The sequence below is a fragment of the Strix uralensis genome, chromosome 20, assembly GCF_047716275.1.
Source record: "Strix uralensis isolate ZFMK-TIS-50842 chromosome 20, bStrUra1, whole genome shotgun sequence".
NCBI lineage: Eukaryota > Metazoa > Chordata > Aves > Strigiformes > Strigidae > Strix > Strix uralensis.
The window spans coordinates 11,362,817-11,485,243 of record NC_133991.1 but is presented as its reverse complement, the minus strand read 5'-3'; the positions used below and the strand labels follow the sequence as shown (position 1 = coordinate 11,485,243).

The following is a 122,427-nucleotide window of genomic DNA, read 5'->3' as shown; positions in this document are numbered from 1 at the left end:
CCAGTCACTAATCATGAAATTAATTTGTGTTTTAAGTCTCTCGGAAGTGCTCCCCTCTCCCACTGCAGGAACAATTCCTCCCAGGTCAGCTCATCTGTGAACAGGATTTGGACTCAAGTCAGTCTCACCCCCACAAGCCTTAGAATTTCCTTCTAAGAGCAACAACTCGGCCTCCCAGCACAAGAAGCTGTGCCACCGCCTTGACTTTGACTGGGGCTCTCATGCATTTGTGCCACAGCATCAGACCCAGCCTGCTCTCATCCCCTCCTTCCCACACTGCTGGGGCACAGGGGACTGCAGGCGCTCAGCTGGAAGGTTTAGGAACAACTCTGGACTTCCTCCGTCAGCACATGGTAGGATCATTTGGCTCAGACACATGCAAGCTTCATTAGCTGTCACGTCAGTCCCTCCGAGCTGCCCGTGAAGCCCTTTGGGTAGCAGCAGGCTAATGTCACATCTCATGCATTTCAGAAACCAGGCTGGGGGGAACAGCTCCAAAATCTTTGCTGCTGTGGCTCTCAAGGCCGTGGAATAAGTGCAGTTTTCACTGGTTTTGATATTCCTTCCTGTTCTTAACTATCCTGTAGCTACGGGTACAACTGCAATCATTACACCAGAAATAGCTATCCTTGAGTTCAGTGATCTACAATAGACTCCCTGCACAACTTCGTCTCTTATCTCCTCTGACCAAGATCCTCATATGTATTTAGGTTCAATGTCCAAAGGCCTTTATATAAAACCCACCCACAGTACAGTTCCTTCCAAAAATATCCCTAGGTGCAAAGATGCCATTGAGAACTGATAACCAAGCACCTGTCAGGTAAGTTTCTTTAGAAAAAAAAACCAAGATCACATGATGTCTGCCGTGCTTAGTTAGATTACAAACTGTATAAGGACAGGGAATGTCTTTCCCTGAGTATGCATTCACTTTCTAGCACAAATAAAGACTTAGTTTACATGATTGCAGTGCAGTTTATTACCATTTTAATAATGGCAGACTGGAGGTTTACAAAAGGTAAAAAAAAAAAGATAAAAAGAAAACCCAAAAGCAAGAATCCTGAATTTCAAGATCAAAATTTCTAACCCTCAGATTTTTCAGTTCTAAACAGAGGGTTTCTAGCAGGCTCTTCGCTTTCAGAGAACTAAACACAAATAGAGTGAAAAAAATTAATCAAAGAGCTTTGGTTTGGGTTCCCCACTGAAGATCATCCCCCAAAAAGGAAGAGAGAAAAGCCTAAGAGTAAAATGTCTTGTCAGTGCCCTTGAAGGCTGACAGCACCTGACACTGCCACGTTCACGCCCCCATTTCTCTCTACGTGCTCAGCATGCACCTTGCTTAGATAGCTCCACCGAGACTGCCAAACTAGGAAGTTAAAAAATGCATCAAATTCCCTTATTGTTCTTGTCACTGCAGTAACTATTTATCTTAGCACCATGTGCTAGGCAAATCATCGTCTGTTCATGCTTTAATCTACCTAATCCAGGATGGAAAAACACTACCCAGCAAATCTTCATTGTTGGAATGTTATTTATAGGCATCCTTTTTATGAATAAAAGACCTGCTCATAAGTCAGCTGTCAGATTTCCCGTCGTTATTACAGGTCCTGATCCTGCAAAACCCTACTACTGACAGCAGAACGGCCGTACTCTTCACCTGGGAGCCCGCAGCTTTTGGGAAAGGCAAGAAGCACTTTTTTGGTTCCTTTTTTTTAATTCAGACCATGCTGGATGCCTGGGCTTGCTCGATGCAGCCAGCATAACATCACTTCACTCTGCCCACCCCTTCATGGAGGAGCACTGGGTCAAGCACCCTGCTCCTCTTCTTGCACCCAACCCAGCACATGGGCTGCATCCCCATGGACAGAGGCACATTTGGGGAGGGGGAGAAGAAGTTGCACTCCCTGTTTTCCTCAGTTATATCAAAATCCAACCCCAAATGAAAAGATGAAAATGTGTCTGTAATAGAGACTATAGAGCAAAGAGTAGTAGTGCCATTTCTTGTAGACAGCTTTGTTTCTTGGACATAAAGCCTGAATTGCTGCTGAATCAGACACATGGAATTAAAGCATTCAGATAGGAAAGTAACGGGGACAGAAAACAAAAAAATCTGTATATATTATACTATAGTTCCAGAAGCAGGAAAGTTAAGTTTGTTTGTTTGTTTTTTTTAAAAAAAGGACACCACATCCCCACCCCCACCCCCCCAACAAACAAATAAACAAAAGGTGTGCTCTCAGTTAAGTGCAAAAACATATATAAGTAAGGTGTTGGTATGTCACCTAATAAACATTTCCTGCTGCTGCACACAGAAGTCCCATTTTCCAGCCTCACAAATCTGCTCCAATCCTGAGTAGCTGTTTGGAGGGTTGTGGGGTACAGATGGGGGGGGGGGGGGGGGGGAGGAAAAAAAAAGCTACCAGTAAATAAAAATGTAGCAGTTAGTAATAGGTTACTAAACCTGCATAGGTTGCAAAGTATCAGTTATTCACTACAGGCTACCTGCTTAGTGCTGGAAAGCCTTATTCCTTTTGCCATTCATTTGGGAGAAATGAATAAATTTAGGCAAATCAGGAGTAGGGTAAATCTGGAGAAACTACAAAGGGGAGGAGTTCACCTTCCTGGCTATGGCTTTCAGGTCTGTCCAGGACTACTTACTCCAGTATAAAACTGAGAGCAGAAATATGATCACATACTAAGAAGTCTAATCAATTCTGGTTTCAACACTGAGCCTATTTAAAATAGATAATGGAATTGCTGTTCCTTGTTCTGTTCTCTCTGCACATTCTCAAGACAGAGGCAGTAGGTAAGTCCTTGCCTGCTCTTTCTAACCCCATGTACCAAGGTTACTCTTGTTTATGATTTGTTTCTGAGTATCAGTACATACAGTACAGAGTCTCTAATTCTTCTATATGACAAATGAAGAATGTTTTATTTATTTCTCTGCTTTTACTGTTTGTGGTAAAATATCAAGTATAGAGTTTTCTCATGAATGGATGAGTGGTTTTGGTTTTTTTCACCTTTAGAGATACTAGTTGCCTTCCTCCTCCAAGAAAAATCAATGAGATTTGACTTGATCTCTATAGTTATATATGTCCATTTAAAAAATCAAAGTATAATTTCTTTATCTGTAAACTTCTTAAAACTTCGAATAGCTTGTTTTAGTTTTCTACTCATATTGCTTTGTTGTTTATAAGATGAAATTCTTATGGTTGCCTACTGCGAGAAAAAGAACAATATGTCTTTACTGCATTAGCCCAGCAGATCCATCTATTTTTGCACTCTGTGCACTATGTACATAAGTACAGTATGCACTTACGATGACTAGATTAAAGAGCGATCTATAATTAGTATTGAAAAATGCAGAAGGTATTTTTATGTTTCTATTAGATCAGCTGTAACATTGAATAAATCAACTTCCCTATGTAAATATCAGCACACAGCCTCAAAATTAAAGATAAACACTGCAGTTCTTAAAAGTAATGAAGGGTCTATTGTTTGCACTAAAATAGACTAGACTGCATTAAGGAAAAAAAAAAAGAGATACAATATTATCAGAGGTATCAGAGGGAAGCACTGCACCAAGAGCCTATTAAAGGGACACGATTTTAAAGCAGATCAAGATTCAGTTGCCAGACTTAAAGTAACAGAGGTCTGAGATGCTCAGAAGGTGCCTTAAGGAGCACAGCCTGAGCACTCGGGAAATGGGGATGTTCCCCACATTTTATTTCTCTGTTCTTAATTAATTCTCCATATCCATGACTTAGCAGCTTGCCTCTTCCAGATTCTTACCCGGCAGTTGAAATACCTTCCCTCTTCTTTAGTTTGTATTTTGTAGGTACTCTCTCTCCGGAGTCTTCCCACATGTGGTGCAGGCAAACAGAAACACAACGAACCTTTGCTCTTCCAAAGTCTACAACTAGTGTTTGCTTGATATTGATTACTAGCTGATTAACACTTTGCTAAATTTACTGCTCTATTAAGGGATTTATTACAGGATCTTGCAAGACTATTTAGAAAACCCTTACAGGCTTTATTAGATTAGTGTTAATAATCAGAGCTTTAGCAGATGGAAGTAAGATAGGGAACTCATACAATATTTTTGTTGCTTTTTTTCTCCAACCAAGATTATATCCACTTTCTTCCCAGAGTGTAGAGGCAAACTACACAGTCATTAACATACAAGAAACCTGCTCTCACCCCCACCTTCTTTTCCAAACCTTTTCCTGAGGTGGAAGCTTCACAGGGTACATTATGCTAAGTCAAAGGTTAAACATTTCAAGAAACCTCAACTTTTGAGAATCAGTCTAAACTATTTTTTGTTATATTTGGAAGGTATCTTTTTTAAAAAAATAAGCATTTCATTTCTATCTTACCACTTTTCAGAACTAGCCTGAGTGACATCCACTTATCAGCTCATTTAATGTACCTCCACCAGGGCTCTTTTTCTGATCTGGGCAGCCTCATAATTCACCAGACTTACACAGTCCATATGACTGATTGCTAACCTTTCAAACTGCTTTCAGCCTTGACCTGTCTTAATACTATAGCACTTATGTTTTAAAATTATTACCAATAGTCCTTGCAAGGCTTTCTAAAGAAGCAAGCTTCATTATCCCATTCTACAAAAAGGAAACTGAGGCACATTGGTGCAGCCACCTGCCCAGACCTCAGCCAGCCCCAGGAAGAGAAACCATCTAGCTTGAATCTCTGTCCAGCACCTCATCCCCTGCCTTAGATGGATCTCAGTTAGCATATTCCATTAATAGCTGCACTGATGCACCTCAAATGGCTTTCTTGGTTCCTCTGAGAGATCAATGACGCTCTGGTACTGCCATTAGACAGGCAGGAGAGAGGCAAAATGTCTGCAGTGTTCCAACAGGAATATTCCAAAGCTTTTGAGAGAAAGGTTTTATTAATGGTGAATTCAGTCTCATGCCATTCAGAGAGTAACAGTTGCAGAGGACAGTAATATATGTCCATCCAGAAGCTTTGTGGTGGGGTTACAGCAAGCTCCAAGTGTTACTGAAAAGTAATTTTCTTAAGGAGGAAGGGAATGAACCCCAGAACGTTTTAACCTTTTTCTTTATCACAGACTAGGACTCAGCCATGAAAAGACACTCTCCCACAGTCCATGCTCTAGTGCTCCAAAAGATTGATGCATGATAGAACATGATTCCTCTAATTTTCTATATTTGTACTTACATACTTTTGACTTTCCCAAACATAAAATTTACATAACCGTGCTGCCATTGACGCTCTTAGCATTAGTTCTCAGTCTGATGTTTCCTCAGAGCCATTCAAATACAAATTATACCTGATATCTCTATAAGCAACATAAAAAAAGATGCTGTAACTTCTTCCATTTCCAGTTCTAATGGTATAGACTGCACATATATTTGTAGTTGAATTTCAAATCCATTTCAGGGTTGGCAAAATTGGGATACTGGTGCACCTAGATACACTCTGGGATTGAAAGTTGCATTTTCAGTTATTTACAAAAGAAGAATAACTGCGATATAAGACCCAGACCACACAAGAAAGGCAGTAAGCCATAGCTGCTTTAGGCAGTAATCCATAGGTGCTTTAGGAGATATGAATTCCCTGAATTTCCCCTCTCTCCACCCACCTAATCCAACACATGATTAAATATAACTGACAAGCTATCACTGACATCTCAAAGTAGTTACCTCGACTATCTGAGTGCAGACAGACTTTTGTTCTCAAGTTATGATCTTTATGCAGGATACGTCGCTTAGGCCTTCCTTCTCTTTCTTCCTTGCAATCAGTCAAGCTGCCAAAATAGATTTAAAGGCTTATCTGAGTCTGCCTACCATCATCCATACCCATCAGTGTATGCCATCGCTGTCAGATCCACTGTATGCAGGAAGAAACAAGAGCTGACATTTGTCAGGTTGCTGAGTATGCACTGAGAGCAAGAGATAGCCACTGACACTGCTCTGTCCTCTCCCCTCTCCGTGCAGCTTCAGCCAGCAGAGAATTTGCTAACTTTGTCATCTGTGCTGAACCAGTAGCAGCACTTTGTACTTAATATCTTTGAGACACTGAAATTTTTTTACTCATAAACTTTCCCATGAAGTGTGGATCCTGCAATTAAATTTTAGCAGATGAACTCTGTAAGAGGGGCTGTTATGGTGAACAGAGGTTTAGCCACTATCACAGTCATATTTGGGTTACAATTGGAGGGGGTTTATGACTGAGAGAAGAATGGATACAGCCTGCTTGACCAGGATGCATAAGGGTGCAAATCCTGTTATCTCAGATTACACGTATTTCCTTCTGCAGTTTTTGATAAAGGCACAAAGTGATAAGGCAGTGTTACAATTTCATTCTAACTCTCTCTTTGACACTAAAATTCAGCAAAAGAAAGAAAAGTGCTTGTGGCAGAGCAGCAGGTGAGACAGTGGAGGCAGAGAGCAGCTCTTCAGTTAGATCTAACAGCCTGTTTCATTTTGTGGGGCAGAGGACTGAGCCCAGCAGGCAAAGAAACAACATTGTGTATCACTGGAAGATTCCCAAAAGGCAACTACAAGACAGTATTAGACTCATATATGGAATAAACTTTGAAACGTTTTTAACTTCTTACATTTCTGTAGCCTGCCAGGGTGGCATTCAGATATATCTGCGTTGCACGAATGGATACATTTGTGTCAGACCAGGAATGCCTTGATTCTCTTCACACGTGTGACGTTATTCAAGAATATGTACTGTGCAGATGCAGCTTGCTGTAATGTCCCTTCATCTGCAGATCCTGACTTCCCCTTAAAGAATTACACATGTAAGCATTGTAAGATCACCTCTGCTGTCTCCATCCCATACGAGCCCAACAACTGCCCCTCATCCGCATGCATGACCTCTGACCTGCTCAAGAGTGATTGCCTATCGTGTGTAGTGATGAACGGCTGATACCACAGATGAGATTAATCCTGCTTTGTTTTATCTATGCTGGCCTAAGGCAGTGTACATCTATGCGAGGCATTGAGGTTCTTGAGCAGACAGGTTTTTTACTATGCTGATGCATCCAAGACATCACAGCTCCAAGTTCAAAAATCACCGTTCACTGGTTTGCAGCCTGTTTCTGGTGACATGTAACGAGCGGGCAATTTTCCATGTACACAGTGGACCCAATCACATTATTAATGCTCCATTTAAGGATCAGCCTGACTAGCATGAGTACACGACATTGTCATCAATTTGTATTAACTCACTGTTTAGCTGACCTCATGCAGAACTGCAATGTGCTGCATCACCTCCTCCTTCTCCAGCATCCAAGCCAGGGCGCATTCCTGCTGCTCTTCTCTTCAGCTCTGGGGGATGGAAAGGAGCAGGATAGAGACTGTACATAGGAGCCATATGCTGGTGACAACTGACATTACTTCAGCTTAAGAATTACTCTCCTTTCTCCTATAGCAAAAAGTTACCAGCATAAGAATTGGAATATCCTTTATACGCTGCAAAAGCTGTGCACTGTGATACTTAAGAAAACTGGAGTCGCAGTTTCTCTACATTTAGATTTTGAAGACTGGAAGCAAAAAAGCATTTTCAGAGGCAGGTGCTGCTGTGAAACACCTTTCTCTGCTGTACAGGTAACCAGCACAAACCTTCAGGTCTTCAAGACATGCTGCAAGGTCCAGTTCTTCAGCTAGGTGTCTGTCTCCATGCAAACAGGCTTTCTTCCCTTCTTGTGGCACTGCAGGAGATGCTTTGTTATGTTGCAGAATATATCCGATAGCCTGTTATTAAATTTTTGGTCACATATCCAGCCATATGATCAGTCATCATAGAGCCAGCACAAAAGATTACAAAAGGACAGTAAAGCCACATAGTAATTTGTTTGAATTAATTTTTTAAAATACTAAAAAAAAGGATTTATGAATTTTATTTGACACTTCCTGTGCTCTAAACAAAGCAAAGCAAAATACCACACAGAAGCAAATCACCTTAGCCCTGGATACTCATTTTTTGTTAAAGGCCAACTTCCTTCTTTGATACAGGAGATTTATGAGGACACATATATGTGACAGAGGCTACAACAGTATCACAGGTCACAGCTAAAAACATTTTCCCCACTCTGACACAGAGGAAGTAGTTTGCAAGTGTTTATAGGGCATATCTAGAACCCTCCAATCTCTTTGGATTTTTCCTTTAGTTTGTATGTGTTACAAAGACTTCATTGAGCATGTGATTTATGTACACATGTGCAAATTATAAACACTGTGATCAAGTCAGATGTGGTTACGTGTAATGATTCACTACTACAATAAAGCTTATTTTCAAGGCTAACCCCATAATATCTTAGAATGTACCTACATAGAGATGTATATTATTATGAAAAATAAAATTTCCAGGTAAAAGTGAATAGAAGAGAGATGAATGATCACAAACATTTGGTTTTACATGGTCAGAGGTACACAAATCTAAAGTAAACATTTGGAATTCATTTTGCTTGTTAAAGTAGTTGATCAGGACTTCCTGAGGATATGTAATACTTAAGGATGTATAAACAGACTTATGTATATATGCGGTTTGTCTTCAGCCATCTCATTAATTAGAAAGACAGATTCCATTTGCTTTTAAGTTGCTTTGCCTTTTGTACTAAAGATAATAAGTTTCACAAAGCAAGCTAAAAATAGAACAAGTCCAACACAAACCAAAGCTAAAAATATACTGCATGCAAAACTAGCTTTTGCCATTTTCATGGCAAAGGCCAACCTTCACTCCGCTGCAAAGCCAGCAGTTACAACAGATTTTAGGGATGGATTTGAACCTGGTGGACAATAGAGCAGTAATGAGCACTGTGGCATTCAGGGCAGCCTGGGCTTTCTGGAAAGCAGCAGTGCAGTGGGAGCACTATCGGCTGTGTGTCTCAGAAAACAAGGAATTGTCAGCGAGGACATGGCTGAAAGAGGGTGACAAGAGATCTAAAGGGACAAACAAAGGAGTCAGTCAGTGAGAGAGAGAGAAGGGATTTTAACCACAAAGCAACAGAGGATATTCTTACTGTCTCAGTACTTCAGGCGGTTAGTGGCAAAAAGGTCATTCACACGTCAAGAGTTTAAATATAGTTAACAAAAATAGCTAACCGTCAACATATAAAATTATTAGATTTCCAACCACTTTATGCAGAAGGACAAAACCTGTTTTAGTATCACTTTTGTGTGGATGGACAGATTAAAAGGGCAATTTTCAGGTAGCCTGAATGCCACCTGTCTCACAGCACTGAGTCAGAGGAGACGTGGGCTTCCAAGCAGCAGCTCAGCAGGTCCAAGTAGGACAGTGAGCAGGGAACAAGTAGGACAAAGTAGATTTAGGAACATATGGAATTCAGGCAATCTGACCATGGTCCAGAGAGCTTAAGGGTCTTTTCCCTGATCACACAATAGCACACTGGCGAACTGCTGACACCCTGGCTTCCAGCCCGAAGCACTGTCCTCCATCCAGCTGCGTAAGTGAACAGAAGAGGGAGTTCTCAACTGAAGGAATTTTTTACCTCAAGTTTCCAAGCTAGGCTTGATAGCTAAAACAATTGAAAACATTTACAATAAAACAAAAACAATACGCAATTGTATTGTTTTCCAGCTATTCTGGTGCCAAGAAACAGCTTTGGTCAGGAAACCAGTTGTAAATTTGACAAGGAAGAAACAGAGATAAGTAGGACTGCTTACTTGCCAAGAGAGACTCCCTAAATTTAACTGTCTTGAACTTTGTGAAGGAAGAGGAGGCCTTCAGCCCAGTTCAGCCCTACTCTAAATTAAAACCCAGTAAACTCAAGGTGACACCTATGATATGGTGCATCACCACTTAAATCAAGAATCCATAACACAGTGTAAGAGCCAGATATAGTTGGTAGCACAGCAGTTGTAAGTCCAGGTGTGTATGTATACTGAATGTGTATGCATACTGAATTATATTACTTCCAATGGTGACAAGAATGCAAATGTGTCTATTTAATGTCAGTTAGGCAAGGAGCATTTAGAAATCCTGGCTAGTACCTAAGAATAATCTGAGAAAAGTGTGGATGCTCATGGCTTAACTCACGTGTACCAGCAAGGTATGGGAGTAAGTGATGAAACCCTCCAGGGCAGCTCATATCACAACAGTGGTTTCAGCACCTCAACTGCAAAAAACCCCAAATACCAAAAAAACCCACTTTCTGCAGCATTTTTCTGGGAAATAAAATAAACACTGGGAAAGAGAATGGGGCAGATGAGGTTTGACTGAAAGAGCAGTCAGGTGAAAGGACTGCAGGATGAGATCTGCTCTGTACTGAGCCCCTGTAAGAAAAGGGCTTCAGAGAAAGAAAAACGAAGACTTTGGAGTGTAAATGGTGCAAAGGTGAAGGGCACATTGTCAAGAGATGGGACAAAGGATGGATGAAGCAAGAACAGGAATTACAGATTATGAAGGAACTATTTGAATGCTGTAAACACCAGGGAGGGAAAAGAATTGTTTAGGGTGGTTCAGTGATATTTCTAGGAGTGATGGGATGCAGATAAGCAAGTGGAAAATGTAAGCTATTAAACAGGAAACATTTCCTGACAGTGAAGGCTAATAGACTGTGGAAAAGTCTCCTAAGGGAAGTGGCAGGAGCCGCTCAGACAATTAAAACTAGACTAGACAACATACCTTAGGGCATAATCATGCCTAAGACCACAGACAACTGACTGGATGTGACAAGTATCTTTCCTTCTTGCTTCAGAAATAAAGCCATAAAGCCCAGGGGAAAAAAAGGACCATTGTAAATGCAAGGTCTCTATATGTAGGGAGGAATCACACCTGACTCAAAGTCCAAATGCAAGTTTTCCTTGTAAGTGACACAGGGTATGGCAGTTTGGTTCCTCCTGAGCTGTATCTACACAAAAGATCCTGTTCCCTAATGTTACATTACCACCAACCAAAAAAAAAAAATATCTAATTCACAATAAACATTAATTCATTGTTTGCTCAGCCATTCTGCAATGTTTAATTAGCTGATTGTTTAAGGTTTAACAGCTTTAAGGACCTTTTTCTTATGAACTGCTGAATTTATATCCTGTTCTACTTCACTGATACCATCCAACTTTCTAAACCACAACTGATAAGTACTTGATAGCAAAACACTAATTCTTTGTTAGTTCATAGGCATTAGGAATTTTGCAGAAAGCTTGCAAAATTTAGACGCTAATTATTTGGAGTATGTTGCATTCAGCAGAATAAGGGAAGAATACTCATGAGGCAGCGGTATTCACCCGAGGGCTGTATTTTTTTTATTTTAATCTTTTTAACTTTTTCTCCCCATCATCTTGATGTGCAGGCTGGAAGATTTTTAGTGTGCTCATGTGTCGATCTACTAAGATGTGATTGGAACCCCCAAGCTTATTTGAGAGAACTTGCCAAACACATATCAGCTGGTAAAAAGTCAGCGGTTGCTTTTTTTGAGAAGGGTTGGACTCAGACTCAGCAATGAAAGGCTCCATAACCAATTTCCTTTCATTCCTCTGGTACAGAGACACTGTATCAAGACCACTGACAATATGATTTGGTGATATTTACCTTCCCTCAGTGTTTCCTGTGGTTGTCCTTGATTTTCATGGTTCTGTGGTCATGGTCTAAAAGCTCCACAACCTTGCACCCAATGAACAATGAACTTGCTGCACTTACTCCTAATTGTGAATCATATTGACCGTAAAATTTGATTTGCATTACAGTAATGCTTTGATGTCTAAGTCATGATCACACTCCCATTGTGCGAGGCAGTATGCAAACCCAGAGCAGTAGACCTTGTTCCAAGAATTTACAGTAAACAGACCAGAATACCTCAACCGACCTTGATTTCTCACCTGACAACTTTCCTTTCTGCTTTAACTCACATCCCAAAGAGTTTGAGACCAAACCTTTGCAGGAAACTATCCTCTCATGCTGCTAGATGCTACCACCTTTCAGCATTGTGTCCAGGTTATTCCTGCAAGTTCGTGCACGTATAACTTGCAAAGATCACGGGGTGCTGGTGCAGCAATTGTTAAAGCTTATACTGACCGCCGAGCTAGAGCAGCTGCCAAAAATATGTCTGCAATCATTCATCCATGCAAACACTAACACATATGAAACATAACCAAGCATTGTGAAGATTGGCTTACCTGGTATTTGCGAGGTGTTTATTGATTAAAATATTGATTAAGGCACTTCGTGACATTCTGTGCTTGGAACTTCTCGTTCTGCTCTTTCCCAGTGGAGATGAGAAATTGCTCAGTGCTGCCGCTGTCTTGTGTACAAGGGCCTGAAAAAAATGCAATAATCAATTTTAGAAATGGCAGGTCCTAAAGCTAAGTTTTGTGTATGTTTAGAAGTGCGTCAAAAAATAAAATGCTGTCGAAACCAATTCTTTGATAATTATAAAATATTAATGGAACAACAATGTAGAAATCACTACAGTTCTTACAATACAAATGTAGCAATGTTGTTTACTTTTCTTCTCAATATTACTAAACATTTGTTAAACTAGGAAGTGAGACAGCATTATTTATAGTTTTCAGCATAAATTTAAATTTTGTGAGAGATGACCTAAAATAGTATCAGTTTTTCAAGATTATATTAATTACCACAAGCTCATCCAAGGCTTCCTCTGTTGTTATAGCTAGCAACATTTTATATCAAGATTCTATTTCTAATTTCTTCTAAATACTTAATAAATGGATGGTATTGTTGTGCTACTGATATGAAGATAAATGTGTTAAAAGCAGTTATGAGCCTTCCAGCAGATGTGTTATAAAAGATCACAAATTAAGGAAATTCCCAATCTAATGACAGGACTCCTCCATAATAATCCCTAAAAATTGATCAGTCATTTATTAAAATGTCTATAATTTACTAATCATAGGCAAACAGAAACTATAGTATTAATCATGATTATAAGAGGTTTTGAATTGTTATTGATTAAAGTTAAATAGCCAAAGAGAACTATTCCTGCTAAAGCCCATTTAAACTTTATAACTGTCATAAACAGCCATTGAAGCATGCTGCGATAAACAGAACAGTCCTTACTTTGCTGACTAGACCAACACATATTTAAGTTAAATCAGCTCTCTTCCTCTGAATTTCATATTTCTTCTGACAATGAAAAAGTAAGATTAAGACTTTCTATTAAAAAATTTTGCAACCATCTGCATGGGATCACAGCTGAGTTAGAATAAAGATTCTTCATGTCTTTCGGGAAATGAGATCCTTCATTTCTTAAAATTCTTTATTGCACCAAGTAATCTTTAAAATAGTTCCTGGAATGGAGTGAGATAAGACATCTTGTATAAGCAAATTTACAAGTGTATGAAAGGATGGCAAGTACAGAACTGATAAAAGAAAATTTATTTTAACACTACATATATTCAGATGTGGAACTTTTGCCTCAAGAAATTGCTGAAGCCAAGGATTTAATACCAAATTCTTTAGAACTGCAACCCATCCAGATTTCTAGTATTTCCTGCTTTTGGAGGGAATATTAACAGGGTTAAAGTGATTCATTAAAGACCAGAAGGAGATCTAGAGAGAGAAAAGAGCTGTCTACTGCAGGGTTTTTATGCTCTCTTCTGAATTATTTGATATTAGAGCCCAGCCAGACTTGCTGCACGGTGTGCTCCATACTGATAAGAAATCTTTAGAACCTAAAGATCTCTTTACAGCTGAAGCACTCACCTCTTACCAGCCATTGTTGTTTATATATTTTAGAAATGAAACATCTTACTCTAATAAAACTGGGCAGACAAAACCAAGAAGCTGACAAAACTGTCATTCTCTGAGGATCACAAGCTGCAAATCCGTTTCACATCTGCTTTTTGGGGGGACAATTTGTACAGCTTTTCATTCATCTAATTTTGAATATCTGATTTTTAACTTTTTTTTAGTTGGAAGCCACTGGTGTTATCAGTCACAGAAGTACGAACAGCCACACTGTCAAGGTACTGCTAAACAATTTATTTTTCCAATCACATTAGTGTTTGGACTCTTCTGTTTTGCAAAGGGTCTCTTGATAGAAATAATGCAAAAATTCATACAACTCAACATTTAATGGTGCATAATCATGTTATACATAAACGTAAGTGCTAAACAGGATACCTGAAGAAGGGTATTTTGAAGGTACCAGTGTTTGTGTTAACTATTCATTTTGTTTCAACCAAGGGTAATGCTACAAATACAAAATAACTCTAAATGTGCTCCAGAGGCAATCACCCCAGCAAGGTGGGTATAGACGGCTATTTAAATTCTTGAGGATAGTTATGAAAAATCCTAATGTTCTACCTACAGCTGCACCTTTTGTTTTACCAGCAGCATCCACCTAGGCTGCCTGCTCCCTCGCTCATCCCTGTGTCCTACCCAGCTCTCCCTGGAACTGACTGTGCTGGGAACAGCATTTCACTCCCAGCAACACCACTGCTTTTTTATTTTTTTAGTTAGAGTTTCCAAGTTTCTATAGCTTCTATTGTTCAGCCAGCCTCAGTGGCAGTTCACATGTGCATATTTTCCTATTAAGTGTATCAGAACATTCTGGGCACATATTAATGTTTTTAAAATTACAAAAAATGATATGCTAAGAAAGCTCCTGTATTAAATTGCAACATCCAAAGACCTTTTCTTCAAAGATGTCTCCAATTTCCCAAGCAAGAATATATTGACTGTTGGGTGGTTTGACTTTATCAAGGATTTGCAGTCTACAGAAAAAACCTATTTTCTTCATCCTTAAATAGATCCTCGACAATGGTATCTAACACATGACACCTGCAATGGAAACAAACAGTCACCTATCAATATTGTCACCAAAAATGTAATTTATGACAGAAGCCTTAAGCCACTGAATTTTGAGGGATATGATGTGAAGGGGACTTCAAAATGGAACATAGAAAATAATGGACATACAGGCAAGTACTGTCATATTATTACTGTTATTATGTGATTTACTTGTGCCTTCACTTGGAACCATTCATTTGCTTCTTCCATGTCCTGGGAAAGGTGTTAGATATCACTCCTGCTACTTAAAAGTAAGGAAGCAAAAATAAGATAGCACCCCTGTATTTCAGAAATGAAACTTTCAGAACACCTTCTGAACCAAGGCTTTCGGGGAACTTTGTGGGAATTGTCTAGTTTTTTGGATTCTGGACACGGTCCTTGAGTGTCTCTGCAGAAATTGGTTCTGTGCATGTGCAGAAGCAGAGCTTGAGATGTCTAGGGAACCTCTGAGTCAAACAACAACCTCTAGGACTAGGAGGTAGGTGAGTATACAGGTTTAGGACAGCAGTTTTGGCAGAGGTATATAATTTCTGCTGAATGCTCCTATACCCTTTATTTCTGGGCTTGCCCTTTCTGACCCTTGCTTCTGCACAAAGAAGAATTCTGCTAAAGAAGAACATAATCTGGGAAAGTCATTCAACCAGTGGCTCACAGTGTGTGTGTCTTACTAGTTCTTCAGAGAATGAGCTGAAATCTCAGATTTCAACTTGTTTTCTCTACACGTGGAAGTAATCTAATGTGAGCTTGTTGATTAGCTACTTACTGATTCAGTAAACAGTGACTCAGTGAACAACAAATCAGTAAACAGTGAGTGAATCAGTGCATAGTAATTTATCACTGTTTCACTTCCTCCACTTTTCTTCACTAAAAGCAATACTAATGATGATGCTTCAACAATATTATGCTAAATTACCTTAATTTTTAAAATAAATCTGTTGTCCTTTTTTTTTTTTAAATTATCTATAGGTGTTCTTAAAATCTTAGATGGACTGTTTTACCTGCCAAGTCCCTAAAATGGAAAGTTGTAAGTGGCAAATATTTTCCTAACTTAGAATGGAAAGTTAGGAAGGTAAACAGCTGGGTAGATTTTCACAGCCAGAGATCCTAGTTTAGAACATCAGTATATTGACAGACCATAAGAAAAAAGCATGTTTTGACTTTTCATTAGTATATGGGTTCATGACTTTCCCATTACAGAATGATATTTGACCTACATATTACAGTGATTGTGCATAGAAATATCTACAAAAATTAATGTTCATAAGGATTGGTCAAAACTCTCATCTTTCCCAGCCATGCAAAGGATTAGGTTTGTAATCTGGGCTTTTTAAAACATCTTCTTTCCGAAGGCAACCAATTCCTGTGCTACAATTAGTAGAATACTGGAACTGTTATCGCTTAAATTACAGCTGCAATTAGAAGCTCTGCATAAGATTAGACTATCATTAAGTTCGATGATGTGCAGATAGCAAAGGTCAGCATCTCAAAGGTCCTACAATCTAAATAAACAAAGCCAACAAAGATATGTTACTCATCCATTTACAGATAAAAAAGCAAAGTAACCAAATGACTCACGCAAGCTTCCAGTTCATTTGGAATCAGAACAGAAATGAAATATCGGGGGCTTCAATCCAGGTCAAAACAATCTTTCCTATGGAAGAAAACTACTGTCTTTAATGTAGAGGTCTTAATAAATAGATTTTTAAAATACATCCCAAATGTCTCAAGCACAAGAAGTGATGGTGACTTATAGCTAGAAAAATATCTCCTAAGAAAATTTTGGTTCGCTGTTAACAACAGATCAAGAATCACATTAAATATATATATAGTGACTTAGATGCCTAGGCTTAAGTTGCAACGCTACTCTAAATTAAAATGGAATATCTTTAAACCCTGCCTAAAACAAATGTTACAATGCAGACAACAGGAGATAAAAATGATGCTTAAAAAAAAAAAAAATCAAATAAACTGTGATCAAGTTTACTATTAAGAATACTGTGATAGTGGGTGTTCTCCTAGACAAAAAATGAAGGAATATAGGGTCTTTTGAAAGGTATAAGTAGCTCTGACTCCTGGGGTTATAGTGGCAGTGAACAAACCCCTACAAATCCCCTCAGTACAATCAAGGAAAGACAGTCTATTACCCTGTTCTCTTCAAAACGCAATTACCCAATGATACTCTGAAGGATGTATCAATGGATGCCATAAAAGTCTATAAAACCCTTACCCCAGAACAACCCGAAGCAGTGCTCTGTCCTTTTCCTCCATTTTACAAATGGAAACAATATCACCAAATTTATTTTATTTATTATTATTTATTCAACTGCAATAATGGGTAGCTCAGCTCTCCAGCAAGTGAGGCTCTACACAAGTCGTTCAAGAGCAAATCCAAGGTAGAAATGGGAACAGAAGCTCCAAGTGCTGTGCCATAGAGGGATGTCCAAATGCTGTTGCATATTACTAGGAAGTGGGCTATGATATTTCTCCCTTTCCCCTCAAATTAATCTCAGCTAGCATTTTGTAAGAGTTCAGCTTCTGCAGAGTTGAACTTCTGGAACACTCGGTAAGAAAAAACAAGCCAGAACTTAAGGATAAATTTGAATCTCAAGAACATGCATCTCTCTACTCTCACATACTATTAATGTACAATCTGATTTTTTTTTTTTAAACAACTTATTTGTTTTCCCCAGTTAAAGTAACATTAAGCACATCCCCTAAAATTGAAGGCGGAGGTCTGAGAAGAAAATACAAGGCGATAGAATTTCATTTGCACTGGGGAGTCAAAGATGTGCAGCAATACTTTCCCGGCTCAGAGCACAGCATAGATGGAGAAAAACAAGCCATGGAGGTAGGTGAGAATGTTTGTGGATTATGACTTTTACTCAAGAACTCTGGCTTTTTAAAACACTGTTGCACAAAAACTATTGGCTAGTTCTCCTGTGAAACCCCAACAGCGGAAATAAAGAACCGAGGACACGTTGCTCGCTAAGCAGAACATGCAGGAACACACACTAGTTTTGCATAGCAAAGGCACAAGACAGACAACAAATCTGGAGTTATATAACCTCTTGGGAGGAGAAACGTTTCAAAGTCTGTACAGTCTGATTACACTCGCACACTGCTTACTCAGATTATATATTCGTTTCTGGGACTGCAACCATGAATCGACCTATGCAGCCAAAAAAAAAAAATATTCTCTTCAAGGCAAGACAAGTCGCCAGTGCTAACAGACATGGATTGGTGGAAGGAAACTACCCCTCTTTCAAGTCATGACGTAAAAACCTGCCTGTTCCACTGCACAGGCTGAAAACTGAGGGCTGCAGCAGTCCACAGAGTGCTTCACCTTCTGGGGAGCTGTATGAAATGATACCATTGTTGATGAATGAAGTTCCAATTTATAGTCCACTTACTACATAGTTCCTGCCTCAGGTCAAGGGCCTTGAGTCGTCTGTCTGTCTGTCCCCAGCCTGCAACCCATGAGGCAGCTCTGGCCCCGCTGCAGCGTAGGCGCAGAGAAGCAGCCAGGCTGCACTTAGAGCAGCGAACCGCAGAGGAAACAGAACAAATTATTGACTTTTTGTTACAGCTTCATGTTGTCCACATCAGAGAAGATGTTCCGGATATAACAGAAGCAAAGAAAAAGGCAGATGGTGTGGCTGTGTTAGCATTCTTTATAAAGGTAGGTAGCCAAATTTTGAATTGCCCATCTCAAATTTAACAGCAATTTGGCTGAGTGATTGTGTTAATGTTACAGTAGTCCAAGACCTAAGGCTCCGTATCTTCTGCAGGCATTCAGTGCCAGCACTTAGTTCCTTTAGTCTTTTCTATATTCTGCCTGTTATTATCTTTTAGCACTGTGGTTGTTTTCTGTTTAATTCACAATTGATTTAAAGCAAGCAGTTGTTGAGAAATGCATGATTTGAAATCAAAATATTTCCATTTCAGGTTGAAGAAGAAAATAAAAACTATACAACTCTAATAAATGAATTAGAGAATATTAAATACAAAGGTAAGACACTTGCGTCAGTCAAAATGTAACATATATTTATTTTGAGCATGTATACTACCAGGGGATTCATGGTCCAATCCTGTTCAAATTGTAGTAGAGATTGTTGTTTGAAAGTCAAAGCCAAAAGATAGAGGTTAGTTTGTCAAGCACTCAGAGCATCGGAGATGGGAGAAAATCCAGTTCTCCATATTAGCAGTGAAGAAACCCCCCAGCACCAGTGTGAGTATTTCTGCTTCGGCAGGAGGAAGCACGATGAGAAGAAAAACGTGCAGAGAGTTGACACAAGAGTGTGTGTAACTTGTGCTCTGCGGGACCCTGCAGCTGGCAGTCAGGGATTTCACAAGCAGTGCGGGGCACAAGCGCGGGGATGAGGTTTTACGTAGCCCTGAGCAGCAGCTGCGTTCGGAGACAGACGTGACCGATACCTGCAGCTGCACTCGTTACAAGTGATATTTCCACACGGTTTGTCTAGGGCCACCGATACAGATGGAGCCTTTGCCTCTGAGCTCTCTTCTCCCACCCAAGGAAGACCTTGGAAGGTACTATCGGTATGAGGGCTCCCTCACCACTCCCGACTGCCATGAGGGTGTCATCTGGACAGTATTTGAGAAGCCAATTGAACTCAGTATTTCCCAGGTAAGTCGCAGAGGGGCAGCCTGGAAGGTCTGCTTACAGTTATTTGCCCCTTTGGCCTCCTGCTCACTCACACCATTTAACACAGGCTTGTTAGCCGCTCCACTGCCTTATTCCTATGACACACACACACATTTGCTTGGCATTAGCCTAAACACAGTCACTAGTGCCAGTTTTTTGACCCTATTAAATCATCTCTCAAAAAATGGCAGGAAAGGGGAAGGAAGGGGAAATGACGAGGTGACAAGAAAGCCAAAAAACCCCACAGGTAAACACCTAGCTCAGCGCTTCGTCAGCAGCACTTCCACTGCTGTCATCTGCTCACCCCCAGATTCCACTGCTTTTCTCCTATTGTATCAGGACAGGATACTTCAAAATCCAAACTTTGAGTCTATCAGCATCACCTTTAATCAACCCATTTTTGTTCTTTAGGGAGGAACAGGAGACTGAATCATGACTGTCTCAAAAATACAGATTGTTCAGCTGACAGAGTACATGATTAAAAAATTCAGATGTCCTGGAGTGGACTCTCAGCAATGCTACTAGCCAGCACAACCTGGCCAAGAGCCAGCATCTGTATTTTAGTTCCTTACCTGCAGTGTACTCATCACTTCAGCCAAGGGCAATGCTCAGCCACACACAGGTCAGCATAGCACATCACACAAGAGTGAGCATCTGCTTGCTCTGGGTCAGCATCACATCGCAAGCAGTTAGACATTTGAAGGAAAGAAAGAAATCTTAGTGCTCTTACTCTGTTTCACTGTGACGTGATGGACAAGGACAGGACTGTGCGTGCCAAGAGGACTGGTGTAACCAGGTCCTTGAGCTGGACAAAGCATTTGGCTTACACAGAAAGGAAGTCCCCGTGATTTCCAAGGGTAAAAGAAGTCATCTGTCAGTGACCTCTGGAAATAGCCTCCATCACATTGTTTCCTGCAAGGTTTAATGCATCCATACAGCTCAAAACAAAGCCACAGAGTAAGGCACTGCAGATATACAATATCAGAATGTCCAGTGTTCCATGGAAAAAGGATTTAATGATCTATTTTTTTGATGTCTGCAGATTTCTCAATTTTCGACAGTCCACTTTGATGCGAAGAACTCAACTAACATGGTTGAAAATTTCCGGCCTGTTCAGTTTCTGAACGAACGCAAGGTGTACTGGTCCAGTGCCAGCATCCTCCTGCCTCCTGCTAAGGTTTTAGTGTTGGTCCTGATGCTTACGTACATCCTGAGTTCTCTTTTCCAATGAATACTTAGCACCTCATTCAAGGTTCTGGGATTTTTGGAGGGTTTTTTTATTGCTGTTGATGGTTCTTTGTATTAAGTAGTCTCTCTAACTGCCAACTCATGAATCTTATCTCAATACAGAATTTAACCTTGTCCCCCCCAGACACTAACCAAGGACTTCTGTTGCCGCTCTTATATAAAATGAAACCCATTGCACTAAATCACAAGAACTCGAAGGAACTGTAAGATAAAGATATGAAGATTCAAATTTTTTTAAAAAAGCAACCAAACTCTAAAGAAAACATTAGGATGGATTATCTACAAGTCTGTAGCTTTAACACAACACTGGAAGGACACTTCACAAGCTATACAGAGGACCTTCAACAGGAATCTGTTCTTAAGTGCCTATGAAGGGTTTTGTGTGGAGTATGTTTACATTCAACACTGCAAATCAGGAAGACAGTAACGTGGAGTAATTCTTACCATCCCTACATTGTCCTACATGAAGGTACAATACAAAGCAAAGAAAAAATGCTCACACACAATTGAGCAACACCTGGGTCATCCTATCTAGTGAAAGATATGTGAGAAATTTCATCTGTACTAACACAAATTTTCCCCCTTCTTCCTTCAGAATATCTAAAGTTAAATTTTAGAAGAGGATACTGGATTCCTTTTATCTAATCTACTGATTCTGGATTTCAGGTTTCTCTGTCAAGCCTATTTATTCAGCCTAGTACAGCATCCTTCTCTGGGATGCCCATGCCCAGTATGATGTGCTGAAAAGAAAAAGGGAAGCTAAACCACCTATACCAATTGCACACCTGTGGAAATTCCCTCTCTTTGGAGGGCTGCATTTGAAACACGACACTTAGATAAGCCTTTACAGTTTTCATTTGCCTAATAAAATGGGACAGCTCAAGAAATGGCTCTTTTTAGGACCAGATTTTAGAAGTTTTAAATTTCAGTTTTTAACATTTCAGTGTGAACATTTCCTTATGAATTTTTTTCTTTTTTTTTTTTTTATAATAGCATTCCTGTAAAATATTCACATATGGTTAAGATTCACAGTTTTTCTAAGACGACTGTGTTTTGAACTGATTTCTTCAGATCTTACCCAATTACTTACAGAAAAGCTCAATATATTGAGAAACGGGATTTCCTTATATTATTCCAGTTCTCTCTCTGAAGACAGACATAACTGTTTTCTTTGGCTACTGTCATATAACATGTTATAGCTTCTTTTAGAATTTTAGATTTTGGCCACAGTAAAATAGAATTTCATATTAGCAGACTTGTATTTTTTTTCTTTAGGGCAATGTTGGCAGAGATTACTTTATGTTACAGCTATATGGCCATTTTTGGGAAAATCATGACAGAGGGACTAACCACAGCTCACCAAAGGAGAAAAAGCAGGGGGAATAATTATTTTCATATTTAAAAATCAATAATGTAAGTTTAAAAAAAAAAACATGGGAAAGGAAATTCACCTTTTTATGTTTAGAGGAATGATTAAGACTTTAACTGTATTTTTGGCTAACTAACTGAAAAACAACAAACATAAATGAAAGATTAAAGTTGAACAGAGACCTATATTTTCATTGCCTTGAGTTTTTATTTCTTTCATCCTTGCTGAAGGGGAATCCACACAGCATTCATTTAGAAAAGGAATGTGACTTTTTTTCCCCGCTATTATCTTCACAACATTTAGGGTTGGATGTGCATTTGGGGTGGGGGTGGGGATTTGCAGTACGTTGGGATGTTTCTCATGTCAGCAGGCTTCTGGAGGTTTTATTTCACATGGGTCATCTTGGGTATTATCTGCACATAGCAAAATTGCTTTGAGTACGGCACCTTGCTCAGCAGAGCTGGGGCACACACCCAGCCCATCAGGTAGAGAATGGGCAGATTTCTTACAGTGAAGGAAAACGTACCACAGCTTTACCCAGTGTAACTTCATCTCTACAAACACTTGGCTAGTTAACCAGGATAAACACTTGCCTACTTACCCATCTGTTGAACATCTCTGTGTTAGCTATGTCCATTACATCCCTAAGCATCCCACAAGTAGACAATGCATCAAGAAATTAAGAAGAAAGATGCTTTGTTTTCAGGCTGTTTTACAAGATATAATAAATGGAAGTATTCTAAAAGGCTCACGTTTTAGTGCTCTTTCAAGGTTTACAAACAACATGGTAAACAGCACAATCCCATATGAAAGTCCCGTAGGACTGGGAGCTCCTGTTTTAAAGACTAGCGATGCAAATACTCCTCACGATGCCTCCACTGAGAACAATGTCTTTTGCATTAAACAAGCCCCCCGTATCTGCTGGGAGTATGTGTAAAGCCCACCATCCCTCCCCATTCAGAGTATTTATGAAATTCATGAGGTGATTCTCATTTCATAGGCAGCTCTCTTCAGGATGATTGGAAGAAACCATGGAGGATCTGGGTCTACTGTCATTTATTGCTAGGATTCACGGGGGCAGCTTTTAACTAGGTTGTGCCTCAATTTACCGTGTGGATAGAGAGGAGCATTTACAGCAATTAGTTATGGTGTGGGAGGATCTTATTTACTATGAAATATATTAAAACATAATTAAGAGGAAGAAACAAAAAATGTACTGAAAAGATGGTTATTCTTCTGTAAGTACTATTCTGCACAAACCTCAGCATGAATAAAATCTGAATAGCCAAGTAGGACCATTTTCACTGCCAATTTTATGCCAATGAGAAAAAAGGAAATGCTACAATCTGCATGTGTGTCAGTGCTCTAGTTCAATTTGTTCTTTGTCAGAGGCACCTCTTTGCAACCAGGCAGACACAGTCTGTTCTGGTGCAGGATGTGGCAATTACAGGACTAGTATTAATGCAGTGAATAAATACAAATCTACAGCAAAAGCTATTCAATTAAAAAACCAGTAAAAGACAGGAAGGCTTGAAGTGGGACATTTGGTTTTCTTTTGTGAAGATAGTTATGGAAAAGTAATTTGCTGTTCCACAGGTAGTTTCAGGCACAGATTTTCAAGAATTGTGTCTACACTGCATTTGGCATGAAACCTCTTATATTGCAAAGACACTGGGAAATGACAGTAACTCCTGAAGAACTACTAAGCCAAGCCGTGATAATACAGGAAAGGGCGGGGGAAGGAACAGAGGTATTTAGAAAGACCCAGAAAGAACAGTATTTTCCCACGTACAGAAAAGTTAATACAAACTTTGCTAATACCTTTCACATATGTTGGAGCCAGAGTTGAAGACTGCTTAGCTTCTGTGTCTGAAAACTGGATTACAATAGAAAATGAAACAGCACTAGAAACTAAAATTCACTACAGATGTATGTTTCAGGTTTAAAACAAAAAAGACAAGCAGGGGCTTTGTCAGTCTGAATCAAGTCAGAGGTAGACTAGCGTTTGGGTTGCAGAAAACCAGACATATAAACTGATAGCATTCAAGAGTGCAAAGTCCAAAGCATTTTAGGGGATTATCACAGTTTGAGAGCAGCTTTGCTTATGAGAACTCTGTCCTTTGGAAGCAGCTTGTGTTTTGGTTTAGGGTTTTCCTGTAACGGCTGTTGTGGTAGAGTCCATTCACTGTAAGACTGAACAGCAGCTGGGGACTCACCAGACTTCAGTAGGCCCTCCCCATTCCTACAGTATACCAAGCTGAGATTACATGGTGTTGTATAGTGCATCCAAAAAGCAGTCCTTTTCCAGTTTTGGATCAGACCCTGGTTTGAGTGCAAGCCTTCAGAGGTCTGAGAGGTGAAGGAGCAGATCTGCCATACGAACACAGGCCCAGCTTCACTCCTTCACAATCACCTGGCAATCAGCAGGGGAATGGGGAGGGGCCAACAGGAGGGGCAGGCACAAAAATAATTCCTAATACAATATGTTTTCAGCAAAACATTTTCTCAGGAAGCAGAAAGAGACAAGGAAACCTAGTCATTACTCACAAGATATATATTTACATTATCCAGAAAGAATTTAACAAACTTGCCAGCTTCTTTGTATGGTCAGCTCCTCCTGCTGACAAACACAAGCTCAAAATGCACTTTTCTTCTGCACAGAATTAATTTTCCATGACTGCCTGGATAAAAGGATAAAGCTTTTTGCCTTTTCCTTTCCTCCCTTGCCCATCCAGAAGTGGATTTCACAGGGAAGACGGCATTTGCTGGCAGATGTCATATAGCAAGTCCATGTAAAATATCTTCCATCCACCTGTAGTCCAAAAAGGATACAGAGAGGTCTAAATGTGTTAGTACCAGGTGTAATGTCAACCACCTTTGATCCAGAGATGGGAGGCCCATTGCCTATTTCTGTACCTTGCACAGAAGGTAACACTCCACCACAAAAATTACGGTTGGGCTCAATGATCTTAAAAGTCTTTTCCAACCTAAATGATTCTATGAAAAATGATTACACTTGGAGAATTGAGGGTCTTTTCAATAGAGGTAAAAGTGCACTTGGTGATTTGCTTCCATTAAGCACTACAAATGACATGGGATTTGGAGACATTTTAATGACAGAGAAACAACTGTCATGGTAGCTCTGTGCAGCCAGAGGTGGCTGTGGGAAATGTTTCATATAGGAGAAAATAATATATAAATTATTAAAAAAAAGAAGAAATGAAGGATTTAACAGTAAATTAACGTGTATCAGTGGAAAAGACAATAAAACTCTAGCTGAGATTGCACTGAAGAGGCAATCGAGACTGGTTGCCTCACTGCCCAGGCCGGCAGGGCAGCTGCCCACAGACACAGGGGACAATCTGGCTGACCCCAACCCTGTGGGATTCTTCCACAAGAATCATCTAAACCCCACCTCACTCATACAATGTGTCTCACTTGCTGCTCACAGAGCCTTACAAAAGCGCCTGTTTCCACACAAGGTGATGCACCGTAAGGAAGCATCTGAGGCACCCGCCATGCCCATCTGAGGCATCCCGTACCCCGGGGCAGTGCTCAGCCTGGCAAGCCTTTGTACACCCTGTTTTTCTCAGAAAACCCCCGTCTGTAGTCTCTTTTGCAGACAGGACTGACTCACCGCTTCGCCGTTCACAGGCTGTGGGAAGCGGCAGCGTGGCCAGGCTGGGGCGCTCTGAGGCGAACATGGCGGGCACTGTCACCAAAGCTGGGTTCAAATGCCAGGCAGGGCAGCCCTGCCACTTCAGAAGTGAACTAAAAGGAAAAAAGAGGGGGGGAAATAAGAAGAAGAAGGAAAAAAAAAAAAAAAGAAAGAAAAAGGGGAAAAAAAAGAAAAAGACCCTCCCAGCACAGCAGGGGTGACAGGCAAGGGCTTGGACACCCACAAACTTCACCTACCGCTGGCCGCCATCTTGAGCGTCCCTTCCAGTCAGGCTGAGGGGAGGAGCCCAACAAGGCCGGCAACCCCCTCGCTGCAGGCGGCTGCCGGGGACTGCTCTCAGGGAACAAAACAGCCCCATCCTGCCTTCCCCACCGTCTCAGGTATTGTAGCCCCAGGGCTTTGGGTGGCCGAGGCACGGCAGCAAACACTGCACCTCAAGAAAAACGCCTAAAAGCAGCGCTGCTCCGGGCTGGCTGAGGAGCCCAGTGCGAAGTGCCGCACCAGCAGCCCCAGTGACTAGAGGTGACATTTCCAGCACATCTCCTGGCCGCTGGAGGAGCTGGCCAACACCTCAGGGCCATTGATGCAGTCTCTGGTGCCCATCACAGGATAAAAAACAAAGAAGTTGGGACCATGAGCAATGGAGCAGTATCAGCAGGGCCACGGTGACCTTCTCAGCCAGGCTCGATAAAGCCGGGGCAGTTTGTCTTCTTGATGCTCTCCAAACTCTTTCTGAACACAGACACAACTCATTCAAGCCAACTGCTGAGAATGGGAACATGCAGTTTTCATTATGAAGTTTAAATATATTTCCTAAAAATAACCTGCTGTTTGGGGCTTTTAGTATCAGAAATAAATCCATATACACCCATAAAACCTGATTATAATTAGTCACACAAGTAAAATTATGAGTGTAATTAACTACAGCAATTAATTGAAATGCCTTTGGGACATTATTTCCCTTCTTGCAGTTGAATGCAATTTGCATTTAAAGTTATAAGAGGTATAAGATTGTAATCAATTTGGGTTATTATCTTTTACCTATTAATGCCTTCTGAAATGATTCAGACATCTAGTACTCAAACATGGTTCTGATTAAAGAAACCCAAACAGCTGACACTATTTTAGTAACTATGTTTTTTTGTTTTCTTATAATCTATCTCCTCCTAGCTAAACTTTTCCATGCCCTTTCTTTTTATCATATGAAGAGAACCTTGTAAAAATATATTAGTTTCCATCGACTGAAATTACCTTCATAATGTCAACACCCATTCACTTCCCACATTACTAAGACTACTCGTTGTTCCCAGCACGTAGGAGAAAGATCTTGATTGATTAGTTTCCAGATACGTGTGGTTATGAAGAATTTATGAGAGAGAAAGGAAGGCAGAAGTTTCACATTTTCCTGATTTTGCTGATGTTGCGATTAAGCCCTAAATAAATCATAGTCATTTTTTATCAAGAATGCTATACCTTTGGAAACCTAGAATCATTCGAGTTTGTTAGACATGAAACTCTCAGCATTACACAAAATGCTTTCTTACATGCAGTAAAACATAATGTTTTATGTCCTGGAACCCAACAGTCACTGTTGATCCTATGAATAATCCTGGGAGAAAAAACAGTAAACTACCTAAGGTAAAGGAAAGCTGCTGCTTAAAAGAGCAAGATAAAGACACAAAGTCAAGCACCGAGGTGCTGAAGTCTTCCTCCAGCCCCTCCAGCTGATGACTTTCTGTGCAGCGCTTCAGTCCAAACACATAAGTAAAAGGGAGGATTAACTATTAATTTCCATGCCCTCATAGAATTTCAGTGCATTATCATTATCAGTGCACTATGCAACTGCTTTATATCATTCAGTGTCTTATCATTGATACAACTCAAACTTTTTGGGGAACAGGGTGTTAGGACTGTCCCAGTCCAGGGAGTGTCCCTGTGTATAGAGAGCTCAGATGAAGTCTATGAAGCAGGTTGTAAGCAGAAAAATTGCCAAAGCTCCATTTACTTCAATGGTTTTACAACCATTTATGATTGGCAGAGAACACGGTGTCTTATCAAGTACTGCAAAAAGGACTCCAGTGTCACTCATATAAAAAAAACCTGAAATGGATTTCTATTGTCCTGATTGTGAATATTGTGGTGCCAGAGCATAAACAGGAAACTCAGGTTTATGATCCCACAGATATGAATGCACATGTTATGGAACAAGATTGATTTGTTTTAAAAAAACACTATTAAAGCTCGTAAATCACAAACATTCAGATTACATGGAAACACATTTAAAAAGTCAGTGCAATTTCTGCCGCAACCATAGTGATGTTGTGAGATTGTGACAGAGAAGAGTTGGTAGGACAACAGGCAATCCACAGTTCATGATTTAAAAATGCCTCATATAAAGCTTATTAAAAAAGAAAAATCCCATCTGACCATTTCTCAGCAAGTACCGAATGACCTCAGTAGCAGATTCAGCCTCAAGAAAGAGACGTCAGCTGGGTGAAACGTAGCGGCTGGTTTTGCTAACACAAGGCAACACACATAGGAAATCTGTAAAAGGGCTGTGCAACAGAAGCACACACAGAAGCACCTCTGACTGTTAAAATTCATCTACAAAAGAAAAAGAGCATGCACAGTAAGCTATATAAGATGGAGTTAACTCTTCCAACAGCTCATTTCCCCCTCTTTGACTAAGGCACATATGGCTGAGTAAGTCTTAACTTCTCCAGAAGACAGAGTTGCCTAGAGTTTTCGACTTTCTGGCTAAACAGACTAAACAGAAGCTTAAAAAAAACCAACAATAAAGACAGAAATAAGCCTAAAAAAACTCCAACACATGAGAAAGTAAAAGCTCACTTTACAAAAGTTATTTTGCAATAGTTGCCCCCAGCAGAGCCTAGGGAAGCGATAGCGTAACTTGCTTCTCCGTTTAGAAAATCAGGAGGAACAGCACAATAATAAAACCTGCCGGTCGCATTGGCAGTGGTAATAAAAACTTCAGTATCAGTGCCTGCTTTGCTGCAACTTACTGCCAAGTTCCTGTCACAAAAGCTGAAATGGAATGATTAACGCACCCTGCGCCCTCATTATAGAGCATTCAATTATCCCAGGATACTCCGTGGCAAATAGATCATTTTCAGTCCAACACTCACCGCGCTCTCCGCACTGCGCGCTCTCGGAAAGCTCGGCCAGCAGCACTCTGCTGTTCTGCACCCAGTCCTGGGGTCCGTATGTTTGGTTTGCTTGTCTTCAAACTTACCTGGAAGGGAATTTAAGAAAAAGCAGTGCTCATACAAATGTTCTTAACACTCCCGGGTTAGAACTTGTATTTAACAATTTTTATAAGAAGCTACTTGCAGCACGTTCTCAATCAACAGCATCATTTTTCTTATTAAGAGGAATTTGATCATCACTGATGACTTCTAAGAGTACTCTACCATCAGTAATGTTACGTCTAATACTGGAAGGACAGTAGTTTTCTCTCCTCCCAACCCTTTCTCCTTTTTCCCCTTTTTTTTAAAAAAAACCAAAACCCAAACCAATAGCATACAGCAAACTGCAGTATTACCAGTCTTTCACATGAGCAAACCAGCGATGTAATACAACCCTTGACTCTTAGAATTCTGCCTTTCCTGACAGATTGGAGGAGTTATGGGAACTCACATTAAACAGACAGAAGACAGTTGTAAGACTTCAGACTTCTGTATGCACCTATATATAGGCATAGACACACATACATGTAGATAAGTGGAAGTAGTAACATATGAAATAAAAGGAAATGGCAAGTACATTTCTAAAATGTAGAAGGATATAAGACATAGGGAGGGTGTTGTAATATAGAGCTACAATGCGTACAAGAAGGAAGGGTTAAGTTTCAGGAGTCACTTATAGTTGAAAGACTCAAACACATATAAATAAGCTTTTTATAACAGCATTTAATAGATGCAAACTGTAAATCAGAATGCTAGCAGCACTGCACAAACCCAGCCTGCTGTTCCTGTATGCCATGACACGATACAGTAATGTGGGTTCATCGATTATCAGCTCATTGGCTCTCTGCAAGATGTTCTGGGACAGGGAGTTGGAGAAGTGGGGAAAAAAATGACCTAAATCAAACATTTGTTCAAAGAGATGAAGATAAATAGCAAGCCAGCCTGGAAGAAATTGTTCTCTACATGAACTACTATAATAGCAATGTTTGTTCTTTTTTTTAAATTGATCTGTAACAATTTTCATTAGAAATTATTTTAATTTCATATTTAAGTTTCAATCTTCATTGGGGCAGAAGGCAGGGAATCCAAACACTCACAGCTGGTGAGACTTATTATTGTGAAGAGAATTTGGCTTTTTCACCAGTATGAGGTAGTGCCTACTGGAGTCTGAAAGCACGTTCCTAACGCCTCTACCAGAGATTAGCAGAAAGCCAAGGAATTCAAAGCCAGCTTTGTAAATCACACCGAACAGCACTGCTGCCCCCAGAGCAGCTCGTCTGGAAAGCTGCTGTCCACTGTCCATGTTTCCAGAGACAGGCACTTGGGCTCCAAGCATCAGCACCTCTTTAACCCAAATCTATCTGGAACAATATTTGTTAAAGCAGGATGTTTTTTACAAATTAAATCAAAGTAATTTATGGTGTGAATCTGTAACCCAGGCAAGATCATCTATGTAAAGGCCAAAGGTCCAAAGCTGATAGACTGAAGCACACAGGCAGGGAATAACCTGCCACATGAGGGTCAGTCCAGCAGGTAACTGCAAAGACTAGACAAAAACACTAATATTCTGAAATAAAAATTCAATTAGGACCCCACAAAAGAATATAGGGTACAGCACAGCACCTAGAAGTTAACCATGAAGGGTATGAACCTCTGCAAAGCCAAGAGTGGAGCTTTACAGTCACCCTGGCAGTAATGGCATCGGGTGCTGTGACAAGTTGAAGTATCAAATACATTTTTCAGACTGACCTTATAACATTTATCAGAGTTCTGTGGCTTTGAGGAAAACCACACATGAATCACAAGGCTGTGAGAATAGATAGCACCAACCATTTGAAGAACCCCAGCAGAAATAAAGGCTGTGAGGACACTTGAAAATTGGCTCACTCAGAATCTATTCACCCTGAGCCAGGGCATAGAACTGTGGACGTGGTAAAACCACAATACAAGTGACCTACCCATAACACACTCAATTTTTGGTATCCAAATTATTTGGGGGAACTAAGTAGTAAAATTATTGGAAAATAATTTGGTACAGCTTGCAAGGGGTTGTCAGCAGAAGTCAGTTCAGCTGCTGTAGGTATTCTGCACTAAAAGTAATTGTGGTAAAGGCAACTGGAAGCAGGCTGAAGGTCTCTGTAAATGGTGCAGGTTGTTCTCTAGCTGATAGGCCAGAACAGCCAGCCAAAATAAATCCAGCCTCTCTGCAAGTATTCTTCCTCAAATACCTTCCTTCGGAGTAATCTTTTATTTTAAGAAAAATACATAAACAAAAGAAGATAATGTCAGTGTTTTACTATTGTACACGTGAATCCAAAATACCCATTATAATCATCACCAAAATAAATTGTTGTACCGGTTTGAAATGGTGGGAAACTTCAGTTTTCCTTTCATTCAGATGGAGAACGTTTTATAGTAAGACATTCCTCTGGGATAATATACATTTTCATGGATTCAGATAAAAGTTATCATATATTTTTTTCATATCCAGGCTACATACACTAAATTTAGTACTATGGGAAACAGAAAAAGAGCCTGATGAGAATTTTAAATGATGATTTTTCTGCAAATGAACAATGCCATTTCCAATGGCTCTTCCGAGAGCCCCTTAAAACAACAGCTTTCTGAAACTCCTGAAAACAAAATAGTAGATATCTGTGTAAAGAATCTATTTTCATATTTGAATGACCATACCCTTTTCTGTAGGCTAGTAACTCTGTGCAGCATTTTTCCAGCAACTCTGTGCAGCATTTTTCCAGCAAGCAGTTTACAGCTGAATTATAAGACAGAGAACCCAGCTAAGAAAACACTCCCCTGTCCCCCTTTTTCCTCTTTTTTAACCACAGAGGAAAGAAAAAGAAGTTTTGTTTAACAGACTGGAGCAATCTGAAAAATCAGAGCTCAGGTTGCATACGTGTCAGCTTTTCCATCGCTGATACTGTTTCCTTCAGCTATTCTGCATTTATTTTTAAAAGGTCATTAAGCAAGATACAAAAGGTGAGGTGCAATGTTACAGATTTATAACCTGCCTGAGCACTTGTTAGACAAAGGGTCAATGCTGCCTTGAACACAAAAGCTTAGGTAAAGTAGGCGTCTGCTTTCTACCCTGAAACATCAAAGCCCAGCAGTTAAAGGAAGCAAGACCAAGGCCAGCTAAGAGTGAAATATATTAGCAGGGGATATTCACATCTGTGTTCGATCCCTTACCTTCCTTTAATCAACTCTTAATATATTTTATTTATTTATTTGAACTCTAACCTTCTTCACGCTCAGCTTGTCTTTTACTGTATTAGACTGCCTGCCGCTCACATGAAAGAGAAGGCAACTTTAAAATATAGCTAGAATTTGTGTCCTGGTTAAATCAAACAGGTTAAACAACAGTCCAAGCATCTCACCCCTACAGATTTTGTGCTAAAAGATAATAATTCTTGAGGTCACTCTTAATTCTTACTTCTTTAAACTGCTGCTAGTTTGCCTCGTGTCTCATTAAGCAGTCAAATCTCTGTATTATGCTAAAAGCAAAATTTAATGACTTCTTTAATTGAGTCATTATTTGAAAATATCATGTACACTGAAGGCAATCTTATTCTAGCTTATATTTCATTCATAATCATCTAAAGAAATATAATTAGAGCAAAAGGTAAGAAGTTTAAACACCCAGTGTGACATCTTTGTTCACAACTCATGGTCAAATTGGTCCTCTGATATGCTGCCAACTTTTTATCAAAAAGCTTCCACTGAAATTCTCTTTGTTACAAGTTAAATGCTATGGCTGCCTATGCTCAAAGAGGCTGTGGGCCCAAAGATTTATTCCCTTGTGATGTCTTTAAACAGGAACATTTTTATAATCAAAACTGAAGATGAAAAGGCAAGACCACATGGCAAGAAAACATTTACAATTCACTTGCTTGGGAGCAGGGTCATAAACATGAGCGTGCTCTTAATGGTCAATGTGCATCATTTGGGTCTTCCTGTGTGGAATCCTTTCCTGCCCCTTGAAGAAGCAGGCTGATACACTGTGAATGGCTTTGATTAAAAAGTCTCCAAAGGAATTTTATTCTGTATCAGAAGGAAAACATAAATCTAACAAAAATTCATCTAACTTTCTGTTCTGTTTGCTGGTGGGTCACAAAAGAAAACCTCCAGCATCTAGATGAAGCACTAAGCCATGATTTAAATTGCTGCATGAACATCTGAACATCAGAGCTTAAAACTTCAGCCAGTTCTACCCTTGCGAGCTTAGAAATAAGTTGGAACAGGAGAACTCAGGCTGGAAGGGCCCTCAGGGGTCTCTGGTCTGGCCCCGGCTCAGAGCAGTCAGACCAGGCAGCTGGGGGTTTCATCCAGGTGGCTTTTAGAAAGCTCCAGGGACAGAAATTCCCAGCTGCTGCGTCAGCTTGTCCCACTGCTGCACTGCCCTCGTGGTGAACAACTTTCTCCTTGTACCAGGTCAGAACTGCTCTTACTAAAATTTCTGTCTGCTGTCTCCATCCTCCTGCCTTGCACCACCGAAGAGACTGGCAGCATCTTTGCAATTACCTCCTGTCCACCCTGACCTGGGGGGCTCGGGGAAGCGGACACTGTTCTCTAGATGCGGTGTGAGGAGAGCTGAGCAGAGGGGGATAATCACTTCCCTCCATCTACTGGCTCGCCTCCTGCTAACAAGGCTCCGGGTGTTCTTCGCCTTCCTTGCTGGCAGGACACTCTGCTAGCTTCTGCCGAGCTCGCTGTCCTCATCTTTAGTTTACGTTGAGGCCACATCCCATCAGTGTACGTTCATCCAACCCCCACCGCTGAGCTCTTCCTCCCTACTCTTCCTCCCTGCTTCGGGAGCCTTCAGGCACAAATCCTGCATATGTTGTTCTCCCCGTGGTACGGTCCTGGGGGCACCAGCACCACCAGCGGTGCACGGGGGCAACTGTCAAAATGTCAGTGGAGCACTTTGGAGGAGGGAGCTGTCTAACAATGCAGGGGCCAGATCTCTGTAATCACATTGTTCCTTGCATTGTCTCGTTACTCCAAACATCATAATACAAACAGCATTTTTAAGGCTTTCTTGATTTGCCACTGGTGGTGTTGGATCCTGTTTCTGGCTCTGAAGCAGCAGCTTTCCTTTGTTGTTATCCAGCCCTTAACTAACATGCACTCTTCAGTTTTCCTGCAGTTTCTCATTGGGAGGCCGAGGTTTATTTATAATACATATAAATATTTTCTCCACCAAGATGCTGCATTAAGTGAAGGGACAATTTTTAATCTGAAAACCATGGTATGCTAAACATAAAAAAGGTTTAGACAAATACTGTGCTTTCTATATCATATTTCAGCAAATGTGAAACAAGATTACCCATGTACCCAGAGCTACTGAAATACCTGGCCAAACTTCTCTCTGATTCTAAAATTGAGTTAAACCTGTTGCCTCAAGCTATTTCTTTGACTCCAAATACAGCCAGCACATAATCCACTACTTTTACAATTTATTTGACCATTTAATTCCTTTCTTCTACCTCAATCTGACCAAAACCCCCTCAAATGGATAGTGTGAAGACAATATAAATTGCAAGATAATTTGAGGAAATAAAAACCTATAGAAGAGTCAGTAAGGAGAAGATACATATTTGCAGACAAGATCTGAAAGTCTAGATAAAATAACCTGGCTGTTACAGAATACTGACAAACTAAAGTAAAATGAAGGTATTTCAAAAAAGAATTTTTTTTTTTTTTTTTTTTTTAAATCAACTGTATCTGCAAGCATTAGGGTATGCCCAGATTTGGTGATGACACTGCTTTGAGCAGAAGGCTGGACTGAATCAACTCAAAGTTCCTTCCAACCTGAACTATTTTAGGATTCAACAGTTCTACACAAAATTATACACCATGCTATTATTTAATTTGTATTAAGCCTGTGTTACACTCCATGGAAAAGGCAGATGGTATAAACCAACCCTGATCCCTCCAGTTTGCATAAAAGGGAAATGTAACTGTTTCTTTCACACGAAAAAATGAAATCTGCTTTGGTAAGGCCCCCAAGAGCTGCCCGCGCTTCCCACTTTCTGGAAAAGGGAAGAGCACGTTATTTTAGCATGTTACACAGAACTGAGAGATGCTGAGTGTGGTTTGGATATACTATTTCCAAAATTCAGAAAGCACAGTCATCATGCACAAGAGCTCTATGAGCTATTTCATTTGTACTTTGCACCCAATAAAAATCTAATGCTGAAAAAAACCTCCAGCAGTACCAAGATAAATAATATTGCTTAACCGAGTACAAGGAGTCCTATATTTTCAGAGATCAGGCAAACACTTTAACAAAGGCTGTGAAGCATCTGCTGCTACATTTATTTTTTTGCAGGGGATGGAGCTCCATGAACTCTGATAAACAAAAGCAGCATGCGACCCACCTAGGGACATCTGTCTGCTCTGCAGTCATGGTTTTTAAAAAACACTGTTAAAAGGTAGAAGGCGAGGTTTACTAAGTCAGGTAACGTGGGACAGGATGTTCAGCTGCCTTAGCTCTAGTTTTACAATTTTATATCAAGAGGAGGCGTGAATGGCTGGAACCAGCACTGAGGTGATGGTTTATAGCTAAAGACTGCGGAGAACATCAGAACCTGAGCGTTTTTGAGAACTGCTGTTAGGTATCGCAGACAGCGCTACTGGCCGGAAAAAACACGCGCTGTGTCTCGAAACCGTGTGATCCCCTCGTCTGGCCCCAAACGCTGACAGGGAAGTAACGACTTCAATGGAAGGCTACGCAGTGGCAATCAGCGTGGAAACACCCAGTAGGATGGCAGCTTCAAATCCCTCAAAAGGAAGCTCTTAACTGTTAGAGATCTGCCAGGAACGATCCTAAATAAAAATGAAAGTTGTGTTTTACCATTATTTTTCCTCGTATGTGTTCTATGCTAACAATTAACAGAGAGCCTGCTGGATGTGCTTTTGTACAAATGCGTGTTCTTTTCATACGTGTTTATTTATCTTTTTTTAGTCTTGAGTACCCAATACATGCTTTTGTTGCCTCTGCACTTCTCACAAGCTTGAATAACCAGAGGAAAGCAGCTTGGGTTGGTTTTATCCCCATGCCTGTTCTGGGGGCATCACTGCCATACAAGATGCAATTGCAGCCAGCAACTAATTGTATTAAAGCACAATTACCCACAGTTTAACAAATCAATAGAAATTTTCCTTGTGATCTTCAGTCTTGAAGTCACTTTTCATGAAATCTGAAAAGACTAATCTTAATTTTACAGTGTCCTTTCAACGACACCTCTAGATGAGCAACTACATGGGCCTGTGACACGTCCCGCTGACACCCTGGTGTCCTGCTCCATTATCTTCCCTCAGAGCCTACTGGTTTTGTTTGCCCAGACAAAAGGACTAAATTGCAAAAACTAGGAGAACTGCTAAAGTCTGTCTCAACGATAAACATTATTTAATCCCCAAAAGACAAGAATCTTGAGTTTGTGTGTCTGTATGATAAAACAGGCAGGATGTCACCCATCTGTTTTAGTTTGTGAGCTACTAAGAGTCATGAAGGGAGCAACTACCATGACTAAGAGCAGCATTTCTAGATTCTACAAATATGCTCAGAAAATTTTGCTTTATATTAAATCCATAAGCATCCTTAATATATTTTCTAGTTTGTGACTGATTTTGCTAAAGGGACCTTATCAAACACTGCTTTTAATTTTCACAAACAGGAAATGTTTTAACACATGAACAAGGAAGTTGGAGGTTTGTCCCAAACAAAAGGCACAATCTTCCAAGCTTCTGTCAGGTTTTTATTTTCCTGAAACGATAAATCAGCAAGTATGGATGACTGCATTTTACTAACTTCTTGCTTCAGTTTACTGGACCTAAGGGAAAAAGTGTAACAAAAGCTGCAATTAATACATACGCTGATCGTGCGGGCCCTTGGCCAGCCGGGTCAGCTGTGCCCGCAGTCCCTGCGCTTTCTCAGGACATTTAATGGCCCCGATATGTAGATAACGGGTAAATCTATAATATAGAACAAACCAGCAATGCAATCTCCCGTGCCAACCAAAGGGAGTGCAGGAACAGGAGGATACACTCCGGCCGTAACCAGCAACTCCAGAACAGATGGAAACAATAGGATGAAGATGAAAAATAATTTTGGAGTTGGACTTTTAAGATTTAAGGGGAAGTGACAGTGGGCAACTCCTTTTGGTAGCAGGGCATTTGCAGGAGCTGGTGCGTCCGTGCTTCCCATCATGCTGGGGGAAATAGAAGTTTTTTGCATAAGAAGGTACTTTCCCTGCTGCGTATTTCCCCCTCCCTCCCAGGAGAAAGACCAAAAGCCATTTGGTTGATGGACTTTACTCAAGGTTTAAAGGAAGGCTACCTAACTGCCTTCAAGGGTAGGCTACGTACCTTCAGCAATTCAGACACGCATAAATGTACATGGGCAAAATTCCAGCACAGCTCATTTCACAATTGCTCCTATCTTACAAAATGAGCTCTGCTAATTTCAGAGAGTCCTCGTCTGAGACTTGTACAGTTTTGATCTGGGAAGTAAAAGGCATTCAGCAGCAGAAAATGGCTGCAGTTTTTTGGCAGGGATATGATCCCTTCATCTATTTAATGGCCCTTGGTACACTTCTGAATCAATAAAAGCTTTACTACTGAAAACAGCACGTATGAACATCTTTGGTAATTAGAATTTTTATTTTTTTTAAATTGCACTTTCAATATCTAAAACCCTTAACAGATGAAATTCATGACAGGAACAACTATAGATCATATTCTTTAATTCAAATTAAATTTTCCATATTGAAAATGCACAAGTGACTCAACATTGTGGAATTATCACACTTGTGGAGAACAACCACTGTAAATGCTCTGAAAATTTATCACTAGGCAGTAAAGACAACTGCATTGAGCAAGTGTCATCATTTAGTGCTGCACAAATGCTCCAATTGCAGCTGATAAATATAGTGAGAGATGGCTTCATTTCCAGAGACACCAGCTTCTCTGGCATCATCCTTGGTGATACTGATGCGTGCTAATCCTTGGTTAAATATCCATTTAGCATCTTCAAGGGCCATAAAATAGGAACAATAGTTCATTTCCAGCTAAACATAACCACACTGTTTTTGTAAACATTCAGAAAACAAACAACCCCAAGTGATATGTGACTCCTGATAGACTAGCTTACAGTGGACTTTGGTCCAGTTGCCAACTCAACCAGATTTACTTCCTTTTTTTGGAAAAAGCATGATTGTAATTGCAGTAAGTCTCTCATAGTCAGCGTCTGCTCAGAGGAAATGTCTCAACACCATATACAATCAAGAAGAAAATACGTGAGCAAACACTCGTAGATGTAGAAGCAGCAGCAGGAACACACTGGTACACCAAGGCTGTACAGAAAGTACCTTCAGATCCTTTGTTTCAAAGGCACTGCTTCTGAGAGCAAAACCTTCATCTACGTAAGGGATCATTTCATTTTTGAAATGGATTGTTTTCTAAGTGTCATTAACAGCAATACTGAACAAGGGATTCAACTGAGAAAATATCACACTTACCTTTGTAAACAATAGAAGAGTTTCAGATGAAAATATAGTTCAGGCACAGTCTGCTTATCAGAGGTATTGGAGTTACTGTTTCCTTTCTTTTCAGAAATTCTGTGAACCAACAACTGGATTCACCTTCTGAAGTTCTATTTTACTTCTAAACGGCAATCTACCTGCAAATGCACATGTCCAAGCAACAGCAAGATCAATTTTGACCTCTTACTCCTGCACATTTGTCTCAGAGTTGTTACCCCTCTGGTGACGGCATGAGAGATTTTTGCCTTTGACTTTCCTCTCTGTTAGCCTTAAGTCTTGCATCAACTAAAACCTAGCAGCAGGATACATCTAAAATACACTGACATACATTCAAGTAGTATCAACAAACATGTGCATCACGGATGGAGAAGATTCTAGAAGAAAGCTCATATTCAACTCTTGAGTAAAAAAGCCCAAATATTTTCTCAAATAGAGTATTCTCTCTTCCTTTCCTTTTTAAACCTTGGTGTTATGGTCTGACACATGCTGGGACTGCTTCCTCTAGCAGTAACATATGAAATGAGCCACATCTCCAGCAGAATTTACCTTGCTAAACTCAGTTTGTATCCTGTGCAAAATTTTCCCAAGGACCTTCTGCCATTAGCATCAGCAGTTATTTGCATTCATGATGGAATCCACCTTCCTAAAAAGCCATGAAATACGTTTATATGAAACTCCACCTTATTTCTACAGTTGGTACCAGAAAGTGCGTTTCAGGATGGCTTCAAGTTCTTTCGCTTCTTAAAGAGAAGAAACCTAGTGGCACATTTGCCACAACTTGCAAAGAAAACCAAAACGTAACCAGACTCATCACCCTCCGTATTGACACCGCCACAACACAGGGAACCGTTACAACATGGGAACCGAAGCGTTTGGATGGAGCAATGACCTCGTTTTTTCCAGCCCCAGTTACTCTGTGATTTCACAGACTTACCAGGTTACAAAACAACATCAGAGGAAGCGATGACTGCCTGCGCTGCAGCGTGTGACTCTTCCTTTAGCTGCAGGAAAGAATTTCCTTTGCTGGCGAAGGCCGCAGTTTCATTCTCCACCTATGCAAACTGCTGTCTGGAGACAACCAGGCGTCTGCTCTGAAGACGTACACACACATTATTTCTTTGCCTGTTCTTATGAACTATATTTATTTGTTAACTTGCATCTTTCCTTTTGTTTCTGTGTCTTTTGTATGACTCATATGTTGAGAGGGCCGTTTTTATCTCATGAAAACAGATACCCTGCTTGACCTAAAATGCCTACTGATCAATTATACATGCGCAATTAAATGCTTATGTGCAGAATTACTGTCATTTACTTCAGATTCTAGTGTAACACAAAAAATTTTAACTTCAGAAATCATTCCTTCTGGTGAGCCCTGTGCTAATAAGCAATATGCAGATGATTCTCACTTCAGATAAACTTTATTTTCTCTGATTTTAACAGGTTAAATATATATTTTTTTTCATGGGAACACATTATGAAACGCGAGTTCAGGCTCCTGCTGAGAGCGGACGAGGCGGGCAGCGCTGCCGCCGCGTGGCTGCGAGCACCGTTGCACTGCCCCAAGTCCAGCTGAAAGCAAAAATTCAGCACGTGCCATTAAAAGCTCTGTCTCTAGCTTCCTATCAAACCCTCCAGTGATGGAATCTTTACATGGTTTTCATATAATCCCATTATTTCTGGAACATTTTGAAGAAAAACGTTTTTTTTACCCAATTCCTGTTAAACTCAAAAGGAGCCCTATTTACCACAGCATGAGAACCTGGAATAAAATTATTACAGCTTGAATTTTAATTGTCCAAGTACACACACAAAAATTAAGCAATTAAATACTTAAAAAGACATTTTTTTCCCACTGTAATAACCTGCAGAAGGATTCTCAGCGTAGGTAATGAGGGATCCCATGTGCAGCCACTGTGCTTCCAAGTCATCACTGATCTCACTTCAGATCTATCAAAATTACACCACAGCAAAATGTGAGAACAGCTGAATTAATGTGGTTTAGTGCAGTAGTTCTTCAGACTTACTTGTAAGAAGGAAAGGTCTCACTCTCACTTTCTCACACAGGCACACATATTAAACGATTAAATGGACTAATTCTAAAAAAAAAATGAACAGAATGTTCTCAAAAGGAGAACTAAAGGAACTTAAAACCAGAAGTTAGAAGAGCTGAAGTACTGAGCTCCTCAGAACCAGCGCCATGCTGGACAAACTGCAAAGAGCTGTTGTATGTTTACTCACGCGTTTCAATTTTTTGGACTGATAAATCCATTTAAGCTTAATGAAAACAGTACAGAAACTTCAAAGCAGGAAAAGAGCTATCAAAAATTATCTGACAAGAAGTGACACTTCATCTGCATCCACAGTATTTAATTTGTTTGAATAATATAGTTACAGATAAACAGGTTCACTCCATATACAATTACCGATACTTTTTTTAATACAGCTCATATTCCAGTACATCAACACTATTTTATTTACAAGGTATTTATGTACATTAACATCTTTCTAAAGTCAGTGCATTGTCAATAAGTTTTATACAATAATTTACAAAGTGAATGTAGTTAATAGTTAACTTAATAAATTTACTACTAATTCATGAATTAATTTAATTTAAAAAATTAATTACAACCAATGTAACAAACACAGAAGATCAAATAACATTAGTAGATTGTGCTACCTGCTTAAATAAAACTTTTTAAAGTAAATCAGTTGAATATCTTTCACTTTTCATGGAGTTTGCAGAGGGAGGAGTAGACAAACGGGTGTTGAAAAAGCTTCTAACCTAGAAATTCACAAGTCATGTTTGCTTTTCTTCAGTCTCAATGTTTAAAGATAAAAGACCATATAGGATAGGGAGCAACACTTTACAACTGAGACGATACTTAATTTTGGAACCCATCTGCTGTCCTCAAAGAGGCACGACCTCCAACAAAGGCAGGGAGGCTTTTGCCTGAGTAAAGACAGCAAGATCAGCTGATACAACTTCTTAAACGGATAAAGGATCTTCCTGGTAATTATAAACTTACTGGTAGGTTTGGCATTCTTGTAAAACACATTAAAATGAATCCAAACATTTATTTCAGAGATCAACTGTATAAGTCAATTTTGTTAGCGAAGATACAAAAATCTAAAGAATTTGGACAATGACATATGAAAAAATTAGTAAGCTGCTTAGACTCAGCTGAAGAACAAAAGGGTGAAACTTTTATCTTCATTCAGATATGCAAATAATTTAACACTGAAAATGTTTAAAGAAATGCCTACTCAGAAAATAACCATCTTTTTTCCAGTCTCTGCTCAGACTCAGTCATGCTTTCCTTCATGCAATAAGCCTGCTGACTTAAAAGAGCATGTTGCAAGGGCATGGAAAGCAATTCTGGTTTATCTGCAAGTATATGCATAACCTGTTGCAAAAAAAAGAAAATTTGAAAAGGCAACCAAATTTTGAAAAAAAGAAACTCCATTAAATTATGAAACCAATAATAAAAAAAAATCCATCCATGAATGCTACGATAGCTACCTGACAGCCACAGCTTCTTATTTGTTTGAAATACACAGTGGATAATTCACAGCCATTCACTCCAGAGCCCTTACAACAACAAAAACAAACTATGTTTTTGAATTTAATTATATGAATTTTTAAAAGTGCAAATTTAAAAGCAACACCAGTCATGAAACATAAGCTCAAGCATCCTTCTTTCCAAAAGCTGGGAACATTTTGTGCAATGTGCACATTAAGACACCGTGCGTGTAATCACAACTACTCTCTTCAACCTGAAGTTTCTTCTCGAGGCATCTCAGCAGTCTGAGATAGCACTCTTCAGGCAGAAAAGCCATTCCTGAAACATGTTGATCTGCACAGCCAACACATGGAGAAAACACAATTATAATAAACCATTCAAGTGTAGAAATGAATCTCTTCTCAAATTATGATTTGGTTGTGCTCCCAACATACAGAAAGAAAGCAACTGACACATTAGTGGTGGCAAAACTGGAAACTTTTCTTACTCTTGATGATAATTCTTTAAGTTTGTGCACTAGTCATTCTCTTGCTTTCCCTGTTTTGCCAATAAAATGCAATAAAACTGCAGGAAAAAGGAGGTAGCAATATCATGTTGTCCAAAGACAACACTACAATTTTCTTTCCCCATTATCTTAAACCTAAAGAGAGCCTTAGGGATTTGTTAGAACAGTTGGTAAACTCTACACTACTTTGTTTAGCTCTTGTTTGGACTATTTAATTTAGCTCTTATTTGGTCCTAGTTGGCTTTTCTCAAACCATTTTATTTAAAGGCCAATGGCAGTCTCAGCCTGATGTCTAACACCAGAAATGTTTAGAGCATGTAGTGAGATAACAGAACAAAACAATACTATCTTTATATTAACTGCTATTTAATTAGGGTTTTCTTTTTGTGCTTTCAGATCACAGGGTACGATAACTACACTTAGGTTACCTGTTTCAATAACATTTTCGCCAAATGTAACTTTCAGGATGTTATCCCTCACATTCCCAAAACAGTCCATGGAAGATCATCCGCTTACTGTAAAACACAGTATTTCTTATAATCTGACTCAAAATCTTCATCCATGCTGCTTGTGTCTGCCATCTTTTTGCCGTCTATCTTTGGCAGAAATTGTGCATAGTCTACCCCCTGCTGCTCATAGAAAAGAATGTAGGCAGAGTCGGTGTCGATCTCATCGGGATGCAATTCCTGAGAAAGAGAAAAACACCGTCTGAAACACGCGACGGGACAACGGTGTTACTCTCACTGAACTCAAAATACACACAATTGCCCTAGAAACAGTGTTTTTAACTGGCTGTGTAGAACAAGAAGAATCACATTTTCTGTCTCCCCTGTTATAGTTATCAGGCTCCATTATGTACTTGAAAAGTCTGACAAATTTTATAGGGACAAATGCAAACACTTAGAAATGTCAGAACTTAGTTATTCAGTAATTGAACACAAAACCGCTAGCATCACGAAAGATATTCTTAGACTTCCATTTTTAGTAATTTTTCCATCTCTGTACAAAATAAGCATCTTTCCTTAACCATGGTGGCAGCCAGTGAACAGATGTTGACTTGAAAAAAAACCTCATGCACAATTTCAGTTAACAATTTTAATATTTATCCAATGCAACTTTTGAGATGCTCATGATTTCAAAGAACAGTTCTCACCAAATGTAACTTTTTTTAGCACTAAGTAACCAACATGAAAATTGATTTGCTACAAAAAATAAATTATTTACCTTACAGCTACTGTCGTTGTAGCAGTACCACTTGTTGTTCGGGTTTTTGGCATAAGTGACATAATGACCCCCTCCCATAATTCCTGAATGGCACTGAAGAAAATGAAGAAGAAAATCAATTCTGGATCAAACATCAAACCCCAGAATTTACAGAATAAATGATTCACAAATTCATGATCTTTAAGGGAGTGACAGTGGTTCATGACAACCTATACATCTGGAGCTGACTAACTTTATATACCCAAGCAGAAAAATCATTATGCAGAGATATATTTTTCAGCTGTACTCATTTTATGGCAAATTTATTTTGCTGACAACGGCTCTACTTTGTTCTCATCAATAAAGCCCTACTTTCTGTAATGGAAACGGAGTAAATGCATTTAGTCAAAATAATGCTACATAAAGATAGTTTACTTGCATAAAGAAAATCAACTTACCGAAATTGCATATAGATTGTAAATAGGGTTAACACAAACTTCTTCTCTTTGGTCATCTGTAGTATCATCCTCGCTGTGGTTATCGATTTGACCGTTGATGCTGCCATTGCTATAGGCGTTCTGCTCACAGATGTATCCGTTGGCTAGAGTCAGCTCACTGTCCTGAGCAGTATATAGTTCACTCTGGCTACCACCCAGAATCTGCCCTCTAGTGAGAGCATCGCCTTGATCAGAAGTAAATCTCTGTTCCTGGTCAGTACCGTTCTCCTTACTTGAATCCAAATTTTCTTTGCTACTTGAGAGTTTGTTTTTACCCAGTTGTGGTAGCCGCAGACGCCCTTTACCTCTTCCTAAAGTCCTTGGGCTACTATTTGGGCTACTGTTTTTACTTGAAGGACAGCTGGCTCCACTCTTCCTCCCCAAAGACGGAGATGCTAAAACAGAAAACACGTGGACTACTAAGGTAAGTAAACACATAGTCTAGATTTTTTTTTTTAAAGTGGTTTTTTTGCATAACCAAACATTAAAAAACACTGTTTCACTACAACTAATGAGTAGTCTATAAAAGTAAAACTATCTTTGCACACACACAATACACTACCATCTATAAACTGAAACCTAAGTCCTTTATGCAGGAGCACCTGCCTCACTCAAGCAGATAGTGCCAATATCTGTTGATAACAAGTAATTATTTTTCTTTTTTTTTTTTTTTTTTTTTTTACGGTAAAGCTTCACTAAGCTTTCCAGGGCAAACAACAACAGAAAGGAGTGTTTCAGAATAAATGTAGTGCTTTGGCCAAAGAAACATTAGATTTTATTCCTAATTATGTTTTTTCCCCCCTCCAAATATCAGTATTGACTGGGATGTTCCCTATTTACCTTTGATATTATTCAAGACAGTAGTGTTAAGGGAGGATGGACTTCTGTTCAGCGTATCTCCTTCTCCTGGTGTGTAGGTGACCTGCAGATCTATTTTTCTAGACTCCCCTTGGAGAGTCCGTGGTTCAGGAAGGCTGTCAACCTGGAGTGTTAGCTGCTTTCTTTGAAAATTACTTGGATCCCTTTGTACCAAAAAGGCACTTGGGTCAAAATTTTCTCTGGGAAATTTAACAATTTTCTGAGATTTAATCCAGCGGCCATTTACGAACTGAAATCTTTTCAGGTGAATGATCTAAGGAGAAACATGTTAGAGAAAATTAAAGGAGGACAATTACATCACAGTGAGTAACTTCACTGTTTAAAGATAATTTTTCCTGAAACATACACATTTTAGCATATGCTAATTTAAAACAGTAACATTGCTGTAATGTGACAATTTGGATTTTGGGATCAAGCTGGTAAAATACAGAACAAATATTTTCATGGGGAAACAATGGAAAAGGTTGCTTCAATTCAGTGATCAGCACTGTGTGTTTTGAACAACCTACCAAATTTGAAAAGCGACAAATGCAGGTGTTACACAACTAGACAAAAGATCATGTTACCAGAAAGACTGCCTGAGCGTGAATCCTATGTCAGAACAGACGACACTGAATGCAAAACACCACCATTTCCTGCAATGTGTCAGCTAAAAAGATTCAAAAGGATTTGAGGCTTGTTTTATTTGTCTGCATTACAAAAATGCATGAAGCAAACGGAGTCAATGCCCCTCCTGAGACTGTCAGCAAAAGCAAATCTTATTCAGAACAAGGAGACACACGTAGCAATTCAAATTTGTGATCAATGTGCTTTGGTTTTGTTGCTGTAGAGGAAAATTACACAAGATCATACCAAAATAGGGGGAAGTCTCCACAGATCCAGTTTTTTGGTGGCCAAACAATGGGTCTTGCATTTGGAACAGTAGTACATCTCATCCTCCCCCAGCTCTTCCTCACTGGTGAAGGCTCTAAGACAGCTATCGAGATTGATGGGCTCTGCTTGAGCTCGTCGGCTTTGTTCAACACTTTCATGTTCTTCTACAATCTGAAGCGAGATAAAACTGTATCTGACTTGGAAACATAAACCACTGCTCAGAGGAATGTTCTATTCACTGTATCATACAAATAACATCATATGGTTATTTAGGATTAAAGATAAAAACTAGATGCACTAAGTTTTAGCAGAAATTTAATTTCAATTATGAAGAGGCAGACATACAAATAATGCTCCATCCTTATTCTTGGGTTCTGTTTATAAAATTATCCATAAAGCACAAGTTTATAGATTTAACTCACAAGTTTGAACACTTATTCTAGATTAACTCAGCTATAGGCTTACCTTTAGTTAGGTTTTGTCGACTTGATGAGGAAATAGGTTTACTCACATGAATAACTGTTTATAGCACTGGTATGCTTAGGAAATGTATCCAATTAACATATTTTGTAATGTATTGTGGAGACTAGATCAAAAGCAACTCACAACAGACAGAAAATACACTGTTGTGGTTTCTTAAAAGCTTCCCTTCCACATTATGGTCACATTAAGACATTAATTTATCTAGAATAGACTGTTCAATGATTACTGGCTTTAGTTTAACAGAAAATGGACAAAAGAAACATTGATTGTGCAAAAAAAAAAATATTGAAATTAAAAGTTTGGTGGAATGGGTTGTGCTTCAGGGCTATTAACAAACAACAAAGGGTTTGCATGGAAATTTTACCCGTTCTTGCGACGTCTGGTAGCGCAGATGGAGCGCTGTTGGATCCCAGTCTACAGCGATGTAAGCATTCCCAACACAAGCCCTATCTTCTGTGCACTCAATTTTACAGCCACGGCAAAATCTAAGTCAAAAAGTTGGATGTGGTAAGTAAACTGTCCCAAACTAAGTTTTACATTACTTCACACTCCAATTCTGCTCCTTATTTTGTAACATATGCAGCCCCAAAGTTTCAGGCCTTGCCTTCAGTGTAAGACAGGCATTTTCATAAAACAGTGATCTATGTCAGTTTGCTATTTTACTACAAAACTTTAATAGAGATGAGAAATTGAAGCAGTTGGGTGAGCGCATCCATCTACCTGTGTGTAACGCTGACCAAGCCTACCTGTGACACCAAATCTACAGTGTTTTGTCTCCACAAGTATTTTACAATATGATAATGTACTTTATTTATCTAGCTGCAAGAGACCTATTTTTTAAAATAAGCAAATGGTCTGAATACCTTCCAGCAAGAGTCTGAAAGCAAGGTCTTTGGGGAAAATTCCTAGTGTGCTTCCAGGGTGAATTTCTTACTGTCCGTTTTACTTTTTACCCTTCAAATGGCACAGGAACGAGGCAGGGTAGATGATTCACATCTAAAAGTTTTGGTTTGTATGAAAGCCCCACAAATCCTCCAAATATGTACACATATGTGCCTGCATATATACACACACGCACACAGATTATTTTGAGGGGTTAAGAGGTTTTTGATACTGTCATGTCTGTCTCCTAATTTAGTTTCTGTGTCAGCAGAGCTTTCAGCTCTCAAAGTCATAAAAGCTGTTCTACAGTGAAAGCCTGCCATGTGAGGGTTTTGGTTAAATTAGATTCTAGATTCTTATTATTTGATATTACCTCTGAATCTGAAACATCTCAGAAACGCATTACCATAAATTACATTTCTGCTGGAGTGATTCCCTTCCTTAAATCTTGAAAAGGACAATTTACCTGTACCATGGACACCAAGCACAAGAATTTCCATCCTTTTGAACTACCCTTAAGGTGAATGGATACTGATACCCCATGCTATCATCACTGAAACAGAAGAGAATGCAATATGAAACACGAGCACTCATTCAGACTGCCAATTACCTTCCTTCACTATGTTTGCCATGTTTACTTAAAAAAAACCCACCCAAAAAACCCTCGAAATTCTAATTTTTATTAGATTAAGCTATTAAACAAAACCTGCCTTTAGATCACCTAAATTTGTCAGATATAATGAATTATCAGTCACTGGATGAGAACGAACAAACCAAATCGTGTAAAGCCAATCCTTAAGTGCAGCTAGAAGGCATACTACATTTAACTGTATTAAAAAGGATTAGAAGTTATTTTTAATTACTGCCATTATTAAATTGCAGGACTCAAATGATTTCTTACGAAAACAACCCACTAAATGGAATCTGCAGGCAGAAAGCGTCTGGGGTAAAAGCACAGACAATTGTTCCTGAAGTTGTTGACATTTAAAGCTTAGTTATACATTAAAAGGCATATGTTCATTCAACAGAGGTATTATGAGAAGTCAAAACTGATAAAGATGAAGAATGAATAGATTTTCAAATCTTTTAAGTCTAAGCCAACTGTAAATTCAAGCCAAAGACTGAGATGCCAAACTCACCAGTCTTGGGCATGATTACTAGCTTCCTGAGGCGGGAGCGGGCTAGCAAGCCTGGAAACCTGGATCCACACTGCATCATACAGGTCTTTTTTCCGTGTATGAACTGTACAAGGAACAATCAGTGGCATTCCAAAGAGACTGGGACGATTCTTCTGAGATGAAAGAAAATATAATTCTGTCCGCATCTGCATATGTGAAATAAAAGAATGACTCAGATATAAGTATGCATTAACTCACATTACCATAATTACTAGGATGCTGACCTTGTTACTTATTTCAGGCTTTGGCAATTAAAATAAACCATTAATTCTATTAGAAGTACTGCATTTCAGCCATTGTTTCCAATATTAAATACTGTAAATTTTGATCATTGACTTGAAATTGCCTGAAAACTTTTTTGTATTGTATGATATTATGGCAGTGTTATTTAGGCACTAGACCACATCAAACATAAATCTGTATTTCAGCCATGTACAATATTTTGTATTTCAGGTGGTATTTCTCACATTTCCCACCACATGGTACTACTGTAATGCAGACACGCAGCTAATGATGCTAATACCTGTCCCAAAACAACCTCTGCACTAGGCAAGCTCATGTTTGCTAGAGAAAGAAAACCCTTATGTCTAAAGGAGGGACTACAGACTTGTACACAACTTATTCCAAGCAGACAAACTAACCTTTAGGCTACATCTCCCATTTATAAGAAAGATTTACCATCTCAACTTAATGACACTGAGGTACAGCAAACTGCCTTGCATAAGTTTTATACAATTAACCCTTTCCATTGATAAGATTTTTGACAATGACAAGCATGGGTTCCTGGAATAGCTTCCACAAACAACTTTTACTGGTTTTTAAGCTGTATAACTAGCAGCTTGCCATGGCTCCAAAGCATTATACCAATCACCTATGAGATTCTGCAAAACCCGAATCAAGATAACAGTGATAACAGTGGTTAGTGGCCATTACTTGAGAGAACAAAGCAAAAAACCCTCATACACACACACAGTGAAGAAGGAAGTTAACAGCCTCCTGGCCCACATCCACCAGGCTCTAAATGCCAGCAGACTAAAGCCTGGACACAGCACACACAGAACGCGTGGCTATTTGAGGTGTTCAGTCATCTGGCTTTGACATTCAGAGTTCAACTTAACTACAGATGCTTTTACAGAGAGTAGTTCACGCTAACAGAACGCCCCAGGGATGGACTATTTATCTTCACTCCGTTTCCGTATAAGAAATAAGGCTTTTGCACATAATGGGAAAGAAATGCATCTCTAGTAGCTCCTCTAATTAGAATTTTTTCTGCTCAAAGAGTCTGGAACATTTAATCAGGGAGTTAGCGAACGCCCAAGTATGCATCTCAGCGTTAAAGAACTGGGAAGCATGCCAGTACTAAGGAAAGAAAAATACACCATTAGACATTACTATTTAAATTTACAAGAGTTGTGTTTCTGTAGAACTTGGCGCTCACTTAAGAGGAAAATATATTCATGCTCTCTCTTCTTAAGAAATAAAGATTAATTTATCATATGGACATTAAAAAAATCCTCGCTGACTTTCTTTCAAAGTGTGTTACGTGAGCAATTTATAACAAACGCAAAATCTACTCACCATTTTTCTGTGGACTGCAATTATATACCCTGTACATGGACTATCAGAAAGCGAGGGCACGTGGCCGTTGAGAGTCCAGTTGGCAAGGTTACGCTCTGTTCCACATGGCACTACAGTATTTGGCATTCCGTTTGGAATTAGGGTTGGTTTAGGAAGGTCCCCATTCATCATTATGTTGGGTGCTCCATTAGCTGATGGCCCAGTTGAGACATCTGTAGGTAGACAATTACATTCTCAATTACCTTCAGTAACCAGAATTGATCATGAGATTTTCACCCTTTCCATTCTGTTCAGTGCATTTCATGAAGTATGTCCTACTCTCCTTAAGAGCAACATCTAACCTTTTACTTGCCTACAACTTTGCAAAATCAGAGCATGCAAGAGCAAAGAGTAACAGAAGCGTTTACAACCTATATATGAAACCACAAACAATAAAACCAAAACCATGCTTCCCATTTTTCATATGTCCTGCCTTAGAGTCAATCCACAAGTAATAAAATACTTTGTGTGATTGTGTCTTTAACTAAAGTAAGTATATAGCAATCTTCAGGCTGCTATCCTGGGCACGATCCTAAAAATGCGCTCACAGACCATCAGTAGGTACTGAGACTGCTCACAGCTTCTCTGTGGATAAGAACTCTAACTTATTTGTCTTTTCTTTAATCCTCACTCTTTACTTACTATTAGGAATTAAGGTTTTCTCCTGAATTTCTCCAGTACCTAAGCACTGTGCATTTTAAATGAACAGGAAAACAAAGATGTTTTCTTTTACCTGTCTGCACAGGACTTGATGCTGATGTAGGTGATCCTGGAATTGGTATTTCAAATGCACACAAAAACCCACTCACTGATAACCGAACTTTCTGGTTGTCTTGAGGAAAGTTCTTCAGTAAAAAAAGAGAAAGTTAGTCAGACATGTATACCCTTCTACCTGTGACTCTGAACACGTTTTGTTCTTTTGAAAACAGTGTATCTAAGAGCTTATCTCTCCCCTCCCATCTGCTTTCTTACACCTTTCTAGGAGGTAAAAAGGGAGCCAACAAGCACACCTTTTTGCAGAGAGTTATTAATGGTTCTCTAAAGGCACTGAGAGCACCCAGTTTCAAGCAGTTTTAGTCCTATTCAATGACAGCAAAAAAAATTAAATATATACACACACATATACATACATAGTAAAGCCAGTCATTACTTATGCCTCCAATGTCTCAACAGTGCTTAAACTCAAAGCACTTGAACTTGAGATTTATTACCTCAAGATTATTTTATCCTTTTTTTCCTAAAAATATAATTAGTAATCAATTCAACTAAATTTCTGCAAGCTTCTACACGACTATTAATTTTGTTTACAAGTGGTTTATTTTGGTTCAGTTTACTCTGATTTTAAATCTATTTAAAGCAAGCCAAATTACGGTTTAAGAATGAAATAAAAGTTAATACAGAGATAGAACTAATCTTTTTAATCACACATTCAGTTAAATTATTTCACAGTTCTTGTAAGCAAAACTTAATGTCAAAAAGAATGAAGCATGCCGCTGTACAAATAATAAACAAAAATACCAGAAGTATGTTGCAGCAATGATTAATTTTTTTTTTCTTACCTTTATATTGGAGCTATGCACTTCTGCAAGTAGAATCTGTTCTGGTTTTAGCCCACAGAGTTCACTTAACTGTTTTTTCAAACCTGTATACTTCTCATCCATGTTCAATCTCAGGCCATACCGAACAGGAGTAGTACCATCTAATTTAATTACTTTAAAGGGGAAAAGAAACACACTGGTCAGCAAACCAGGAGAGTTTTAACGAGAGTAATACATTACAGCTACTTACTTATTAGAAAGTATTTTTTTTCCTTACTTGAAGATATGATTTTTTTTTTTACCAGCCAATTTTCAAGGTCTGCACACAAATGTCAGAAAAGCTCTTGCTGCCTAAGCAGTAGAAAATGGTTTCAAAACTTGTTTCACTTTTTTATCATCTTTCCTTTTGCCTCTTTTCCAACAATGCATGGGTTCTTCATAGTATAGTTCATGACCTAGAAGGTATTTTTTGTTTGTATACTCCCCCCAACCCTTCTCTTTTGCTCTCGACAGATTTAGAACAACCTCCACAACACAGTGAACCGAAGGAAAGTTCTCAGAATCTCCATTTTACAAGTTTCTGTATTAAGTCCTTTAGTCAAGATTAAAAACGGGCCATCTATGCTGGTTTTCAAGGTTTTATTTTAGTTTAACTGTATTCCAATTAAAATTCTTGTACTCTATTATAATGGTTGTACTATTTTTAAATGTAAGTACTAACACAAACAAAATTTGGATGTTTTATAGCTGTTGAAAATCTGTTCTATATATACAATTCTCATTTTAGCACTGCCAAGTTTATAGGGAGTTAAACGCTACTACTCACCTGTAATTTCTAGGTGCATGTAGCTATCCATTGGCAAAGGCAAGGATAAAAAATTAAAAGGGTCAAATCTAACACTTATATGTCCACAAGTTTTACATTTTACTTGTGACTTCAGCTGCCCATGAAATAAATCTACAACAATGGATCTGTTTCTTCTCAGATGGTTTTCCCAGGCCTAAAATGAAGTACAAAAACCAATACAAAGTTAGAAACTGAGACTACTTGCTGGAACTACAGGAAGGAGGATATGCTGCAAGACCTTCAAAGTTTCATTGGCCTATGGAAGTCAAATTATTTCCATAAAAGTTGTTTACCAATTTCTAATAAATAGGAAGTATTTAGTTTCAACATAAGTAAAGTTATTTCAGCGAACACAATAATCAAGGTATGACATCATTTGAAGTATTTCTGAAAGGATCCATCAGGTATCTTGAAATATTTTGATACTCTCTAATTCTGAGGAACTGCCAAAATGATTGTGAAGTATCATATTCATGCTTTTATTATAATATTTAAAACTTATTTTCATTTCAAAGGTAAAATTGACTCCTTGAATCACAGACCTAACGAGTTCCCAAAGACAGTACAGTCCTGAAAGAGTATCGCCACAGACAGCCTCATCAACAACTTCGCAGCTTAGGACTATAAGGAAAAAAGAAAACAGCAAGCAAAGAAACCCCAAACCCAAAATTTTTAACCCATACCTCTGCTGCTACTTCCCAGTCTGGTCGACCATCACTGTCTTTCAGTTCAACATATGGCTTATCATGAACTCTGTTCAAATCCTCATGAAGACCATCCAAAAGAAAAGCCAGAAGCTCCTGCGAGTCTTGCTGTTGAAAGCCATTAAATCTTGGAGCATATTTTGCTATCGTCCACTACAAAAAAACCCCCCAGAAGTTATTTAACATCAGGTAACAAAAATTGTACCAATAAATCAAAATACTGTAGACAAGAGGCACGCTGTCAATGAGCACAAATTCAATTGCCAAGAGTTAAAGGTAAACCCCACGCTTGCAGAACAAGAGACCATTTACAGGCAAATGCATAATCTTTTGTCCCTAACAAGGGCTAGAAAAGTCACATCTTATACCACCACCTCTGATTCATATCAGGTAACTCCTTTGAGCTTACAGCCACTGAACCATGATTGTACTCCACAGAAAGCTGCTCAAGTCCTGAGCACCAGGACTGATGAACCCTGGGCTCCTCCAGATGCGCATCTTGCCCCTGCACAGCCCCTTCCTGAACACTTCCCCTACGCTCCTTATAGGCAAGAAAGCAAGTTCTGTGACCGGTTCGGAGCAACACACGTGATAACTGACTGCCCAGGATGTGGTCATCGGCCTCTGAGCCAATGTGAAATAATTCAATGTGAAATATACGTCCACGCATCCTTCCCTTTCTCTAGGGAAGATACTGGGTTGAGTCCCAGAACCATTACAATAAAGGTTAACATCAGGAAAAACCACATTACAAGATTTCTGCTATTCAAAGAAGTTCTTGCTTTCTACCTTTAAATAACACACATCACAGACTTACCCGCAGCTTTAACGGTGCTATATTCTTCTGAGTTCCACTCCACAACTCCTGAACCAAATCCCCATAGCACTTGGCCATGTGTCCTTTCATGCCTATTGGATTTGTCCTAGAAATCATAAAGTAATTAATACCATACTAAAATTTAAACAAAGTTCAAACATGGGGTAAACAAAGAAGGGCAAAGGCTTCTTGCTGAACTGTTTTAACTCCCAGAAACAAAAGAGGTTGTATTTTCATTTAACTAACCTAGTGTCTGCTGTATAGCTGATGGTTGGTAACACTGAGCTTAAAAGGATTTATTCATATTGCCTACTTCTGAAAGCTGAAACTCATTTTAAAGAAATGTTACAGCATCTAAAATGCCAAAGGCCTCAAATAGAAAATTACCTGTTAAGTTCATAAAGATGCCTTCCTGAGATGAAATAGCGCGTCAGAGGTTGCGTGTTACTGACACACTGGATGCTGGAGTTCATGAAACACGTGTTACCCAGATTGCTTAATCCAGTAGCACCCTTTTCAGTAGGAACTGAGAAAAAGAGAACATAATTATACCAACTGTGCAGACATGAAAAATTCAGAATGGTGTATCAGTAAAGTTAAGAATATGACCTTTTCACAGTAACCAATTCCATTTAACCTGCTCCCAATTACAAGACTGCAGCTAGCATAGATGCAACAGAGGACCAAGCCTGTTCAAAATGTCTGCTCTCTCAACAGAAATTAACAGAAATGGAGGTATTTTGTTGGATCTGATCCACCACAGACATCAGCCCAATCCATACAAACTATTTTCAGGTAAATAATTATGGTATTGAAATTTCTGGATTAATTTGTTAAAATCTTAACTATTCATTACCTTAAAAAAATCTATGGTAATAAACACAAAATCCAGAATTTGCTATGTGCCATTTGCTACTGCTGCATCTGAACATCTACAAATTTACCTATCTGTACATCCAACCCTTCCACATTTCCAGCATCTAACTTAATAAAACAGAAAGAACAAGCAAAGCAGCAGAGGCATAAAACACCTCTTCCAAGGTTAAGAGCACTTATATTAAAAATAATTGTTTCAACAAAATGCAGCCTCTTGGATTTTTCTTCTGATCACAATTCAGTTACTATGCTGAAACACTTACCTTTATGTCTGTCTATTTTACTGCTGTTTGCTATAAAAGACATCTCCTCTGGCCAGCTCATGTCTTTGTTTCGAACTAGAAAGAGATATGGTATAAGGATTTTTTTAAATTGTTTGTTACTTACTCCTGAGAGCTTATACAGCTGAAGAGGTTTAATTAAAATTTTCTAATATTTAATTGAGATTAGAAATTTGCTTATTTTTAGCTGTATTTTTCCTAGTTTTCATTTCAGTGTTTCCTAACATTATTGGAAATCATTCTAATACTGGCATCATTCCAACCATGCCAGTAACATCTTTAGAAAGCAGCCTGGAGACTTCTTTCCTGTTGGATAACAAATTTTTCAGAACTTATTCTAATACTTAATAAGGATGCCCCAGATTTGAACAAATCTATTCACTTTCTGAGTGATCACTACTATTTTTTGTTGTTACGAACCAACAAAAGATTCAAGTGTATTTCAAAATAGGGACAAATTACATGTGTTTCGAGATAAAGTGGGACAAAAAAATGCAAGCTTTGCTAAATTATCTGTACCACTGTGTTCCCATAGGATCCCTCTGTAAATCTCTATCTTGCATTGACACAAGCCATACAGCACACTGGCTTAAGGAACCTGGCTGAAGAGAGGAAAAGGGAGTTATTTTTCACCAGATCGCCTCTCACAGCGAGTTCCTCAGATGGGTGCCAAGTAGTTGTCCACGGGTAAGGCAAATGGCATAATAAATAGAGGCAGGGTGGACTGCAGCTTTCAGTGGCAGTGCTGACTTAATGCTGGTTTGTTTATTGAACTACAGCCTCAGGGTTCTGCTTCACCTGACAGAGCAAGGTGCCAGTCCCTCTCCCCTCCCTCTACAAATTCCTATTTCTTCTCTTGCATCTAGTGATTAATGCAGCTACACAGTGAACTGCATCAGCCACTCTGCCAACTTCAAATTGATTAAATATGAGTTGGGCCAAGTGGCAAAAAATGTAAGTCCATCTAGCATGCCAACCTGAGGTGTAATATTAAACTACACTAAGTGAAACTTGTACAGAAACAAGGCGAGACCCTGATCTCGCTTCTGTGATGTAAGGACAACAGTAGAGTGGATTAAGGATATAAGCTTCTGTTTCTCACATTAAAAAATTAGCCAGAAAGGTCAAACTAGTTGAAAACTCAGCTGATACGTGCACCCTGATACCTCTGACAAAGGCTGAAGGTATTTGTGACTGACGGCACTGCCTAGCGAAGCAGCACATGGCAGGAGGGTGGGACACAATAGACAAACTGAAACAAGAAAGGTTGAGATTGTTCGTGATGCCTTTTCATTGCAACAAGAGTCAGTCAAGCAGTCAAGTCCAAAGGTGTTAGGTTCTCTCCAGATGTGAAAATAACGGCAGCTTGTAATGAAAATCTTAGCAATGAACCTGACATGGACTGAAATATGCAGTTTTCTTCACCTTTTGCTTTGTGAATAAAAATATCTTCATGCAAATATCATAACCTTGTAAAATTAGTGAAAGAAAAATGAGATCATGAAAAAGGCTCAGATGCTGCACACCACTTTTGTTACATCTCTGGCATTTTAGTTATTACTGTAGGGGCAGTGGATTATTTGATGCTTTAGTATTTCTTCCTGTATTTCTTTCAATACATACAGATAAAGAGACAGACAACTGTTTACACATACTCTTCCTTCTCGAAACATTTCCAAAAATAACATATTTGGGCAGTAGGCCTATATATTTGTGTAGTTTGGGCAATTACAGAAATGGGTACTACATGCAATTTACTAACCATATATATACCCACAGAAAATTATTAATTTTTAGTATGTAAACCAATTATAGGCCCTTTTTATACCTTCTATTACTAAATGCTGCTCATCTTGGATTTTAAGATACTCCAGTCTGTGATCTTCATCATCCAACAAAGTAAGATAGTTCTGCAGGAGAAAAAATACTCCATATAGTTATTACTTCTAGATTTAAAATCCTCTGAGGATACTTTAATCTTGAAGCAATGAAATTAAAACAGTATTAACAACTTCACAAAAATGAGAGCACCAGTTTCCTACCTATGTGAATTAAATACAGTAGTTCACTGATCTCCAGAAGCATCTAGTTCAATGTTTTAATTTTATGTGGCATTTCTTTAGAATGAGAGAATTACATGCACTTCATGATTTGGAGGGATACATTCTGCTTGTTCATTGTGATTTCTTCACATACACATTTGAAAAAGATCCTAGATGGCTGCTGGCTTCTGTGCCAACATAAGCCTACAGCATCATGCATGTCAAAGAAAGGATGTATTTTTATTTCCATTTAAAAGTTTCTATGAAACTTCCTATGAAGCCTTTTAATAGGTCAACCAATTGCCAATTTTTAAATACATCACAGGATAATTAAATGTTTATCAGGCTACTAGAAAAACAAGAGATAAGTTTTCTGGGTCATTAACACCAAAATCTAAATTTCACTGCTTGGAGTGCATGAAAAACTCTAGAAAACAAGTGGCAAGAGTTTTCCACCCTGGGCAGTTAAACTGCAAAGGAAAGTTAAGTCCACTATTATTTTTTTCCTGTGGATGTGTAGTTGATAGTTTCTAGAAAATAATAAGATACACAATATTCAATAGCTGATTTCAAAAAAAAAAGACAGACATTACCTCACTATTGTACAACCAGAGGCGCATATCTTCTTCTTTTATACGTAGCCTCTGGGAGAGATATTCATGTATCTCTTTAATTGTTTGCATTCGACTAAAGCAGCCGGTGTAAGCCAACACTCTTTTTAAAGGAGCATTCGGTGAAGGTACGTTCCCTGCATTCACAATTGTAAGAAAAGGGCAAAAGATAATGTACATACCAACAGGCCAACTGAAATCAGATCAATAACAACTTACACACTACATATACTGTAAGTACTTTTTGTGAAAAAGTAGCACACAGTTCTACTGCTTCTGTTTATGGATAAAATGATGAGTTAGATCGAAAGCTAGTTGTTACTAACCCTTTGGGACAACAAACCAGCTATCACAAAGTAGATAAATTTATCTCTCTTCTAACCAAAACCTATTCGAAAATTGTTCCCCTAAGATTCTCATAGGAAATAAATAATTTAAAAGAAGTTTTAAAAGACTGGATTAATCTTTTTTTCTCTCTTAAAGAGAATCAGAAACAATAGTAATTTTCAAAATAAAGGACTTTTTTCCATGAGAATTTTCTTTCTGAGAGAAAACTGTAAGTAAAAAAAAAGGCCAAAAAAAAAAAAAATCAGTCTGACTATACTTTGAAGTAGCATGACTTTGCTTCAGCTCTTCTATGGAGATGAATGCTATTCTGTGAAGATGAAATCAGCCTGGCAATTTCACAACAGAAGTATTCTTAATAACTAAATTCCTCAAAACATATTCTGTGAAGATGCCTAGGATTTTCACCAGAGTTCCTCAACAATCTCATGTTTGCAACACAAATTAATTCCAGCAGTTGAGATTGTTGCTCTTTTCTATGATATGAGTCCATCTTTGGCACAAGAGGTGAGACCAACTTTACATGCTTTACTTTTTGAGTTTCTTCAATTTAAACTTAGGAAGTTCCCCACTTCTCACAGAGACAGGTCTGTAACATATTCATGAAAAGCTTTTATTATACAACCAAACCCAACTGGGCAACTGCATTACTTAAGCAACCAGAGAAGTGACATTGTTCTACTTTCACTGTCAAAAGAAAATAAACAGGATCATATGAAAAGATGCAATATTACATGCAATTTAACAAGCGAGTAAAACTATACTGTAATCATCTTGTAAGTCAGCAAAGCATCAGTTTTGTTTCAGTATACCAAGAAAAGTACTTATTTTTTTTAAACAAAAAAGCATTTTCTGAGATTAGGGATCAGAGGATTAGTTGTAAGATTACAGCAAGAAAGCATCTTCGAAAACTCAAAAAGATTAATAACTGATTGGACAAATAAATTAGTGCAGAGCAAAATAATTCCAAATCAAGATCAAATTTAGCACATCAGATGATTCTCTTTATTTGAATTTGGGCATTTTAGGATGTCCAAACAAAGCAGTTTCCATTTTATTAGGTCAAGTAGGAAAAATGAATTTGGGTAGCAGGCAGTTTCTGTAGCGGAACTTGATCAAGCAGGCAGCTGCTATCGTTACATTTTAGATTCTACCAAAGCAGTGAAAAATTGAGCATCTGCATGAGATTTTTAAACACAGGCTAACACTAGCAAGGCTAAAAGATTTAGTTTTCAGTAGTCAGGTGAGCCCATTTCTGGACAGATGTTACTGTGGCTGCATATATCTGTGTGTATCCAACCAAACACACATGCATGTGAACATCAGGTATTTCTTCAAACCTGTTGTGCAAGGCAAGTATGCAACTGTGCATACAAACTGGTAACGGAAAACAAATCCTGCAACACTCTTCAGCTGAAATGTGAAGCTGCCATCTAAAGATTATTCTTATAGCCCATTACTTGTACAATCTTTTGGTGAGCGTTACCACCACAATTATGGCAATTATGGCACAATTTAGTTGGATATTTACACTTGTTACTGAATTGTCTTTCCAAACTGCACCAATAATAGTCTTCATATGCCATTAATTCAATCGCTTTCTCAAGAGTATTAAATTATTTGGGGCATTAGAGCCCAGTTGCCCAACTCAGATGCAGTTGGCTTGAACAGTGATTTCATTTATTACACCCCTGTACTATCAGATACACACACCCACCCCAACACACAAATGCATCTATTCTATGGCTGCAAAATCAGCTACCAACAGGATTCAGCAGATCTGCCCTTCTTGGCCCTTCAGTTTATGCAGTGCTCAGTTCTCACTTTCACCTCACCAATCTATTTGCAGTAACTATGCAACTTAACTGACTTCCCTGAAAATGCTCCCTCATGCCTCTCCCTTTCAAGAAAAGATAGGAGGAAAGCCTTTAAATCTTTACCAAATGCTGATTGTGCCTGACAGTTGATTAGCTGGTGTACAAGCACAGTGGCAGCAAGCTTCTAGAGCTGTGGGTCTCGCTTTCTTAGAAACTGCACACTTGTATTCTTGCTGCATTCTTAAGTTACCTCTAGGTAAATGCTGAGGAAACATTCTCAGGCTCATCATACCCATATTCACCCAGATGTTTGACTGCTGCGTTCGAGTGGCAGGCTGCTGTCTCAGGAAGAGCAGATAGCGAGGAAATAACTCTAGTTCAGTCACATTTGTTTTGCTGTTTTTGATCACCTAGTAAAGATGTTTAAAACACATTTTAGAGACCGCTGTTCGAAACGGGTAGGAAATCCCAACAGGAACAGGAAGTAACGATTAAAGCAGATGGTTAAAAAAATAAACTATGTTTTACTAGGAGATGAGAAATCTTCTGAACTTCTTACGGGGTCTTAAGCAAATATCCACAGAAACAACAATTTCCTGATTCCTAAGCACTTTCTGAAGCTTATTAGTTGCAGACTGTCAAAAGGAAACACCTTATTTAGTGGAGCATAGCTTCCCGTACAACACAACATTTTTATAATTCCTGAAACAATGTGAATCTACAATCAACCTCATTAATTCAAGTCAGTATATACTTCAAAATATAAAAGTTTCACAACTGTTGAAAAAACTCACACATGCCGAGTAAGACATTTGCTCTGAACTTTTTGAACTACAGGACTGAATTAAAACCTTCATATTGTAAGAACAGACTGAAGCCTACTTCTGTCGTGTTTTGATATGTTGATAGAAAAAGCTGAAAGTACCCCAGAACATGACTTGCAGCTTTTTCAGTCACCATTTCTAAAGATTTTGCTATCTAGATCTGCCCAAACATTGACATACATAAATGGCAGGAATGTTCACTATTTTTGTGACCATGTGAAGCAGAAGAAAACACTTAAGCTTAAATTGTGAGAAGCAATATAATGCACTGAAATGCCACGGTATTAAACTTCAGTTACAACAAGAACAATAGTGATGACATTTTCTGGAAAGAAACAACACAATAGTCCCTACTGCGGGGTGGGAGACCGGGACTGTGAGTGCCTGCATACACAGTTGCAAGTAATCAAATGGTCTTCAAGAATTCAGGTGTCAAATTTGAACTTGAAGTGTCAAAATATTCCTTAATTATGGACTGAAAAGCTACAGTTTATACATACATTATTTATATTTTTTTTTCAGACAGGATACCCAAACTAATTCTCTCATTCTGAATGGAAATCGCTTTTCTAATGACCCTATTGCAAAAATCTCAAGCACATTAGTTTGTCTATGAAGAGATCTGGCCTTTTCTGGATCATAAAAGGTGTTTGTTTCCATGGAGAATGTGTGGGAGGAGGGTAACAGAAGCTGGTGAGTTTTTCACTGTAAAATAATTGTCAGTACTACAGCTAACAGACCAAATCATCAAAAAAAATCATACAGCTAATTCTCTCCCATTTCTGACACTGAGTATTTGTGACACCAACCACCTAATCTCTGCTGCTACCATCAAAAAATTCCCCTCGCTTCCTTTTTTAAAGTGTAGCTCCCGTAAGAGACTACCTGACAGAGAATAAACCAACCACTACATGGAATGAATATACTCAACAGAAATTGAAGAAACTTTCCAATGTCTCTAAGAGTGAACTGACCAAATTACATCAAAGTTTCTTGCGTCTAATATCAGCCTTTTTAATAAATTCATTATTTATAATTCAAGGCATGCCAGCTTTAGCTCCAAATGATTATGACCTGTTAATTGTTTTCCAGTATTACACACAGAGAAACAGAGAGATAGCTCAATAAATAGTGAGTAAATTATATGATTCAACAATGGCTATTGCTATATAATTACTGCTTCTCTTTCAGAAACATTGTTGCTGTTTAACTGCAACCAAAAAAAAAAAAAATCTCACTGGGATAACGGCCTAATTTTTAGTCCACTTAGTCAATTCCATTTAATATATAGCACTTTCACATTTGAAAATTATATTCTGCAATACATTCTGCATTGTGCCCCAAATTAATTTTTAATTAAAGAGACTACAGCTTTAATACAGCAAATACTAGTGTTAGTTACAAAAAGTCAATTTCAGTTCAAGTTTTTTTCCTTTTTTTTTTTAAAAAAAACTTTTATGCAAACAAGTACAAATACAACCTTATCTTTGATAGGCTCTTGCTAATTAGCTCATTTTATTACAAGGCTTTAAGTGACTACAGGCAGTTAAATAATTGTTGACATAAAAATGCAGTATTACCAATCTGTAAATACATTTTTATTATACAATGGAAATACTTATGTTAATTGTTTTGTAAAACTATTTCACAATTTTTGTGAGATACACTGGCTTTCCTGCTTGCAGTCGAATGTAAGAAATGTGAAAATTAACTACATATGAATTATTTGCTGACATATGAGTATTTCATATGTTTGGAGGAGCGTTACTGATTTTGTGCTGAAGAATGAGAATGATCATCACTTGCCTCACCAGTAAGATTTTTAGTTACTCATTAGAAAAAATAAAGGCAATTACCATAATACTAAAAGAAGAATGACACAAAAGAACTATTTATTTTTAATATATGATATGCTCAAAATAACAAATGGTATTCACATGGCCACGATACATAATATCTGCAACAAAAATGAAAACTGAAGAACTAAAACAAGAGGGGCCAGACTGGATGAGTGTATCGGGTGAGATTCCTGGTCTTTGCTTTTAGCACTGAACACAGCTGGCCAGAATCATGCTGATGCAGCCTTAGACAGTAGATGCCAACTCAGTTTTAGCATCTATTTCTTGTGGAATTGCTTATGATAAATGCTGTATTGAAAACCCTTCGACTAGAAGCTGAACAGCACCACCAGTCTGTGCAGTACTCAAGAGCTGATACACTCATAGCAAATTCTTTTTAGGAATACCTACTCCTGCAGCTGGCAGCTACAGCTCAGAAGAGTTTCTGAGCAACCATTTTGACAAAGAATAGCCTTTGCCTGTTTTCTTCACTGGGATCACCTATTGTTATCTGCTTTTCCGAACTTCACCAAATCTTGCACATTGTGTTTTCTATGACACTGAGCTTGAAGGACAGCAATTGTTACCTTCCCCCCACTTCATCAAATTCTAAGAGAGAAAAAATGCATTTTCAAAGTCGCAGGTGCCCCAGTTTTAATATTATTGGTTTTGCAGACCAGTTTAAAATTTATCTTAGCTTTTAAAGATGAGTGTTTTGATGACAAGTCTTTTAAACTGATCCCAAGTTTACTTTTGTCTGCTTTAGTAATCATGATCAGTTGAGCAGCGCTTCTGTCCTGTTGCAATATCTCCTGGGGATTGTGCTGCAAACCTCTTGGCAAATATCCACAACTTCCTAGCCATGTCCCTTCCTGAGACTGCGTTTTCCCAGCTTGCTCTTCAAGGCTTTTCCTTTAGACTATCCATTTTGGATGAAGTGGGAGATGACCATAAATTATTACCTTGTACAATGGGCAGAAGCTGGGACACATTAAGTGGTTTACATTATCTCGGTGGTTATGGCAAGCAAAAAGTGCCTATAATCACAACTTACCGGCCTGGGCAAGGACAGATTTGCTCCATACCAATGGTAAAGTGCTCTCCAAACTGGTTCTGGCACCATTATGTAGTCCTTTCCTTCAATCAGTTGTGGAGATCGCTTTAATCTTCCACCCTCCATTGTTAATGATGCAGCCTTTAAATAAAAAGGGATTTTGTTAAATCTCAAGCGGAATAAATAGTATACAGCTCCAACGATTGTAGTTCATGAACACAGGACACTTTTTAATTGTTAAAAAACTTCTAAGTAGCAATTAACAACTGCTTTTCACACTGAAAGATGGTATTTAAGTTTAACAGTACTTAACGCTCAAGTTTCACTATTTAATATTTCTCTAAAAGTCTGTCCAGCATACAATTCGTAATAGGTTTCCCTCGTGTCACCTTCTCCGACAACTTCAGACACTGCATAGAGAAACCTGATCTATGCTCATCAGTGATGGTGCTGGTCTGTGTTTTACATTTTGTTTGTGTGAATAATGGAAAAACTGTCAGCTTGCTTTTACTATTTAACTATTTTCTGGTTTTACGGAACAGCAATAAACTCTTCTATTTAGATTGAAAACACAGAAGGGTTTAATTATTAAACTATTTTACATTTAAAGGTAAAAGTTGTGTTTTCATAAATGCCTTTTCCATTTGTAAGTTTTAAGAACATTTTGAATGCTTCTCACAAAACACTCAACAGTAGCCTCAGAAGTAGAATACAACTTTTTCCTCTTAAAATAAGAGTAAGAAACTGAAATTTTGTTATGACAAAGCAGTGTTAATTTAGAATTAAGCCACTAGCTGAAAAAAAACCACATAAAAAGCTGTGATAAAAGTACACTAAAAGATACTTTTCCTATATTCACATGATTCAGACACATTTACCTTCACTGGTTCTTGTGTTACTAGGGGTTGGTTATCAATAGCTCCTGGTTTCTGAGGATTAAGCTGTAGCAAAGTATTCCCATTGGTTCCAAGGAAACACTGGTTATTATTGTCCGAAGTATTATGCTGCCTAGCAAAACATACATCAGTCCCTGGTGTGCCAGGGTACAGAGTATCTGTAACAGAATACAAGGGAAAAAAAAAAAGTCTGTTTCTGGTCATGACTCCATAAACCATAAATGAATGAGTCAAATTCTTGTATCCTTTGTTTGTTTGTTTTTAAAAAAGGTTGTTGAAGAAGGTTGCTATCCTATTCATACTTCAGTAAAACATGCAACTCTTCCAAACTACAGTGACAAATACACTATTACTCTCAGAAAAGGGAAAGAAGTGAATATATGAGATCCAGATATCAAAGCAGATACTTACAAATATACTGGTTTGAAAACAGCCTAACTAGGTTTGCATAAGCAAATGTGTTTGGCATTTGCTTGTTATCTGGATGTTTGAATATCAAACTTCTGAAAATTTTATATACAAAACTGAATATATATGCAATAACGCCTTATTTTTATTTTTTCTCCCTGAAAATGCAAATGTTTTTATTCTTACAGAACCTCCTTTAGTTATGCAGAACCCAATCTAAATTTCAGGCTAAAAAGAAGAAAGAACCTTTAAACTAAAACTTGTCTCCCTTCCTGCCCTTCCTCTATAACCCCCAACCCCTACCCCAAAAATGATCAACAGTCATTTATCTACTTTAAATTGAAGTTACAGTTTTAAGATACAGATTTTAAAATACCAGATGCAACATTCAGATGTCGTATAAGAAAAAAAAACAACCCACGTCTCCAATTCTCACAAGAACTGACTGAAAATCATCACTAAAATCTCTTCTTTCACAAAGATGGCTCCTAGAATCTGCATAAACTCATTTAGATCACATGCCCTGTAAAACTATAACTATGCTTTTCCTAATTTTTTTTCAGCTTCTTTCCTTTTTATAGTATCTGAGGTCATCTCATTGCAAAACATAGTGCAATACCAACTAGGTATGAGCTAGAAACAACTTAATGTGAAGAGGGGAAAAAAAATCCACACAGAAAACAAATGATAGGACAAAAACTGTCTTGAAAACAATTCTGGAAACTAATCATAGCATAAAAGATGAATTACTGTTTAAACAAGACTCTTTCTTGTTGATCCACCACAGACTAAAAAATTCTAGTAATTCACCGACGTCCACACGTAGGCCACTTCTGCAATCTAAACTGTGTTATCTTTTTGCCTGGAGGAATCCATGCAGTATGTAGTTTTCTCAAAACCTGTTCTACATTAAACCTCCAAGGAAATAAGATGTTATGCTTACTGCTGCTAGTAGTCTCTGAGGCTTCTGATGCAGTAGAAATATTATCTGAAAACTTTTCTTCTGTTGCACTGAAGTAATTAAGACCTCCCATTTTGTCTTCTCCCTGTTCTGAAGTATTGGCTGCAGCAGTTACGAGTGAATTCTTACCTCCACTCAAGACAGATGAAGGCTCTATCACAACAGGGTTTGCATCCTAAAATTAGTAGGCAAGTAGAAAAGTCAATTATAAGCCAATCAGAGATGTTTAGCATCAGCCAAACCAATCACCAAATTTCACAGCTACATGACCACTTTTGCATATCACAACGAGCTTTATAGAGAAATACATACTTTCTACATCTACTGACAAAAAATCTGCAGCAACAAACAGCCAAAACTGTTAAACCAATCAAATGATCTCTTCTGCACAATGTAAAAATTGTGAAATACCAGAATTATTTTCTCTATCTAGATACACAAAAAGACAACCATTTAGACAGCTATAATTATACATATTTGAAGATTTGTCCTTGTTGAATTTCATATGGTTAAATGAGAACAACAAGCAGAAGAACAAAAAAAATTCTTTCCTCAAACCTGCAGCATTTTACCCTTCCCTAACTTTGTTTTGAAACAAAGTTCTGTTGTTTCCTTTGAAGAAACAGCATTGCAAAGCCAATCTGGCTCACACTTGGGCAAGATAAAGGTGCAGAAAAAAATCTGCATCCCCCCCAACAGCATAACTTGCCTGCCTGGTACAGGCAAGATGTAAGAAGAATCCTACCCAATTTACAGCACCAGTCACAACAAGAAATGGCAATAAATGAGAAAACAGAAAAAAAAAAAAGGGAATTAACTGAGCCTTAGGAGAGGAAAAAAGAAAATCCATGCAATGAACATCACTGTAACAACACTGGAAAAAAGGGGTGTTTCCTGTTTTATGTTGTCTCCTATTTATCACATCACTAAACACAGTATCTTGTCAAATAAGAAATCTGTACAGTAAAGCTAAAAGTACAAAAATAAGACTAAAATATATGTTGGAATTACAGTAATCATTTATAGAGTTTCACTGAAAATCTGAGTGTTCTCTTTGCTCGAGAGGTAGACAGAGTGACTAACGGCATTGTGTTACTATGTGAAGGATTAGGTATGAAATCATGTGAACATCTACTACAACAAGGACCAAATTACCTAGCATTTCAGGCATTTAAGCCATCATTTATCCAATTCATTGTGCACAAAGAATAACTAATTACATGGTTGGTTAATGCATACATTGCAGTTTTATGCAAATTTTTAGTTATTTATAAAACAACTCAAATACTTATATGATTACTTATCACTATATAAAACTCTTGAGAAATAGTTTATTTCACTTGTATAACATGCAAAGAATATCTCCACCTCAATTAAATTTTATTAATTAAATATGCTTTGTTTTGTAAAATTCATAGTGATGTTTTAACTTGAATATTTTAGTTGAATAGTATTAAAGAGCACCCTGTAACTATAAGGTTTTAGTAGGACTCCTGTGATTACCATGAGGTACTGAACTATTTTTCATCATTGCCTATAAACCAAATTATACCAATTCCCTCATTTATCTGCCCAGAAAATGCACAGTATTTGCAGCCCAAGCAAAGTCAAAACCAAAACAGGTAGCTTTATTATCAAATGGATCAGAAGACTTAAGGGAGGTACTATTGTGAAAGTACGTTTTTACTCAAAAAATATTTTGACATGCAGGAATGATGAAAGAAAGTACAGAAAGAGATGACAGTTTAATTAAATTATAGTGAAAAGCTCACCATGTGACAATGATTCAGCAAAACAATTATTTTCCACCAAGAGACAGGAGATGCTTAATTTCAAGCATTATTGGTTCAGCAGTCAATTGCTCCACACTCTTTTTTCATCAGCACAGTCACAATTACAAAGAAATCACTTGTTGAGTACACGTTGTTATTATTATACTTACGTATTTGACATATTCTTTCCACTGGTGCCACCATGGCATTGCAATAAGAAACCAGTTGTGCCCTGGCTGAAGGCCATACCTGCTTTCTCTTTCTAACCAGCCTCTGCACATAAAGAATGAACAACATGAAGTACTAGTTGAAACAGGAAAATTACAGTCCTTCTGAAGATATTAAAAGGTGATTCTGAAACCCATTAAAGATTCTGAACAAAGCACGCACCTAATGATCTGTCCCTCCTCTTCTGGAGTGGCAGGTCGTAGCCCCAAAACTATATGACACACCTGGAAAAAAAAAGTAATTCTTGTCAAGAATTTCACTACTATGAAACAAGCATTAGGGAAATGAAAGAAAAGAACAACCCTAATGGGACTTTTCAGAAAATGCTTTTAAATTATGTAGCAAGATTACCTAAAATTGAACAAATCACTAAAGAAGTCTTTTGAGCTATGAGATTCACAAACTGTTCCTACTGTTAAGACAAAGATACCAAGAATGTCAAATGCCCCAAGACAAATTAAGGTGAACAGAAAATGAATTTCCAGTATTTTCAGGTCTGAAGCACACACTATGAAAGATCACAGTTAACTGACACGGATCAGATATACAAAAAGTTAAGATGTCTGTATGTACTGGAGAGAGGGAATGAGGAACGGGGAGAATGCAGGGAAAATGCAAGCTGTTGGAAGAGGATAAGCTAAAGGTTAAAGAAAAAAAAACAAAATGGAAAGGGGAAAAATGAGGAGAAGTGGTTATCTAAGGGACTGAAAGGAAAACAAGCACATGAAGAGACTGAGGGAGAAGTTTAAAGCAGTCCAACCAACCAGTCACCACTGAAAACGCACTCAAAATCGTAGGACATCATCTGAATGACTGATGCTATTTGTTTCTTCTTTTTTTGTTTTTGAATCAAGCACAGATGAAAAAGGCACCACCTCCTAGATGGCTGCCTGATTTGGGTGGCGTTTTATTCTGAGTACAAGACAGCAGTCCCAGATGGCCAATATTTTACTCCTCTCTCGGCCTCGGCTGCGGTGGGGTCTGGCTGGTTTCTCCCAGCAGCTCCCCAGCCCCAGGCCTGCGGCCGGCAGCGAGAGCGGAGGAGAACAGACTCTGCAGGAGCCTTTGTTTCCCAGTGCAGGGAGGAGGGTCAGCTGTCTCCTCTCCAAGATGGTTTTCAAATTGGTTGCTACTCATAACATGATTTATAGTCTTTTCCTTATGTCTCTTTTGAGGCTATCAATTTGCAACTCAGCTGGAGATTTCTAATGACTGGTGAGATATCTTATTTAAATTTATATTACAGTGTGAGAGACCATTTCACATTCTGAATAAAACAAAGGCCATTAGCTGCTGGGAAGCAACAGATTTTCCAGCACACACAACACAGCTGGCTCTGATGTCTCTTTCTAAACTCATGTAACACTGTGCTAGTATCAGATTCTTCATACAAACTAACCCCGCCACAAACAAACCAATTTGTTGACAAGCTTCCCAAGGCGCTCCACTCAGACTACTTAGCTTTTCTGCCTGCAGATGAGACACACAAGCTCATGACAGTTCAAATGCTCAGACAAATCAATGGCAGACTCTGTCCTGTGTGAGCATGCTGTTGAGCCTGAAGCATGAGATGAGGGTGCCTCATGTGATAAAGTTATCAAAGGAAATAAAACTAAAAATCTAAAATGAAAATGTAGCAGCTCTGTCAGGAGAAAAAAAATATTGTAAATGAGTCCTCCAACAAGCAACGTGTAAAAATGGTGATGTGTAATCATAAAATGTTCATTCATTCTACCTCAATATTGCATAGATATTTGTTAGTTCATCAATATTAAATTATGATAGGATACTTGATGCCAGACAGTCCAGAAGTAAAGACAGCCCTCCTTGAAAAGGTTGCAATGTAAGCAAAACCTGATGCAATTAGAGATAAAAAGAATTTGTAGAACTTTCTGATTTTATTCGTTTCAGCTGTGGTGTAGCTGATGGCCTCAGAATACTCTCAGTCACCCTGAAGTTCTTGAAAAAGCATAGTTCAAAATACAATTTATAAAGTAGTCTAGGATCAGAAACAGGAGAAGCAGTAGTATGCTACTCAGGCAGCCTCTCACAACAATTATTTATTTTTTTAAAAAACCACACAGCTTCTCTCTGATGAAATACTTTTCTGCTACAACCTGACCTTGTAACTGATGAAGCTTCACTGGCAAGATGAGAACAGAGCGCACTGGTTCTCCCTGGCCCTCCCCAGAAGAACCAAGACTGTCATACGGGGCTGGAGGTGAATACTAAATTAGGGCAAATCTTCAAGGCTCCATTAGGATTATTATTATTTAAACTCCAAGTATTAACCTCTACAGAAAATGGGTAGGGAACAAACTGCAGTGAATGAAAATACTCTTAGGGGGTTATTTTCTGCACAAAGTGAGCCAGCACTAAAATATGACTGTTTTAAGGATTTATAAAAATCCAATTCAAGCTCAATTAAAAACAAATTCAGTACACTCTTAATCCTCAGCTTCTGCAACACAATAGTGATATGATATCACAGCTCTCAAGCACTGCTTCATTAAGAAAGCAATGAAAGGTTCCTTAGACGGCTTTAACAGAAAATGTAAAGGGAAAGTGGTTGTAAAGAGTTAGCAATACTTTTTCTCATTTCCTGTGTCACTTTCTTGGCAAAGATTTGCAAGAACAACTGTTTACGAACACAGCCTTTTTCTAATTGAAAATATAACTGCTGATACACTTGAAATTTCATTTCATAAACAGTACATTATGTTCACTTCAACAAATTATGCTTTAGGCATCTCCATACACTGAAAAGAATAATAATCAAGTAGAGAATCATTCCATCAAGGTAGGGCACAACTGCAAAACCACATAACTTATTGCAACAGACAAAACTGTAAGCGTGTTGGCTGAACACTGATGCTGCACTTCATGGACACACCAAAAGCTCCTGATTAAATTACCGTAATTTTCAAGCTTAAGTTTCCTCTAAACATACCTGAAAAAGTAGATTTAAAAATTCATTGGCAAGTGCACTCTTCACACTCCATATCTGGTAGTCCTCCAGGGTGAGGTGTCCAAGCTTAGTCAAAGGGAGGAAAAGGAAAGGGGAAGGAAAAACCATCAAACCATTAACCTATTTTTATTAAAATTCTCATTAAATGTGTCATACAAGGCATGACAAAGCCAGTGATTTGATAAAAATTAGCAACTACCACTCTGAATAATAAAATTTGATCCAGTGAAAGAAGAAAAATTCAGTTTTAGCATAACATATGAAACCCAGAGAACCAGAAAGAGTACAGAGGCCGAACACGTAACCTTTTCTCCTGCCCTCCATCATTCAGGTTTAGTACTCATGCCCAACTGCAGTAGTGGTACTTTCTCAAACCATGAAACCAGCAGAAGCGGTACAGGACTGCTCAGGGCAATCACTTTGTAGGAAACAAAACAAGACTAAGACAATCTAAGTCTTTGATCATCCAAGTAAGTTCTGCACATGTAGATACTTGCATCCACTCAGAAACCCACCATCTTCCTCTGCGGGTTAAGAAAAACTATTTTGGATCATCAAGTCTTTATGATCTTACCTTACAACACAAGTCCTATTAATTCTTAATCACTTGCAAAGTTACAGTAGCATAACACTGACCAATGTCAGAGGACCTTCTGATTTTTAACAATTCAGTGACAAGAGCAATTTTTTGTATGTGCATTTTAATATAATTCATGGCCATTTTTAACGCAGTGGCAGTTACTCTGCCTCTTCTTACAAACCATTTTCTCCAAAGTTCACACAGGTCAAAGCTAACAAAGAGGTTAAGTAATTTATGTAATTACTGCATCATCAGCTCTTTCCAGCACTACATTCAAATGAATCTTCTTTTTTACCTCTTTGTGGAAACGAGACTGCTATACGTTTGCTTATAAACTACCCTTTTTAGAAAAGCAAAGAATAAAAACCTCAAAGGATGAAAGAAAGAGCTCACTGAAGCTGTATTTTCTACTGCTTTGCTAATGAAAGAATTATAATAAAATATTTGCCCACCACTTTGTTGGAGTATAAGCAGGCAAGACAACTATTCAAACAAGTAATTAAGCATTTCTAGACGTTCTTTATAGTTTTTCTTAAATTATTTATAGTTTTCAGACACTCTTCCTAATTAGTGAAGCAAAGGATGAAATAATGGAAACAACTTCCCCTATATTGTTTGCAGATGATAGTACCTATCTTGAAAAAGCAAGAACATAATTAAAGATTTACAGCTAACTATAAAGCACAATATAAACTAAGACTCTTTGCTGTGTGTCATGACAGTCATGACAGATGTCTCCATAGTTTTATGCATACTTAGCTCTGAAACAATATCATCGTATATAGTTCACTGGTCATATATAATATTATTGCAAAGTAGTTTGATAATGATAATGCATAAGTCACTACTGAATTAATACAGTTCTGTTCCAGCATAGAAGGATAATGTGTCTTTACATAGCATAAAATATAAAGAAATATTAATGCACTACCCCTTTTTTCACAAGATCATTTTTACCATGAAACAAAAGAACAGTTTCTCCAGAACAAAAGTCAAGCATCAGATTTAAAACTGCTATTAATTATGCACAGCAAAGCCTTGCAAACGGTATATGCTTCCAATTAATTTCATCTGGTTATGTATTTTTTGTTTAGTTTCATATATAAAAATGGCTTATAAAATTCAAATATGTTCTTTCTCTCACATAACAATGTGGAAAATTTTAATGGAAAACTGACATTTCTTGAAAGACATTCTTTTATTGACACATCTCTGCTTTAAAGGAAGCACAAGATTTTCTTTTCCTTCTTATAAATAAACTGAAGATACTAGGGTATAAAAATGACAAGGAAAAACAGCAAATTCCTACCTTTGTGGTATCATGCATATTCAAAATATCTTCTACAATTTCAGACAAACTCATGTCCAATTCCTTAACAAACAAAAGGATTAGAAAACAGAGTTAAATTCTCACAGCACTCTGGATCTGCATGTGTTCAGAATGAAAATATAACTGTAAGAAATGCTGATGATACCTCTATGTAATTCCAGCTGAGTGCTTCCAGACAGTTGTACTTTTGTACTTAAGGTTTCTTTATATCAAACAGCATGCATTATAGTCAAATCATTCTGCTCTGGTTAATGGCCAAAGTTACATGAGGTAAGTTACATCCAGTTATCAATACTCCTACTAAGGTAGTTCAAGGAAGCCTGTATTTCACTGAAACCATGTTCAAACAACATTCACACTCCTACTTTTGAAGGATGACTGTATGACACAGATACAAATGAATAAAAAACCCAAATATAACTTACAGATATTTTATCAGTACGGTTATCTTTCCAGACCTCTAAAAGTGCAACCACCATTTCTTTAAGTTCAGTGCGAGACAACACACCGTCCCGGTCAATGTCAAAAACCTTGAAGCAAACTGAGAAAAAGGAAATTACTTTTCTATGTCAGAACTACTCAACATTTTTTTTTTTTCCTTGCAGAATGTAAGTCTGCAGAGTCACAAGAACATGATTTAGTGCTGACAGTTTTGATGAGGCAGGATGCATGTGTTGTAGTGAGGAAATGGAGCAGCTGTGTTTCATAAACTGAAATCTAGATTCCTGCAATTCTGTGCTGTGTTTTCTGATGTGACATAGCAGGGAACATATGTGCATCCAGAAATTTCCAGTGAATGATAGCTTTTAAGTTGCAGCAATATGGCTTTGGAAAAGTACGGAACAAAGGTTATTTCAAAACACAAGAACCTTGCAGGGAGACAGCTGAAAGCTGGACAGTAAACAAGGCAGAACATGCTATTTACCACAAGTCAATCAACAAGGACATTCGTTTTATATTATATTATATTTAATGAATAGGTGTTTGCACTTTCTATATTGAGATATACACTTCTGCACCATAATACATGACACTGCAAAATAACTTCTGAATTTTTTTTTTTTTCACCAAACAGGATGACAATTTACATGAAGCTATGGAAAACTGATAAAATATACAGAATTAGGTTTAATCACCCTTTATAAAAGGAAGCCTTGATATGTAAAATTCCTTTATTTTTTACAGTTTTGATGTCTGTCACCTCTCACAGACATACACTTGTTCAGTGGAAAAATTTCCAAAAAGATGGAAACAACTCAACTTCATTGCTCAAACTGAAAAACTTCTCTAAAATTAACGGTTAACATTTCTCATACTTACACTTCTGTCTTTCTGCCAAGGGTCCCCTGCAACATGCTGAGAGCCCACAGGAAATTTCTTTAAAATCTATGTGATTGTCTCGGTTTTCATCAAACGCATTAAACAAACCTGCAAATCACAAAAGCATCTCCTGTTACAGCATCTGGCTGAAAGAGCTGACAATCTTACTTAGCATTTACATGAAGCGTTAATGGTTAACACTTTCAAGGAGAAGTACGAACACTTATGATTATAACTAATTCTTACAAAGTGTAATAAAGATAATTGATGACTTTAACACCATTTTAAAGGTGAATTAGATCACTCAGGTATGCCTAGACAACACCGGGGGTAGGGTGGAGAAGGAATCAAGAATTCTGAACAGCAGCCTTATTCTCACACCTTTCTTGGAATGCCTGATTTAGAGAGGGTACATCTAAGCCAGTATGGTCAGCACAAGCACTTTCACAAAAGCCAAAGGAAAAAATAGTAAAGGTACTCAGATGCCAAATGTTTTGGCTTTTCCAAAGTGCCTGATAGAAACTCCTTTGAAAATCACTGAATACCATTGTAAATTCGGCCCTAAGGGAGTTAGGAACTTTAGTTACCAGCCTTCAAAGGATTTAAGACTTCTATTCATTCAGCGCATATAACTTTTTTTTAATCCCATGAATTATTTTTTTTTTAGTGACGACTCAGTTGCATTACCCACAGAAGACATACAGAATGACCAAAAACCATTCAAGTTTCCCCACAGCAGCTGTATAAATTTATAGCACTAAGTAGATTCAATATCCCTATTGAACTGAACATAAGTTCTGGAGTTTTAACAGCTTGCACCCACTGCAGAAGAATTTCCCATTTTCTTCTTACTGCTGCCACTTGTCAGTAAAGCTGGTCATTTGGTAGCAAAACATTGTCACTTTAGGACTGCAGACAAAAACGAGCATGTAAGTAGAATGTTATTTACTGTCCTTATGTTGTGCAGTAAATGGCAATTAGACAACTGCAACCTCCAGTTATTACCAGAGTGGCTTCAACTTGAAAGACCAGCTTGGTTATTAACATGTCTGCACTGCACCATGCAAACCTCCTGACCAAGCCTTCTGAACAAAATCTTCCTTAACTTACACTAGTAGGGAAGACTGTTTCATTGCCTGCATGATACAACTTCTGACTTGCATGCTGAATTGTCCTTTAATAGATAAAACTCATATTTGTCAGTTTAAAAATGGTCTTCTCTTATCTCATTCAGGGACAGCAGTGTATTTTGTCGTTACAGAATCTTAAGGAACCCAATGAAAAATTCTAAGCAATACAGGGCAAATCATATATAAAGTTTGATGTATTTCCTGACAACTAATAAGAATGCAACAAACAGAAGCATCACTTCCTTCATCATTCCAGATTTCCCAACAAATAGAGATTTCTCAGGCATCTTCTCATTTTCAAACATTCAGACCTCAGTGGAATGAACCTCTGTAATTTAAGTTTAAAATACATTTTCAAATAGGCCCAGTTTTAAAGCCATAAAATCTGCACGTCAATAGACTATCAGGCACTGAACACCACAGCAACATCACTTCCTTGCACGTTTGATCGAAGTTCCATACCTTCACTCAGAGATGGATGAATAGGTGGGGAAACTAAGGGGGCAAATGTTTCTAAATCAAAACGTCCAGTTCTTGATTGAGCTTTTAGCAGCCAGTATCGTTTTTCAAGATCGATGATGTCAGATTCTTCCACTGTATAATCAACAAAAATAAAATAGAATTTTGATAATATCTATATCATGTTAGAATTCAGTACCAAATAAAAATGTAGCATTATTTTGTCACAAAAAGAAATTATAATAATTTTTTTATGCCTGACTCCTTCATATAAAAATTAAAAATATGAGCAGTAGAGAAATAAAGGTCTGATTTTACCTTCTTTATCTACAGAATCATCTTATCTATTCACCATCTAGGTGTTCAACATCTACAACACATCATCACAAGTGTTTAGGAATATAAAAATTAACTTTTCCCACTCCTAAAGGCTCCAACAGTCTCTTCATTTTCACATATTTCTTCTTCATGAACTGAACAGGTAGATTACATGTGCAATATCTTATTTTCCCAAAGTATCCGATATTTAAATCCCCTAAAAGGACATGCAGTAACATTTAAAAAACAATCCCAGAACTCTCATGGATGGAAAAAGAAAAAAAAAAAAAAGTACTTGGCTAATCTTGGAAAATTCCTATTTGAAATTTTTAGCCTTCTTATACAGTAATAAGGATAAATGTTAATGTGACATTTAAACATTGTATGTCAGCGTTAATTTTCCAAATATAAAATAGTTTGTTTCACTTTATTATTTATACAATAGACATACTTAGAAACCCAGTCAACATCGGGGAGTGATTGTACAAACCTAGAAGACACTTTATACAGAGGAACTCACAAGCTAATTTAAAGAAGGGGAAAAAACCAAAACCCTAAAACCAACAGTGAGTAAAACAAGGTGCTAGGCAAAGGTGAATAAAAATAGCCAGAGGAAGAACTTGTGTTTTCTTTCAAAACATTATATGCAAATTATGGTCTCCTTACGTTTTATCCTTGAAATCAAATATATATAAAAATATTAAGTTTCTGCTCAACAATATTTTTAGCCTTTTTACATATGCAAGTGTGTCACAACACTGCTTTAGGTCAGTGCAAATTAACTGGTTCTCAGATAGATATGTAATGACAAAGCTGTCTATATTAAGAACCACTATGTGTGATCCCATTCCCAGATGATTCTGAGTCTTTAAATCCACGCCAGCTTTCTAATAGGTTTAACTTGAGCTATTTGACCTGGTTTAGCCTACAGAAACAATAATAATCCTGTAAGGCTTAAGAACAGAAAAGATTCAAAAAAAGTTATATGTCACAACTGAAATTCTTTTGATTTCTTTTCCTATTTCTGTCATTAGGAGTAGTGATTTAATCAGAATAGTAACTTAGGTAACCTACAGTAAGCATGAACTAGTTGTAACTACCCAGCAGGCACATTGTATAAGGCATCAAAAACTACACAATACCCTTCCCTCATCAGTAGAAAGCTTGGAAAAAGTTTAACAAAAGATTAATATCTGAAGTAGAGTTGGAGGAGTGGAAGGGGTTCGCATCTTCCTGTAAAACACTTCAGATAGCTGAACTAGAAAAGTAACACCAGTGAAAACAGGTCCTCCTCTTCCTCTGTACATTCAATACATCACCAGACAGACCATATACGAGCATGCAGAGCTCCCACACGAAAGCTGCAGTTCTGGGGTCACGTTAAGCTAACACAACTTCAGGCTGAGCAGAGGAAGTTCACCTTCCCCCTTAAGCCCCAGCGCGTGCTGCAGCATCTTCCCTTCCATCGCTATCAGCTACTGTGCATTTACATAGTAAGTGAGGTAACAAAACTGATCCAAAATCAAAACTAAACTGATTTCCTTTCTCCTCTTCCCCTCCTTCCTAGATGGATCAATTCCCTTATCTGGCTTACCATCTCCTGGCTCTTGGATGTGTTGCAATCATAGAATGGGTTGGGTTAGGAGCAGCCTTAAAGATCATCCAGTCCCACCCCCCTGCCCCAGGCAGGGACACCTTCCACTAGACCAGGTTGCTCAAAGCCCCGTCCAACCTGGTCTTGAATGTTTCCAGGGATGGAGCATCTACATCTCTGGGCAACCTGTTCCAGGGTTTCACCACCCCCATCATAAAAAATGTCTTCCTTACATCTAGTCTGAATCTATCCTCTTCTAGTTTAAAACCATTACCCCTTGTCCTATTGCTACAGACCCTACTGAAAAGTCTGTCCCCAATACATAAGGAAGCAGTAATTTAAACATATAAAGGACTGTTATTCTACAAGAAATCAAGAAAGAGGAATAGTTATTTCTTTGAAGATCAGCATATAGGAATATCATAGGTGCTTAGGACCGCCACAGACGTACACAGCTGCATGATCCTAAGAACAGTCAAGTGATGTAGAACTGCATCTGGTATGTTCCAAGAAATACAGGGATGTCTTGATGATTTAATGACATACCTGCCCCACAACAGTCAGCGTACCAACAGATGAGAGAAAATCTACCACATAAAATACACTTTCCCCTCAATCTTGTTGCCTCTACAGGTATCAGGGTGCTACAGTACTGGTAAAAAAGAGCTCATGAGATATGACATTAGGACTAGAGTACCAGTATTTTGCAGGAAAGACAAGAAAAAGTATACTCATGGAGTTCCAAGAATAGAAATAAACAAAAAGTAAAACAACAAATGAAAGGTAAAAGCCACTTTATGAGATGGAACCTTAAGTACACAAAGAAAATCACAGTACTATTGTACTACCTAAACAAGTGCACATAAAGGGCAAGTTTGTACTGTCATTTAGAAGAACTGCACATACACATTATTGCTCTAATTAGCAAATACAAAAGCGTTATGCTAACTCTCTTAAGCATGAGCATGTAAATCACTTTCCTTTTAATTTACCTTTCCTTTTAATCTACCTTTGTTATGAGGAAGAGAACAAATGTGCTAGTTGCACTTCACTCTTGAAATGATGCAACACTAAGAATATTCAAAAAACATAAGGAAGCTCACATTGTCTTTCAGGAAGAGTTAATCTGCAGATACTTGCTTTCACTGGCAGGTGCATTATTTACCTTTAGTAATTAAGAACCGAAAGATTGTTTTATTTTGCCAGAGAACCTTTCTCAAATATCTATAGAAGCTAGCTGTACTCCATTTTTTCAATTGTACTTCACAATGTTAACTTTATTGCTTTATTATTTTAATTTTAATCTCAGAAAACAAAGGTTATCAGAAAGCATCATATCTGCATTTCTGTCGAGCAGTGGCTCGACTGACTGATTAGATTTACACAACTTTGGTCGAATAAAACTAAAAATGTGACAAAAGAATATTTTTCATTCATAATAGCAATGAATTGTAGCCCACTGCAATAGTTTTACTTACAGAAAATGCAGAAAAATTTTTTGGATTACAGCACACATGGAAGTTTAACTCTGCAGTTGAAAAGCCAGCTGTTGCATAATTTGATTTCTCCAGAGTGATTTTTTGCACATAATCTTGTAAATCAGTCTCAGGATATGTAGTACACCATCTATTCCTCCATAAACATAAACTATAAGAAATCTCTTGCAATTTAAGATATATGCATATAATCATATTTGTTATTGAATTTTAAATGAAGCATGATAAAAGCAGACTACACTTATTACCCAAACATACTAATGTGTATGAAAAAAAAGCCGTATTCTAAAGAGGTTTTATATACATAAAGGATTTTAACTTTCCAATTTTTCTTCCTAATGCCTGTTCATATCACATCAGGAAGTGTGGACTGGGCTTTCATTCAATAGTTCAAATTTTAAATAACTCATGATTATTTTAAAAAAATGTATCTTATATATACAATATAGTCCAAAACATCAGAACAGACTGGGTTTCTAGGCTAAGTACTCATTTTTGTCAATTAAATGCATTATATGATTATTTATCACATGGAGATATTAGGCACCTGTGAAATTTAACCATATACTACCCGTTTATTACCATATGCTATTTTATGTCTCCCTCATCACTTGTCTTTCAGATCTGTAAAATTATGAATAGTGTTTCTTAGTTCAATACTCTAAGAATTAGACAAGTATAAACAGAGGAATTCAAGCTACAGTCTTCATACTGTAAAGGAAGAACAGGTAAACATTCTCAGCAAAAATATGCATCTGAGAAACAGTAAAATCTACTAAAACCGAGTTAATTTAAAAGCAGCTGTCACACTGTGATTGACAGGTTGCATGACAGTGATAAACACTAAAAAAAAGCATCCTTCATTTGCATGCCATTTCCATGAAATGTATGTTCCTCTTAAATATTACATAGGTAGCAAGCCATGAATAATCCCCTGTCTTAGAAAAAAATTTAAAAACATGTTTTCATTTCAGGCACTATTTATTACAATTCTTTATATGACCAGAATTAACAAAACATTTCAACATATTTTAAAACTTTAATTTTTTACCCACCTATCGGTACAATCCTCTCTGGTTCACAGCAGTAGAAGCATACCATACTCCCAACATTTTAATGGAAACTTGGTTTTTTTACTGTTTACCATGATATCCTCCACACAAAACCCAGTCCCCAGCGGCAGAGAGAGCTCTTCATCGCACGAGGGCTGAGTCAGAACCAGAGACCAAATGACTGAACACCAAACAGTATTTCTGACTAAACACACTTGTTTGTTGCTTTCAAATTAACACACAGAAGACTCTGGGACCTGGGCACAGAGAGCTGCTTTGCAAGACACAAAATAGCCTGGGAACTAAGAGGATCACAAAGTGGCAAGATGCAGATTAAGTGACACTGAGGCTTTTTCTTATTGGCCTAGTCTGCTGTAATACTTTCATATTTATTTTTTTTTTTCCTAATTGAAAAACAGACACACAGAGAAGGGAATATTATAACTCGAACCAAGATCCTTGTGTGTGTCAGACACGACTCTCCAGGTGTTGATCTAGCAGAATATAGTGTATTACTGCCTTAAGATCATCACCCATACAGAAGAGGTATTCAACACAACAGTTCCTCTCAAAGCACAAATGTTCACACATTTGGAAGAAAATAGCACAGAATGAAATATGCTCTTGAAGGCACCTTTTATAAACCCAAAATCTTCAAAATTGTCTTCTAGTGGCCTTCCATACATCAGTAAGAGATGGTGTTTCAAGAACTGAAGTGGACAAGCTACAGAAGATGTATTTAACATCCTTTTAATGTGAGTAGAGTTAAGTGATCACTTCATTTCACTTTCCTTTTACAGACACATCTTCATCTTACCATAAAGCCCTACAGGTTTATAAATCCACCTCTGACAGAAGAGGTTACTTCCACAAAATTCAGTTTCAATTTTATACTGTTTCAAAAACTCACTCTTCCATTTCAACCATGCTCTCTGGTTATCCAGGGCTTCTCTCATTTATTATGTTAAATTAGCGATAACTGGATTTTCTGAAATATAATTATTATACTGATTACACACTGTCTTACTGCATCTCAGTACATAAGAGCTGTCAGAAAAAGCAGGAGCATTTTGATGAATTTTTCTGACGACAGAAGAGTCTCGTCAATTCATAGGGGAATTAGGGTGCTATTTAACAAGAACCAGATAACAAAAGAAGTACAAATTAGATGGCCTGTCAGTTTGAAACCAGTAACCCCTCTGACAAATGGGAGTATTCTCCCCATGGAAAATGGCTGAAGACCCAAGGATAAGCCCATCACATGACACTGAGACAAACCAAAATGACTGTCATTAAAAAGGAACCACCACCTATGCTGCAGCAGAAGCAATATTTCCAGCCAACTGAAGGAAACCAGTGAGGTCTCACCTGGGTCAGTATAACAGCAGTGTATCACCCAAGTCTGAGGTGGAACAGGGGATGGAGCACCTGGTCTGAAATGACCTAAACTGGGCTCATTTTACTTTGACCAAAAGGTCAAAAAGAAACGTTAAGAGTCACTTGCATTTATGCTGAATGTTAAAAGGAGAGCAGAGACTGTTGAAAAAAGGACATAGTTGACAGAAAATTGAGACATAAACTGCCCACAAATACATGCAGAGGATGTACTGGAATAATTGTCCCTAACTGGATTAAAAAAAACCCCAAAACCAATAAGCCTCAGTATCTTATGAAAGGAATGATACAGTGACACCCAGGGTCTGCACTTGGTGGCCGAGAATTGTTGTATTGAATGACTGCATTTGGACTTAGAGTACCAGAGGATTAGGTGTTTAATTTGTAATTATTAAGGATGTACAATGATTTGGGGGAATATTCCCCTACAGAGAATTTTAGTGCTAGCAGTGATGATTTCTAAAAAAAATTGTTTTTAAAAAAAAAAAAATCAAAAGGTACCTGATCATACTACTAAACTGAGAAAATCCAAACTACTGCTAGTTGGTCAGTACTCAGGTATAGGAGAAACTCATATCCCTGAAGCTGTTTTTTAGGAACAAAGGTCCAAAAGAAACTTCAATTATTTTGGTAGGTTTCAAATGAAATTATTCATATTTATTATTTAAGTGAAATGGAACAAAATTTGATTAAAAGTAGCAAGTGTGTGCAACTTCCTGTAACTTTAAAATTCCATTTCTAATTATGTGTTGAGAAATACAATTAAAGTCATCTGCATACCAAAATAAATGTTATTTACAAATGAAAAATTAGAATGCCTTTGTTTCCCTGATAGCTTGGCTCATTAAGCAAATTTAAATGGAGTCATCGATGCTTTGCAATAAAATGTTCACTGTCTGTTTCTAAATCAATGTTAATAACTTTCACTATTTTTATCACTACAATTTTTCATGTCTCTGACATATTATTCAAGATGTTTCATGGGAAGCACACCATGAGAGGAGGTAAGGCTTGGTCTGAAGCCTGAGCCAGGAGAGGGCGAGCTGTGACCCAGCCGGAGTCCGGCAGCCAGGTGAGAAATTCATCACTGCACTAGCAAGTTTCACAAATTAGTTTTCATTTTACAATAGAAGAAATTTTAAAACCTTTCACTCTTCCACTGTATTGTGCTAACAGTGCTTGCCTAGGTTTACTAAGTATTATTTCAGTTACTTACTCTCCCAAAAGGCAACCACTTCCTAGGTAAAAGTATTAAGAACAAGCCTGCCTTTAGAGAAGAGGAACTGTCATAACAGCTCTTACTGTTTTACACATTCAAGCTGTGTTAAGAACACTTCTGACTAAACTTCTTATTCTTTAGATTGACCTGATTAGACTGCAATTATCAAACTTTAAAAAAAAAAACAAAACAACAAACAAAACAAACCAGCAAGGCCCCAAGAATTCATACTTCACTGCAATTACTTCCAAGTGCTCCAGCACTTACATTTTCCCTACTTTTGCATCTGTTGTATGACATTCCTATACTGTCTCAACTCACAAGGGAATCATTGGATACACTGTAAAGAAAGTATTTGTCCAGACCTGGGAGAGGCTGGTTAGTTCACCAACAGCTTAGTTCACCAGTTCATCTTCCTACTATCTTAAATTCCTGCCAGATTTCCGTATCTGTCATTTGAAAGATACCAGGCTGCAGACATCATAACACAGCACAACTACTTTCTGGTTTTCTTATTACAAAGGTTAACTGGAAAACAACAAAAATACAGTAAAATTTAAGTTTTTCTAGAGATCCAAACATAACTGCCATAGGAGCTTTCCAAATTTGCTTAAGTATACTGAGCTTGTGGACAGTATGCACTTGGTAACGTTTTACTGATTCAAAAATACATGTAAGCTACATAGGTTTCTGGAATACAACTTAAGGCTTGACCCCAGATCTGACATGCCCTTGAAGATTCAATAATCACTTCAAGCACTCTCAAATATTTTATTTCAGCTTTCTAATCCTAACAATGGAAAACTTAATTTTTCACTCAGTTCTACCTTCATTACACTCAGTCTGACTTATAAAACTAAGCTGTCAGTAAAGAAACAGAGAACACCACCAACTACTAGGAAACACTGAACTTCTCAGTAGTCAGATGCAATACATAGCAATAGAAATTCATTTTTTCTTTCGTAAGTTAAATTTTTTTCCCCAAGAGCATAGGTTGTGTTGAAAGACCCATCAGAGACCCAAAACTCTGCAAACATATTTCACAAGGCTTTAAAAATCTGGTAATTTCTCCAACAGAACACGTAGCCATATGAACTAGCACACATGAAAGAACCACACGTGCATGTTTCCTAGGAAAGAAAGACGACTAAACACTCCCTTCTGTAATTCAGTTTACAGTATCAGATGCCACAATACACAGGAGTGTTATGAAATTATTATAAACCAACTGGATCATAGAGAGATTAAAACCAAATACGGGAATATTACTTGAACTTCTAACCATAAAATATGAGGAATTATAAGATACAGCTACAAGGCAGAGTGAGCTGATTTCAGAATTGACATTTTCAACAAAGATGATGGTTACGCTGAGGTAGGATCACTGAGTCTGCTATGAAAATTTAAACAGAGAGCAAGACAGTTGCTTCATGAAGGAGTCACTATATGTAAGAGCAATTAAGCAAGATTTCAGACTGTACAGTTGAAGATGTCAAAGAGGTAACTGGGAGTCAGAGGGGACAACAGCCATTAAATGGAAAACAGACTACACTCCTGCAGAAGGCGTGCTCGGGAAAGGATCACAAGGCTGAAATGATAGCAGAGACACTGTGATTAGTTGATAGGTCCCTGCAATCAGAAAGGCTCAAACTGAGGTACTTGAGGCAATTTGATTTGATAGAGACTGATTAAGTAACTGAGATTCTGTTAAGACAAAGGTTGAGGAATTGGAGATGAGAAGATGAGAATACCCTCTTCTACAAAATGAAAAGAAATTTAAAAAGTAACTAGTACAGTAGAAACAAATATGACACAGAACCACCTAAACAATTTTTTTCCAAGAATCAGAACAGATTTTGTCCCCATTCATTTTTGTCTAATATGCTTCTCATCCAGTCTCCTTAATTTTGTTTTTAATCATAGCACTTCAGTCTTAATTTCTCTAATTCTTTGTTTAAAATGGAAAAAATATCTCTAGGCTGATAAGTTGAAGAAAGAAAGGCTTTCTTCTTGATACAAGAACACAGGTGAGGGTTGGGTAAAGTAGAATGGTCTAAAGACCATTTCTTTCTTGAATCATTTATTTTGCACATCTGAAATAGCTGGGAATACAGTTGAGGGCCTGGCTGCAGATGGTAACAGTGACAGGTATATTAAAAAGATATAAGTGTAGATATGTAAGTGAGAACAACATTAAACATGAAATAAAATCTATTAAAACAGTAGCTCTTAAAAAATCTTTTATAATTATGAACCTTGGTTTCAGTATAAATAAATTCACTGCAAAAAGCATAGTAAAAACTGTTCAGAAAAAGTTTCAATTTCAAAGCATAAAAAAAAAAAAATAAATCAAAGTAAGCTCTGAGGTAACATCCAGAGGCCTGGGGTAAAGCCTTCTTTGAACACTTAGGGCAAAGGAGACTTGACAAAGTTGGAGGCATGGCAGATCTCAGTTTGATACAGCTTGAGAGATTCTTCCCAGGGCTGAAGTCTAGAAAATTCAGAGACTTTTTTTTTTTTTTTCTTTTAGCATACTTTTCTCTACTTTATCTGTCAGACCTCACAGTATTTAATGGTCTTCTGTAACCTCAATGCCTACTGCAGTCTCTCATGTAATGCACATAAATTACTTGTCTGTAAACTTCTAATTTTATTATGCATTTTCATTTCAGATGATCAGAACAGAATTTTATATCTAAAACCAAGAGAAAAAAAACTGTCTGTTGCTTTATTCAAGTAACCCACCCATTAAAGAGATTAAATGCCATGCTGTCACCAGCAAAGAAAACCTGTGCGAGTACATAAACCACAACCAGATCGCTCAAATCACTGACATCGCAATAGCAAACACCCTTCTCCTAGGGATACCAAAGTCCCTTTACTGTAAAATGTATGCTTACATTATACTTGCACATCAAGTGTAATCTATCAGCCTTTTGTTTTTACATTTAATTTAAAAACCAGCCACTACCTCTTTTACATTAATACAGACATAAGGAAACACTTGTTCTTTGGAGATTATTCCTAAATGCAAATCCTGAGGAGGCTTCTCTTTAGCTAATTTAGTTCCCTGACTACATCACATGCCAGGAATATTACTTATTTTACTGCAGAAAGCAAATTAAGAGGTAATACTTATTTTTGAAACAAGCATTATTTTCAGAACTGTCTCAATAGTTTTACAATCCACTCTATCTGAAAGACCAAATATAAAACCGGTATTAATGTCAAGTCACTTTAGATAAATGTATTTGTCAAAGAGAAGACATTTTCCTTTTTATTTTTTTAATTTGCTCGGTAGCAAACTTCTACTATAAGACGTGTTGTAATCTCAGTATGGTTATCTCTTAAAAATAATGACCCACAGTGTCCTTGTACAGAACAACGTTTTCCATGTCACAGCACAAAAAGCAGAGAACAAATTAGCACAAAGAAATTTATCTCACAGAATAGAGCTGCACATATCTCATCGGAGTAGTGAGATTTAATGAACAACTACAGCAAGGCAACAGTTTATGTCTGTGAACTCTGAAACAGTTTTTAAAAATGCGCATAATAACAAGCATCATTTACTTACAGTGTGTGACTCCAGCCAGGGTTTGGTAGAAGGTGGGGGTATCGCTATCATCAGTGAGTGTCACATACACACCTCCAGACAGCAGCCAGCGGGAAAACGTGAAAGCATCTTTGTTGTGCAATAGCCAAACCCTGAACTTCTCATAGTTTACCTTTTCACCCTGCAAGGAAAATAAGAAAGTGTGAGCTGGTTTTCTCTGCTTTCTCAGTACCAGCAAACAGTAACCATCCAGCTGTATGAACAAGAATTGGGACAATCTCCTACAAAAATAAGCACTAAAATAAATTTTTTCTTTGGATCCATGCCTGTTTTTCCATTTCATTCTGAAATACAGCACTGGGAGGGAAATTAGACTCCTCAGCTCTCTCTGCATTTCAACCACCTACTCAATGTGGCCTTTGGAAAGTAATTTACTCTGAACCTCAGGTTAAAGGGATTAGAAGAAAAATGGTTACTTACAACTCAGAATAACAGAGGTTATTTTTATGAATTTAAATTTATTATGATAGACAAAAACTCCTATGTGCCAAATAACAGGTGCTATAAAATCACAAACGTTCTGTGCAAGTATACAAACACTTAACACAGAAAAATTAGATTTGTGAACAACTAATAGTATGATTAATCACTACGGTAGCATGTCAATTTTTTGCCTCTATTGATCAACACCCACTTAGGAGCGCACATGTAAACATGACATTCACAGTATCTCCTAATGCAGTCTCTCCCACTGGATGTCTTATGGAACTGCGTGTTTGGGAATACATAAAAACTATAGATTCACAGTTTAAATGCTGGAGAGGCTGTTTAAACCATTTAGTTGAATGGTTTCCAAGCTGTGGCCATGAAACCAGAGGGCTCAGCAGACTAATTTCAACAGGACCTACAAAACTAACTAAAATAAAAGCAAACCTATTATCAGTAGACAAACTCATTATATGGAGATCCTCATCTCCATGGGAAATAAACAGGGGTCTGCAAAGTGAAAGAGGTTTCAAGTCATTGATTATTTTAACTGCTCTAATACCACAGACCATTAAACTCCACTGAATTACACCTCTACAGAATCCAACAATTTGCATTTGGCCACGGACTATCTGTGACTGCCAACTGCAGAAAACTGAAAATCCACTACTTCCTTTGCCAGGTTGCTCAAATGGTTGATGACCATCACTGCTAAAACATCTGCTTCATATTCCAATTGTAAAGGATTATTTCTGGTTCCATGTACTCATTCTTTTTATGCCTCTTTTTCTTAGACTAAAGTGTGTTACATTTTCTTCCAACAAATACGTGCAGAAATACCCCAACACTTCCAGCTACTGTCATAGACTTCCACATGGTGATAATTCAAGGAAGTCAAGATGCTGCACTGCTATTCCATCAGCAGTTTAATCTGTATATATCCACGCTGCTGACTGACAGCATGGTCCTAACCTTCCTCTTACCAACATTGTTTCTGATCCCTCATCCCTTCGCTTTTGTGACCGCAATCACATTAGTGCAGTCGTGTGGCAAAACAGATCGAGCTGAAAGATAACCTACAGAATTAGGAGCTACAGAAAAAGGGCTTACTTCTCAGCCAGGTCAGTTTTCCAATCCAGTTCATCAAGGCATCATATAAATACTTGAGCCAACACAAAGGTAGGAGGAATGAATGAATGACAGAAATAGGGTAACTCAACAATGTGGGCTTTGCAGGATTTAACCCATTATGGAGCCACTTGCTTAAGCAAAATACCCCTCTACTGCCAAATTAACAGAGAAGAAAAAAGCAGCCCCCAATTATTTTCTTTTAATTTCTCTAACAGTTTGGATCAGAGACAAGATCATTTTCTTCCTGCCTGTTCCTCTACTTTCCCTCTACTTTTTGCTCGGCTTTCTGTAAATGCAGCAAGAACTCTGTCACGTTTCACTAAGACTCTGCATTGTTCCAACTGATTAGAGGAAGGACAAGGAAGAAGAGGGACAGGAAATCTTTCAACAGGGAGGAAAAAAGCATTTGAAGCAAGAAATGTTATAGCTGAACCATAATGGAACTTGAGCAACTACAGCAGCACAGGTATCACTGGGTTTGTTTCCTGTATTTCAGAAGAGTGAGGAAAGCTCAGATGTATTTTAAAGCTTATATTTCTAGATGAGTACATGCAATAATTCTGAAGAATAGAAGTACCTATAAACATCATCCTTGAAAGCATAAACTCATCCGCCATACGGCAGGAAGGAAGGCCCACAGCAGGAACATTAAACTTTCTCACTCTCCAGCAGTGACCTAGTATGATTAACAGGCCAGTAAATCCTGCTGAGTGGGTTATTACACTATTTTCATTTTAAAAGAAAAATCAATATACTGCATTTTCTTGAACAGGAAAATGGTATGAAGCCAGATTGATACTTCTCTTCCTGCAAGTCTTCATGAAGTATTTCTGGATTTCTTGGACAGCATGCAATTAACTTCTAGGGTGTAATTCATCACACCATATTGATGGGAAATTATAAATAGGAAATACTGAAGTCGGTCAGCTCCAGAAACTGGACTGCAGTATACATATGATTTATGATTCCAGCCAAGAACGAAGAATGTAATCATTGCCTACAAAGCCAACATGATACCACCACCAGATTAAATGAGTCTGCCTCAGCCAATGCCCATAACCAAAGTTATCTTCAACACAGTACAATAAAATTTAAGGTAAGTAAGTAATCTGATATCCACACATAAAGCTTCTAGTCAATCAGTTTTTCAGTGGAATGTACAATGATGACTGGATTTTGCTGATCTATAGTCCTCCGATAACAAATGAAGCAACCAAAAGCACAAAAACCTGACAATTCACCAGGATCACTAGTGCCACAGAAGTACCTGTGAATATTTAAAAGTAACAATAGCCTGTTTCAGAGGAGGACCTTCACCAAACTTCATAAACGTTACATCTCTCAAACAACCTAAAGCATAAATAAATGTTGTATCTCCTGGCAGGCAGAGCGAGACAAAAATAATCCTATAAAACTATTATTTTTAAGCAATCACTGCTGGCAGGCATTTTTAAATCCAGGATGCAGATTTTCTTTCCCCTTTCAGATCTGTGTTCTAGATTTCTTCCCTGATTGCAATAAAATGTCCACACTAATGAATACATTTCCACTAGCAATATTAGTATTTAAATTTACTTGATAACATGATTACCCTTGGGAAATTATATCTTTCAAACTAGCACAGCAAGTAAGCAGCATGGAGAATGCCTACATTTATATACCAAGCTGCTATTCACATCAACACAAATTAATGTAATATTACACCATAAAAAACTATGAGCTTTTACCCAATTTAAACAAGGCCAATTTGTTACCATACATGCACGAGCATGTACATGTCAGAGAAAAACAAACTACCCAATGTAATGCTCCACTCTGTTGTAAATGCAATAGGATAAAACCTGTATGAAAGAAATACCTCAGAGAAACATTTCTTGAGTGACTCTGGGACTTTCCCATCAACAACATGCAGCATCTTCTCCATCTCTTCACGGACAACATAACTCCCAGATTCATTAGAAAAGAGACTGAAAATGTCTGAGGAAGTAGAGATATGTTTAAGCAACTATGTTAGTTACATTTTTCAAATGTGAAATTTACAACTGGCTGAGAACGCCAAAGGCTGCGCAACAACTAAAGGACTAAAAACTTAAGCTGATTCAATTTCAGCATAACTCAGTAAGGTTTAGGCCAAGAAGTATCTCCGTTTTCTTTTACCATTGTCCACTAATCAAAAGGAAAATAAATACTATCAAGTCAAATTAACAGGGAAGACAAAACAACAGAAGTCAGTAGGCAGATGCTTTCATTTGTTTTGAAAAATATCAATGCCGTCCTCCTTCCTCTGCCCACATACAGCGGCCAACAGTCCTTCTGTAGGATCCTAACATTTACAGTCATGATGACTTATCAAATATTTCATTTTGGTGAGTATAGAAAACAAAAATACACTGAATTTTAAAATACACAGCTAAAAATGTCTAGAAAAATACTGTCTTTATTGGCAAATGTATGCCCTGATTAAATATAAAAATACAGACTTGGTATACCACAACTGATGTTTGCTTTACACAAGTGTACTTTACACTCACTATTCACTATCCTGTTGTTCCCGTTTAAGTTACATTACTTACATTTTGCTTTCTCTTCCTCTCTGCCTCTTGTAAGTAGAACTAATCCGACTATCAAGTTATTGAAGTGCAGGCCTTTGGATATTCCTCCAAATGAACAGTAGATAACCTAGAAGAATAAAACAGAGAAGTTAACCAAAAAGTTAACTGGGAGAACAGAGATGTCAGAGCTAAAAGCAACAACATGTACTGAGACGCTGTCTTATCTGGTTTTCAGGCTAGTCACCTCACATTCAGTTAAACACCCTTCTATACTAATTCTGTTACACTTTTGTATATCTTCCAGTATCTATAAAATAGCCCTTCCAGGGTATTTTATTTAGTGAAACAGGTACTTTTCATGAACAGCAATATATAAAAAAAAAAATCAGAATCCTCCAATGAAGTCAGCTTCTTGCTTGCTCACTGGTGCTACTTTCCCAGACTTCTTTATCAAGGTAATAAAGATGAAATCTCCTCCAGACTAGGCTTTGATAGTCTCAAAGCCATTAAGAGGTTGTTGGAGCATCAAGTGTTTCATTGCCCCAGGAGATGCACAGGAGATGCACTTCCAGCAAGCCATCAAAAACTACTGCTTCAAAAAGATGTGACACACACACACACACACACACAAAACACTTCCCATCAACTATACCTCAAATATCTTAACACTGCAACTGTTGCTTGAATGACCATTCCAGTTTAGCACCCCACTCTAACCATAGTATTTAAACCTGTCTTCCAATAGAAAGCACTAGGAATCAAGACTTGTGTTCAGAAATTACTCAAAGATCCGCGGAGCACGCACCAGGAGCAACGCAGTCAACGGAAAGGCTGGAGCATTTACCTTTTACATGAGAAGTCTGTACACTGCAGCTTAACTTACTCAACAGCATCTTAACAGTGATTCAACACTGATATATGAGATACGAAGTCAGTCAGTCATTTTAGGACAAACAGCAACTACTTTTAGTAAACGAGAACTACCAACTCGCTTATTGCAATATATTACTTCACCTTGCCCCTAATACTAGAGAGCACAAATGAAAGTACATATGCTGGACTGCTCTTCAAACACGGGACTCCTCCTGTAACCCCAAATCTATTCCTGCAAGCACCAGGACTTCATCGGTATCACAAGACAGAAATCTGCATTAGGTATTAGAATTTAAAGCAGTCAGAACTTATCAATTATTCTTACATAGAAGAATTATTTCAGTGTCTATGTCTTAGAATTTGATTTTCTTATAGGTATCACACAGAGTGTCTAACCATAAAGAGAAAGTATTAAGTCTAGCTGATGGGGAACTATTATTGTGAAAGACCAGAACAAAGTGATTTGTCACTGATCATGGTTTGGATCACAGACTTATTTGCTGAACTTGGTTTTTAAATTTAACTTTTTCAGAGGTAAAGATAAAGGAACCGAGATCAACTTCTATAAAGAAAAGTGATCTGTACATTTAAAATAGTATTTTCTTTACTTACATCTGAATTACATTTTAAATAAACAATATTAAAACCAGGACATGTACACACCAGTTAGGTACTACTTTCTCATTTTTCTCCAGTAAAGCCTTGAGTATATTCTTTATATGAGAATTTAGCCAAATAGCAACAGCTGACTTCAGAAGTCAGCAGAGCTTCAGAATTATTGTGGTCAGATTCATTATTTTGTGTATTACTCACAAAGCAGAGTAAATCATTAGTAAATCGTGGGATGAAACCCACCGATCTTAACTGCAATACCTGTATCCCTCCCCGTCTTTTGTTAGTTTTTAAACATATCAACTACAAACAAACACAGTTCTAAACAGCTAAAACAACACTTTTAACTTTTTTTGACTTCCTAAGGTCTGGGGTTTTTTTCTCTTTGAAACTACAAATGCTTGCATAATGAATTTTAGCCTTTTTTGCAAGCCTACCAAAGACGCCATGACACCTTGGGGCCCACAGACAAAAATCCAACAATCTAGAGAATTAAAATACTTTTAAATTTTTTTAAAGTTTCCACCGTAACCATCAGGAAACATTTACACTCACAGATGATTAGAAAACAACTGTGAGAGATGGTATGTGCAACTGGAGTGACACTTGTCTTCTAGACTATCAGCAGTTCTGGAAAAAATGCATGTCACTGACATTATCTCAAGTGTGTGACATCCTGTGAATCTACCCAACAAGTTAGAGTTTTAAACACATCAAAACAACCTACTTTTAAACCATCATAAAACAAAATCACTCCAGGGGTGTACAAATTCTCATTTTAATTAGGACTTGAGTCCTGAAGTCTCGAAGTTGGTACAGCACAGAATCTACCACTGCACGACGACCTCCCACAAATAGCAGAATTAGGGTCATAAACCTACTAGATGCATCCAGTGAACACTCCAGTATAATAAATTTATCTTTGAAAAAACACAGGAATAATTCTAAACCAGATTTAAAAAAATGAATCAAAGCTACATTTAAGTATGATTAGAATCTTGCCTGTCTCTTTGCAGACACATACAGCCTACATTTTTTTGTTTGGGTTTTTTTGTTTGGTTGGTTTTTTTTAAGTACTTCCCATCTTGTGCCTCTCAACACTGTAGTTTCATTGCTGGTTTAAACCAGTGCTAACCGTTCCCCTGCCCCCAACAACTCACTCCCACCCACACTCCACTTCCTACATCTACACCAAAACAAGCATTCATGTAGCAGGACTATGAATGAAATCAGGGAACCAACCTGGGTTTGAATTAACCATTTTTGTTATCAGGTTTCACTAATCCAGTTTGAAGTGGGTGACCTCAGAGTGAGAGTAAGTAGCCAGAATTAAGCTGAGTGTGAAACTAGTACAAAATAACTACATAAATGATATTTCAAATATTACAAGAGACCTTTTCTACGCTACCATAACCACGTAGGTCATTCTGTGTAAACAAGCACAGTCTATTATCAGTTGTGCCCTTCAAAGGAGTCAGACAGCACAACGGCACAATGAAGTGCAATAAGGAGGAAACCAATTCTCAACAGGCTGAAACCCCTTTGCAAAATGCGAGTGCCACGTATCCCAAAATAAGAACCCAAAAAGTTACCATCTCACTGACACAGGTCTAATACGCCAGGAAATTGTTTTACTGAAGACCTGACAACTGTCAAGCTGTAAGCAAAGAAATCAGCAAAGTACATCAGAAGAATTTGAGCCTTTCACACTGATAAAGCAAAATGTAACAAAATTTGTTGCCAAAAGATTTATTTACCTTAAAACAAATCGCTGAGCACTGGAAACAGATGCAAGAGAAAATAAAATCTTCCTGTGTTGTTAAAAAGAACAGCTTTTGAGGTCATCTGCTGACCACTATTTGTTATTAATAAGTTTAGCTTCCTTAGTGGTTTAATCACTTAGAATAATGTTTCATAATAAATTACTTGTAAATCACAAAGTAACACTAATCTGACACTTTTCAGAGACAGTTCTGAGTAAAGATGGAAACAAACTGACAGCGGCTACAGAAAACCTCTGTAAATAGGTGCAATAGGACCACTGTGAGACTTTGAACCTGTAGTTTTTCCTATTAAATAAAAGGGAGAAGAAATCAGCTGAAAACTCCCAAAGAATATATTACATGCCTGCTGACTTCCACATCTGCAGAGGCTGGCTGGCTTGAGAGTCTCTCGAGGATAATGGTGTGGGGCTCAAAAAAGGAGCTTCAGAAACATCTGATGACAAAGCTCAGACAGTACCTCAGCCTAAATGAGTTGGGATTCTACAAGAGGTTCACAAGGTTACATGGAACAAGAAGAAAGTTACTGGAACCAAAAGCCCTCTTTCTATCCCCTCTTTCCCCTCCAGTAACAGCAGTCAGTGCTGCAGCCAGAATCCTCAAGCACAAAGAAAGGGTGGAAGAGAAGGGTTCAGTACCAGAAGGGAGTGAATGAGTGAAGGACTCTCTCGGGTGGGGTTTCCATATCAAGTAAAAATTAAGCCAGGACTGGGAGTGACCAAACAAAACCAGCCATGGGCCTGTCAAGGGCACTGGTTAGATCTGGCTAAGCCACACAGTGCTATAGTAGCAAAAAGAAGAAAAGGAAATACCTAAGACAGACTGGCTACATTAGATTTCCTACAGCAGCTGCCCTTTATGCTTTGTGTATAACAAGGTGTGGAAAATCTACCCCTGTTGCCTTTCCAGCAATAGGAAGAAGACTGGCAGAATTCATTTGCAGAATGTGTTTTAGACCTCCAACGAAGTATCAGGCAACAAGGTAGTAAAAAAATTCTAAAATTTTGTTCACCACTATCACAGTTATTACCAGCCACAATGCTGAAGCAGACAGATTCCCTGAAGACACCTACCTCGATATGTTGTATGTGTTACCTTCAGTAAACCCCCTCCTTGTCCACCCATCAAACTATCACTTCTCATTGCTATCCACTTAAAACTATTAAAAGGTATCTGACAGCAAGTAACTGTAAATGAGGCCAATAATACAGAAGGATCTAATTCTACAGAAAACATTATGTAGAACCTGCAGTTTCACTCCACTGTAAGACACAGTGCTACCCAAATGCATTCACTTCCCATAGGGTACCCAGATCATCCCCTTCTATTACTGAAGTTTAATCCATTTACAAATGCTTAAAGGGCTAAATTATTAAAACTAAGTTTGTGCTCTATTTGGACACAATGATTGTATATGCTTCATGGACAATGTCATGGCAGAGATTTAAATTCCACACTTTCTGTGTCTAATCATTCTGTTTTCACAAGATGCCTTCAAGGCTACACTGCATATGCAAGCAATTTACCTTTATATTACACTGGAATCATTACTTTTTTTTTTTAAATACGCAGTTAGCTCTGCTGAATACTGTAGTTGAAGTCTTATTATAACAATTTGGATCAAAAAACCCCACAAAGAGCACAAAAAAGGAGAGAATTCTTACATTTCAGATGAACAGGACTTCCAAGACAAAAAAATATACATATGAATAAACAAATGAGAAATCACTGTTTTTCTTTCACAAATTTTAACAAAATGTGATCTTTCCTGTACACTTTATTCTCCACCACTCAAATTTAACCTTTATGTGCTTTTACTTTAAGAACAGCTATTTCATAAATTATCTTGAATAAAGCCATCTCCTCTCTTCATCCATCTGAAAGCATATTTCTAATTCATACCCATTTCTGAGTTTTTCCACTCACTTCTGTTGAACTCTGTACATTTCAGTTATGATATCAGTTGAATGCCAAATATTTATATATTATTTCAACACAGCACATTGACTGCTCATGATATAAACACAGAAAAGGAATTCTATGGACAATGTCCAATGTATTAGTATTTAACATACGCAGTTATGACCATGGGCAGCTGGCATTCCTTTTAGTTTAGCTGCTTAATCATTCTTTGGGAAGGGTTTATAAACACTGAATGATTATATAACAATATATAACAGAGATTAGTTTGCATTTCTAAGGAAGGAGGCTCCACATTTTTTCACATTTAACATGCTATTTGGAAAACTTCTAATAAGATGCACCATCAAAATACGATGTAATTTTGTATTTTCCAAAATTATTTAATACTGTTGCAGCTTTACTTAAAAATAGCCACACCCAGACAGTACCATAGCAGTTTACATTTCAGAATGTAAAATTTAGTATAATTATATGGTAGACAGTCATATTTTTTTTTTTACAAAATTTAAGCCTGACATGTTATGTTTCATGGATAACTGAAGAGTATAACAACAGGGTTCCTTTTCTGTTAACAAAATGGCTCAGTCTATACAAACAGTTCCCTTCAGGTCCAAATCCCTGGCCCTGTGCCCACATGCTCTAGTAAGCCTGCTGGAAGAGGAGGAGAGGATGCTCGAGGCATTCTTTTGGCTACTTTCTCTAGAGAGTATAAAATGTCTTGGATTCTTTCCTGATTTTATCCTTATGACCCCTCTTCTCTCTCAGTCCTTGAGAAGTCTGCGTTCTTGTTCTTTTGGCAGCCCCTTAAACGTGTCCTTCATGTTTCTGTTAGCACCATCCCTCTTTTCTTTGCATTACTTAGACTGCAGCTTGTTAACCATTTAGCTACATTTGGAGAAAAAGATGCACTGACACTTAACGACTCAGCAAGTATCACAGAATGCTGTGTATAAACTGTCTCACAATCATAATATATGTAGGTCTATATAAAAGGTATAATCTAATTAGTCATTTAAATGACTGCATGGGCTGAAGTTAAGAGGTCCTTTCTCAACATTCTTCCCCACCTTAGTCTAAAATACAAAGCTACTAAAAATGCTGTCTTGAAATATTATCAGCATTCCATCCTTCCACCTCCTCTGGACAAGACTTTTTCTATCAAGATGCCCACAGCTGCATACAGTAATTGCATTATTTGTTTAGATTTAAAAATAAATGCTGTGTTCATACATCTCACGACCTGACCAGCTTTCCTGCAGTTAAAAGAATGCAGACACAGCACATCTCTTAATTTCATTTAATTAATATCTTCAACTCCATTTAGAGTTCAGAATGTTACTGTCCTGAACATTTAAAAAATGTTTCATGTGCATGACAACCATGCAAACTGTTTGACCAAAGTTCCACTGGCCTCACTTCACTGTTTTATGTCCCTGCTGTAAAACTCTTGTGTTTTTAATTTAATGAATTCCTGAAGGCATATTGCTACTCAGATATGCAAAACTATTACCCAAAACACTCAGAGAAGACAGCCCAGCAATTTGAGGCTCAAAATGACCAATTTTAATGACTGAAAGGCTGAAAACTCAGAATAAGGCTTTAAGCTGCCTAATGACTTTGCCTGCCTTTCCACATCCTGAAGCCAGGAATTACAAAGCATCTCTTTACAGTATGAGCAGAATCGAATCCAAATTTTGTCCAAATTTCAGTATTGGAGCTCACAGATATGACTACTGCATTGCCTGGATACGAATGCTAGAAGTACACAGTCATTTGTACTAGAATTTTGAGATGTCCATGTGCCAGTTTTGATGAGATGATATCAAAAACCAATTATGATTCTTCTATTAATTTTATTTCACCAACTGGAAACCAAGAACTGCAGTATAACTGTGATCAGTGTTAAAAAAGATAATCATCACCAAAAACTGGGTCTTTAAGGACAGATTTTTAAAAAATGAAGTAGAAGGTAGCCAGCAGACATTTGAGAACCTGGAGTCTCTATTTGTGACCAAAAGTTTACTTCATCCAAATCAGTAATTTAATCCTTAACACTGGCATAAAAAGGGATAAAAAAGTACATGTTAACTCATAATGTAAAATCCTCAACATTTTGTATTATTTCAAACCTATCGTATACAGCGTAGGATACATCTTTTTGTTTAATCTTATGGGCTACTAACAGTCAAAGCAACCAGACAACATATACAGAAATTAATACTCGAGACGTCTTTAAGCTACAGGTCGATCATATACTTTCTTTAGATCTGATAGCGCTAACACACACTGCAATTTTTCCTGTTAAGCGCTCAAATACCCACATAAAAATCAAACTGTCAGCTATATTAGAGGCAAGTAATATCATCCCCTTTATCAACACTTACGAAAAACAGAAAAAATAATGGAGAAAAGATTAAGCTTTGAAAAAAAGTAACACTCTACTATAGTGTTGAACCTTTTGCACGCACACTTCACTACCCACATTATCTAAATAAAACTGTAAGACTCGTACGGTGCCTGTGAGGTCAATAACACTGAAGATACCAGAAATAGAAGCTGTGATTAGAAATTACATGGAGCAAGATATAATTTGAAAGGTCTGGCTAATCTTATTCTTCTCTACCAACAATATTTTAATTTCTCTCTCAAGACAAGGGTAACACTATGAAAGAAAATAATTTTTTTAAGCATGCACATGTGCAGGATGGTATTACTATTTTTTTACATATATATGCACAATATTTATATCCATGTGCCGTATTTTGATTCTGGCTATTTTTCAGTTAATTTAAACATCATATATAAAATGATTTTTTAACAACTTGTTAAGATTAATCTGCACTTTAGAAAAGAAACTAAGCGCCAGTGGAATCTCAGAGGCCCCAAAGCAAGTAAATCTCCAGAGTAAATAAAATCCTCTGTTATAATGGCTATGTAGAATGTTAAAACTTCCCAACCTTTTACTCCCCGAATCTACATCTGGATATTCAGGTTTCCTTCGAAGTTGTCTACCACCTATTAGTTGGGTTGGGATCAGTAGCTCCGCTGAGCACACATCACTGACAACCCACGATCCAAGTCTGGAACATTATCTTCAGAGAGAAAGTACATTGTGATATTGTATGAAAAATGGAAATAAACTGGCTCGTGTATCTGTATAGGCATATCTGTGTGTGCACATCTATAGGTGTACATTATCAACCGTGCACGCCTCCCTACAAAAACAGCAAGTTCACAGATTACCTCAGCAACTTTTGGAGGGACTCCATCACCAAGAACTTCCCTGATGAAGCACTGTTGAGTCATGTAATAGGAGAGTCCACAGGTTCTCTTGAAAGCATCTTTCAGTCGCTTTAGCTCTATGTCTGTAACTGTGTTGAGTGAGAAGAGAGAAGAAAAAAAAAGATTTGGTCAATAAACATATCATCGAAATATAATAGCTTAAGGACTCTTCAAATCCTATACAACTTACATTTACCTTTATAATAAAAAGATAAGAAGAAATTCAATGCATGATTTCACCTAAATAGTGGGAAAACTTGACTACTAGAAAATGAGATCTAATAATCTAATCTTACCAAAAAAACATAAGTAAAGTAGGCCTAAAGTTAACATCAATGATTACAACAGTTCACTGCCTAAGTTTTCTCTGACTAAAGTAGCTTATTATAATTTGTTCTAAATGAAGCACCATTATTGTCACACAAAAGGAAAATAAGGTAGCTTTATGATAAATTTTACCCTGCGTGCAAGCCAGAGAAATGACCTGTAACCAACAGCAGTGAATATGAAGAGCAGCTCCAGCAGCATGCTGCAAGCAGTTTCATCTAGCAACCAGTCTACTTTTCTGTATATAAAAAAAAATTAATCACCACTTACATGCTCATAAGACAGTACAGTGAAGCATGAATTTAACAGGAATAGTACAGTTAAACTTTAGACTAAATGAAATTCTTCACCTAAGATTTTCTTGCACAGTCAAAATCTGCTTGCCAGCTAAAACCTGTTCAAACTTGTTCACAATCTGTAAATGTGAAAAGTTTGATGACATCCCGTTTATACTTGCACATGAGCTTCCTGAAAAGCAGTCCCTGCTTTCAGATTTTACAAGTGTAAAGCAACTTCCTAACAAAGTGTTTAAGAAGTGAAGTATCTCGCTGAACAAAACAAGTCCTTTGTCAAAAAATTAAGTTGCAGAGAAGAACACACCATGACCTGGATCACACGTAAGTTACCACGTAGTGCAGAAAGAGTTATTTATCATCTCGAAGCCAAAAGAAGTGACGCTGTGCATGATCACTGTTTCACTGTATTTATAGTAAGGCATTTTCCTTACCCTGATATAACAAGCCAGACAGAAACAACACTGACATGGCCAAAAGCTTGTCAAGCTTTTTGTCAGCCAAAATAAAACAGAACACTCAAGAGCTTAATCCAGCACTCTCTTTAAAACTTCTACATTTCAATTAATTCATTCATCAAAAGAAAAAAATCACTCCTTAAAAGTAAATCACATTGAAACATTCCTCCCTGATTTTAATCCTAGTCACCATTGAAACAGATGACTGACTTCATTTAACAATTGTGTGTAAAATCAGAAATTGGGTTATGTTTCTTTTCAAATTTTACTATAGATTCTGGGTACTTTTGACCAGAAAGAAAATCAAAGGATCCAAGAAATAAACCTAAAGCACGACCCACGCAGCACTGGTGCTGTCAATTAACATGGATTTGGGAAAAGACATACTCAAGTTATCATCATCACATATCTTGTTTTAATAAAACAAGCATACTTTAATTATATGGCAGAAGAATGTTGGTATAATACTGTTACCTGCCTTATATGGTGATTAAATTTCACTATTTCCTATTAACATCTGTCCATAGAGTCATTTTCTTTCCTTGTGTCTTTACACGTGATGCTTTAATGAATGCTCAGACACTGTTAGACACACCAGTTACAGTTTTCTTCCAAGATTTTCCCTACCTAACTGAAAACAGACTCTCAGATAGGATATTTACAACCTGAAGTGACACCCTCCACACTCCCCAGCTCTTCTGAATCACGGAAACAGGAAGCAAAACAAAGATTCTACAAAGAAACCGATCCTCCTCGCGCCGCAGCTTTTCCTCCAAACGTGCAAGACATGAACAGAAGTGCTCCACATCAGAGGGATGCTTCACCTCCTCTCCTTCACCTCTTGCGCGCAACGTAACTGCAGCAGATTTTCAGCCAACAGGAACAACTCCCCACCACATGTTTAATCAGTGAAAGCTTGGGATTGCTAAGGGGACATAAAAAAAGGGGAAGCTACTGGTTTCATTATTTTGGCAAGGTAAAGCCAACAACCTAGATCCTAGACAAAATCTAGCAATGGTTCTTTGATGAAAATACTTTAAACCGGTTGTGGTTTTTTATATGCACGCTCGCACACACACACTTTTTTTCTCCCCTCCTGTTAATTTTTTTGAACTCCTCACCAGTTAATCCAATCTGGTTTGTGCTCATTTGGCAAAAAAGTTTATACACAAACAGAGCGTTAATTAACCAGATGCTTACAGCTTTACACATATTATAATGGACTTTCAAGCAACCTTATTATTGCTTACTGAAAAAATAAGGTTGAAACATACAAAATACACACAGCCACTTAATACAGCATTGTGTCATCATCGTTGTTTTCAGGTTTAGTTTCCTGGCTGCATAGAAAATTCAAATAATGTGCATTAAAAATCACGAGGGGAATTTTTTTTTTTTTCCTTCCAGCATTCACTAGTAACTATGGATTTTGGGTCACTTGATCCAATTCCTTGAAGTTTCTCCCCAGCGTGGCAGCACGGAGGGGAGGAGGGAAGGCAGCTCCATATGAACTCGGCTGCACAGCAGCACAGCGCTGCGCCCCTGCTGCGCCCACAGCCCCCGCTAGTTCTGGGCAGAGCCATTTCACACAACTCTAGTTCCCTCCCAGCTCCTGGCACTGCTCAGCCTGCTGACTGCAAAAGCACTTCTCAATAGGAACACAAGTACAGTCTCACCGAGTTTCACTTGTGCACTATTTTCTTGCTAGGATTAATTAAAAGAAATACAACAACCCATGGCCATGTAAAACTTACAATTACTGTTTTAATAGAAAATTTTATTTATCCAGTAAATGCGAACTGACTATATGTAATAGGCTAGAATATAAAGTGATTTTAGTCAGTCAAGTACTTTCATAATCATAAAATTTACTGGCCATTCCTTTATGAGATTTACCTGTATTAATAGAAATTCAAGTAATTTGTAATCTGACAACCTTAACTGCAGACCATGTTAGTACTCCAGAGATATTTTATGTATCCCCTTACATCCCTAAGTGCATGAAACAAGTTACATGTTTCTAGGAGTCACAGAAGCGCAGCCACCTCTCTGGTGACAGAACCGCACAGAGCAGTACTTCTTGTGCTAAACTCTGATGTAACAAAGAGCGGTGAATTAATTCAACCTTGGGAGAGTTGCTGTTTGCAGTTTCACAGGACAGAGGGGGCCTCTACTGTAAGCAAACAGGTCTCACTGTATCGAGCAAAGACGACAAGCAGAGCGATGAAACCTCGCCTGACTACATCTTGGGAACACACAGTACTCCCAAGAGCACTGCAGGCAGTGGTATTTCCTCGAGCACCTACGACTGCCAAGTGTGTACTTCAGGCAGTGTTCAAGAACAGGAAAATCCCATATGTACATACCTACCATGAAACACAGAAGTCACTGGATTCCTACTGAAGATGACGAGAAAGTTGGGAAGACAACTGTCAACCAGTACTACTGGGACCTTCAGAAAGAACTGTCCATATATAATTTAATAGTAGATGATCAGTTGATACTGCTTGTCCATGTTACATATCAACAGCAAGTTATTAGTGTTAGAGACCACTTAATATTATTTTTTGCATTTTGGTCATGGAATTACAGGAAAGGTAATTACTTCCATTCCTTACCCAGGACACATTAAAATGACTGATGCTGGCCATTTAAAATCATCTGCAAAGCTTTGTAAAAATAAGTTCATTACACATTTAGATCCAGGCACATGAAAGTACTACTGAAATGAGCAGAGTATAAATCAAAAATATTATCAATGCTTACTATGAGCCTGGAAGACAAATAAAATATTTGAATACAAAATCCCAACACCGAAGTACCAATTATTCAACATAGAGATAGAACACGATGGCATGTTGGGAGGAAAAAAAACTAAGTCTCAAATTGTGAAAGTAACGTTTCTAGAAGCAATACAGCTATTACTATAATAATATTAAAAATTAGAACACTCACATACTCAAACACTACCTTTTTTCTCTCAATTCCACAAGTCCTATGCAGCAAGCATCATAGACCATGGAGATATTTTTAATCCCACCTTTAGGCGTAAAGGTAGTTAACAGCCCTGTTTCCTTCCTTCATTAAGTACATTCACTTTTTCCAAAGGCACAGTCTTACCAAACACTTTCAGGAGACACTTTCCACAAACACCTAAGAAAAGACCATTCACAAGCAGCTTTCATTAGACATGCAAGGACAGACACTACGCTATCGGATACACTGTCACTGCATTCATAACCCGACAGTGAAAAACAGAACACGTAAGAGTTCCCAAAATAAGTTTATGGTAGTCAACATAGCAAAAAACATCACCACATCTCTCCTACTAATAATAGGTGGCACAACCTCAATATTATTGCAGAGAAAGCAACACGGTTGGAACTGCACGCCTAATTCTTTACACCTCAAGACTACAGAAGCTAACTTCTTATCATAAGGTTCTAATTCAAAATACTAAAAACAAGTTTCAGTAGTGAAGATATTGTATTGTAATTCTTAAAATATCTCTGCCTACTTCCAAAAACCACCACTGAAACAACCGGTCTTTTCCACAAAAGGAAGAGTCGCAGACTGTCATTCTGTCTACGTAACTTTACTAGTACAAACCTCCTCACCGCTACCTTAGCTGGATGGTTTGCAATAAAGTTAGAGACAGTTTAACAGAAGAGTAGCACTGCATCCAACTCTCCAGGGAATATTCGAGCTCCAGTTTGTTTAATAAAGTTTAAATGAAACCATGCAACCTCAGCTAAAAATGTCACCATAACTTACAGTAATTGTAACAAACCTTGAGCTCATCCAACCGCCGAGGATATTTTTGGTTTAATAGTGTTACTTAAACTTAATGCTGTTTATATGGATTTACAGCTCTACTATCTTTTTAAATTCACAGCTGTGCAGGTAATGATTTGTGTGGTGCCTTCCAAAAGATTCCCATGCTGGAAACTACCCTCTCTGCACTGCTTTCACTCCACATGTTTATCACCAAGTCACTCTGGAGTTTTCCTTTTAGAATAAAACTGTATCTGAAGCTCAAACTATGCAAGCCTAGATGCCCAACTATTAAACCTTATTTTGCCACCCATATAAAAAACTGACCTGAATTTCAGAGGGGATCCCTGCCAGCTGTGCCACTGATATAAATGGGAGCTGCAGGGACTCTGTCTCAGAAAACATATGCTACATCTATGTAGAAGCCGTTAGATACCCACATTGGGGACAGTAGATATAATGTTCCATGTGATAAAGAAACGCAGGCAACACAGTTGAAGTTACTGCCCTCCTCATCCTTAAAACTAAGAGGGGTGTGTAAAAACAAGGTTCATTATCTGAAGCATTTACTGTCTAGTACTAGTAATACTTATATGTGCTCAATCAACTACTCTCAATTTTAAAGTCTGGTTTTTATAAAAATCGTAGTCCAAATAGGGTACATAAAACCATAATTTATGTATCAGTTTCTCTTCAAGCAGTGTACCCATTCTGTAACGTTAAAGTAACATCTTTAGATGTACCTTAAGTTCTGTTTAACTAAACTAAGCTGAAGGAAATCAACCCTCACAGCTGCAAGTTTTGCAGACACATTCTCTATTCATTTTAAAAACTTTTTTCTTTCCACAACCTATAGCGCCAATCCCACCCCGACCTTCTTGTCTTTATCCTGGCAAGTTTTAAAATGCATTGCGAGCAACGTATGGTTCAATGTACAGCACAACCTCTGCCACTTCAAGACAAAGGTCGTACTGAAAAGCACAAGACAACTTTATACAGCAAACACCCGTGCAAAACTCAGCAAGCTGGGAAGCAAATACCTGGCTCAGCAAAAATTACTCTGCTGTAACAAGACTGCTAGTGAAATTTATTCAAAGTCATCATAAAAATATGACTACATAACTAAATACACCTAATATTGATACTCTTGCTTGTTCACTTCTTGTTTTGGAGAAAAAGGATAGAAGAAAATGGTTACATCAAAGCCAATTCTTTACTAATTGAAGTACCTACATTGTATACTCTATCATACTTCATTAGAGACTAATGAATCTAAGCTAAGGTTTGTACAAATTACCTCAATGGCATGTTTTATTCACATACTGTAAGAAAGCAGTTAAAATATTCCTTAATTTTTGTTTTTTAATGATGCAACACTAGAAACACTATTGAAGTCAAGAACACAAGAACTGCCACGCACTACAGTCTCTGCTTGGCACCATTAACTAACTTGCACCTAAAGCAAGAACCCTCAAACTAACTTATCTTCCCATCTTTCAGCATATGGCTGCACTCCAACGCCGTTGCAAAGAAGTTTAAAGATTTACAGATGCACTGAAGAGAAGCAACACCAAAATTTACGGGCAAGCACTGCTGCTTAAGATGCAACAGTTCATACGTGAATGTTAAGCATTATAAGAAACAAATACTCATTTTGAAGGGAGCCTGTCTAAAGGTTAAAAGAAGTGGTTAGTCAGGCTTAATGGATTTATCACAGCTTATATAACATAATTACTATATACCTTGCCTATGACATGTGCAACGAGAGTGAGCACAGCAAATGCATTTTAAATTCCTATTTAGTATTTATTAGGAAAGTCACACCAGCCACCAAAAATACCTCCCTTTACAATGCTTCTTCCCCTCCCCTTCAAAATCCAAGCACAATTATGTAAAATGCTGTGGTGATACAGAATGAGATACAACACACAGCTTTCAAAAGCATGCAGTTGTCTGTTGCTGTAAAGGATAAAAGCACCGCATTTGAACTCTTAATACTGCCCGAGACATTCGGGCAAGAGACACTTAACCTCTCCGTGTCTTAATTGTCTCAACACTAAAAAGAATATAAAATCTACTCTACCTCAGACACATGTTTGATAAATGATCTAAGATACTCCGTAAAAGTACTATAAGCTACTACTAAGAAGCTGCTTTAATCTGTTTAAAGGACAGAATCCCAATAGTTTAACTGAGGGTAGGTGGAGTTAATCTGCCATGTCTACTATAAACTGACAGCCAATTAACATGATATATAACAAACTGGACACAGAAACAACGTGCCTATCTGTTTTCTTTCCTTTCATCTTATTAGAGAAAGTAGTGACTGAAAACAATCAGTGATTTAGCAACCTCGATTTACACCCGAATCACAAAAGTAACATGCAGATCATCACTTCCATTAGTATGAGCAGCAGTAACAGCACCAAAAAGCTGGTAAAATATGTCTCAGAAGCATAAAATATTTCACTTGGCTACATGAAAATAAATTACTTATTCTCATTTACAGGTGACCAGCAAAAAAAAAAAAAAAAGGCAAATCAAGGCAGAAGACCACAATAAGACCACAATGTATTGACAGCGCTGAAGATCAAAACAGGAAACAAATTACTGCAGAAGCAGGAAAAAAAAAAAAAAACACAGAGCAGATAAAAAGTTGACAGGTCAAGAAACTTTGAGCTCATCTGACTAAAGTATCTTACAATATATCTAGTAGGGCTGGTACTCTTCCCCAGAACTGTAAGCATCAAAATGCCCACAATACTCTACAAACACACACAAAATCTGAATTTCCAGTGTCACTACTGGATGAAAACCAGCTTGCTATGTCAGTGCCTTAAAAAAACCCCAAGCAAACCAAAACCAAACAACAAACCCCAAACCAACAAAAAACCAAAAAAACAGCCCTGCATATCTCAACTATACAAAGTGAGCAATAATTTGCAACCATCAGCATAACATTGCATTTATTCTTTACTAAAAATAACCAAACCTGAATTTTAATAAAACGGACAATTTGATCATCCTTCAGGAAGCAAGCTAAATTTATCTACCTCAAGCTCTGCCTGACTTCCAGCTCGGGTTTTAATAATTCTAATATTTTGATTTTTAAGTGACAATTTTACAGGTTCAATACCAAACTCACAGGGCATATAATTCTCTAACCAGACAATTATCTTCCCTGTAATCACTTGCTCAATATTTCCCCCAGGAATCTTCATTCTAGTTATACATGGAAATTTTATTACTTTTTTCATTAGTCTTTATTGTGACTTAATGGCTGCGGTTATGAAGTCGTCAAGAACCAAAGCAATTACTAAAAAGCTTCAAAGAGGTAAAATGTGTAAGTGAACGTAAAGCATGTTTGGGAACAACCCCAAATAGGAAGAACAAACTGCAAAATACAACTGAGATAAATGAACCAGCTATGACTAAAAAGACAAGCTGCACACTCACCCATCCCTGCCAAAAAGGAACCCACTTGAGAATATTTTGGGGGAAAACACAGAAAAAAATCCTGCCTCCCCTAATGAAAAAATTAATCCACTCTCAAGAAACCTTTCATAACCAGAGTATCAAAAATGGCACCATTCAAATTACACAGTGCATCTCACTAAAGACTTAATGTCTTAACATGACACCAGTAACAGGAATTTAAGGATAACAGTAACATAGTTTTGGCATTTAAAAAAAAAAAAAAATCAAGTTATTCAGTCCAGCTGTATGTTTTTCCTCCTACCTATTCTTTGTTTTTTGGCAGTAGTGGCTCATTCTGAGGATAAAGCTTTTCTTGGTTCTATCAGACCTAACCATAATGCATATCAAAGGTTTAACATCTTGTGTGCGGAGAGCAGAAGAAGATTTAGTTATTACAATAGGATTTGCCAATTTTCTGTAACATGAATACTTAGCATTTATGTGACGCTTTTAATCTTCAAAGAGCTTACTTCTCACAGTTACCATCCTCAAAAAGAATGCCATTAAGTATTATTAGCCTGTTTTATCCATCTGTAAAGTATCTCCATCAGGGCACACACTGTCACATTGCTATTTGGATTATGTTTGCTTCAAGCAAAGCTAATCAGTACAGGTTCTGTGACAACCCTTCCCATAAGACTAGTGCGGATAGGAATTGCTCCATAATAGCCCCAACAGTGAAATAATCCTCCCACCATCTGAGCACTTAAATCTTATTGGCTATATTTTATATCCTCAGGAATTAAAGGAGCCTAGTTTTATATGCTTACCAAGTCCAACCCCAGAAGCCACAGCAGAAACCTGAAAGAACCTGAAAATTCAGAAACCTCTGCAGATCATCAAAACAACTTTTGCCATACGTATGACCGCAAGTTTAAGTGCAATAGACTGCAACAGTAGGGAACAAAATTAATTACTGTTATCAATTAAAGAACTGGTAAACTCGTTCTCAGTGAGTGAACACCACGATTTCTAGCCCTGATGGCTCACGGGATGCCGCCTTTCCCGGCCACAGGCCCCTGCCAGAGCACTTCTCGCTTCTTCCGAGATGAGGTGCTGTTACTGCTCTACATACTTTGAATAAATTATTGCTGACCCTGAAGAAGAACACACTCTGCTAGCTGACCAGCACAGCCAGGCAAGGAAATGGGACAGAAAAATAAAATGAAAGGAGGCAGAGACACAAGTTTTAAGTGGTTTCAAACACAGAGCGTAAGCCATCTTGCAGCAACAGCACCGAGAACCTTGAACTCCCCTCCAACAGACAGAAGCATGGACAAAAATAAATCCAGACTTAAGGAAGCCCTAGAAGTCAGCAACCTTGTCTGGGATGCCCACCTTCACCTGAACATAGTCCGTGCTCATTGCCCAGCTTCTAACACCTTCATTCCACATTTTTCATTCCTTTTCCACTACTATTTTCTTCTGATGCTTCTTCACAGTTCACATAGTTTGTACGTGATTTCCTAGGATGATGGTTTTAGCTCTCAAGCTTTTCAGTATTTGGAACGGATATTTAGTCCGATTTAGATTAGAAACAAAACTGCTCTTCTGAGCTGTCCCTTCACTGAAAGTTTGGATTGTCACAGGTGAGCAGAACAGCTTCTGCTACAATTCAGAAAAGCTGTTTCCACTTTATTACCACCATGAAAATCACCTAAGTATTTATGCTTAAGATAAACAAAATTACATGATATAACTCATTTCTAAGAAACAAACAACCTATCAAAATACAAGGCAAAAGCAAATGCCAACTATGTAAATACATAAGGACATTGCTACCAAATACATTGTAATATTAGAAATATTTGATAACCCCTCTCCCAACAGAGTCAAAGATACTAAATGCAGCTATACTATGAAATGTCCTTTAATTAAAAAAATATAGACTAAGCCTGAAAGTTAAAAATAATCTGCAACTTTTGTATGGGAAGGCAGTGTTTCCTATAGGCTTTAGTGAGGACTAAAAGCAAGAAGTTCGAATTTCCAATTGTTGATATAGTTTTGATCAAGTCTTTACTCAAGTGTTAGTCTCTGGCAGCTGAAAGAGCCAACTCTAGTAAAGCATAGTACTTTAATATTATGACAAGAATAATAAAAGATTCAGATATTTATACACTGCTAAATTTTAATTTCTAAAGTTAGAAGAAAAATCTTACTCAGAAGTGTTTTGGCACAAACACATTACACACATGTATGTATACAAACAGCTGATGAACAATAAAAGGCTCTTGTATTTTGAGCCTTCCTATTCTCAACTCCTGGGGATACATTTGTCTAAAATATAAACCCTAAACTCACATGCAAAGTGAACTATTTTAGTGTGAGGTCACAAATTTATGTCTTCTGTTACACCATTATAAACAGATGATAACAAGCTTACTATACAATCTGTGAATAGCTGAAAAATAAAAGCAGAATCACAGATAGACACACTAGCCTATATAGTCAAGAAATAAAATAAAAACTAAGATGTGATTAGTTCTGGGATCCTCTTACATGTTTGGTAGAACACCAAGAACTGAATCAGATTTTTTTTTTTTTAAACAGACAATAGCAAACAATTAGCATCACTATTTCCAAACTCCACTTCCACTGCTGCATCTCCTGTTAAGAGAATTCCACATTAACATCCGAGGACTAATATTCTGAAGAACTATCCTGAAAGACACCGTACTAGTTTTAAGTATATCTGTGCTCTATTACAAAATTTATCTCTAAATATATTCATCATTAGATGTATACTATTCCTATGGTCCTACATTCTGAAGAATGAAACCACATATTTAGATACACCGTCTAACAGCTGTATGGGAAAACCACCTTCCAGTAATTTTACTGCCACTGACCAGTTTAGATTGATGTGATGACTCAAATTTCAGAGTTTCATATAAACACACTGTCCACTGTTTCACAGAAGGGAAGCATAGAAACAGAAAAGGTATTAGAACGACTTAACACCAAGAGCTACAATGCCCTGAACAGCGTCAGCAGTTGGAATCTCTCCCTGAATCCCTGAAGAGACTCACAAGATGTCCCCAAGGACATTACAGTCTCTACCAGAAGCACTACATTTACATAATAAATTATGAACATTTTGTATGAAGAGATATTTAACAAATATTTTATATCCTGCTTTTTAACCTCGAATTCTTCTGCAGATATTTCGCCAGTGTTCTATATTAGCATTAGTGTGTATTATGGTGCCTTCCTCCTCTAACCTATCTACATTGCAATCTGCTCATTATTTAAAGAACAAGATTAGTTCACACAAGACATTTACACAGCTATTCTTTAAGCAAGGTGATTAGAAGGCAACACTGAATTGCAGGTAACACAAAAAAAGGGGGGAATTTGTTAGTGGCAAAAAGATCAATTATAATTCTTTAGGAAAAGAAAAATCATGTTGTTAGCTGCAAGATTGGAAAACAGGGACCAAAAAGTTCTTATATTACTTTTCCACTGATAACAACCTTCGTTAACATCCTCACAGAATGCAGAGCAGGCTATATGGACTGCACTAACTGCTGCTGCAGATTTTTCTTAAAGCAATGCTGCTTCAGCTACGTGAAGTGCAAATCCACTTTTCTAATTTTTAAACTAAAATCCAGGATTTAACTGTATCCCATTGTTAGGGGAAACGTAAAAACCTTCTTTACAAGACTAGGAAATTTCCAGTGCAGAGTAAGATTTTGTTTCTGGATAACACCTAACAACTAGAAACATGGATTGAAAGGAAGTGCTTCTTCAGCCCAAAATAGATTCATGATGCCATATTCAAGTTCATATTTAGAACAAATTTAATCTGCAAATCTGAAGTTCTCATAATTACTATCCCAATACTTTCAGTTCTTTTTCTCTGCATCCACTGACATATTAAATCTGGCACTTCCTGTTCTGCTTAGGTTTCTGAGTTTCTTCCACATTTTTTTCATTCAACATCTCAGAATTTTAAAAGAACAAATTTTCCAAACTAATGCAGTTGACATAGCGCTTAGGGATATGGTGTAGTTGGGAACTGTCAATGTCAGGTTAATGGTTGGACTGGATGATCTTCAAGGTCTTTTCCAACCTAGATGATTCTGTGATTCAGTAAAATTGATCATTTAAAACAACTGTCAAAAAATCCAGTTAAATCAGTCTTCATTTGTAGACTTCCACTAAGACAGCAGCATATACCTGTTAAAGTATTTCAGTTCATGACTTGCTGCCAAAGCAGTCTACCACAGGACAAAACCTGAGCATTTCCATTATCACTATAAATTAAAATAAGGAATATCATTTCAAAACACAAAAGAAATGAAAATATACAATCTATATTAAATACTTCACATGAAATTAAATTGTATGAGCGGATGACAACTGAAAGACCAGTTAACAAAAAGATAGATATAATGTGAGTAAAAACCACAGCTTGTGAGAAAGAATTCAAAATTGGTTTAATTTTTAAAGGCAAGGACTACAGTTTTATACAAAATGCAATTAGCTCTTACTTTGGCCCAGTGACATTGCCTCTCATAACTTCTGGGTCCAATTCAGATTCTAAATGAAGCGGAACAGCTTCAAAGGATTAGGACATTTTAAAAAAATAAATAAATGTTATACTAGATGCTGAAAAGTGTAGCTTCGTCTTCCCTTTGCAGTTGCTGGTTAGAAGCATGTACAGCACCCTGAGGCCTCACCCCAGACCCGTTCTACACGGCCTTTCTCTGCCGCTCACGACAGGAGCCAGCAGCGAACCTGACCAGAAGAGAAATCAAATCCCTTTCTAAGGTACAGAATGTCTCGTTGACTGTTTAAAACCATTCTAAAAGTCAAAATTGAAGCGTACGGCAACGTGCAACCCCAGATGATATTTCTGCCCATCTCCTCAGTTTGCCCAAGGTTACCCGTTTCGGAGTATGGGACCGTCCTGTTACTTTCAACAGCATCCTTGTCTCAGAAACTCTGGCTGGTTTGCTGTGAATTTGCATTCCACCTTAATGCACTGGTGAACACATTAACCTATGCAGCTTTACTGATACCATTCCAGAAAAGAGATCGTTATTTTGCCCCAAATACACCACAGTGAGTTGCCAGCCTCATCAGCACAGTTCCACGTGATAGGAGAGGCGTTATGTGCTGTGACAGGCTAAAAGGAGAAGGGAGGGGAGGATTTAAACACTCTAGAGATCACGACATGTCACTTGATATGCCAAGTCACCCTACCTGAGATAGCTAATCACTTTAGTGGAGGTAATGATTCAGGTAAACTGCTTCAGTGCTTTCACCATTTTTACATGAAGCAACATACACAGTGGGAGATAAACCCTGGTCATTACAAACTGCCTTGATTATTGTTTGTCTTTTCTCAAGCCTATCCTATCTTGCCTTAAAACCAAATAAAGGCCTTGTTGCAAATGTTAGCATATTTTTAAAAGAAAGTAATTTGGTAAAACTATTAGAGAAGTGCTTTTCTTGGTTAAATAATCTATCGCCTAGAACTCAGCCACGTGTCAGTACTACACTAAAATAATCTTTTTTATTGTCATTATAATGAACCACTTAATGGTCTACACAGAAAAACGGTGTGATTGATTATAACTTGCATCAGTTTTTAAACAGATTTGCTGAACCACTACAAAACTATATGTAGACAAAGATCAATATTCAAACCAAGATCTGAACCCAGCTTATACCTATCGAGAACCAAAAATCCAGAACTTTTACACCAGTGTAATAAAACCACAGTTAAAAGAGATGCACTTTTTCCAAACATGTCCCCACCTATAAGGACTACAGCAACTCTGCTCAATTGTAAACACAAGCTCATAAAAAACCCCCACTTCTCAGAGGTGTTAAATTCATTACATAAAAAAGAAATGCTAAGTATTATTACACAACTAAGCTGAAAACACTAAAGCTATACAGTCATCGCTACCAAAAGTAAAATGTCCCTGAAGAAATCATAAAAGAGAATGTGCATTAGGATTTTGCCACTCTTTAGGCAAGCAGGGTATTTTTCTTTCAGTAAGTGCTAGCAATAATACAGTATTCAAAGTTTTGTGAATTAGACCATTTCAAACTCTTAGGCAGAATCTACCTTAATGGATTTTTCTTCTACATTCATCTTTGCCCAAAGGCGTCATTGTCTCATTACGTAAATGATCTTTTCATATGAAAATTAAATGTTAGAAATGCTTTTTGTAGTTCTTCAATACTGCACATATCACATGGACATTCACAGTAATTCAGACTAAGTATAATTTAAGGAAAAAGCAACTGCTTCAAGCAATATAACAAATTAAGAAATAACTTGGTTTTAAAATACGTAAAAATTGAAAGTCTTACTTAGAATTAACCTCCAGAACTTTCTTTCCTATACGGCAACTTAAACTAGGAAGTCATCAGTTTTACTATGAATAATATCAAAGACTAGACTGTAAAATGCAGTTCTGAAAACACACATGCAGAACTTGGAGACCCGCACATATACCTTCAGCACACTTTCCATCTCATCAGATGTTCCCTGTAGAACCCAGCTAGCAGTCAACGCCCAACTGGAGCTCACCTACAGTTCAAATCAAACGCTGTGTGCTCCTGAGTAGCCTCCACTGAACACCAAGTCCCATACGTTATTCAAAATAATTCTGTGAGTTACCACCAAGCAGTTCAGTACTGCTAGCTCCCTAGGGTGCAGTAACAAAGCGGATAGCAAACACCACGCTCACGACAAAGGCAAAGGCTGATCAGTCAAGGACAGGCAGAAAAACTCTCACTACTTCTACTCATTAAGAACACCAATTTACTATCCTTCAAGGACAGATAGAAAAACTCTTAACGCTTCTTCTACTCATTAAGAACACAACTTCACTTCGCAGGTGTCCATAAGTACCCAACTCTAAGGTTTTGTAACGAGACACCAAACATTTCTTGGTGCACTCCCAGGCCCTCAGTCAGCAGCAGTAAAACAAGACCACAGCTCCCAAACCAAGGAGGAACCCAGCACCTACCTGGCCCAGCAGGACTCAAGTGGATGCACAGCTCCCCGCTGAGCAAATCTTTAAAATTAATATACTGTTAAATAACCCAGGAGGCCCTAAAAAGCACAACTGAGTAGGCTCTGGTTTACAAAAATCCTTGAAATAACTTAGTCAGTGGACAGAAATAATTCTGGTATTTGAAAATGCAACACTTGTTCTACCTCTCCTCCAATTCTCTTCTGTATGCTCACTGTATTTTGAATTTCTTCTTGAACCAAAAAAGAGCAGGATCATTGTAAAAATCAGTAGTAGCTAAGTCATTCAGATGCCATGATAAGAGCTCAAGGACATACAACTTCTCAGACCTACCTGGCACTCCCCATATACCCAATTATTTAGAACAAATGTACGAATTCACAACCTAACCAAAAATATACTCAATTTTCAGAAGATATTGTCATTTTTAAAATGACTGACAGCTGTAACATCTGATTTTTTCAAAAACAAAAATCATAATCAGTCCTATCACAAAGCAGCAGTTGTACAATAACCTTAATTTATGAAATTAAATAGACATATCATGCCTTGCCTAATCACATTAGTTGCTAATGCTATGTTCTCTTTTATTCTCACAAAGCTTGTCATCCCTTCACAGGCCTATTTTTTGAATGTGATTTCATTTTTTTGAGTACTGAAGAACTGAATGCCTTGCTTATTTTATGAAATGAGACAGTAGGCTGGCTTCCCTTTCAGCACAAATAAGGGGGTGAGGGTTGCTTTACTCATTTCTCCCATAGTGCCAGCAGCCAGAAAGCCTGATACTGTTACAGGTCAAGTACAACAGGACTCAAGTCGCCTCCTCTTTTTTTTTTTTTTTTTTTTCTTTCACATTTCATTAGAGATGCTTCATATCATTTTGGAAAGCTTCCTAGCTTCTATTTTTGTCTTATTTTATTTTTTCTGTAGGACACTGTCAGGTACATTTAGGACCCCAATGTTATACTTCACAAACACGAGGCTTTACAAAATTCAAGATGAACAGAAATATTTCATAGAATCTATCAGGTTGGAAAGTATCTCAGGAAGTCACCTAGTTCAACCTTTAACTTGAAACTAGGTCAGCACTGAACTCAAACCAGCTTGTGGAGTGCTTTGTCCAGGCAGGTCTTGTAAACCTCTAAGGATGAAAGTTCAACAACTTTCTCTGGGTGTGTGTATTTTTAAAAAACATAACAAAAAAAGGGCCTGCTCTTACAGGAGTAAAAACTAGACACTGATTAGAAAGGGGTGACCATGAAAATAACTGATTTCACTGATTACAACACAAGAAATAAAGCAGAACAAGCAACAGATGAGCTATGAGATATATAGGCATATAATCTATAAAACAAATAAATATTTTGAGTACTCAATTTTAGTCTACATCAATATAAGAAAATATATTACATATGTAATTGCCTGATAGTGTACTTTTAGCTTACATCAAGATGTTTAACACTCAAAATGAGGATTTGTTCAGCTTATCCTTTAACTTCCAGCCACCACGGCTGGAATGATATTATCTACTTACGCTCATTTGGCAGCTTTCCTGACCGCTTTGATTTGAATCTCTAGTAACATGCCAACAGGACAGAAATGCATCTAATATTATGAGACTACTATTATTTAGAGACACGATTCACTGGTTCAAGTAAGAAACCAGAGGACAACATTTACTGAATCATATTTCAAGGTTTTGAGGGCTTTTTGCTTTAAGATCTTCCAACTGTTTCTTGTTTATGAAATGCCTACATTCTTAAATCCTCTTTTGTGAGACTTACACCACTGTGTGCACATCCAACTTTTGAACGCTTACTCACCAAGTACAGCTGGACTTAGAAACCATCTAAGAATTACTAAAAACCTACTAAAAGGTATGCGATCAGCTCCCTCAGAACCACAGCACTCACAGAAGCCTAAGCAGAAGGCAACCTTTTCCTCTAATTCATGAGTTTTCAACTGGTATTTCGTAAAGAACTTCTAAAGACCACAAAATGCATCTCAGGAAAGGAAACTTGCTGTTAGTTGACATAAGTTCACTACACAAATGTTCCTCATTTCCAATAGGAAATAATGGGCCGTTATAAGTAAGAAGAGGTTGAAAACTACTGAGTACACTTCTCTAAACTTGAAACCTTAAGTAAAAGAAGAGAAAGTGGTCACTGCAACTTAGCAGATGAAGAATTACAGATAAATAACCTCTCTTCTAATAGTAGCCTCTGTTCATCAGTTCATGGAAGTTTAAGTCGAACTCCCCAAGTCACTTGTGCATTGTAGCACATGTTCAGCAGGGACTACTGAGGTATCCTCCCCAAACGAGCATCAGAACTGAATGCCAAAGTTGTGAAATAATTACTGCTCTGTGAATTTGAGCAGCTCCTCACAGCTCTACAGATTTATAAACAGGAAGTGTGAAGCTATGCATTCGTACCTGCTTTAATCATATGACAGAACCCTAAAGCCATCAAATACTGGCTGACATAACAAGTCTCACTGTATAACCTAGACTGTCTCAACAGTGGATCCGATTCATTCTGATAGCTGGGGGGAAAAAAAAAAAAAAAGGCTGAGAGAGATCTAGGCATTTTCATCACATGCATCTGAAAACTCCAAGCTCCTTAAACGGAAGGACACAGGTTTATACCCCTAGAAAACAGAAAACAACGTATCCTGAAGAACATTCTCCTACCTATAGTGTTCAAGCACTGTTTTTCAGATATGAGAGAAAAGAAGGTAGAACAATTGCCTTCATGGGATAGAGAAAGAAGAGAATAAACCACTAAAATGGTTCCCTAATCATTTTTCCTAAAAACACATCTGGGATTTTAAAAGTTAATTTCATAGTCTGGAGTAATAAAAAGTAGTCTTCTATGGGCTCAAGGACTGAGTCCATGGATTTTGTCACCAGGTTGAGATCAAGACAATCTCAAATGGATGATTATATATTTGCACAAGTTTTCCATCATCCTTTTCTCAGATTTATTACATCTGTATGCTTGAGGATGTTAATGATCAGACACCAGATATATATGCCTCAATTTAAATAAAACAAATGTAGCTATTTTTCAAATTCATTCAAGACACAGAAGGTCATTAGCAAGATTTATCCCCTGCCCATCAGATAACATTAGTCATTATTGGAAAGCATGCTAACTAACCTTTTTGGGGATTAAAGCAGGTTTTCATTGCTTTGACAGGCTTGTTGTTCTCCAATTGGTGGCATCTTTGAGTTAGACAAACAGGAAAGAAAACCATCTTCAAAAACTACAATTTCGTGACCTCACCAGAGGCAAATCCTGTGAAATCGATATACCTGCAAGCTTCGCCTCAATATTAGCTGGCATTTCAATTGCAGGTGCATTTTTGAAAGACGCCACTATTTTTGTTCTTTCTTTTTGCTCTTTTTCCTCAGAGATCATTGTGCACAAAACAAAACACAATGAAACGGATCTATCAGCAGCCAGTCATTTCTCCAAACAGTACACTCACTGACCACACTGACGACGTGGCAGTTCCCCCTTCTTCCACCCCAGCACACAAGCAACAAAAATTTTACCTTGCTTTAAGCTGAAGAAAACCCCATCTTCCTCTCTCTGGCACAAATTTGACAGATCCATGATTATTCACTGACATTTCTTTTGTTTAAGGGGTTACCTGACTGAATATTTAGCATACATAAGCTGAAAATGGCCTGAGTTAGCATGACCTGCTCTAAGTAGCATTCACAGGAACTTTGACTATAGATTCTGTAATCTCATAATTTTCAAGTACCTTCATAAATTTACACTCAGTCTGTGATTATATTCTGAAAGTTACTTAAGCGGAACACATTAACAGTCACTGGAAGATACAGTCCTTAGAGATCTGAAATAAATTGGCCATCAATACAACATAGTCATCTCTTTCCTGGGGAATCCTTACTAAAATATTCTATACACAACACAGCACAGTGCAGGAGTTAATACGATAGTAATAGAAAGTTCTTCCTTTTATAAAATTTTATTGGCCCAAAGACAGCCCTTTAAGGAATCAGGTGTCAAGGCTGCCAGCAGAACAAGTAAAGGATAAGGCAGACTAGAGCGCTACATCCTTGGCATAAGGCAAGGCCTAACACTGGGCAAATCTCAGGAGGAGCGAGCAGGCAGATGGCCTGATGAACAGCACGGCAGTAGAGGGGTCGGAAATCAGAGGCAGGCGTTGGAAAAGGCACCAAACCAAAAAGGGATACTGACTGGCCTAAGGAAGCCTGCCCAACGTGCAGCACTGCTCTAGGAAGAAAACTGCTGTTGGAGCTTAGGGCTAAGAAAAAAAAGCAACAAACTCAAGAGCCACGTTACTAACGTATGCTATCACAAATTTAGTTTGATAAAATAACCAATAATCTTATGCCCAGTTTGGAATAAACCATTTCTTTTACTTCACCTATAATGACCTGTCCATGAATTCCAGCTCCTTACAAAGAAGTCACCCTCAGAAGGAGGTCTGCAGGGTCAGGAAGAACTCTCACCCCAGGTTCAGGACCCACACCTTTTCCACAGCAACAGGCAAAGCAGCGCCTCTGGCTACTATAAATAAGATGACCATAATTCAGCAGTATTCATAACAAGAGATGTCTAAAATAGCATCCCTTACTTTTCACTCCCAAACTGTGCAACTGGGCACAGATTTTACAGGGCATGAGGGAAAAAGGGCGACTGACAAGATTCAGTGTGACCTGCACTGTGGACACAAGACAACTTCATCACGTCCGTCCACATGGCCACGTCATCCACAGCGCAGTCAGATGTCTCTGCCAGTGAGCAGAAAAAAAAATAATAATTGCAGTACTATCTCATGCTCAAGGGTGAAAAAGGCCATTAACACCAGACTGCTCTCACATTTTCATCTCCTCAAATAGAAGTTACATTTTAGCTACAGTTATTTATATTGTGAGCCTTTAACCACAAAAACTCTCCTCACCTTCACAACCTTTGGTTACTCCCAAAATGGAACCGCAATAAATAAAATTGCAGCCATGCACAGCCTAAAAGTCAGCCTTATTTTCTGAAGCTTACAGAACCAGCAGCACTCACTGCATTTTTCCAGATATTCTGAACAACTGAAATTAAAATTAGCGTCTCAAAAATACGCTGACAACATTTGGAATGATCGCTACTTCTACAGGTATAGTTCACCACCATTGATTACATACAGAGAATTCACAGTTGAAGAATTTGTATAATATTACCTAATATAAAACTTTCTCAGCATTTAACGACCAGGACACAATGTTAGAGAAGACAGATCTAATTGGACATAAGTGTATTTGGCTTTCTTTTTTTAATGTTTATCCATTATCACTGTTTGTGTCCACAGAAATGCCACAAGTTCCAGCACGGTTCTGTGTAAGTAAGAATGGCCTAACAAATAATGTTTTGATAACTAGCCTGTTTTATACATACAATGATTCACTGGTTAAGTAAACAACATAGTTATTTAGCAAAACATCAATTTATATTAGAGAGCCTAAAACAACCTTTCTGTTCTCCTACAGAAAAACAGTATTAAATGCCTCACATGGATAGAATAACATCAAAGAAAAATATTACATTCATTGTGCAAGAAATAATTTTAAATAACTTCTAAAAAATCGAACTTATTTTCATGTCAAGTAAACTTTTAATTATGAAACATCCAGATCAACTTCCTAGATTTGGAAGCAGTATATGAGTTTAAATCTAACTTTAAAATTCAAAACATTTGGTTCTTCTGATTTATGAACTTTAGAATATGCATCTTGACCAAATGAATGTATTTTCCACCAAAGAGCTTATTTCAAACACTACCTGTTATATTCAACTTCAGGCCTCTAACAAGGTACATTTGTAACTCCAGCTCTTCTAAAAATACATACACCAATGCTTCTAAAGACCTCCTATACTTTCACTACAAGTGAAATTCTTCAAGGCTGTTATGTTTAAAATCTGTAACGCAAGGGAGTTTGAATCATGCATTTGTTTCTTCTGCTTGACAGTATGTTGCTTCATTTCCTATTTGACATGGCATCCCTCAGAGGCTCCACCACAAAAAAAAAAAATTTAATAAAAATCCCATTTCACCTTAATGTGGTTCTCCTTCAATTAACACTCAATGTTCCCTCCCAGTTCTCCCTTATCAATCATGAGGTGCTTCTCAGATGTAAGTAGAAATAAAAAGGGCAGCCATGTATTGGTCTGAGCTTACGAATTTTATCAATGCTTTAAATATCAAACAGGTGAACTGCTTTAACTGCACTACATCACATGAATGCATAATAGAGCAACAATTATAAAAAACTATCCTCCCTGCAAACCATTTACTGCTGGAAATTACTGTCCCTCTTTGTCCTTGGACTTGGATATCAGTTCTAGAGCAAGGTAGCTGACAGGGTGTAGCTTGCCTGTCGCCTTGGAGCCCTGCAGCTGCAAGTATTCAGCATTTAGCTTGTTTATGTCTTCCCTTCGCTAGTTCCTCTTTAAATTCTCCAGGAGAAATCTAGAAATGGACTAAAACAGCAACATATATCACAAACCACATCCATCTTTCAAGCCAGAGATGCAAGATGTGTGCTCCTTGTCACGGGCAAGAGCAAGTAAACATGAGGAGCCGGTGGGTACGAGAGAGCCGGGAGGTGACTGCGCGGGGAGCAGAGCAGCGCGGCAGGTCCCGGCACCTCGGGACAGCAGCATTTCCCAGCGCCGTCTTCCAAGGGAGCTGGGAGAGCCGGGAAGCCACGGGGACAGGCAAGGCCGAGGGCTGCGAGACAGCAGGAGGGTCTGGCGGCATCAGCGCCCGCCGGGTGCCTCTGCCCCTCCCGCCCTCCCCGCCCGGCTGCGGGACGGCACCGCCGAGGGCCACCGGCGGCTGCTGCCAAGGCATGGGGGCGGCGGGGAGAGGAGATCCTCCCCGCGGCTGCTGCCCAGGCCCTATTATTAACACAGGGGAGGTAAATAAATAAATAAATAAATTGGGGGGGGGGGGGGGGGCAGGGGGGAAGGAGAGGAAGGGGGCGGGGAAGGAGCCTGAGGTAGAGGAACGGCGCAAGTGCCTCCGCGCCGGGGTCTGTCATGGTGGTGCGAGGAGCCACCAGCCGCCGCCTCGCCGCGCCGCCCGCTGACAGGGGCAGAGCGGGGCCCCCGCCCGCAGCCGCCCCGCAGGCCCGCCGCGCCGTTCACCCCCCGCCTCCCCCTCATCCTCCCGCACTCACCCCTTCGCAGGGCCTCGTCGTAGCTGAGGAAGCCGATGCGGGACTCCTTGGCGCCCATGATGCCCCTCAGTCCATGGCCTCCCCCGCCGGCCGGCGCGGCGCCGCTAGCGACTGGGGAGCGCAGGGCGGGGGGGGGAGGCGGGGCGGGCCGGGGCGACCGGGGGGAGGAGGCGGCCGCACGCCCTCCCCACCGCCGCCTCCATGGCGGGTCACGTGAGGAGGCCCGCCCGCCGCGTCACGTGACGGGGGAGGGCTGCTCCGGGCCGGCCCCGCCGCGCGCGCTTTTCTCCCCCGGCGCCTCCTAACGGAGGGCGCGCGCGCGCGTCTCCCGCCCCAGGGGAGCACCCCGCGTCACGTGACGCGGCAGCGCCCGCTTCCCGCCAACGGCGCCGGCGCGCGGCTCCCGCCGTCCCTCAGATGGTACCGGGGGAGGGGGCGGCCGCCCCCGGCCCGGCCAGCCGCCCGGGCCCGACCACCCGCCGCGCTTCCCTGCGGTGGCGAGGGCTCGACAAATCCCGGCTGGGGCCGTGCAGCGGGGCCAGCGTCTGGGGCCCTGTCTGAGCGGTGTCGCGTGCCCCAGAGGGTACAGAGAGGGAGGGCCTGTGAGGAAGAGCGCTCTCCCCGTGGCACACGCGCTTCAAAATTTGGCACTTGCGAAACACTTTTCCGTAGGTGCGCACACATGCGCGGAGGTAAAGGCGCAAGGCTGCGGTGCAACGGCGACCCGGAAAAAACGGCTTTTTCTTCTACGGCAGAGCGAGGGTCGCGGCCCGGGGTCTGCGCCCGGTGCCTCGGCCCTTCCCGCCCCCCTCGTACCT

The 122,427-nt window shown here is 38.2% G+C and overlaps 2 protein-coding genes across 8 annotated transcripts; one reads left to right on the top strand and one right to left on the bottom strand.

Annotated features, from left to right (window-relative positions):
- The first annotated feature begins 2,605 nt into the window (after positions 1-2,605).
- On the top strand, positions 2,606-22,237 carry CA4 (carbonic anhydrase 4). Its single transcript, XM_074890679.1, has 8 exons — positions 2,606-2,803; positions 13,893-13,946; positions 14,733-14,903; positions 17,463-17,620; positions 18,359-18,451; positions 18,718-18,781; positions 19,254-19,417; positions 20,478-22,237. Exons 1-8 carry the CDS (start codon positions 2,746-2,748, stop codon positions 20,664-20,666), a joined length of 951 nt encoding a protein of 316 aa, XP_074746780.1. The 5' UTR covers positions 2,606-2,745; the 3' UTR covers positions 20,667-22,237.
- A 13,275-nt stretch (positions 22,238-35,512) lies between these two features.
- Positions 35,513-121,750, bottom strand: USP32 (ubiquitin specific peptidase 32). 7 transcript variants are annotated; one of them, XR_012631759.1, is made up of 38 exons: positions 121,610-121,750; positions 99,016-99,143; positions 90,605-90,710; positions 89,890-90,008; positions 86,436-86,595; positions 75,788-75,919; positions 74,196-74,303; positions 73,301-73,416; positions 72,855-72,917; positions 70,948-71,031; positions 68,160-68,221; positions 67,940-68,042; positions 65,980-66,172; positions 64,611-64,786; positions 63,733-63,873; positions 60,267-60,426; positions 57,837-57,991; positions 57,030-57,111; positions 55,184-55,258; positions 54,432-54,570; positions 54,045-54,150; positions 53,207-53,380; positions 52,503-52,677; positions 51,698-51,849; positions 50,872-50,983; positions 50,100-50,311; positions 48,483-48,667; positions 47,810-47,896; positions 46,826-46,946; positions 45,958-46,149; positions 45,067-45,358; positions 44,188-44,621; positions 43,751-43,843; positions 42,955-43,212; positions 40,363-40,447; positions 39,435-39,591; positions 38,477-38,637; positions 35,513-35,783 (listed from the first exon to the last, which is right to left on the bottom strand). XR_012631759.1 is itself a non-coding variant. In XM_074890675.1 (34 exons), the coding sequence occupies exons 1-34, from the start codon at positions 121,665-121,667 to the stop codon at positions 43,039-43,041; spliced, it is 4,869 nt and encodes a 1,622-aa protein (XP_074746776.1). In that variant the 5' UTR covers positions 121,668-121,750; the 3' UTR covers positions 40,841-43,038. The 7 variants fall into 7 exon arrangements, 4 of the variants coding, with proteins under 4 accessions (XP_074746776.1, XP_074746779.1, XP_074746777.1 ...); XR_012631760.1 differs by lacking the exon at positions 35,513-35,783 and adding an exon at positions 36,635-36,790; XR_012631761.1 differs by lacking the exons at positions 35,513-35,783; positions 38,477-38,637; positions 39,435-39,591; positions 40,363-40,447 and adding an exon at positions 40,841-42,354.
- Between the last annotated feature and the right edge of the window lie 677 nt (positions 121,751-122,427).

Bases quoted from the DNA above. Each gene is read 5' to 3' on its own strand.
- CA4 (XM_074890679.1), top strand. From the start codon at position 2,746: ATGGAATTGCTGTTCCTTGTTCTGTTCTCTCTGCACATTCTCAAGACA. The intron at 2,804-13,892 runs GTAAGTCCTTGC...ACTTTTTTTTAG, and splicing joins TCTCAAGACAGAGGCAGTAG to TTGGAAGCCACTGGTGTTAT. The intron at 14,904-17,462 runs GCAAGTACTGTC...TGTTTTCCCCAG, and splicing joins AGAAAATAATGGACATACAG to TTAAAGTAACATTAAGCACA.
- USP32 (XM_074890675.1), bottom strand. From the start codon at position 121,667: ATGGGCGCCAAGGAGTCCCGCATCGGCTTCCTCAGCTACGACGAGGCC. The intron at 68,222-70,947 runs GTATGTTTAGAG...TTTTTTTTCCAG, and splicing joins TTTTAAATCTACTTTTTCAG to GTGTGTCATATAGTTTTGGG. The intron at 44,622-45,066 runs GTAAATAGGGAA...TTTCTGTTTTAG, and splicing joins TGTCTTGAATAATATCAAAG to CATCTCCGTCTTTGGGGAGG.